Source organism: Lithobates pipiens, unplaced genomic scaffold (genome assembly GCF_037356315.1).
Source record: "Lithobates pipiens isolate NorthernLeopardFrog02 unplaced genomic scaffold, aLitPip1_a1.2 Scaffold_10, whole genome shotgun sequence".
NCBI lineage: Eukaryota > Metazoa > Chordata > Amphibia > Anura > Ranidae > Lithobates > Lithobates pipiens.
In genome coordinates, this window is record NW_027507686.1 from 205349378 (window position 1) to 205493556 (window position 144179).

At 45.2% G+C, this 144179-nt stretch overlaps 1 protein-coding gene across 1 annotated transcript; it reads right to left on the reverse strand.

Moving 5' to 3' along the window:
* Positions 1 to 45157: 45157 nt before the first annotated feature.
* On the reverse strand, positions 45158 to 85950 carry KCNA4 (potassium voltage-gated channel subfamily A member 4). Its single transcript, XM_077460861.1, has 2 exons — positions 85334 to 85950; positions 45158 to 50267 (listed from the first exon to the last, which is right to left on the reverse strand). Exon 2 carries the CDS (start codon positions 49610 to 49612, stop codon positions 47540 to 47542), a length of 2073 nt encoding a protein of 690 aa, XP_077316987.1. The 5' UTR covers positions 49613 to 50267; positions 85334 to 85950; the 3' UTR covers positions 45158 to 47539.
* Between the last annotated feature and the right edge of the window lie 58229 nt (positions 85951 to 144179).

Genomic DNA, 144179 nt, shown 5'->3' on the forward strand with positions numbered 1-144179 from the left:
TAGAAACTACAGTTCCCATCATGCCTAGTCATGTCTGTGAATGTCAGCGTTTTACAATGTCTCATGGGATGTGTAGTGCTGCAACAGCTGGAGAGCCGTAGTTTGAAGATTCCTGAGCATGTCTTAAAAAAAAGGTGGTTTCTCATGTGCCTTGTATAATGCCCAAGAAATATCGTTTGGAAAATACAAGTGGGTCATGGCACATCTACATTCCAAATATAGCACTTAAGATAGTCATGCACTATGCAATCTGATTGGCCAATCTCTGTACAACTCGAAATTTAGGCAACATAGGTAATAGGAAGACGCACTTAAACAATTAATTCAAATTATAGGAAATCAAACAGGCTCTTGCACTAAATCTAATTTATTTAAGATCTAAATGATTGCAGTGTATGGTCACCTTTAAAGATCAAGATCTGAAAATATTAACTTATTGGGTTTAGAAAAACTTGTCTGTTCTTTGTAATGTATTGAAAGATTTGGGTAAAAAAAAAAAGAAAAAACACATATCAAAGATATATTGGAAGTGATAGGAATGAGATTAGCATTAAAAGGGTTAATTAACTGAGAACACCTACTAATTGCCTAACAAGACACATCCAATGAGATGAAATTAACCAATTGTATTGGGCGTGCGCTATTATCAATGAGAAAACCACAGTTACTCTGGTGACAGTTGCAGTTAACATGTGCGGGTATTTCTTATCGCTTTTTGCGCTTCAGTGTTCGCCAGGTCGCACGTTCAATTAATGACTTTTCCAACGCATCAATTAATGTATGAATTGGTGCAGTGCCTTATTCTTAGTAAATCCCCCCCATTGTCAGCCTAGGACAGGAGGTTATTTGCAGACTCACCAAGTGAAAGGGGATAAAGAAAATGAATGCAGCCACTACATGTACAGATTAAACACATACACAAAAAGTGCCTTGTTTTAAGTGTCTTGTGCGATGCCTTAAGTCAAGGATCTCCAAACTACGGCCCTCCAGCTGTTGCGGAACTACACATCCCATGAGGCTTTGTAAAACTCTGACATTCACAGACATGACTAGGCATGATGGGAATTGTAGTTCCTGAACAACTGGAGAGCCATAGTTTGGAGACCCCTGCAAGTGAATACAGTTTCACAAATTTAAAGGGATATTAATTTTTTTTTTTTTTTAACAAACATGTCATACCTGCTCTGTGCAATGGTTTTGCACAGAGCAGCCACAAACCTCTCAGGTCTCCTGCCAACACCCCTGGCTCCTTCTTCTTGACCAATACCCACAATAGCGAGCCTTTTTCTATGGGAGCACTGGTGCGCGATTGCTCCCGAGCCCTGCTCTATGCATCCATAAGACACACAGAGCTGCGATTCAGCCCTGCACCCCTCGCTTCTCCTCATTGGCTCACTGTCTGTGATTGACAGAAGTGGGAGCCAATGGCTCCCACTGCTGTCTCAGCCAATAAGGAGAGGGAGACCAGGGACAGCAGAGGATCCTGTGCACAACGCTGGATCGAGAGAGGGCTCAGGTAAGTATTAGGGGAGCTGTGGGGGTGCAGCACACAGAAGGTTTTTCTTACATCCATGCATTCTTGCAAAAAGGTAAAATCCCCTCAGCCTTTACAACCACTTTAAAATGTTAAACCCATGAACTATTAAAGCTGAACTCCAGGAAAACTGCAGCTATTTCCAGTACAGTCCCAATGCATTAACAAGGCAAAATGCCTTGTTTTTCTGGTGTGCACTGAGAAGAAGTACTTTAAGTACAGTCTTTTTTCTTTTTCAGTACAGCATGTTGTGACAAGAACCACTGTATCAGAATTTTGCTGTGGTGAACTGGACTGCATTGAAAATATCACTTGTGACATTTCAATAAAGTTGTATAAAAAAAAAGAAAAAAGTTAGGGCATTGGCACTGTGTCTTCCAGTAAACAGTACATCAGTGTCTGTGCATTCAGTGCATCTTGCTGGTATGAATAAACTGAATAATACAATAGTTGAGGACTTGAGGGCAGCATGCTAAATGCATGGCCACTGGTGTGCGCCCAATGCCGATCCTAACATATCATGCTGTTTAATTTGTTTTTTCCCCAGAACTTTATTAAAATGTCAAAGACAAAGTGGCATTTTAATATAAATCTTTTCGCCACAGCACTGTTACACTGAAAAAAGTACAGCAATGCTGTGATGTGAACAACTCCATTTTGCCTTCTCTATGTGTTGGGGCTGCGGTAGAAATAGCCCCAATGCATCTGGTGTGAACGAGACCTAATACTACTTTAAAGGAGAAGTACAGCCAAAGCTCGTTTTGGCTGTACTTCTGTAAATCACAGAAGTGTAGATTCGTTCAGGTTGGGGCAAGATCGTGACAATATGGTCGGGATCTGCCCACATGCCCGGACTGGCTTAGCCTCTCAGCAAGCCACTGAGAGCCTGAACTGGTCTCTCCGACCCTTTCCCAGCCAAAAATGCCAGTAAGCTTAGGGGGGCAAAGCAGAGTCGGTGACTGACAGTCACTAGCTCTCTGCTCAGGGAGCACTGAGAACTGACTGAGCAACTGATGGTGTTTGATTGGTATGATTTTTTTTAAAATGTGAAAAATTACCCCTGCAGCAATCCATTCCTTTAGCCATATATGAATTGTTTTTCCTAAAATTGTAAGCAATTTTGTATGTGCAGCATTGTGTTTAGTAAAGCATTGATACACTACGGAATGCTTTATTGCTTCCTTAGATTTACCGCAAAGAACTTTGAAAGACGCAAAGCAAAGCACACACTAGTGATTCTGTTGGAGACAACAAACTTATCCACTTATCTGCAGGATGTTGCTCCTCTGTTGCTACCTTGGTAGCAATTGGGCTTTTGCCAGCAAGGGAGAGACTTGCTTTAAAGGAGAAGTACAGCTAAAGCTCGTCTGGCTGTACTTATCCTGTGGATCACAGGAGTGCAATTCGTTTGCACTCCTGTGACCTGTTTTCAGCAGAAAGCAGGCTGAAGTCCGCTCTCTGCTGACGTCACAGAGTCGGTCCAGGTTCCAAGTCATCACCACCATGGAGTCAGGATCTACCAGATCCCTGGACAGACACCCGGCACAGCCTCTCAGGGAGCTGCTGAGAGGCTGAGCCAGATACTCCTGCCCCCTCCACCGCCCAGCGCTCCAGTGAACAAAGAGGGGGCAGAGCAGAGAGCTGTGACTGACAATCACCAGCTTTCTGCTCACGGAGATGTGAGAACCGAGCAATTGGCGGTGTTTGATCGCTAGGTTCTGTGTAGAGGCGACGGAGGAGACAGATGCAGCATCAGATCAATGCTGTATCCACCAAGGTAAGTATGAATAAAAAAAAAAAACTAAAAAAAACATACTTCTATTTTACGTAAACTGGCCGCTGCATCTTCGAGATTATGCAGCTAGTGACACCTAAATGGCAAAAACACCAATTTGACACAGGCCCCAGTGATTTCAAGATCTGAATGTAAAGTGTGCTGAAAAATATGTGCTCGACCCTGACAAAATCTGTATTCTGGTAGATGTTTAGGAGACACAAAGGATTTGTAAAGTACATAAGATCATCACCACTCCCAAGTAGACCTCATAGACACATCAGATTTACGGTTCCCAGAGCTGGCTGCAAAGTAAATTGACTATTCAGCTGTATGATGATATTGTTATTTTTTTTAAATTGCCTAGTAGTGTTCTCACAGTGACTTTAGGAGATTTCACTTGGTGATTTTATATATATATATATATATATATATATATATATATATATATATATATAGGTATTCTTAACTTGCTTCCGCTTTCAAAACCTTAGGGCTTCTATGGAATCAGCTGTATTAATGTATACAACCATGGCATCATTTATATTCAGAGCCATGGCCGTGTCACATGAACGTGTCTTTTTATCTCTTCAAACAATCTCAAAGTGCAACTGTAAACTGAGAAATATTCTTGCAAAGCTAACCTTTTCTTTTCATAAATTAATAGATCACAGTCTGCTTTTTACAAGCTTATAAAGCAAAACCGTTTTAAACATTTTTTTTTTTTTTTATGAAGCATGTTTAATCAAAGGAAAGCATCTAATTAAATGCAAAAAGCAATTAATTTAAACAAATACTAATTGACCTGAAAATCTGTTAAACAGGTGAAAAAAGGAAAACAAAATGGTACACCTAAAACAGAAAGCTACCTGCCAACATACATTTAGGAAAGCTGCAATGATTAAAAGATGCAAAATAGATCAAATAATTTTCAACACAATAAAAACCAGAACCAGAATGCAAACTGAGCAATTAAAATCAAATGCAATAAAATGTATCAAAAATGCCATTGAAACATGTTTTGTTGAAGTCCTGACTTTCCCTTTTCTCATAAAAAAAAACCAGTTATAATAAAAAAAGATAACTAAAGGACTCTTGCTTTATTTGTGGAAGCAGTGGTCCCACTGCAGAGATCCAATCCCCCCTTCTGAGTCAGACCTATACAGTAGCTTTTAGGGAATCTGGGGTTTGCTAATTAGAGAGCTCTAGCTTTGACTCAGCAGGAGGCCTGTTGGACCTCCACAAAGTCCACTGCTTTCACACTGAGAGGAAGGGTCCTTCTCTGCAGCATGTTAGCAGGCAGGCTCTTCTTAGGTAGTAGCTGCTTTCTAAGGAAAGCAAACTGTAAGACTTTGAATACCTTTTTTTTTTAAAGCGGAACTTCACACAAAAAGAGAAGTTCCCATTGTTTGCCCCCCCCCCCCCCCACATTCCTTGCTTATTGGGGGGGAAGCAGCTACCTGGTTTTGACAGGTACCAGCTCCCACTTCCGGGTCAGATCATGGCGGCAATCTATGAGGGTGTTCGGCCTCTCCTCCTTCTTCCTGGCAGCTGCGGCATGGCTCACGCATGTGGGGTAGGAAATCGGCTGTTAAGCCGGAATGCTTCACTGCTGGTTTCCCTAACCCAAGATGCCAGTCCCTGCACCTGAAGCTGATTGAAGAATCAGCTCGGGTGCAGACAATGCTGGATCCTTGGATGGGTAAGAGCCGGTTCACACAGGGGCAACTCAGGATCCAACTTCAGGTCGCCCCTAGTCACTCTACATGTAAAAAACAATGTAAGTGAATGAGAGCCATCTTAATGCACACTACTGAAGTCGCTCCGACTTCAGAAAAGGTTCCTGTACTACTTCTATCTGACTTCTAGGCGACTGGTACCCATTGATTTCAATGGAAGTCGCCTCCAAGTCGGATCTCCATCTATATTGAGGCGACAATGTCACCTCTCACAGAATAATCAGCTCTTGAGAGGGAACTCCAAGCCAAATTTTAAATAAATAAACAGCATGGGTTCCCCCTCCAGTAGCATACCAGGCCCTTAGGTCTAGTATGGATTTTAAGGGTCCCCCCAAAATCCATACCAGACCCTTATCCGAGCATGCAGCCTGGCCAGTCAGGAAAGGGGGTGGGGATGAGCGAGCGCCCCCCCTCCTGAACCGTACCAGGCCGCATGCCCTCAACATGGGGGGGTTGGTGCTTTGGGGAAGCCCCCCTCCCACCGAAAAGCACCTTGTCCCCATGTTGATGGGGACAAGGGCCTCTTCCCAACAACCCTGGCCGTTGGTTGTCGGGGTCTGCGGGTGGGGGGCTTATCGGAATCCGGATCCCAGCATGCCCCGGGACTGTGACATCATAAAGGGACGGGGTCACCGGGTGACATCACCCGGTGACCACGCCCCATACCTATATAATTTGCCGCACAAGCCATTACAGAGGAAGAGAGCGGCGTGTCAACATAGGAAGAAGAAAGAAGAGAGAAGAGGGAAGAAGGAAGAACGGAGGAGACCGGGCTCCTCCGCTAGTAAAAGAGCGGCAAGAAGACAGCGGAGGAGTCCGGAGCAGGAGAAGAGGCCAGACACCGGGAGAAGAGGCCGAACAGAGCGGAGAAGTCGGAAGAAGACCCCCGATGTTGGAAGAAGACCCCCGGAGCTGATAATTTAAATTTCCCCACCCCCTTTCCTGACCGGCCAGGCTGCGTGCTCGGATAGGGATCTGATATGGATTTTGGGCGGACCCCCACGCTGTTTTTTCGGCGTAGGGGGGCTTCCCCTTAAAATCCATACCAGACCTAAGGGCCTGGTATGCTTCCGGAGGGGGAACCCATGCCGTTTTTTTATTTAAAATTTGGTGTGGAGTTCCCCCTTGAGAGCTCATTATTCTCTGATTGGTCACGGCCAAAGTCGCCTGGCCTGGGGAGACTTCAAGTCATGTTGTAAGTCGCCCCAAGTCATGTTGAAGTCACTCCAAATCGCGCTGTTATTCATACTCAAGTCTTGTCCAAGTTGCCTCCAAAAGTTGCGCTGGAAGTCGTGTTGCCCCTGTGTGAACCGGCTCTAAGTGCCCTTATATTAGAGGAGCTGTTGACTTCCATTTTTTTGGAATGCATTTATCTGATTTAAACTGAGCTTTAAAAACAAGCAACTTTACCTTTTACTCCAATCATACTGTGCATTGTGAGATCATTTTATGATCCTGGCACACACCCTAAGCCAGGCATGTCCAAATCCCAATCAATTGCGGCCCACGTTCCGGTTTAATACGCCCCCCCCACCCTGGTAATTTGGATATATATGTACACCCTATTCTACTCTATGGGAAGTTGAAGCATGAATTTAGGCAGCCTGGTATTGCATTTTTACCAGCCAGACTGCAGGAAGTGCAGGCCATGGCTGTCAGGTGATATAACTATAGACCTGCAGGAGGGATGGGGGCCACATACCCGTATGTACAGAGGAACCTAGGAATGGTGTCCGGGTGATTTTTTTTTTTTAAAAAGGTAAACATTTACTTTAACCATTTCAATACTGGGCACTTTCACCCCCTTCCTGCCCTGCACAATTTCCAGCTTTCACTGCTGTCGTACTTTGAATGACAATTGCGCGGTCATGCAACACTGTACCCATATACAATTGTTATTTTTTTTTGAGACAGATAGAGCTTTCTTTTAGTAGTACAGTATTTAACCACCACTGGATTTTTTATTTTTTGCTAAACAAACAAAAAAAGTTAATTTTTTTTGTTTCTATTATAAAATTTATCAAATAAGTAATTTCTCTTCTTCACTGATGTGTGCTGATGAGGCGGCGCTGATAAGCTGCACTGATGAGGATGCCCTAATGAGGTAGCACTGATGGGTACTGATAAGCTGCACTGATAATTAATAGTTAAAGCGGTGTTTCATCTGTAAAAAAAAATTTTTTCAAGTCAGCAGCTAAAAAAAAGTAGCTGCTGATTTTTAATAAGGAGACTTACCTCTCCAGGGCGCCCGCGATGTCGGCCGCCGAGGCTGACATGTCCCTCGGCTCCCAGCACCGCCATTCGTACTAAAGAAAACAGGCGGTGGAGCCTTGCGGCTTCACTGCGCGTCTCCTACTGCACATGCGCGAGTAGCGCGGCGCTTTGTGAATGGGATGCGCTATGTTAGGGAACACACAGTTCCCAGAACACAGCGTGCCCCATTACCCAGAAGACCGAAGATCACCGAGGAGCAGGAAGAAGGCAGATTACGAAGACTGCCTAGCAACAGCGATTTGTGACCTGGTAAAAAAAAAAAAATGTTTTAAATGTTATTTTTTACATTTTTTTAATAATATTAATGCTCTTTTTTTCAGGGTGACCCTCCACTTTAAAACAATTTAACTCTTACCAGTTATCAGCTCTCCTTTCCTCACACAGACACAGAGCAAGAGGAAAAGACTGCTGATAACGACAGGTCTGTTTACATGTGATCAGCTGTGACTGGACATGGTAAAGGGCCACTGTGATTGTCCCTTTTCCCTGATCTGTGATAATCTGTGTTCAAAGGACACAGCAGTTAAAAAAGTGTGCCCGATGTGCACCCCCAGGGGAGGGGTTCTTGGAGGACATCCATTGACGTCCTCCCAGAACTTGACGACTTAGCTCTAGCCGTCATTTGGCTACAGCGTGGACGGCAAGTAGTTAATATAATCCCTGGTGACCTTCCCTTGAATGTCCTTGTTCCAATTGCACTCCTGTGCTAACACACTATGGGGTTGTTGATTTACAAAAACTGAATCATGCAAAATCTGGACCAGCTGTGTATGGTAGCCAATCAGCTTCTAACTTCAGCTTGTTCAATTAACCCCTTGCCGACCGGCTCACACCGATATACGTCGGCAGAAGGGCACGTACAGGCATGTTAACGTACCTGTACGTTGCCCTTTATGATGCAGCATTGTGGGCGCGCGCCCCCGCCCCGACCTCCGTGAGTGTGATCGCGGGTCCCACGGACTCAATGTCTATGGGGACACCCGCAATCATGTCACAGAGAGGAAGAACGGGAAAATGCTGATGTAAACAAGCATTTCCCCTTTCTTCCTAGTGACAGGACACTGATCACAGCTCCCTGTGATCAGGAGCGGTGATCAGTGTCTTGTCACACGTAGACCATCCCCCCCACACTCCCTAGGACACACTTAACCCCTGCAGCTGCCCTACTGGTTAACCCCTTCACTGTAAGTCACATTTAGTACATTTTTAATTGCACTGATCGCTGTATAAATGTGAATGGTCCCAAAATAGCGCCAAAAGTGTCCGATCTGTCCGCCATAATGTCACAGTCATGATAAAAATCGCAGATCGCCGCCATTACTAGTAAAAAAATAAAATTATTAATAAAACTGCCATACAACTATCCCCTATTTTGTAGATGCCATACATTTTGGGCAAACCAATCAATAAACGCTTATTTAGATTTTTTTTTTTTTACCAAAAATATGTAGAAGAATACGTATCGGCCTCAACTGAGGAAAAAAATAATTTTTTATATATTTTTTGGGGATATTTATTATAGCAAAAAGTAAAAAATATTGAGTTTTTTTCAAAATTGACGCTTTTTTTGTTTATAGCGTAAAAAATTAAAACCGCAGAGGTGATCAAATACCTCCAAAAGAAAGCTCTATTTGTGGGAAAAAAGGACGTAAATTTTGTTTGGAAGCCACGTTGCAGAACCGCGCAATTGTCAGTTAAAGCGACGCAGTGCCGAATCTCAAAAAGTGCTCTGGTCTGCTCTGGTCTGCACCAGCCAAATGGTTCGGGGCTGAAGTGGTTAAGCTTTGACAAAAAAACAACCTGGAAGCTGACTGGTTGCTATACCATGTCAGGAGTAGGAGAATTTGTTTTGGGTTGTTCTTTGGTGATAGGTTGTGGTAATGAGATATATAAGAAACATAGAGCTACATTTCAAAACATTTATTTTTTACTATTTTGGGACAGTTTTTGATAATAGAAAGATAAAAAGGATTTGTCATAAATTTACCACCAGATGAAAGTCCAATTAACCACTAGGCATCCGCGCTATAGCGGAAAGACGGCTACAGTGCAGCGCCCAAGTGCTGGGAGGGCGCCCTGGACGTCCTCCTGTTTATTTCCACTCTGCGCGCCACCGCGGGTGCGCATCAGGGAAATTCTGTGTTGGCTGTGTTCCTTGGACACAGCCAATCACAGATAGTGCTAAATGGCCAATCACAGCGGCCATTTAGCACTCGATTGGAGTGTCCAATGAAAGATGGTCTCAAATGTAAACATATAAGAAGATCATCTCTCATTAGCGGCTCTCCCTCTTCACACAGAGACCGTGTGTGAGGAGGGAGAGCTTCCGTGCTGCAGATCTGTGAGTGCCAGCCCTTTTGTGAACATCAATTACAGTGAAAACACACAAATCAGCCCAAATAGTGCCCATACAGTGCTCATCACTGTTAGTGTCACAGTGCCATCTGTCATCAGTGCCATCTCTCAGTGCCATCTGTCGTCAGTGCCATCTGTCATCAGTGCCACCTGTTAGTGTCACTTGCCACATCAGCGCCACCTGTGTAACCTGACACATCAGTGAAATGTGTCCTCAGTGCCACGTATCGGTGCCATCTGCCAGTGTTACGTGTCATCAGTGCCACGTATCAGTGCCATCTGTCAATGTCATGTGTCATCAGTGCCATCTGTCATTGCCGTCTGTCTTCAGTGCCATCTGTCATCAGTGCCACCTGTCAGTGTCACCTGCCACATCAGTGCCATGTTTCATCAGTGCCATCTGCCAGTGTCACATGTCATCAGTGACATGTATCAGTGCCATCTGTCACAAGTGCCATCTGCCAGTGTCACGTGAAATCAGTGCCACCTGTCGTCAGTGCCCTCTGTCATCGGTGCCACATCAGTGCTACCTGTCAGTGTCACCTGCCACATCAGTGCCACGTTTCATCAGTGCCACATCAGTGCCATCTGTCACCAGTGCCACATCAATCATTCCTACACTACAATGATAATACCCAGTGCCCTCCCCTAAATTACCCAAATTTTGACAAGCAGTGGCGGAATTATCAGGGTCGCAACAGTGCTCGGTTGGCTCCGCCCCCGCCTCCCTTACAGTCGCTCTGGATAGGCGGGGGCGGAGCCAACCGAGCACTTCTCTCACGCTGGTGAAGGACGGCATGAACCTGACATTAATAACACCGCACACGCACACCCCCGGCCGGACAGTCAGGTGGGCCCCTCGGGCGGCGGGCGGGCTGCCGGTGGGCCCCCTGAAGTGGCCGAGAATTACAGGGCCCAGTCGCACTTGCGACTCTGCGACACAAAAAAACCTTCAGCCAATGCAGTGAAGGCACTCTCTGAAGCAAGGAGCAGCGGAGGCACGCTTCGTGGAGGAACTTTACGTCACTCTGCAGGATTCTGAGGAGGGGGAATCGAGGGGGAATCGATCATCATCATCGACTGATTGGCGGTAAGTCACCACCCCCCCTCCAGATTGTGCCAGCCTGCCACCCCCCTCCATTGCCACCAGCCCACCATCGCCCCTCCAGTACCACCCCTCCAGACTGTGCCACCCCCTGCCCTCCAGTGCCACCAGCCCACTACCCCCCCCTCCAGTGTCACCAGCCCCCCCCTCCAGACTGTTCTACCACACCCCCCAGACTGTTCCACCCCACCCCCCCCCAGACTGTTCCACCCCATCCCCCCCTCCAGACTGTTCCACCCCATCCCCTCCTCCAGACTGTTCCACCCCCCCCCCCCCCGACTGTCCCACCCCATCCCCCCCTCCAGACTGTTCCACCCCATCCCCCCCCTCCAGACTGTTCCACCCCATCCCCTCCTCCAGACTGTTCCACCCCATCCCCCTCCAGACTGTTCGCCACCACCGCCCCTCCAGACTGTGCCACCCCCTCCCTCCAGTGCCACCACCCCCCCTCCAGTGCCACCAGCCCACCACCCCCTCTCCAGTGCCACCACCCCCTCCAGTGCCACCAGCCCACAACCCCCTCCAGTGCCACCACCACCCCTCCAGACTGTGCCACCCGCCCTCCAGTGCCATCACCACCCCCCTCCAGACTGTTTCACCACCCCCCTCCAGACTGTGCCACCACCTCCCTGCAGTGCCACCCCTCCCTCCAATGCCACCACCACCCCTCCAGTGCCACCATAGTGCCACCAGCCCACCACCCCCCCTCCTCTGCCACCACCCCCCTCCAGTGCCACCACCACCCCCCTCCAGTGCCGCTACCCCCACCTCCCTCCAGTGCCACCACCCCCCCTCCAGACTGTGCCACCACCACCCCTCGAGTGCCACTAGCCCACCACCCCCTTCCAATGCCACCACCACCCCCTTCCAGTGCCACCACCCCTCCAGACTGTGCCACCACCCCTCCAGTGCCACCACCCGCCCTCCAGTGCCACCAGCCCTCCACCCCCCCCCTCCAGACTGTGCCACTACCACCCCCCCTCCAGACTGTGCCACCACCACCCCCCTCCAGACTGTTCCACCACCACCCCCACTCCAGACTGTTCCACCACCCCCCCTCCAGACTGTGCCACCACCTCCCTGCAGTGCCACCCCTCCCTCCAATGCCACCACCACCCCTCCAGTGCCACCATAGTGCCACCAGCCCACCACCCCCCCTCCTGTGCCACCACCACCCCTCCAGACTGTGCCACCCCCCTCCTGTGCCACCACCACTCCCCTCCAGTGCCGCTACCCCCACCTCCCTCCAGTGCCACCACCCCCCCTCCAGACTGTGCCACCACCACCCCTCGAGTGCCACTAGCCCACCACCCCCTTCCAGTGCCACCACCCCTCCAGACTGTGCCACCACCCCTCCAGTGCCACCACCCGCCCTCCAGTGCCACCAGCCCTCCACCCCCCCTCCAGACTGTGCCACCACCACCCCCCCCTCCAGACTGTGACACCACCACCCCCCCTCCAGACTGTGACACCACCACCACCCCTCCAGACTGTTCCACCACCCCCCCTCCAGACTGCCACCACCGCCCTCCAGTGCCACCCCTCCCTCCAATGCCACCATCCCCCCTCCAGTGCCACCACCCCCCCTCCAGTACCACCAGCCCACCACCCCCCCTCCAGACTGCCAACACCACCCCTCCAGACTGTGCCACCACCACCCCCCCTCTAGTGCCTCCACCACCCCTCCAGACTGCCACTAGCCCCCTCTAGTGCCACCACCACCCCTCTAGTGCCACCACCACCCCTCCAGACCCCTCCAGACTGTGCCACCACCCTTCCAGACTGTGCCACCACCACCACCCTTCCAGACTGTGCCACCACCACCATCCCTCCAGACTGTGCCACCACCACCACCCCTCCAGACTGCCGCCACCCCTCCCTCCAATGCCACCATCCCCCCCTCCAGACTGTGCCACCACCACCACTCCTCCAGACTGTGCCACCACCACCACTCCTCCAGACTGTGCCACCACTCCTCCAGACTGTGCCACCACCACCACCCCCCCAGACTGTTCCACCACCCCCCTCCAGACTGTTCCACCACCGCCCTCCAGTGCCACCCCTCCCTCCAATGCAACCATCCCCTCTCCAGTGCCACCAGCCCACCACCCTCCCTCCAGACTGCCACCACCCCTCCAGACTGTGCCACCACCACCCACTCCAGTACCACCGCCACCCCCTCTCCAGTACCACCACCATGCCACCCACCTCCAGTACCACCGCCACCCACCTCCAGGACAACCATGCCTCTCCAGTACCATCGCCACCCTCCTCCAGTACCACCACCCACCCTCCGGTACCACCGCCACCCCTCTCCAGGACCGCCACCCCCCTTCAGTACCACCACCGCCACCCACCTCCAGTACCACCGCCACCCCCTCTCCAGTACCACCACCATGCCACCCACCTCCAGTACCACCGCCACCCCTCTCCAGGACCATCATGCCTCTCCAGTACCATCACCACCCTCCTCCAGTACCACCACCCAGCCTCCAGTACCACCGCCACCCACTTCCGGTACCACCGCCACCCCTCTCCAGGACCGCTACCACCTTCAGTACCACCACCGCCACCCACCTCCAGTACCACCATCAGCCCCCCTCCAGTACCACCACCACCACCCACCTCCAGTACCACTGCCACCACCTCCAGTACCACTGCCACCCCTCTCCAGGACCACCACCGCCACCCACCTCCAGGACCACCATCCCCCTCCAGTACCACTGCCACCCCCCTCCAGTACCACCACTGCACTGGTGACACAGGTTTCACTCCCTTCCTGATTTCTTGCATCGGGGCCCTGAGGTTTCTAGTTACGCCTCTGTTGACAAGCTTTATAAATTCGGCCACTACTAATAATAAATAATAATAATAATAAAATAATCAAATTTTCTAGCAGGCTGGGCATAAAACAATGTATTCTCACCAAAATGGCCAGCTATGGGGTGAAGCTTTATAAATTGTGCGACCGAGCCACAGGGTATACCTAGGCCTTCATGGTATATGAAGGGAAAGACACTCAGCTGCATCCCCCTAATTGACCAGACTACATTGGATCAAGTGGGAAAGTCTTTGGGAGCTCATAAACCCACTGCTGGAGAAAGGCTACCATTTGTATGCGGACAACTTTTATACTAGTTTGCCCCTGTTCAGCAATCTTCACAGAAAGAACACTCCAGCATGTGGCACCGTAAGGATGAACCGGAGGGGCTTTCCTCAAAGCCTCGTCAACAAGAAGCTAAGAAGAGGGGAGGCGGCAAGCTTACGGAATGAGGAAATTCTGGCTGTGAAGTGGAGGGACAGAAGGGATGTCTAAGTGCTTTTGTCGATCCACAACAATACATTCGTTGAGATCACCAGGAGGAATAGCCCAATCCAAAAACCAACATGTATCCACGCATACAATATGTTCATGGGGGGTGTCAACTTCAAGGACCAAATGCTCGAACCCTACCTTGCCACAAGACGAACATACCAGTGGTATAAAAAAGTTTCTTTATTTGTTATTTGTTTAATTTGGCCATATACAACAGCTACGTTATTTATCACAAATCCACTGAAAGCCCCAAATCCTTCCTTGGCAACCAGCAGGAAATCACCACTGCCCTTGTATTCCCGAACGGCCCACCAAAAACCATTCGATCCGATATGATTAGCAGACTCTCCAAATGCCACTTTCCAGAATCCCTCCCAGACCCACACACCAAAAAACGTCAGAAAAAATGCCGGGTGTGCACCAAAGGAGGAGTGAGAAGAGACCACTTTTTACTTTTTATTAAAAACCCTGGGAATCCATCTCTCCTTCACTGAGGAGCTTACATTGGCTAACCGTAAAAAATCGGATCACGTTCAAGACCCTTTGCCTCACCCACAAATGCATGCATAGAGAAGCTCCGCAATACCTAATGGAGAAAATAAATCATTACACACCAAACCGCAGTCTTCGATCAGCCAACAAAAACCTCCTCCTTGTGCCTAAAGCCCGGTATAAATCCAAGGGTGATCGGAGATTCGCTGTCCAAGGGCCTCGGCTATGGAATGCTCTACCAATCAACATCCGCCTGGAAGAAAATCACCTGGCTTTTAGGAAAAAACTCAAGACCTTCCTCTTTTAGCAGACGATCAAAGCTCGCCACAGCGCCTAGAGGCGATTCAGTTTGCATTGTGCGCTATACAAGTAATTCATTCATTCATTCATTATTGTCCCCAATGTCCTTCCCAACCAGGTCTCTGCATAGTTTACTGTTTCCGCCATTACCATACTTCACTAAATTATTAGTGAAGTATGGTAAACATAACCCTCACTTCCTGCCATTTGCCTTCACACCCCTTATGCCTCTACGTGGCTCTGTAACTGACCCTGGCTTGTTATTCTACCACGCTTCTGCCTACCGATTCTGTTCATACCTCTGCTTGATCTGGAACTGACCCTGGCTTGTTATTCAACCATGCTTCTGCCTATCGATTCTGATCATACTTCTGCCGGATCTGGAACTCACCCTGGGTTCTTATTCAACCCCGCTTCTGCCTACTGATTCTGTACATAGCTCTGCCTGATCTGGAACTGACCCTAGACTGTTTGATCATGCTTTTTGCCTGCCTCTTGGACTGATCTTGTAAACTGCCACTGGACTAATGGGATTCACATATGTGAGGGGCTCCAGAATTGTTTTTCTCGATGAAGAAAGCATTTTTTTTCCTCTTTCCAAGATTAGGGTCTGGAGACTCGGAGGATTCAAAGAGATTTGGATGGGAGAAGCCTCTACCCCTGTCCCCATTCTGAACGAGCCCTGCTTTTGCCTGCTGCCTGTAAGACCTATGCCATCATGTCTTTGCCTGTCGCATGAACTGACCACACCACATGGATGGACCATGATCCTGCCTACTACCAGGACCAATATTTTGGCACTGCTGACAATCTCTGCCTGCACTGACCCTGGACTGTATATGGACAGTATCCCTGCCTGCTGCCTGTACTGACTATGGACAGTGTTCCTGCCTGTTGCCTGGACAATTGCGTTCGCTTTTACTGACCAAGTCCCTGCCTGCTGCCTGGACCAGTGATATCCTCCTGTGGACAACTGTGCTACTAAAACCACAGGTAATCTTTTGTTTACCCTTTGCTCAGCAGAATGTATTTTGGGGTGTAATTCTTGTTATGTGATTGCTATGTGTCCCTAGAACACCTGATGGTGTCCCTTGTGAATGGCCAGGCTGTGTAAAAGTCTTACACATGTGGTATCGCCATACTCAGGAGGAGTAGCAGAATGTATTTTGGGGTGCCATTTTTGCTATGTACATGCTATGTGTTGGAAATATCTTATAAATGGACAACTTTGTGTAAAAAAAAATTGTTTTAATTTTTTTTCCCACATTTTCCAAAAACTTCAGGAAAAAAATTAACCATTCAAAAGACTCTTTATGCCTCATAGATTATACGTTGGGGTGTTAGCTTTCCAAAATGGTGTAATTTTGTGGGTGTTTCCATTTTCCTGGTGCTCCAGGGCCTTCAAAAGTGTAATAGGTGGTTGAGAAATGAGATGTGTAATTCATGCTCCTAAAACCCTTGAAGGTGCTATTTCAATGTTGGGCCTCTGTATGTGGCCAGTTTCACACATGTGATATCGCCATACTCAGGAGGAGGAGCAGAATGTATTTTGGGGTTTAATTTTTGCTATGTACATGTTATGTGTTGGAAATATCTTATAAATGCCCAACTTTGTGTAAAAAAAAAAAAAGGGGGGTGTGACCGGAAGTGCTCAGCGGTGGACGCTTTCTGAGGGAGCTCCGTGTAACCCGAGCTCCATCCATCGCCATCCTCCCTTATCCAGCACCGTCTGGTGACTAAATTAACAGCAATCTACTCCCTGGAGTGCCCTGCAGCGACTGGTGGCATTATTTGGTGCACATACCCCTCCACTCGGCCGCGGGATAGCCGACACCGGGAGCTCGCGGCGGCCATCTTGCCGCTCCGGAGGCCTGCCGAATTTTCGGGATTTTAGCTGCATCAAGCGGTAGGGGACGACCATCCACCCTCCAACCCTTCTGATCTTCCCACCCTGAGTGCTCCGGTGGCTCGTTCGGGCCTCGGGGGTGAGCGAGGAGGCCGTGGCTGGGTCCGGCCTAGTGCGGCCTAGTAAAGCCTGTGGATCCCCGGACTTTCCTACGGCGGACGCCCGCGGAAGAGCATCGCACCCGGACCACTACCCAACTACCCGCTACTTTTGACTGCAGGGCCCCCCCCTGGACAGCATATACCTCCCAATCCCCCCCACACTGCATCTTTCGTCAGGCCTGACCCTGGACCAGGACTGTGCTGACTGAGGTCAGCCATCTTGCTACACCCAAAGGCCTAATAGTCCTCTTTCCACACGCTGCTGCTGTGGTGGGGGAGGGGAGTCTCCTGCTTTTTCCTAGCTCTGCCCCCAGAGGGCGCATGCACGGCAGCTCCGAAGATGGCTGCATAGACCTGGAGCCCCGTCCCGCCCTGGCGGATCAGGACTGATGACGGTGCCCAAAGAACCAACGCTCACTCCACAACTTGTCCACTGAGTAGTAAATATATCAGGGATCTCCCCAATGTATTCCGGGGCTGTCAGGAGAAATCTCGAGCCGACTTATGAGACGACCCGTTCTTCCCAGACAGAGGTGAAATTGGCGGCCGGACCTCACCGTTCGGACGCGGCTTACATGACCGAGGCACAGCTGGCGGTTTCTTCCTCATCTGCTCTGCAACGACGGCCAAGCACCGATTGTCCTGAAATGGCTTCCCCAGCCTCCACAGTATCTCTTCTGGAGCAATCATTCCCAGACATGGATTTCCCACCCTTGGGAGCTAACCTCCCTCAACCCCAACTTCTAACACAGCCTGGGGACTTGGGCCTACTGCAGCCGATCAATGTGACTGAACTCTTTGCTAAATTTGCAGAACTCCTGGACAGGGGCCTACAAAACACGGCTACCAAAATCACAAGTGACATCAAAGCAGACCTCCAGAACATCGGATCTCGCATTGAAACTATTGAATCCAACCTGGATGCGACGATTTCCAGAACAAATCAAAACTCTGCTTGCTTACAAGTCTTACAAGAACAACTGGAAATTGCCAACGCCAAAATAGATGACCTTGAAAATAGAAATAGGAGGTGCAACTTTAGGGTCAGGGGACTCCCTGAATCCTACAAGGACATTCCTGCGACAATACAGGCTTTCATTAACCACTTGCTTACTGGGCACTTAAACCCTCCTCAGTCCCAGACCAATTTTCAGCTTTCAGCGCTGATGCACTTTGAATGACAATTGCGCGGGCATACAACACTGTACCCAAATGAAATTTTTATCATTTTTTTCCCACAAATAGAGCTTTCTTTTGGTGGTATTTAGTTACAGCTCGGAGTTTTATTTTTTGCTAAACAAACAAAAAAAGATGCAAAAAAAAAAAAAAAAAAATCATGTTTTAATAGTTTGTTATAAAATTTTGCAAACGGGTCATTTTTCTCCTTCATTGAAGTGCGCTGATAAGGCGGCACTGATAGGCTGCATTGGTGGGCACTGATGGGCTGCATTGGTGGGCACTGATAGGCTGCATTGGTGGGCACTGATAGGCTGCACTGGTGGGCACTGATAGGCATAGTTAAGGCGGCACTAATAGGCACAGATAAGGCGGCACCGATGGGCACAGATAAGGCGGCACTGATGGGCAAAGATGGGCACAGATAAGATGGCACGGATGGGTGGCACGGATAAGTGGCACGGATGGGTGGCACGGATGGGCACTGATAGGTACCACAGATAGATGGGACTGATGGGCACTGATAGGTGGCACTGATAGGTGGCTCTGATAGGTGGCACTGCTGGGCACTGATGGGCGGCACTGCTGGGCACTGATGGGCGGCACTGATGGGCGGCACTGGGGTGCAGCACCTTTGAGGCAGATTGGGTGGCACTGTGGGTGGCACTGTGGGTGGCACTGTGGGGTGGCACTGTGGGTGGCACTGTGGGTGGCACTGTGGGCACTATGGGCACAGACGGGGGGCACTTACTTTTACTTTTAGTTATACTTCAGGATGGCACTGCGGGAGGCAGGTGGGCACTGGCAGGTGGCATGTGGTGCCTTGCATTGCTGGCCGTGATCGGGACTGATGTCCCGATCACGGCCGCCGGTGATCGGCTTTTTTTTTTCTCCTCGCGCTGTCAGCGCGAGGAGGAATAATAGCCGATTACCGCCTCCGTTCTATCACATGATCAGCTGTCATTGGCTGACAGCTGATCACGTGATAAGGGGTCGGGATCGACCCCTTACACGGATCGGTGATCAGGCGAGTCTCACGGACTCGCCGATCACAGAGCGCGCCGCGCGCGCCCCTCAGGGGGCGCGCAGGCCGCTCGTAATCGGGACGACGTCAATAGACGTAGTCCCGGAAATCTAGGTCCGCGCTAATGCCGTCATTCGGCAATAGCGCGGTACCCAAGTGGTTAAAGATCTACTCCCTGACGTCCCACAACACCATCTAGAGCTTGATAGGGCTCACAGGGCCCTCAGGCCCCCCAGGGATGATGGCCTGCCTCAAGATATTGTAGTAAAGCCTCACCACTATACAGTGAAAGAAGCAGTCATGAAGAAATCCAGATCCATGTCCAAAATCGTCTTTCAGGGACACCAAATACAAGTCTTTGCTGATATATCTCCCTCCACCATTCAAAAGAGACGCACCTTGAAACCGCTACTTCAAATCCTTATGAATAAGGACATCAAATATTGGTGGCTCTTTCCATTTCAATTGAAGATGTTATTCAATGGCAAACCCTACACCTTTAGTTCTCTTCCAGAAGGGGAGCAGCTTTTCCTACGACTCGGCCTCATCTCTCACGACCCAATCGCTATGCAACAGGAGCCCTCTCCTCACTCGGCTAAAAGGCAACTTCCCTCCAGTCCATCCAGTCCACTGAACTCGATGTGGAAACCCGCAAGACACAAGAAATCGAAGGACAACGTCCCTCCTTGACTCACTATGATCTACCTACAGTACAAGTTTTGGGACTTTGGGGGGATACTAGTCCCCTCTCGGGGACCTTGAGCAGGGACTTTGCCTAGATTATACCTCACCATGTAGGTGGGAACAACACTCAAGGTCTCCATCTGTGTTGGGGGGAACTAGCTAACCCTTTTTTTTACCAATTTTATGTTGCCACACTCAAATATTTTTCTTCTCCTGATTTGTATTTCTTTATTCTCTCCTGGTCCTTGGGGAGATTTAAACGATTTCTAATGTTAACGTTGGTTCTGGGGCCCTTTTTTTTTGACAGTTATGTATTGTTTAAATGTTTAGATGGTCCTTCTTGCTAGGGCGGTGCTCATGCACCCCTTCCTGCCTAGTGAACTCGGTATTGACCCTTCACTCGTCAGGATTACTCCCTATCTTCATCCCCTTTGGGATTGAGATTGGGGAGGTGTCTGAATTTTTATTTGCAGGTGGTATTTTTTTCCGCCCGCATCGGGGGTCATGTTTGTCCCCCTTCTTACCTTCTCTGCTCCTCTCTATCCCCTTTTCTTGCTCATTCTCTGCTCTTTCTTTCCCCTAGAGGTCATCTGGAGAAGGAGGACACGGTCTTCATCCATGCTAGTTGAATCACTCACCGGTCTGCTTTTATCCTGGTCTATAAATCTTCTACGGGTAAGTGCCTTTGTGTATCGGGGTATTCCCACTCCTCTGCTCGATGGCGGTAACTGATCCAGACAAAATTCCCCTTAAGCTTATTACTCACAATGCCCAAGGCCTAAACTCCCCGGCCAAACGTCGGAAAATGTTTCAACATTTTCACTCCCAAAAAGTTGATGTAGCACTCATACAAGAAACCCATTTCCCTAAACGCTTTCATCCTACTTTTATCCATTCCAAATTCTCAAATTTTTCACTGGCCAATGCAGACGATAAAACAAAGGGGGTGGGTATTTTTATTTCTAACAGATGTACGTTCTCTCTCAAGTCAGAACTTAAAGATCCAGAAGGCAGATTTATCCTAGTGATTGGAGAGCTGGATGGTCATCTCTACTCATTCATCTCATACTACGCCCCCAATAGAGGCCAATATGCCTTCTTTAAGAATCTTCTAGACACCGTGTCACCTTTATTGGAGGGGACTGTAGTTTTTGGGGGTGACTCGAATACGGCCTTTGATGCGGGCATGGACAAGGCACGTCCTCTGGGTAAACGCCTTGTTCGACCCACTAAACAAAGTCTGCGTATAGCCAAACTAATCTCCCAACATGGGCTGATTGATATCTGGAGGGAAATTAATCCATCCCTGAGGGATTTTACCCATTTCTCTAATCCCCACCAATCTTTCTCGAGAATAGATCACATATGGGTTACCTCCCATACCATACCCTTAACAAACAGAGCTTTCATTAAAGACGTAGTCTGGTCGGACCACTCTATGGTGGTGATAGTCTTCCGCCGCCCTGGAGTGGCTCGACCCGGTAGGAGATGGCGCCTCAATGAATCTATTTTGAGAGACCCGGGCAGGAAGGCGGAGATTGAAACCAAAATTAAAGCTTATTTTCAAGTCAACGACACCCCGGAGGTTGGACCCTCGTGCCTTTGGGCTGCTCATAAGGCGGTTCTCAGAGGACACCTTATCCAAATTGCTTCTCAAATTAACAAAGCACAAAAATCTGATATTGTCAGATTGGAGCAGGACTTTGCGGCCCTATCTAAAAGGCACAAGGCTCGCCCCTCCGAGGTTCCCATCTCGGACCTGGATGCAGCTTGTACTTCTTTGAATCTAGCACTCACTACTAGAGCTGAAAAATGGATCCGCTGGAATCAATCCCGTTTTTACTGCCAGGGAGATCGGATAGGCACACTTTTAGCTCGCCGACTTTCTCCAAAATTCAAACACACTGCTCTCCCTAAAATCAAAATAAATGGTAGTACCCTCTCCCAAAATCCGCAACACATAATGGAACAATTCCATTCTTTCTACCAATCCCTCTATAGTAATAAAGACTGCCCAACGCAAGCGCAGGTCGATAGGTTCCTCGATACGGTACAAAACCCAATTTTGAAATCTTCCCATCGCCAAATCTTAGATGCCCCTATCTCACAGGAGGAAGTCTGTGCTGTGATCAAAAAATTAAAACCCCACTCTGCTCCTGGCCCAGATGGTTTCTCTATACCTTACTACAAATCCTTTTCCACCACTCTAGCCCCATACCTTGCTCATTTTTTCAATGAGCTCCGGAGAGGGGGTACCTTAGAAGCTTCTTCTAATATGGCATATGTAACGGTTATTCCTAAACCTGACAAGGACCCTAGTGCTGTCTCCAACTACAGACCAATTTCCCTCATCAACAATGATCTAAAGATTCTGACTAAGATCCTTGCAGACCGCCTGGCCTCTTTCATTAGTCTGTATATCCATAAGGACCAGGTAGGCTTTATCCCAGGCCGAGAGGGCTCTGACCAGACGCGTAGAGCCATTGACCTGATTTCTATCCTAAACTCCAACTGGGATAAAGGAGCTCCTCGACAAGGCTGTTTGCTTTCCTTGGACCTACAAAAAGCATTTGATTCTATTAACTGGTCGTTCATCTTTTCCACTTTACAACGTTGGGGCTTTGGTGAGCATTTTCTCAATGTTCTGAGGGCCCTCTACTCAACCCCTTCGGCCCAGGTACGTCTGCGGGGATTTTACTCTGAGTCTTTCCCTATCTTACGGGGGACGAGACAAGGCTGTCCTCTATCCCCTCTTATCTTCGCTATAGCGATTGAATCCCTGGCGATTTCTATTAGGAGCAACCCCAATATCAAAGGTATATCTTGTGGCTCCCAAACTCACAAATGCGCACTGTTTGCGGATGACATCCTACTTTTTGTATCCTCTCCCCTCACAACGCTCCCTAACTTATGCCGCCTACTAGATGACTTTGGCTTGGTATCTGGCCTCAAGGTTAACTACAGCAAATCTCAAGCACTTAACATTAATCTTGCAGACTCACTCATCTCTAGGCTTCGAGATAGCTTTAAACTCTCATGGACCAACTCATTTATTACATATTTGGGAATAAAACTAACACCAAGGATAGATCTCCTCTACCAAGCTAATTACCCGCCGCTGTACAAAACATTAGAGAAAGATCTCCTAAAGTGGTCGGGTCTTCCCATGACTTGGCTAGGAAGGATCAATGCCATCAAAATGACCTTACTCCCGCGTATCCTTTACTATTTTAGAACCCTTCCGATACCAATAAATAAAAACCACCTTGGGCTCTTCCAAGCCAAAGTCATCAAATTTATTTGGGGGAAGGGTGGACGCAGACTGGCTAAGTCAGTCCTATATCGATCAAGGACAGAGGGGGGACTGGGCCTGCCAAACTTGCTTTGGTATTTCCAAGCAGCTTAACTTTCACAGCTCTCCAGAATCTACTCCCGATGGGAACACCCTGACTGGATACACATTGAGAGATTGGCAGTCCCGCTTCATACCCTCGATTTCCTTCTATGGAGCCCCAAAAAATCTAGACCCCCGATCATGTCGCAGACGCTATCCCATTCATTCACTTTGTGGGACTCCATCAAAGGAAATGCACACCTAATTTCTTCTTTAGAACCCCTGAAACACTTATTTCACAACCCAGACTTCCACCCGGGCCTAGACATCAAAGCGTTCCAGTGGTGGCTAGACAAAGGGCTCTACAGAATAGGTCACTTTCTCAGACCTTTAGGCCCCCTAACGAAGGCCTATTGTGTCAGCAAACTGGACATGCCCAGATCTGAATTCTTCAGATTTACACAGATATCCGCATTTCTTCACAAAAAATATAGATCCCTCCCAGACGGTCCACAAATTACCCCTTATGAACAATGGTGTGGGCAAGGCATCGAGCAGAGGGGTGGGATCTCACTGGTTTACAGGGCACTCTCGGGTAAACAGTCCAAAACCTCTTACATGTTGGCCTGGGAAGATGACTTAGCCCAATCTTGGGACCTGGAGACTTGGCAAAGGAATTTTTCCTACTCATACTAGGGCATCATGAATACCGGTCTCATAGAAGCGAGCATTAAAGTACTTACCAGGTGGTACTTAGTACCCACGAAACTTGCTCACATCTTCCCGTCCACATCCCCTCTATGTTTCAGGGGCTGTAACCTTAAAGGTGATATGCTTCATGTTTGGTGGTCCTGCCCCAGAGTGCGACATTTCTGGCGTAAAAATTTTTCCTGGATAAGCACTATTACCTCACAGACTATCGTACCATCCCCCCTCATTGCACTTCTCAACTTCCCAGTCTCGGGAACGCCCAGGATTACACAACGCCTCATCCACTTTATTTTACTGGGTGCCAAACTCACCCTGGCAAAAGCCTGGAAAACGCCTAATGTTTCACCCAGAGCAGCAAAGAAAAAAATTTGCTGGATCATGAATCAAGAAAAAATGGCCGGTGTAATCCTGGATCGTTCTGAGAAATTCTATCACACTTGGGAACCTTGGGCATCTTTTGTTGGGATCACCCTTCCACATTGAAATAGCTGTACTACTGGCTGTCGCTCACTTCTCCAGATGACCTTCTACACCGCCCTCTACCTCCTTTTATACTCTTCTACGCTACTTGTCCTTTTCCTCTACTTTTCCTCTACCTTTCCTGCTCTTATTTTCTTTGTCTATTCCTTTTTCCTCCTATACTCCCTTTTCCCCTTCCTGTGGGGGATGCTCCCTTTGATTGCAAATATTCTTTGTGATTAGTTAACAATTCACTTATTGGATTTCCTAGTCTATACACTGCAAGGAAATTTTCTTTTGTTCTACTACGTTCTTTTGCTCTCCCTCCCAGAAATTGAGTATATATCGCGTGTGCCTTATTCAGTTGCATAATTCAAAGTTCTCACTTGTGCTATTTCGTTTACAGAACCAATGTAGTTTGTTGGCCAGTCCCTTTTGCTGGGGGGTGGGGGGGGGCCCTGGGGAGGTGCCCGGTCGCAGTGTGATCCCATTTGGGGCGGCAGGGCGATCTTCCCTGGGCCCGCCTCGGCCTCTGGTGGACGGTGCTATGGAGGGATCTCCGGGTCCCCGTGACTTAAGGTGGGGCCTAGTTGACCCTTTGTTCTCGAACGTATCTTTGCTATCTCGCGCTCTCATTCTCGGGCTGGTCAAGGTTTATTCTCTTATCTCCTATATTGCAACCCTGGTCTGGGGGGGATATGTTTTTCTTACTTGTTTTCTCCTTATATGCTTTACCAGTATGATGCATATGTTTTTTAGGGGGCGTCTTGCCCTACTATCACTTATTATTGACATGTTTTGTAAACTGTTACTATACTTAATAACAATAAAAAGCTATTGAAACAAAAAAAAAAAAAAAAAGGTGTTTTTATTTCTTTTGCACATTTTCCCAAAACTTCTGGAAAAAAATGAATCGTTCAAAAGAAGAAATTGGGTAATTTTGTGGGCATTCCCATTGTCTTGGTGCTCCAGGGCCTTCAAAAGTGTAATAGGTAGTCAACAAGTTAGATGTGTCATTTATGCTCCTAGAACACCTGATGGTGCTCCCTGCATGTTGGGCCTCTCTATGTGGCTAGGCTGTGAAAAAGTCCCACACGTGGTATCGTAATACTTAGGAGGAGTAGCAGAATGTATTTTGGGGCATAATTTGTGGTATACACATGCCATGTGACAGAAATAACCTATTACAATGACAATTTTGTGGGGGAAAAAGGAAATCTCATTTTGCAAAGAATTGTGGGAAAAAATGACAACTTCAAAAACCTCACCATGCATCTTACTAAATACCTTGGAATGTCTAATTTAAAAAAAAAGGGTAATTTTGGGGGTATTTGTACTTTCCTGGCTTGTTCGGGTCGCAAGAAATGAGAGGCCACCAGTACATGAGGTGTGATAAATTTTTTATGATTTGCACCACAACTTATAGACTCTATAACTTTCACCAAAGATATGTAGCAGTATAAATTATGGGCAAAATTTATGAAGAAAAATTAATAATTTGCAAAATGTTATCATAGAAACTAAGAAAAATGTGTTGTTTTTTTTCAACATTTTTGGTCTTTTCTCATTTATAGCGCAAAAAATAAAAAACCCAGAGGTGATCAAATACCACAAAAAGAAAGTTCTATTTGTATGAAAAAAAGGACAAAAAAAATCATTTGGGTACAGTATTACATGACTGAGTAATTGTCATTCAAAATGTGAGAGCACTGAAAGCTGAAAATTGGTCTGGTTTAAACGCCCAGTTGTCAAGTGGTTAATCCTGAAAAAAACAAAGTATTCACCTGGATGAAATATGTAGTTGTGGTGATATGTTACTAACACATACCAAAGCGGTAATAGCATTTGCTTTACCTTCCTTATGAAGAGGTAACAAATAGTTTACAGGGAAATACTTATTTTATTGTGCAGAATGTGTTAAGCTAAAAAATGCTGAGAGTTTAATACTACTTTAACCACTTCTTGCCCGGTCTATAGCAGAATGACAGCTGGGCGGTGGGTCAGTTATCCTGAATGGGCGTCATATGATCTCCAGCAGGATAACAGCCGCTGCGTGCCGTGGGGGCACGCATTGCGGCGATCGCTGGTGCGGTGTGTCAGTCTGACACACTGCTACACTGATCTTGGTAAAGAGCCTCTGACGGAGGCTCTTTACCACGTGATCAGCCATGTCCAATCACGGCTGATTACGATGTAAACAGGAAGAGCCAACACGAGTAGAGGGGAGCCGATCAGTGGCTCTCCTGACAGGGAGGTTCTGCACTGATTGTTTATCAGCGCAGCCCCCTGCGGATGCCTACACTGGACCACCAGGTACGCCACAACAGATAGATGTCCAGGGGTGCCACCCTAGACCGCCAGTGATGCCAGTAAGTGCCCAAATAATGGAAATCAGTGCCCACACATCTTGCCAGTCGTCTCATCAGTGATGCCCAGCAGTGCCATCTATCAGTGCTCATCTGCGTCCACCTATCAGTGTCAATCAGTGCCCACCTGTGCCACCTATCAGTGCCACCCATACGTACCCATCAGTGCCACCTATCAGTGCCGCCTAACAATGCCCATCAGTGCTGCATACCAGTGCCCCTCTCAGTGCCCATCAGTGCCAACTCATTGGTGCCACCTCATCAGTGCCCATCAGTGCCACCTTATAAGTGCCCATTAGTGCAGCCTCATCAGTGCCTGTCAGTAAAGGAGAAAACTTATTCACAACATTTTATAATAGAAACAAAGAAAAACTTTTTTTTTTTTTTATTTGTTGCACAAAAAAAAAAATGCCAGCAGTGATCAAATACCACCAAAAGAAAGTACTATTTGTGGAAACAAAATGATAAAAAATGCGTTTATGTACAGTGTAGCATGACCGCACAATTGTCATTTAAAGTGCGACAGCACTGAAAGCTGAAAACTGGCTTGGGCAAGAAGGGAGAAAACAGCCTGGTATTGAAGTGCTCCCGAAAATTTACCCCCCTTTATGGCCAGGCCATTTTTTGCAATACGGCACTGCATTACTTTAACTGACAATTGTATGGTCGTGCGACGCTGTACCCATAAAAAAATTGATGTAAAGGGTTACTCTGGCTATAGTGGGTGAAGTGGCATATATATATATATATATATATATATATATATATATATATATATATATATATATATATATATGACAGGAAAGACGCTCTAAGGGTGGGACTACGTGGGCACTAAGCAGAGGTCAAATTGATAAAAATATAACATTTATTGGTACAAAAGATTAAAATCTTATAGGACATACAGAGCATTATGTAAATGTATATGTAATGGTACAAAATGATCATAAACAAGTTATGACACCTTTCCAAATAAAATGTATGTCCTTTTTTTCCCCCCAGAAATAGAGCTTTCTTTTGGTGGTATTTGATCACCTCTGTGGTTTATATTTGTTGCACTATAAACAAAAAAAGACCGACAATATTGAAAAAAAAAACAATGTTTTTTACTTTCTGCTACAAAACATATCCAATAAAAAAAATAAAAAATATATAATTTCTTCATCAATTTAGGATAATATGTATTCTGTTACATATTTTTGGTTAAAAAAAAATCCAATAAGCATATATTGATTGGTTTGCACAAAAGTTATAGCATCTAGATGAGGCTGTACCATGTCATGAGCTTTAACTTAATTGTGAATTTGTGAGTATAATACTTACCATTGTTAATACTAAAATTGTGGTTTTAGGATAATGCACTAGGTCATGCGCCCTTTCTTTTTCTCGTGGTTCCATAATATCAGACTACCTCAGTCTTTAGAGGGCAGCAAGACTTGGCTTATTCCTATTGAACCAAAATGGAGTTGGTGATATAGGGGGTTATTTACGAAAGGCAAATCTACTTTGCACTACAAGTGCACTTGGAAGTGCAGCTGCTGTAAATCTGAGGGGAAGATCTGAAATGAAGCTCTGCTGATTTTATCATCCAATCATGTGCAAGCTAAAATGCTGTTTATTTTCCTGGCATGCCCCCCCGGATCTACACCGACTGCACTTCCAAGTATACTGCAAGTGCACTTAGAAGTGCACTTGTAGTGCAAAGTGGATTTGCCTTTAGTAAAGGACCCCCATAGTATACTCCTTCTGAGCGTGCTCACTCCCAAGCGCAGGGGAATTTGTGTCAAGCCCCTACATACTACATAATACACAAGATCCTACGTTAAAGTTTTTCATATGCTGTAAACATGTAATTTTTATACTATGATTACATGCATACTGTGCAAATGTGTGCTACTGACTGCCACTGCTGCTTGAGGCTGACTTACCAAAATATATGTAAGCCAATGCCACTGATTACACACTATTGATGTTTATATTTTATCCCTGAATTATTCAGTCATAAAGCACATGCGCAGGATGACCCCAGCAATCATTTATGAATGAGTAAGGGCTGGTCATTCTCCACAGGTACCGCTGGCTATGCATTGTTGGTGCGGGCAATGCAGAGCATTACTCTGCCCATCATAGCTGCCTGAATGGACCCTTAGGCCCCTTTCAGATGGGCCAGATCCATTTTTTCTCAGCAGAGGATTCGTCCGCTGATGCCTTGCTGAGTTGAGCAGAGTGGGTGGATGACAGGTCCGTGCCCACTCCAATCCGTTCCAGCCAGCCGGAGGGCAACGGATCCCATTTCATTTGTGTTTTTTTTTTTTTTTTTTGTCGGACCAGATCGGACCCGGAGGTAGCCAGATGTAAACAGACACAAGTCCATTTACATCCAACTGCTCATAGAGGAGAATGGAGGATCTGATCGGATCTGTCGTGTGAAAGGGGCCTTATATTTGTATACGGCTGCATACAAAATTAGATGCTATATGCATATGCTTGCAGCGTTTATTTGTATCCATGTGAATGAACGCAAATTTCTCTGGATTTACCTATTTTGATTATTTTAACTGATTGCAGCTTGGCTTGTGCTTTTTTTTACATTCAGTCTAATTTATTTACCCACTTGAAGATTTACTCCCCTTCATGACCAGGCCATTGTTTGTGATCCGGCACTGCATTACTTTAACTGACAATTTTCCCACAAATGGAGTTTTCTTTCTGTGGTTTTTGATCACCTCTGTGGTTTTTCATTTTTTGCGTTGTAAACAAAAAAGACCAACAATTTTGCTAAAAAATAAAAAAATAAAAAAAACAATAATTTTTACTTTCTGCTATAAAACATATCCAATAAAAAAATTGAAAGAAACAAATTTCTTCTTAAATTTAGGTCAATATGTATTCTGCTACATATTTTTGTTAAAAAAAAAAAATCCCACCAATCGTATATTGATTGGTTTATGCAAAAGTCATAGCATCTACAAACTATGGGATATTTTTTTTTTTTTTTACTGGTAATGATGGTGATCGGCAACTGATAGCGGAACTAAGATATTGCAACTGACAAATTGGACACTAACTGCCACTTTTTGGGGATCAGTGAAACTAATAGTGATCAGTGCTAAAAAAATATGCACTGTCACTGTGCTAATGATACTGGTGGGGAAGGGGATAACATCAGGGGTAATGAAAGGGTTAAATGTGTGCCTGACTGGTGTTTCTGTGTAGTGGGGGAGGTGCTTTGACTAGTGGAAGGCAGGGATTTGTGTTCCTGTGAAGCAGGAACAAAGGATCCATGCATTCCCTACTGACAGAATGGTGATCTGCTTTGTTTACATACATTCTGCCTGTGTACCAAAGCATCAGCAGGTAGTGGCGGAAATTGAGTCTGCCCTACCCACCGGTCAGCTCCGGCTGTGTATAATTACAGCGGGAGCAGGCTGCTGGCGGGACACGTGCGTGTGTCCCAGACTCAGAAGTGCAGGATCACATACTAGGTAAGTCGCCTTGCCGCCGTATATATAACTTATACAGTTGGCATGTGGTTAAACAAAATATAGTTTTGTTTTTTTCCCCAAATATGTTTAAAATGAAGTGACAAAGGCAGTCTTCTTCTACATACACTAAAAGCGGAAAGGTCACATATAGTGACACAGAGTATAGCAATATGTTACCTTCCATGTAAAGCAGTGGTAAGACGAGTAACATTTTTGTCTTCTCTAAGAAACATACACGGCATTTTTTCAGTGTACAGCAAATGAAAGCATTTTAAGAATAAAGGCATTGGTAACAAACATACTGCAGAATAGATTTACGGCTTTTGTGCCTCAGGCCTCTTTAAAGGCATAGTTCACCTTCTGCAAAAATGTAGTCGATGCACCCGCATTAATAAAAGAAAAAATGTGTATTAACTATATTTTTACATGGAAACCCTCATAGTATTGCAACCACAGTCAGAGCATTATGTGTGCAATGCACAGGCTTCTGCACAGTTTACATCCCAGCCCTGGGCTCTGTATGAACCAAACCTACCATTATGGGGCTGGAGAAACTAATCAATGGATTACAAGTGTGGTGACGTCACCGCGCTTGTGCTCCCTCCATTGAAATTTGTGCATTTGTCTGCCACATTGGAAATAGGACTTGTAGTCATTCTGTTCACATATCCCTCTGAATAGATGACATGGCTGTGGGGGCAAAAATGAAACAGAAGACTGCATGGAGGAGAAGTGAACCCTTCATGTGGGGGGGATTTGGGGGGCAGATGGCTTGGGGAATGTGACCATGTTATAAACTAAATATAGGTGTAACATGGTCGCAAAGGTGGACTATGCCTTTAACGTATTTTTTTAAATTGCATACAAGTCTGAGAATACCAATAGAATAAAATAAAACATACATGAAAAGACTCCAGGAGTTTATCATTACACCACCTTCATAAAACACATAAAAAAAAAAACAGATCATGAAAAGATAGACAAGCAAAACTAATACTTCAGACTCTCAAAGGGCACACAATGTAAAATATTGTACTGTGTAAGATTTAAACATATCTCCAATCTGTGTTTCATTTATTCTTCCCACACTTCATCAAAAACCTGTAAACCTTCCAACTCTTTTCATGGCCAAATTCAACACAGCAAACCCTCGGTGATCATTTCATTCGTTCATGCTGATATACTATATCTGCTAAAACCACAAACATTCTGAGTCAGTCACATCAGTATAAGAAGAGTCATTTTGCTATTTAAGAAGGCCCTGATGGAAACAATCTGCCAGTTCACTTATGACTATGACATGAATGTGTAGGGCAATGCCAGTAGCAGATTGGAACATTTCTAAGACCCTTATAAACAGGCATTTTGTTAGATACATTTGTTTGCTCTCATTTTTCTGAGGTGATAAATGTATAAATGTGTTGAAGTTTAATAGCTCATGTCTCATGTACACGGGTGTCAGATCTAGATGCAAGTCAAATGAAACCACAAAAAAAAAAAAATCAATCCTTTGGGTGATTTTAAAAGAGAAGTATTGTTGTTTTTTCGGGGGGTTTTTTGGTTCATACTTACCTAGGTGGATGCAGCATCGGTGGGATGCTGCATCTGTCCCCCAGCACATCTACCACTGAGAACCGAGCGATCAAACATCTCAGATTGCTCAGTTCTCACAGCTCCTCCATGAGCAGAGAGCTGCAGATTGTCAGTCACAGCTCTCCGCTCTGCCCCTCCTCACTCACTAGAGTGCTGAGCTGTGGAGGGGCGGCCGGATCAGGCTCTCAGCGGCTCGCTGAGAGGCTGAGCTGGGTGCCGGGCCAGGGATCTGGGCGGATCCCGATTCCATGGTCATGATGACGCTCGAGCCTGGACCGACACTGTGACATCAGCAGAGAGCAGACTTCAGCCCGTTCTCTGCTGAAAACGGGTCACAGGAGTGCAGAACTAAATGCACTCCTGTGATCCATAGGAGAAGTACAGCCAGACGAGCTTTGGCTGTACTTCTCCTTTAACTGCTTTCCACCCAGGCTGATTCTGACATTTCTCTCCTACGTACAAAAATCTGTATTTTTTTGTTAGAAAATTACTCAGAACTCCCAAATATTCTATATGTTTTTTTTTAGCAGAGACCCTAGAGAATAAAATGGTGATAGTTGCAATTTGTTAAGTCACACAGTATTTGTGCAGCATTTTTTTGGGAAATAATACACTTTCATGAATTTTAAAGCAGAGTTCCGCCTGGGAAAAAAAATTAAAAGTCAGCAGCTACAAATACTGTAGCTGCTGACTTTTAATATTAGGGCACTTACCTGTACAGGGAGCCCGCAATGTCGGCACCCCAGCCGATTTTCAGATCAGCTCTCGGGTGCTGCCACCGCCAATCGTTGTGAGGGAACCTGCCAGTGAAGCCTTTATGCTTCACAGCCAGTTTCCTACTGCCCATGCGCGATGTGCGCTGTGCTTTCTAATTGGCCGGTGGCAGGGGAAGGAGGAGGCGGGACTTTTAAATTTTTGTTTACAGGGTGAAGATTCTCTTTAGGGAAAAAGGACAAAAAACTGAACAGAATTTCTTTGGTAAACAGCAATAAAACTATTTTTTTTGCAAGGGAGCATCTCTCTTAGGTTTTGTGCTGTGTTCCCTCCCACTGGAGAGATTCCGATAATTTGCCATGTACTTGCCAATTCAGGAATGAGGATGAAGTATAGGGGCACTTACGCCATTTATCCCTTTCCCCCGACTTAAACCATTTCATCACCTACAGATACGTACTTTCCTAGATCTGATGCCCGCAGCCTCTATTTATTGTTTACATTCTGGCCACACCTGCTCATTACAATCTCATCTATAGAACGGCTCTGGCCCGAGGCCATAGGAGTCTATGTGCAGGTGCAGCCAGGACAGCGAGACTTGCATCTCTTAGTAAAACTAATACCAGAGGCTGCGTTCGTCAGGTCCCAGTAAATATACATCTGTGGAGGAAGAGGTGAGTTAATTTAAAGTGATACTAAACACACACTGTTTAATTTACATTGTCCATTCTTTCTCTGTATATGGATGATGGCACTGTAATTATTTTAATAAAAAATAAATAAATTAAAGTACCTTTTATCTAATCGATAAACAGCTGTCACATGGCCCAGCTCTTCCCAGCCTGTCTGCAGGGAAACATAAGCAGAAGGAGCTTCTAGTCCTCTGCTGCTGGTCACATGTTAAAAAAAAAAAAACAGCCTTTGGGATACAGAGTAAGAATAAACAAATAATATAAATAAACTGTATAAATTGACATACAAATATATATTTGAAATCAAATATTTATTATTTTGTGGAAATATTGTGTTGTGGGTGGATTTCTGCCAGTTACAGGCTGTGTCACTCCCTTCCAGCCTGTGTCTTGGGATAAGAGGGAGGGGAAGCCACCGTAAATCTACATAAAACATCCCACCCCCATTGTTCTTAGCGGTGTGGTTAGTGGGCATTGTGGAGGAGGGAAGGAGTGGGCTGTCAGTTACCATTGTGCATACACCCACATGTGTTACTCTATAATCAGATGGGCTGCTCAGATTGTGATAGGGGGGAAAATCTCAGCATACAAACTCACTCAAAACTGAGCATGTGCAGAGCTACCAACACTGCTCTGCAAAACCCCTAGCTAAAGTGGGGACATGGACAGAAGATGGAGAGTAGCAGGATCAACCAAGTTTTTTTGCAGACTACAGAAAACGAATCTCATAGTGACTGAGTGAGTATGAATAGCATGTAATACACCATTTATTGGTAGTTTTTTAAGATGTAAATTTAGTGACACCTTAGGCTTCATTTACACCAGATGCGGTGAAACTGTACTGGGAAAGTTTTTCCAGTGCAGTCCCACAGCATGACAAGGCAAAATGCCTTGTACCCGACTCACCATGTGTTGCAGTGGTGTGCGGGTACTGAATAAGATTAGTGCATGCACTGCTTTTTTATCACACCGCAGCGGCCAACTGAACTTTATGAACCATCTGTGTGACACTTCAATGATGTTTGGGACAGTGTAGTACCCAGTGATTCCCTCCGCACCGCACACCAGTCACTGCATTATAAAGCGCTGGCTTGTGTGAAAAGACCCTAAATCAGAGCACAAAGAATATGTGCACTTTGTTTTAAACTGCACTTATTCTTTAGATGAAGAAAAGAATCACAGAGGCAGCCTTGGCTGACCTAATTCTATAAAATACTAGTTGCCTGGTTGCCTTGCTGACTATCTTGCCTCAATACAGAATAATTAACTTGAATCAAAAATGCATTTAAGGACATTTGACTTTCTTGACATGCATACTGGTTTCTTGTCAGTGACTCAAGATAGTAAAGATATAGGGGTTGAGTTACTAAAACAAGTGCAAAATTTGGTGCAGCTGTCCATAGTAGCCAATCAGCATCCAGGGCTTTTTGTCCAAGCTTAATTGAACAAGCTGACATTAGAAGATGACTGGCTACCATGCATCATATTTTTAACTTTCTAGTTTTAGTAAATCAACTCGATGGTGTCAGCATAACAGCCAGTTAACTAGCAGTGTAACCAATTCAGATCTTTGGATGCACTACATTCATCCAAAGATTGAACCTTTAGGCTGGGTTCACACTAGGGAACGCAGCGGATCACAGCAGGGGGCCGGTGCGTCTCCATTCACTGTTTCAGGTCTAATTTCAGCCTGAATTTGGACCTAAAATGGACCAAAAGACGCACAGGACACCATAGAGAGCTGGTCACAATCTACTGCTATGCGAATTAGATGCGGTGAAAGCTGCATCCTATTCACAATAGTGTGAACCCAGCCTTAATCACAAGCTGATGGCTGCAGACGTAGCCATGAGCTTGTGTGGGTTTTGTTTAGCTTGCTCCCAGCTTGAAAGTAATACGGCAGCTCCATAGCTGATCACTTTCACAGAGCCGGCAGCATGGTACCTCTCCGTCTCTCCCGCCAGCAGCCCCCTCTTCCCGTGGTTCCCAGGCTCTCCCGCTCTTACTGGCGCCCGTGAACATAACCACCGGCTAAGGAAGAGAGATCGCTGTGAGGCAAATCCATACTTCGATCTCATATGCAAACAATGAAACCAGAAGTGATGTCAAATAGTTTCAGATGCACCCTTTCCTGGCCAGTACAGCCAGGCGACACATCTAACCAAGCTGTCTGTGCTTGGTTAGATGGTGTGAAGGGCAGGGGAGACATTGGGGGTCTATTAGTCCCCTAATGTCTCCAGAAAGAGTACCCGTCACCTGCCCAATGCTACCACATAGGGGTTTATTAACCCATTGTGATATCATTAAAGTAAAAAGAAATGTAAACAGAAAAAAGTTTTAAAAAATACAATTGTTATAAAATATATTAAAGTTAAAAAATGTTTTGCCATAACCCCCGTTTCACCACACACCTGCGCAAATGCAAGCCCAGGGTGCGCACGCACATGCAGTAAACCGCAGTTGCATCACACGTGTGACACATCGCTGCGAACATCAGAGTGAGAAAAATAATAATTGCACAAGAGCTCCTAGTTAACTCTGATGAGCTATAAATGCTTTTAAAGCGTCACCTATGGAGATTTTTGGGCACCATCGTTTTTTTTAGATATTGCAGGCGCACCCAATTTTAAGACACAGAATGTTTGATATCTATTTACTCCAGGCAAGCTCATCTTTTATATTTTACCCAAAAAGAGGTATTATATTGTGTGTTTTTGCACTAAAAATGTATTATATTGTTTCATAAAAATTTGCGTTAAATAAAATTTTGCGCAAATATCACGTGACACAAAAATTTTCAAATATCGCCTTTTTATTCTACAGGGCCTCTGCTTTGAGAAAATATAAAATGTTGTGGGAGATTAAGCAATTTCTTTTTCCAAAAATGAAGATTTTTACATGTGTGCGAAAAAAAAAAAAATACTCTGGCACTGACCTGGATAAGTGCCCCATTTCTCTTAAAGAGGAAGTAAACCCTGATGAGTTTACTTCCTCTTTCATTCCCTGCAAAGGCAAAGCATAATGGACTACTATGCATCGCATAGTAGCCCATTATGTGTCACTTACCTGACACAGGAGCCAGCGAAGTCGCCGCTGTCCCCTGTAGTCCGCCGCATCCATCTTGTTGGTGGGGTCTCGCAGCTCCGCCGCTGTCATTCGGCGAAGCCATGATGACGTCACTCCCGCGCATGCGCACGGGAGTCGACACGCGCGGCAGCTCCATTCTTGGAAATGCCGTGCTCAGTGCGCATGCGCGCCGCTGTCTACGGCGCATGCGCCGTAGACAGCGGTGCCCGTTTTCGGGCAAATATCTCCTAAACCATATAGGTTTAGGAGATATTGCTTGGACCTACAGGTAAGCCTTAACCACTTGAGATCCGCGCTATAGCCAAATGACGGCTACAGCGCGGATCTCCTTTTCTGGGAAGACGTCAATAGACGTAGTCCCGTGTACGAGAGGCCTGCGCGCCCCCTGAGGGGCGCGCGCGGCGCGCTCTGTGATCGGCGAGTCCATGAGACTCGCCTGATCACCAATCCGTGCAAGGGGTCGATCCCGACCCCTTATCACGTGATCAGCTGTCAGCCAATGACAGCTGATCATGTGATATAACGGAGCCGGTAATCGGCTAGTATTCCTCCTCGCGCTGACAGCGCGAGGAGAAAAAAAAAAGGCCGATCACCGGCGGCCGTGATCGGGACATAAGTCCCGATCACGGCCAGCAATGCAAGCGACCACCTGCCCCCTGCCAGTGCCCATCTGCCCCCTGCAGTGCCATCCTGAATAAAAGTAAGTGCCCCCCGTCAGTGCCACGCAGCAGTGCCCATAGTGCCCACAGTGCCACCCACAGTGCCCACAATCTGCCTCAAAGGTGATGCACCCCAGTGCCACCCATCAGTGCCCAGCAGTGCCGCCCATCAGTGCCCAGCAGTGCCGCCCATCAGTGCCCAGCAGTGCCACCTATCAGTGCCACCTATCAGTGCCACCTATCAGTCCCATCTATCAGTGGTACCTATCAGTGCCCACCCGTGCCACCCATCCGTGCCACTTATCCGTGCCACCCATCCGTGCCATCTTATCTGTGCCCATCTTTGCCCATCAGTGCCGCCTTATCTGTGCCCATCGGTGCCGCCTTATCTGTGCCTATTAGTGCCGCCTTAACTATGCCTATCAGTGCCCACCAGTGCAGCCTATCAGTGCCCACCAATGCAGCCCATCAGTGCCCACCAATGCAGCCCATCAGTGCCCACCAATGCAGCCCATCAGTGCCCACCAATGCAGCCTATCAGTGCTGCCTAATCAGCGCACTTCAATGAAGGAGAAAAATGACCCGTTTGCAAAATTTTATAACAAACTATTAAAACATGATTTTTTTTTTTTTTTTGCATCTTTTTTTGTTTGTTTAGCAAAAAATAAAACTCCGAGCTGTAACTAAATACCACCAAAAGAAAGCTCTATTTGTGGGAAAAAAATGATAAAAGTTTAATTTGGGTACAGTGTTGTATGACCGCGCAATTGTCATTCAAAGTGCATCAGCGCTAAAAGCTGAAAATTGGTCTGGGACTGAGGGGGGTTTAAGTGCCCAGTAAGCAAGTGGTTAATCTAGGCTTACCTGTAGGTCAAAGTGGTTTGTAAGGGTTTACAAACACTTTAAGTATAGTTTAGAATTTAAAGTATATGGCTAGTAAAAGGTAAGTTTTTTCGGGTAGGTGGGGGTAGAGTGGGGGAGGATTAGAACCTCTGTCATGTTTATACTGCTATCTAATTGTTATGGGGAAAATGGTTTAAGCAGACAGCAAGTAAGGGAAAATCTCTAACAGCACCACAGATATAAATTAAAATGAGTGGGGGCAGAGGGGAAGCTATCAGGTTTTTATTAGTGTGTGTCCCTGTTGTAAATGTTTCCTCACTTTTTCTCTGGTCAGTATATGAGTCACCATGACAGTAGCTGAGAAAGAATCGCTTAGTCCCAGATACCAATAAAATCATAATCCTTCCCTTGTCTATATAAAATAAAAATAAAAGTTATGGCTAGACTGGCACTTTGAAAAGATGGCTGCTTTAACAATAAACATACATACTTGTTTTGGCAACCAAAGTTGAGAGCAGCTTTCATTACTGGGAAAATGCAGCTGAAAAATTAAAAAGGAAAACCTTTTACTCCGTCTTTCTACCAGATTAACAGAAGCACTAAACGCATCTAACAAAATATGCCTGTGTATGAAGCCTAATTCTGGCCACACACTGCACTTTTTTTTGTTTTTGTTTTGTTTTTTAGGAAATTTTCAACTAACGTTTTAAATACAAAATGACTAAACATATCCCTGGAGCCTGCCTGCAAAACCTTGGTGGTAAGGTTGCCCTGATCCAGTCTAGGGCTGCAACTAATTATTATTTTCATGATCAATTAGTTGGCTGATTTATTGTTTCGATTAATTGGATATCATAAAAAAAAAAAAGAATATGCACATTTTTCATTTATTTCGAATACTAATGAAAAAACGGAGTGTTACACTCAAACCGCATCACAAATGAACTGCTAAAGTAAATTCCTCATTCATTACTGACAAGTGAGGTGCAGTGAGGGGGCTGGCCCTGAATGGGAGAGGGGACCATACTAGAGGGTGGGAGGGAGTTAGCAAGTTTGGAGACCAGGCGTTAGAGGAAGTAGGTTGGGAGGGAGTTTGGAAGAGAGGAATGTGGGAGAGCAACCGGACCAGAGGGGATTGCAATAGAAAGGGAGTTTGGTTGGACAAGGGACCACACCCAAAAGGGGGGGGGGGGGTGGGTTGGGGCAAGGGACCGGACTAAAGTGGGCTGGAGGAACCGGACTGGAGTGTTGGAGGAGAGGTGGCGGCTCCGGACCTGAGTGTGGGTGGGAGAGGTCTGTGTATTCCTCAAACTGACACCAATGATGGAGCACTATTCCTGCCATGATGGGGCACTATTCCCCCCAGGAACACCAAAGATGGGGCAGTACCCCCCCCCAGGAACACCAATGATGGGGCACTACCCCCCGGGAAACACCCATGATGAGGCACTACCCCCCCAGAAACACCAATGATGGGGCACTACCCCCGGGAAACACCAATGATGGGGCGCTATCCCCCCCAGGAACACCAATGATGGGGCACGATCCCCCCCAGGAACACCAAATGTGGGGCACTATTCCCCCTCCCCCCAGGAACACCAAGGATGGGGCACTATTCCCGCCCGGAACACCAATGATGGGAAATTATTCCCCCCCCGGAAACACCAATGATGGGAAACTATTCCCCCCCAGAACACCAATGATGGGGCACTATTCCCCCGGAACACCGATGGGGCAATATTCCCCCCCGGAACACCAATGATGGGGCACTATTCCTCCTCCCCCCAAGAACACCAATGATGGGGCACTATTCTCCCCCCTGGAACACCAATGATGGGGCACTATCCCCCCCGGAATACCAATGATGGGGCACTATACCCCCCAGAAATACTTATGATGGGGCACTTGTCCTCCCAGAAATACCAAAATGAATGCTTTGCCAAGTTCACTCACTATATTTAAATAAGCAAGGCAAGCCGCTACCTTATATCGCAGCTCGACACTCACATGTCCGGCTGCTTCTCTCATCTTTTCTCTTGAGGCAGCAAAGCGGGCAGGGCTGAGAATACTGCGCTGATGTCAGCAGAGAGGAGAGGAGGAGAGAGCCGGACGTGCCCGGTCACATGAGCGCCGCTATGAGAAAGGTATACAGCAGTGCCGGCTTGTACACAGGGAATTGTATTGGGGACTGTAACACTCGGACAGAGGCAGGACTAAAAGGCAAGGAGGAAGGTGCATGCCGTTAGCAGCTCAAAATCAATAATGAAAATCGTTGACAAAAGATTTTTGTTAATGATTATTATCAATTTTATCTATTAATCGTTTCAGCCCTAATCCAGTCAGTTGTTTGCACACTCACAAGTAGACATAAAATGGTTAACACTCCCTGAAAACCACCACGTTTATGGCCGTTATTAGAAATAAACATTGACCCTGATCTGCTAAGATGAGAGCATGTTCACTTATAAAACAAATGTTCACTTAACAAAGCTATTTTTTACTCTAATTAGTGAATGAGGTGAAAATTCACTTTGCAAAGAATACTTAATCATATGTAAGGAAGATGTAAACAAAACGTTTTCATGTAAATGACTGGATGATTGAGGTCAGCATAACTTCACCTAATTCACTAACTAAAACCTGCCATACATACATGGAATTTAGATTCCTGCTGACGTGGCCAAAATTTGAGTCATGGGTGACCCTGTTGGCATAACCCAGCTCCAATGGTGTCAAAGGAACTGGGTGGAAAATTGTCATCTGCACAGTGACTACATACTATCAGATTTGGTGACTGTTCGGGTATTCTGACAGCCGTGGGTGCTGGATGTCAGAATACGATAGCCAGGAGAGGAGATTTTTGTATGTAGTCTGTTTATCATGGATTGAGCCTAGGTTCACACTGGTGCAATGTGGGGAACCGCATGTGATTCGAACAGGAATCACACCGCATTCCTGTTAAAATCACATATGATTTTATGCAGTGCGATTTGATCCCAGACATTTTGTATGGCTCAAATTACACCAAATCCGCACCAAAGCTGTGCAGGACCTTTTTTTTTGCCACACCGAAATCACATCAGATGGGTGTTCACACACATGCAATCCGATTCAAGCAATCACACTGCGTTTTGCAAGCTGTTTCAGGGTATTATTAATTTAACATTGACGCCCGCAGCAGACTGCAATTTCAATGCAGTGTGGAAAACGCACAGGATTACCTGCATTTCTCACATCACATTTATATAAACCAGGGCTGAAGACTCTATTAGATTTCACTTGTTCAGTCCATGGCCAGAATGGGAAAAGTCTGTTGGGTTGATTTACCAAAGGCAAATAGACTGTGCACCTTGCAAGTGCAGTTGTTCTAGACTAGAGCTTAATAAATTAGGTAAAGCTTCACTTTGCAAAGATTACCCAATCAAATGCAAGGGGGAAAAAAACAGCATTTTTGCTTGCACATGATTGAATGTTGGAAGTCAGCAGAGCTTCACCTCATTTAATAAGCTCTGGAACAACTGCGCTTGCAAAAGTGCAGTCTATAGGGCTGATTTACTGAAGGCAAATAGACTGTGCACTCTGCAAGTGCAGTTGCTCCAAAGCTTAGTTAATGAAGTAAGGCTTCACTTTGCAGAGAATACCCAATCACTTGCAAGGAAAATAAAATAAACAGCATTTTTGCTTGCAAATGATTGGATGATAGAAGTCAGCAGAGCTTCTGCTCATTTACTAAGCTCTGGAGTAACTGCACTTTGCAAAGTGCGCCGTCTATTTGCCTTTAGTAAATAAACCCCTGTGTGGCTATAGAGAGCCTAAGTGAAAATTTGCTTTAAAGGCAGCATTTATTTTAAAAGTGAACATGTTTTACTCCATTAGTAAATCAACCCCATTGAGTCACTTTTTTTTTTTTTAAATGATATCTCTACTGTGAAGATTAACAAAACTGCAATAAATATATTTCATTGGAGACATTGCTTTAATTCCATTGTAATCTAGTTTGCCTGCAATGCATGATTGCAACATGACAGTGTACACTTAAAAAAATAAAAAAAGAGAACAATCTCATTCATGATTAATCTCCAGTTCTGTTTCACATACAATTGTATTTTGAGATGAGGCTGAAAAATAAAATGATACATACCAAATTGAAAATCTGCTGTTAAATTAATAAAAAAAAGCTGTACTTACCCAATATCCACCAATTTTAGTTATCAATGGAAATTTATTAAGAATCATTTCACAAAAAAGCATGTTTGCAGAAACTAGCATTCACAAATATGAAAGGTTTCCACACAGTTGTGAAAAAGAGGAGCTTGTTGGATTAAGATGAACATTGAGTACCATTTTCATTACATGCAGATATGTATTTTGCTTGTAAAAACCCATATTGCAGAGATGGCAGCATGAGCTTCTCTTAAAAAAAAATGTCCACAATATTTCTCTGGATCCAAATACCTCATTTTATTTTACCTTTTAACTGCCAGGGAGGGTGGCGATGCAACACATCTGCAAAGTTGCAACAGCCCCACCTAGTAGCAAAACTGGCTCCAGGATAAAGTGGCTCTGATGTAATATAGGACTAATAGTTCTGAAAATATTCCCAAATTGCACTTTGCATATATTTGGAATGCTTCGTTTACTCTAAACAATGAAACTGGATAGAGATTTTTGTTTAAATAATCTGGTGGTTTTCATATAAAACCACCTAATTATGCATAAAAACTCCGCCAACTGTAAACCAGAACTAGACAGAATGGGGGGGGGGGGGGGGGATTTACTAAAACTGGTGCACACAGAATCTGGTGCAGCTGTGCATAGTAACCTATCAGCTTCTAACTTCAGCTTGTTCAGAGAAGCTTTGACAATAAGCCCCTGTTCACATTGGAGCGACTTGTCAGGTCAAATCGCATGACAAGTCGCAACCAATTGCTAGAAAATCGGTGCGCCGCCAACTTTGCGGTGCTGCACCAATTAGAAAAAGTAGTTCCTGCACTACTTTTGGGTGCAACTTTCATAGACATCTGTGCAAGAAATTGCACAGATGTCTTCCAAGTCGCACTGACATGTGGCTTGGAAATCGTGCGATTTCAGATGAAGTCACACGATTTTGAAGCCGCAGTCAATGTGAACAGGGGGCTAAAACCTGGAGGCTGATTGGTTACTCTGCACAGCTGCACCAGATTCTGTGTGCACCAGTTTTAGTAACACCCCCCTCCCCCTAGTGTTAGACACATGCTCACATTTATCCTATACCAAAAATAATATAAAATATACCTAGAAGGGCAGATTAACAGTTACTGATAGAAGAATTTATTTGTGGTCTATGAACAACCGACTACATTACACCAAACTACTTTAAAAAATAAAACCAACTGTTGAGTTGGAGGTAGCAGCTTTCCAGCACATTTTACTTTCTTTGTTTCCTCATAAACTGCAGTAAAACTTGTTTGGGCTTTGGTATGTATCTGTTTGAAATATTAAGGCCTGCCATTCACAATGCAGCAATAATATGGCAGAAAAATAAATATATTTGTAATATATATAGATAATCGATCATTAAGATAGTAGGATTAACTTCACCTTGTATAACTAACTCCTACATGAAGCAATCCTCTGCAGTAAATATATAGCATCCCATGTGTTGCTGCCTGTATAAAAATAATAATAAAGCTGTCTTAAGAATTGCACGTTTCCTTTTTACGATGTGTTAAACACGCTTCTTTAAAAGCAGCATCAATACTTTACAATGCATTGTATCTAAAAGGGTGCTACGGAGATCATATTGTAACGATTGTCCTTAAGGTTTAAAGTTACACAAATGGTTCACAGTACGAAGTCTCTTTAGATATTATGTATCCAGATTAGACTGTAGTGCAAAGAAAGCATTCCCTATCACCGATCAACATGCAGATGTGGAAGTAACTCCTTAGTATCACCCAGTAAATGCTCTGCTAGCTGTAGTTGTAGGTTGGCAGCCCTTACAGATTGCAGGTTTGTAATGAATTATTTGTAGAAGCCATCGTCAAACGAATGAATAGGCAGGAATTTCTAACATCGCGTACTGAATTCGGCTTTGTTAAGACTAGTTTTACTGAACCGGAGAATCAAAATTACTGAGCTTGTCAAAAAGCACGCCAATGTTGTATTTTCGCTGGCTCAGTTAAAACGCGATATTCACTGTAAATGCAGTAATGGCTACTAAAAATATAGAGTACCTTATTTTTATTTTATTTTTTTTAAAGCCTTTGGGGTTGTTTTTATTTTTATTTTTTTTAAAGCAAACAGGCACTTAGCAAGGGAAGTTTCATTTTGCAAGGGAATTCTCCCCAGAGCTTAGTGAATGTGATGATGTTTCACAGGAGCTGATTTACTAAAAACCTGCAGGGTGCAAAATCCGGTGCAGCTGTGCATGGTGGCCAGTCAGCTTCTAACTTCATCTTGATCAATTAGGCTTTGGCTGGCCAAACATTATACCATTTTCTTCATCAATTTTCCAAAACCATATAATATGAGGTCAAACCTAAACACTTTCAATCTGTATGCAATCAAGCAGACCTTTGCAGTACATAGTTGAGGAATAGCCTAAAGGAAATTGATCAAGAAAATTGTATAATGTATGGCTAGAGCGTTTTTTTTTTTGTTTTTTTTTGCATGCTAGTCTCATATCGAAAAATGAACCAATATATTTCTTATGATTTTCTGACTGTGTGTACAGGCCTTAAGACAAAAATATTTGGAAGCTGACTGGTTTAACCAGTTGCCGACCAGCTGCCGTTGTTATACAGCGGCAGGTTGACTGCCCTGCATGAATCATCGTAGCTGTACAGCGGCGCTTCAAGGAGTATAGGCGGCGATGTCCGCCGCGCACCCACGATCGCTTTTGAGAGACACAGAACGGAGGTCTGCCAATGTAAACAGACAGATCTCTGTTCTGTCAGGGGTGAGGAGATAGATCTGCTGTTCATACTAGTTATGAACAGCAATCGGTCTCCTCCTCCAGGCAGTCACATCCACCCCCACAGTTAGAATCACTCCCTAGGACCCACATTTAACCCCTTTATCACCCCCTAGTATTAACCCCTTCCCTGCCAATGACATTTATACAGTAATCAGTGGCTATTTTTAGCTCTGATCGCTGTATAAATGTCAATGGTCACAAAAAAGTGTCAAAAGTGTCCGATCTGTCTGCCGCAATGTTTAAGTCCTGCTAAAAATCGCACATCCCCGCAATTACTAGTAAAAAAAAAAAAAAAAATTTTATAAAAATGCCATAAATCTATTTCCTATTTTGTAGACGCTATAACTTTTGCGCAAACCAATCAATATGCGAATTTTTTTTAACCAAAAATATGTAGAATATATATCGGCCTAAACTGCTGCAGAAATTATTTTTTTTATTATTTCTTTTGGATATTTATTATAGCAGAAGTAAAAAATATTGTTTTTGTCACACTTTGTAGTGCAAAAAATAAAAAAAACACCACCAAAAGAAAGCTCCATTTGTGGGAAAAAAGGACATAAATTTTGCTTGGGTACATCATCGCACGACCGCGCATTGGTCAATTAAAGCAACGCAGTGCCGTATCTCAAAAAAATGGCCTGGTCATTAAGGGGGCAAGTCCTTCCGGTGCTGAAGTGGTTAATGCACAGCTGCACCAGATTTTGCACTCTCTGGTTTCAGGCTGGCCATACATTATACAACTTTCTTGTACAATTTTCTTTTAAATTTACAAAAACCATATAATATGAAGTCAAACCAAAACACTTTTTGTATGCAATCAGCCAGGCCCTTGCGCTACATAGTTGAAGGTAAATCTAAATTAAACTGAACAAGAAAAATGTATAATTTATGGCCAGCATTATGACACCCATACACGGAAAAAAAAAATGTAAAATCTGACATTTGGACAGTTTGTTCGTTTTTCGGCCGCGTAATGGGCAAAAATCGGTTGTGACATTTTTGAGCCCAAAAAAAAAAAAAAATCGAAGGAAAAGTCTGGAAAACTTCTGCTGATAAATTTAAAGGTCATTGGGGGTTATTTACAAAGGGCAATTCCACTTTTCACTACAAGTGCAAAGTGTACTTGAAATTGCACTGAAGGTGCACTTGGAAGTGCAGTTATTGTAGATCTGAAGGGGACATGCAAGGAAAATAAAAAACAGCATTTTAGCTTGCACATGATTGGATGATAAAATCAGCAGAGCTTCCCCTCATTTCAGATCTATCCCTCAGATTAAAAGCGACTGCACTTTCAGTGCAATTTCAAGTGCACTTTGCACTTGTAGTGCAAAGTGGATTTGTTTTTCGTAAATAACCCCCATTGTGTTTCTCACCTGTTAAAAATTGAACTGTTGCTACTGGGCATATGTCACCCAGAAGCAAAAAACGATGGCAATATCGTTTGCTCTCACAACCAAGTGTTAGTTTTTCGGAAACGGGTTTGAACGATTTTTTCGACTAGTGTATGGCTAGCATTAGACAAAAAATAAATAAATAAATAAATCTGGAAGTTGATTGATTTATATGGACAACTGCAGATCTTGCACTCAACTCTACTGTATAAGGCTGGCCATACATTATACATTTTTCTTGTCCTTTAGATTTACCAAAATCATATAATAAGAGGTCAGACCTAAACACTTTCACTGTGTACGCAATCAGGCTGGCTCTTCCACTACACAGTTGAATGTAAATCTACAAGAAATTGAATTAGAAAATTGAACAATATATGGTCAGCCTAAAGAATACTCAACAACAATACAAAAAACAAAAAAAAAAACACAATTTTCTGCTCATGATTGGATGTCAGAAGTCAAAACAACAGCACCTTATTCACTAAGCTCTGGGGCAAATTCCCCTTGCAAAATGCAATTTCCAATGCAAAGCAAATAGACTATTTGCTATTATCAAATCAACTCCTTTTGTGTCACCTTTGAGAGCAAATATCACATCAAGTTAAAAACAGCCCCTTAGTTCTTATCTGTGCAAAACAATTGCATTCTATTAAAAATATATATATATATTTATACTTTAATACCCTTTTTTTTTTTCTTTTTTTTTAGTCTACTGTTTTCCTTTGATATGTTAAGCATGATTGAAAAAAAAAAAAGAACAGTTACAGTGGACTCCACATATAAGAATTTAGTTTACACAGTTGGTAAATTCCTCTTCTAAGAACATTCAGTCAAGTTATGGTATGCCCACCACCAGAGATAGCGTTTATACCACAACTGAAGTTAACGTGATCCACCCTGAAATACACCATAGGCTAAAATCCTTGTCATGTGGAAATTTGAGAGCACAAAAAAATAAAATAAAAACAAAATACACAGTATCTGGACAGACAAAAAAAAAAAGTAAACCTTAAAGTTGACTGGGCACCTGTAATCCACTGCAGTCACACACAAAAATAAACATATTAATAGTTCTCTCTCTCTTTCTCTTAAAAGAATATAAATGCCCCGCAGCTACAAGGCATACAGATTCGCTCTGTATTGTATTTTTTTTTTATACATATATAAAAAGGCTTTACAACGCTGCGTGTACACCTACCGCACGCGTTTTATGTGGGTTGCTTTAAAAAACAAAGCCAAAGCACAGGCACTAGAATTCCTGTATGAGAATAATCATTCCGTTTGCGTCTGGTCCCGAGGTTGGATGTTCTTACAAGAGGAAGCCACTATATTTCATATCTAATCAGAAACCTATTCTTTTGTTTGTTTTTCTGATTAGATTTGCATATTTCGGTTTTAGATCACTGCACTCATCAATGCATAAACTTTTTAAAAGTTCCAGGAAAAAAAAAAATACACATCTCACACATCAGTTTCCAGAGTCTTTAAATTCACACAGTTATACTTAATGGTCTCGTTGCCATTCCCCGTGCTCTGGCTAGACTTGTCTCTGACACATAAAGACTCTTTGAGCCCTTCCTCCATCTCTAGATAATCCGACTTGTCCTGCAGAGAGGAAGAGGTGGAACTCTTTAACTTTTTGAGGAGATTGGTGGGCAAGTAGGGGCAGCTGGAGCCGTTGGAAGTCAGCTGCGTCTGCTCATCGTTCTCCGTTTCCCTGTGGTAGAAATAGTTAAAGTTGGAGACTATCACGGGCACAGGGAGCGCAATCGTCAAAACCCCTGCTATGGCACACAGCGACCCCACAATCTTGCCCCCCACAGTGATGGGCTTCATGTCCCCGTAGCCCACCGTGGTCATGGTCACCACGGCCCACCAGAAGGCGTCGGGGATGCTGTGGAAGTGCGTGGTGGGCTCGTCCGCCTCGGCAAAGTACACGGCACTGGAGAACAGGATGACCCCGATGAAGAGGAAGAAGATCAGGAGCCCCAGTTCCCTCATGCTGGCCCGCAGGGTGTGCCCCAAAATCTGCAAGCCCTTGGAGTGCCTGGAAAGCTTGAAGATGCGGAAGACCCTGACCAGGCGGATGATCCTCAAGATGGCAAAGGACATGGCCTGCTGCTGCTGCCCCGGTTGTGGCTGTGGATAGTTCTGGGCAGGCGGCTGCTGGTTGCCCAGCTCGGTGCCCAGGGTGATGAAGTAAGGCAGGATGGAGACGATGTCAATGATGTTCATGATGTTCCTGAAGAAGCCCGGCTTGCTGGGGCAAGCGAAGAGCCGCACTGCGAACTCAAAAGAGAACCAGACGATGCACACCGTCTCCACAATGAAGAAGGGGTCGTTGAAGGCGGTTTGGCTGCTCTCGGGGGCCCCTAGACTCCTGTTGTGGTAGTGGTGACCGTCCCCCCCATCGAACCCTCCAACCCCATCCTCCTCCGGGGGCAGCAGGTTGTCCTTGTCGTCCCTAAACTCGGGCAGGGTCTCCAGGCAGAAGATGACGATGGAGATGAGGATGACGAGCACGGATACGATGGCGATGCCCCGGGCCGGCCCGGAGCTCTCCGGGTACTCGAAGAGCAGCCACACCTGACGTTTAAACTCGTTGTCCGGCAGCGTCTTCTCCTCCTCCTTGACGAAGCCCTCGTCCTCCCGGTACTTTAGCAGAGCCTCGTCGCCCAACTCGTAGAACTTCACCTCCTCCGAGAAGATGTCGAAGGGCACGTTGACCGGCCGCTTCAGCCTTCCCCCGGACTGGTAGTAGTAGAGGATGGCGTCGAAGCTGGGCCGGTTGCGGTCGAAGAAGTACTCGTTGCGCAGCGGGTCGAAGTACCTCATGCGTTTCTCGGCATCGCCCAGCAGGGTCTCGGGGAACTGGGACAGGGTCTTCAGCTGGGTCTCGAAGCGGAGCCCGGACACGTTGATGACCACCCGCTCGCAGCACTCGAATTCGCTGTACACCGGGTGGTACCCACCGCCTGCCGGGCTCCTCTGCCCGCTCCGCTGCTCCTCATCACACAGGTAGAACTTTTTGCCCCCCACCTCCTCCTCCTCCTCCTCTTCTTCTTCTTCCTCCTCTTCTTCCCTCAGCATCATCTCCTCAGAGCCGCACGGAGCCAGCTCCGAGGGGAACGTGCCTCCGTCTCCTTCTCCGCCTTCGCCGCATTCGTTGCCCGCTGACTGATGCCGGCTCCTCCACCTGCTGCAGCCGCTCAGGGGCCAGTAAGACTTTGCGCGCCGGTGCTGCTGCTGCTGCCCGGCTCCTCCGACTTTCTTCTTCTGAAGCGGCTGCTCCGACTGAGGAGACAGAGGCGCGCGCTTCGAGCTGCCCGCGCCCCCGCCGCTGTTCCCTTGGCCCGAGGAAGCGGACACGCCCCCTGAGTTCCCGCCCTCCTGCTGCTGCTGCTGTTGCTGCTGAACGGCCACCGCGCGCGAGTGGGCCAGTCGCTCCCGCTCGCGGGCGCGAGCCTGCGCGTAGCCGTACGGCAGGTGGCTGCTGCAGCCGGAGCTTTCCGCGCTCACCATGGCAACCTCCATCTCTCCTCAGAGAGAGTGTGCGCGGGAGCGCGCTTGGGATGAGGGTGACGCTATTACTGTTCGTTACTAGTAGCTGAGGTGCCAAGTTATGGGCACTGGAGGCTTCACAGGAGCCATGCCATTCATCCAAAGTTTTTACACAGGGCTTGGGGGGTAAAATATATCCCTAGGTTAGTCAGTGGTGGACTTTTCCCCTCATATTGTATTAACCATCCTGGCTGGTAAGGGTTAATCGAAGAAAACAAACAAAAAAAAAAAGCGGCGGTGGCTGCCGTCCAAAATCCCCTGGGGGTATCGTGTGTCCGAGAAGACGGGAGTGCCCGCCAAACTGCCTTAATCCACGAGGGGGGTCGCCATCCGATATCAACAGGTAAAAACGATTGCCAACGTAAGAAGAAGAAGAATGTCAATGTTTGTGTTTTATTTGTTGTTTCCTCGCAGCGTCACAAGAAGAGCCGCCGCCGCTGCCCGCCCATTCATTTCACCACAGTCAATCTGATCATGGAGGTCGGAGGAGGCGGGTAGGTGGGTGCCATCACTGTGTAGACGGAGGAGAGCTCCTCATGGGCGATCCGGGATCCGGCGTCACTGAGGAGAGCCGGGCGCCGTCATGGGTCTCCATGGACAAGGCAGAAGAATGAAGCCTCCTGTCAGCCTGCAACAAAAAGAGAGAGAAAATATTTTACTATCAATAACATTACAGGTCACCTCACACTATACAGTCTGATTGTACAATCAACCTTATGCCCGCTTCGCACCAGATGCAGTCCAGTGCGTTTTTATTCTGCATCCAAAAACTCACTGGACAGTGTTTAACCACCTCAATACCGGGCACTTTCACCCCCTTCCTGCCCAGGCCATTTTTCAGCTTTCATCGCTGTCGCACTTTGAATGACAATTGCACAGTCATGCTACACAGTACCCAAATTAATTTTTAATCATTTTCTTCACACAAATAGAGCTTTTTTTTAGTGGTATTTAATCACCACTAGGTTTTTTATTGTTTACTAAAAAGAACAAAAAAGGTTCTTAGTTTTTCTTAGTTTCTGTCAGTAAACATTGTAAATATAATTTTTCTCCTTCACTGATGGGCACTGATGAAGGAGGTACTCTTATGTCGCACTGATGTGCACTGATAGGTGTCACTGGTGGGCACTGATAGGCAGCACTGGTGGGCACTAATGGGTGGCACTGATGGGAATTGATGGGCAGCACTAATGGGCAGTAAAAGACAGCACTCACTGGCACCAGTAATGGCCACTGATTTGTGTCACTCATTGGCACTGATTTATGTCACTCATGGGCACTAATGAGCGGCACTGAAGGGCAGTAAAAGACAGCACTTACTGGCACCAGTAATGTGCACTGATTTGTGTCACTCACTGATGGGCACTGAATTGTGTCACTCATGGGCACTAATAAGCGGCACTGATGGGCAGTAAAAGTCAGCACTGACTGGCACCAGTAATGGGCACTGATTGGTGGCACTTCTGGGGCTTTACTGTAATCAATGCCCTGATTACATGCCCTGTTCTCCCCTGCGAGGAGATCGGCTCCCCTCGCGGTACACTCTGTCAGTGTGAGGCGAGGAGAGCCGATTAACAGCACTCCCTGTATTTACATGTGACTGGCTGTGATCGGACACAGTCGATCACATGGTTAAAGAGCCACACCAGAGATCGGGGGTCGCGCCGTGTCCTAGCAGCACAGCACGGGCGTGCGGGAGCGGGCGTTCGGGTGCGCTGTCTTATGATGTCCACCCAGAACGAGAGCCGCACCATCCCTCCGTCATTTGACGGTGGGCAGATGGCAATATAGAGTCCAACGAACCAAGTTTACACCAGTGCAATGTGTACAAGTGCAGTCAACAAAAGTACAACAGGCTGCATTTTTTCTGTATGGACGGCAGCACAACTCATCAAAAACTCAGCGGAAGACACAAGGGATAAATAAGGATGAGCTCAGACATGTTCGCACACTCCACGTGCAGAGCCGCCAGGAAGTCGGCACAGCACTACGCTAATCACAGGCAGTGAGACATTGCCCCGATGCACGGCTGCAGAGATCGTGCAATGTTTCACTGCCTGTGATTAGCGCAGTGGGCTCTGCACGTAGAGTGTGCGAACGCGCCTGAGCTCATCCTTAGTCCTCAACTGATAAGAAGAAAAAGGGAGAAAAAAAACGCACCAGAACACGTTAAAAGTGTGCATGCAGAAACACATCTGGAAGGCAGACATTGTGCTGTGAACCAGCCAATTAAGCAGCCCATAGATGACTCGATTTTCTTTACTTCCATCACAGGTGAAAGGAAATTAAATTGTCTAATTCCCCTAGTTCGCCCTCGTTCACACTGAATGTCGCTTTGAAATCGCGCAACTTCATCTGAAATCTCACGATTTCAAAGCCGCACATCAGTGCAACTTGGAAGACATTTGTGCGGCTTCATGCACAGATGTCAATGCCAGTCGTAGCTGAAATCGGCAGAAGTAGTGCAGAAACGACTTTTTCAATGAATGCGGCACTGCAAAGTTGATGTCACACCGATTTGAGCACTGTCATTTTTTTCGGCAATAGGGTGATACTTGTCATGCGATTTGTCCTGTCAAATCGCATGATAAGTCACTCTGGTGTGAACAGAGGCTTAGCGTTTATGGGAGAGTGCCTCCCGAAGCGCTATTGTGTTCTGCCAGCGGTTGTGGGGGGGGGGGGGGGGGTTGGCAGGGAGCATTTCCATCTGCCAGAAAACAATGATTACTGTTAGCAGCTATAGTCACTGGCAGTAAGTCCAGCAGGCCGGTTGTACCCAAGTCAAACGATGGATCAGCCTATCCATACCTGATTGAAAAAAAAACAACGTTTTTGATTAGTCAAAGGGCTGGAGAAATCTCCCTGGAACCCTCCACCCCCCAGTGTGCCATTGTATTCTGACAGTGGGACCCTCCATTGTCAGAATACTCTGATCAGCAGCTGCAGCCAATCAGCTGCATGCATGATCAAGCAAAGTTTTCTAATGCAGGCCATACATGGTCGAATTTCGAACAAATTTTCCTTTCAAAATCAGAAAATTCGTTTTTTTTTTGTGATCCGATGATGCCACTATTGATTTTCGAAATTCGGCCGACCAAGCCTTCAATTTCACCTCATGTTGTTACAGAAAATAATTTTCTTGGCCGGGAATCTTCTTTTCTCTCCGTAAATTTTCTTTTATCTCCGTAAATTTTCTTTTCTTATTACATTTCTCGCACGATTCTCCAATCATTGATTAGAAAATCGTTTGTTTTTCAAAAAATTTCCAACATGTCCGATTCCTCAAATTTTATTTCCGCATGAAAATCGGCTGTTGCTGCAGCCCACTAATGGTGCGAAATTCATACGAAAATTCTTAGATACGACTTTCAAAAGAAAATTCTTTCGAAATTTGAACCGTGTATGACCGGCATTACAAGCCCGCTCAAGAGAAAGTACTCATTAGATTGACTTATTTTGAGCAGGAACATCCATACATGGATCAAAAGCAAAGTTTCGACCCATGTATGACCAGCTTTGGGGTCACCATGCCCATTACAATCTCTATAAATCAGTTTTAACCACTTGCTTACTGGGCACTTAAACCCCCCTCCTGCCCAGACCAATTTTCAGCTTTCAGCGCTGTCACACTTTGAATAACAATTGCGCGGTAGTACAACACTGTACCCAAATTACATTTTTATAATCTTCTTTTCCCACAAATAGAGCTTTCTTTTGGTGGTATTTGATCACCTCTGGGTTTTTTATTTTTTGATAAAAAAATACCGAAAATTTTGAAAACAAAATACAAAACCATTTTACATTTTGTTATAACATTTTGCAAACAGGTAATTTTTCTCCTTCACTGATGTACACTGATAGGCTGCACTGATGGGCACTGATAGGCTGCACTGATGGGCACTGAGAGGCAACACTGGTGGGCACTGAGAGGAGGCACTGGTGGGCATTGATAGGTGGCACTGATATGCGACACTGATGGGCAGCACTGAAGGGCACTAATAGGTGGCACTGATAGCTAGTACTGATGGGCACTGATAGGTGGCAGTGATTGACACTGATGGGTGGCAGTGATTGGCACTGATGGGTGGCAGTGATGGGCACTGGTAGGTGACACTGATAGGCAGCACTGCTAGGTGACACGGATGAGGGTTTGATTGGCACCACTCGTGGGCATTGATAGGTGACAATCCTGGGCATTGATATTTGGCACTGATTGGTAGCACTGATTTATACTGGTGGGCACTGATATGCACTGTGTGGGCACTGGTTGGCACAGATGAGTCGACTGTGCCTCTTTTTTTTTGGGACCGATGTCCCTTACACAGAAGTCGGTGACCGGCTTTTTTTTCTCCTCACACTGTCAGCATGAGGGAACACAAAAAAGATTACCAATCTTCTGTTTAGATCACGTGATCAGCTGTCATTGGCTGACAGCTGATCACATGGTAAGGGGCCGATCTGTGATCACCCGAGTCTCTTCAACGCGGTGATCACAGCGCACGCCCTGCTGGGGGGCACTTGGGGAGCTTGCAAAGGGCTGGACGTCTATTGACGGCCTCCCGGCAATGTAGATCCATGCTGTAGCTGACATCTGGCTATAGCACGGATGGGAACAGGTTAAAGTGATTGTAAACCCATGGGTGGAAAAAAAAGCAACCTGCAAGGCAAAGGCATAATGAGCTAGTATGCATAGCATACTAGCTCATTATGAATAACTTGCCTCAGAACGAAGCCCCCGAAGCGGTCCTCCGTCTTCATGTCCACCGCTGCCATGGATCCCGGAGTGACTTCCGGGTCTCGCTGCTTCAGCGCTGTGATTCGCCGGAGCAGTGATGACGTCAGTCCCGCTTATGCGCACAGGAGCCGACACTCGCGGCATATCGCCGCGATCTGTGGCCTGCCCAGTGCGCCTGCATGCCGCTGTCTACGGCACATGTGCCGTAGATAGCGGTGGCTTTCTTTTTGTAAATATCTCCTAAACCGTGTAGGTTTAGGAAATATTTCTTGGACCTACAGGTAAGCCTTAATCTAGGTCAAAGTGGTTTGTAAGGGTTTACAACCACTTTAAGCTGGGTACACATTGTTCATTATTTTTCTTCATTCAACCAGCAGGCTGAATGGAAAAAAATGAAGGCTCGGCATAGATGGGTTGTTTTTTTTAATTAGCCAGAAGGCTGAATCAAAAAAAAAAAATGGATTACCCATCCAAACAAGCAATGTGGAAGGAGGCACCTTCCCTGCTGTGCCCATGTATCCTGATAGCAGAAACCCTCCAGTTTCAGAATGCACTTAGCAGCTGCAGCCGGTCAGCTACATGTGAGATCACAGCAAGGTTTTCCAACAAGCCTGTTCAAGATAAATTGATCATTAGACCGAATTCTCTTGAGCAGGAATGGCCATAGATGGATTGCAATTTGGCAAGTCTCTGCTGAACCAGCTGATTTTCAATCCATCTACGGCCAGCTTAACTGATCCCTCTATCCACACAAGCCCCCCACAACCCCTTCAGGGACTCCTCTGCTGTCAGAATATACTGGTCAGGGCTGCAGCCACTGTCTGCAGACTGCTGATCAATAAAGGTTTTCCAGCAGCACTGTTTGACATCAGCCAGTCTAAGGCTGCCTTCACACCTGAGCGTAGCTTTTCAAGCATTTTTTGGGGCGTTTTTTACCACGATTTGCAGCGGTTTTTACCGCGTTTTTACAGCGATTTGCCGCGAATTTGTGCAGGGCAAAAGGTCACCAATGTTAAAAGAAGAAAAACGCCCAAATCAGCCCGATTCGCGCGACAAAAAAGGGTCCGGAACTTGTTTGAGCTTCAGGCGTAGGGCTTCAGGCGACTTGGAGTGGAGATGTGAACCATCTCTATTGAGAATAATGGATTTTTTCCCCTCCAGCGTTTTGTAGCTTCAGGCGTCAAGCTACAAAACGCTCAGGTGTGAATGGGGTCTAACAATCAGCTTCTGTAGAGAGGATCCACTGAACTACCAAATATCTATCACCCAGCCTTAGATGTACTGAAATTATTTCATATGAGGGCCTACCTAATCAATTTGTATGCAGTCAGGCTAGCCCTTGTACCTACATAGTTGTTGGTAGAGCTCATCACACACGTTACAGTCTGATTGTACAATCCTTAAAGTGATTGTAAACTCTTCCATATACAGAAGTGACTGCTCTCAGGTGATACACAGAGATGAAACAAATCCTCCTACATAAGTTGTATCTGTTTATCTGCAGTCTTCTCTTCTCTACAAAAGTCTAGCATTTACAAAGCTTATCTGAATTGTCCTAAAACAGGGGGTGGAGAGCTGAAGTTACACTCTTCAGAGGTCAGTGAGGAGAGCTCTGAGAGCTGATTGGAGGGAAGTGACACACCCCCTTCATACAACACAAAGGAACAGAGATGAGGCTGTCAATCATCTGGAGGTTCCTCCCCTGTCACCATTTATCTCTTGGTGTCAGGAAAACTTGGCAGAAGTGATTCATACTGATAGCAGAGCAACAAAGCAGCAGACAGAAATTGAACTTAGTGCTCAGGTAGAGACAAGTAAACACTATATAGGAATATGCTTTATTCATATTTTATGTCTGAGGATTACAACCACTTTAGATCTTTTCACACTAGGTGCACTGGGCACCGTTACCCAGTAAAGTCCCAAGAAAAGACAAGGCAAAAAGCCTGTTCCCCATGAGGCCGGCTCACAGCACTGTGCTTAAATAAATATAGCATGCAGTACTTTTTTTTTCAGCACACCGTGGTGCAGCACAAACCACCACATGGTACTCAGCTGTGGGCCAATAGAATGTATGAAATGTCATTTGTGAGATGTCAAGTTCTGAGCAAAAGTAGAAAGTGAACAGTGTGATGTGCCTGGATTGGTGCATTAACACTGTATCCTTCCAGTACACACAGCGGCCATGTGTTCAGCGTGGTGTGAGAGAGTCCATGTGGTGGCTGTTAGGTTGCTCGTCTTCTGTAAGTAACCCCTGGTAGCCTAGGCTAGGATGGAAGAGAGGAGGTCCCTTTCACCGGTGGACAAAACATTACACATACACACGATTTGTACGTGAATAATGAATGTGTATATTGAAGCACACACAGCAGTTTTATTTAGTTTGAGCTAAAGGACAGCCCTGTGGTTTAGCCAATCAGGGACTGCCACATAAAATATGCAAGATAGTATATTTTACTACGTCATCTTGGTTTTTTGTACAAGCAATTTCTGCCTAGAAACAAAAAGCTAAATATATACATTTTTATACAGTTTAAAATGTTTCTTAGGTCTGGTGCAAGACAGGCTTGTGGTTTAACGCCATAGAGTTACTTCTGCTCTCAAAAAGGGAAGTAGCTTAACCACTTGCTTACTGGGCACTTAAACCCCCCTCAGTCCCAGACCAATTTTCAGCTTTCAGCGCTGATGCACTTTGAGTGACAATTGCGCGGTCATACAACACTGTACCCAAATGAAATTTTTATCATTTTTTTCCTACAAATAGAGCTTTCTTTTGGTGGTATTTAGTTACAGCTCGGAGTTTTATTTTTTGCTAAACAAACAAAAAAAGATGCAAAAAAAAAAAAAAAAAAAATCATGTTTTAATAGTTTGTTATAAAATTTTGCAAACGGGTCATTTTTCTCCTTCATTGAAGTGCGCTGATTAGGCGGCACTGATAGGCTGCATTGGTGGGCACTGATGGGCTGCATTGGTGGGCACTGATGGGCTGCATTGGTGGGCACTGATAGGCTGCACTGGTGGGCACTGATAGGCATAGTTAAGGCGGCACTAATAGGCACAGATAAGGCGGCACCGATGGGCACAGATAAGGCGGCACTGATGGGCAAAGATGGGCACAGATAAGATGGCACGGATGGGTGGCACGGATAAGTGGCACGGATGGGTGGCACGGATGGGCACTGATAGGTACCACAGATAGATGGGACTGATGGGCACTGATAGGTGGCACTGATAGGTGGCTCTGATAGGTGGCACTGCTGGGCACTGATGGGCGGCACTGCTGGGCACTGATGGGCGGCACTGCTGGGCACTGATGGGCGGCACTGGGGTGCAGCACCTGAGGCAGATTTTGGGTGGCACTGTGGGTGGCACTGCTGGGTGGCACTGTGGGTGGCACTGTGGGCACTGCTGGGTGGCACTGTGGGCACTGCTGGGTGGCACTGTGGGCACTATGGGCACTGCTGGGTGGCACTGACAGGGGGGCACTTACTTTATTCAGGATGGCACTGCGGGTGGCAGGTGGGCACTGGCAGGGGGCAGGTGTCCTTTTAAATTGCTGGCCGTGATCGGGACTGATGTCCCGAACACGGCCGCCGGCGATCGGCTTTTTTTTTTTCTCCTCGCGCTGTCAGCGCGAGGAGGAATACTAGCCGATTACCGGCTCCGTTTTATCACATGATCAGCTGTCATTGGCTGACAGCTGATCACGTGATAAGGGGTCGGGATCGACCCCTTACACGGATCGGTGATCAGGCGAGTCTCACGGACTCGCCGATCACAGAGCGCGCCGCGCGCGCCCCTCAGGGGGCGCGCAGGCCGCTCGTAACCGGGACTACGTCAATAGACGTAGTCCCGAAAATGTGGGTCCGCGCTATTGCCGTCATTTTGCAATAGCGCGGGTCCCAAGTGGTTAACCACATCCAACTGTTCTGAACAGATAACTAACCTTGTGATAAAATACCTTGTACAAGCAAAAAACACATATGACCTTAAGCAATAGGTTTCTATGTCATGCTAACAGTAATTTTCCAATACCCAAAATGGATGTCTCTTAACAAGATGGTTCCCTCATTTACCTTATAGTGGCCACACACATTTTGATTTTTATGAACCAATAAATGTCGGATTCAATCAAATCTGTGAATAATCAAATACCCATAAATGCCCTTTGGATCAATTTAGATTGTATCCATCTAAGTCGATTGGCCAGGGTGGAATATCATCGTATGTGCTGCATTGATTGGAGTGCTGAGATTATAGAGGAACCAGACATGTAATAAATAATTTGCGATTGTAAATTACAGTCATGGCTTACCAATCAATCAAAATCCACTTCACCTTGTGTGTGGCATATCGATTGAATGGGTTGTTGACTTTAGTTTGATTATTCCAATCAGGAGCAATCAATCTGAAAAGAAATCCATAATTTATTGAAATGTGTATGGACACTATTATGCCCTGTACACACAGTCTGACTTTCTGACGGAAAATGTGCAATCAAATCCGATTGTGTGTGGGCTCCATTGGACTTTTTCCATCGGAATTTCCGACACACAAAGTTTGAGAGCTGGATCTAAAATTTTCTGACCACAAAATCCGATCGTTTAAATTCCGATCGTGTGTAGACAATTTCCGACGGACAAAGTGCCACACATGCTCAGAATAAATTATGAGACGAAAGCTATTGGACACTTGCCCGTTTATAGCCCGGTCGTATGTGTTTTACGTCCCCGCGTTCAGAACGATCGGATTTTCTGACAACTTTGTGCGACCGTGTGTATGCAAGACAAGTTTGGGCCAAAATCCGTCGGAAAAAATCCGACTGATTTTGTCGTCGGAAAGTTTGACTGTGTGTACAGGGCATAAGACCTACCAATGTAGTAGGAGGACCAGCTTGCTTGGATACAGAATGATTGGATAGATTGGGTTGGTCCTCATATTCCATTATTTTGGTAACTCTAATGCCCCGTACACACGAGCGGACTTTTCAACATCCAAAGTCCGACGGACTGATTCCGTCAGACTATTCGATCGTGTGTGGGCTGCAACGGACTTTTGATTCACCAAAGTCTGACGGACTTTAGAATATGGAACATGCTTCAAATTTTTCCGCCGGACCCGGTCCCTTCGAAAAATTTGCTCGTGTGTATGTTATTCCTGACGGACTAAAACCGACGCTAGGGCAGCTATTGGCTACTGGCTATGAACTTCCTTATTCGAATCCAGTCGTACGTCATCACGTTCGAATCCGTCGGAGTTTAGTGTGATTGTGTGTGGCCAAGTCCGCTCAGCCGAAAAGTCCGTCAGAACTCTGTCGGAACTCCGGCAGAACTCGGGCAGAACTCCTTCGGAAGTCTGTCGGACATAAGTCCTCTCGTGTGTACGGGGCTTTAGGATGTATAGAGATTGTAAATTCAGACTATACTCTGTATGGTTACCCTACGGGAGATTGCACAATCAGGTTGTAAGGTGTGCTCAGCTTTAGCCCTTGTACACACGGTCGGAGAATCCGTCGGAATGCGTCTTATCGGACCGTGTCGTCAGATAATCCGACTGTGTGTGGTATGCATCGGACTGATTCCATCCGAATCTCCGTCGGACCCAATTTTCCAACATGTTGGAAATATTTCCCGACCAACTGGACCGGTTGGACGTAATCCGATCATGTGTAGAGAATTTTGATCGGACCAAGTGCCACGCATGCTCAGATCAAATTCCTACATCAAAGCTATTGGCTACTAGCCTGAATGTAGTCCCATCGTAACAAAATTACGTCATCACGTTCTGAAAGATCGGATTTTTCGACAACTTAGTCCGACCGTGTGTATGCAACAGTTTCGGACACAATCCGTCAGATTAAATCTGGCGGACAAAATCTGACGGATTTGGTTGGCAGAATCTCCGACCGTGTGTACAGGGGCTAAGGCTGACCATACTCTATACAATATGATTGTGCAATCTCTTTAAAGGTGGCCATACATGCTTTAATAAATATGTTTCTCTTTCAATCGACCTTCCCTGATCAAAAAAAATAACAGACAGTAAAGTGGATTTCAATTGATATTTGGAGGATATGATTGTAAGTTATCGTCATCTCTGTTTTCACCGTGTAATCTGAATTTTTTTAATCAAAATACGATTCAATGCATGAATAGAATATCTCAGTGCTGACGATTGATGAAACATAATCAATCATTTTCCACCCATGCCAATCCACTCAGTTTAATCATATCTGATCGAAATCGATTAGAAGGGAAGTTTTGCAGAATTAATTGCTTTTATCGCATCGCATGTCCTCTAGATAAAAACAAACAAACCTGAGGTGTGTATGGACACCACTGGATCTATGTAGTGAATGGGCCAGCTGGATTGGATGCAACTTGATTGATTGGATTAGGTAGGCCCTCCTATTAGACAGGTTTGGTAAATCTAAAGTTTATTGTACAGTCAGATCATCATTATTATACAGGATTTATATAGAACCAATAGCTTGCTTCGCACTTTACAACAGTAGGGCAGACAGTACAATGACAATAAAATTCAATACAGGAGAACTCAGAGGGTCCTGCTCATTAGAGATTACAGTCTAATTGTAACATGTGACCCTAGGGCTGTCCACACACTATACAATCTTATTGTATCTTCTCCTTTATGGTGGCCATATACATAATGATCCACAGAATCGAAAAAACGATTACATTTACAAAGTACTGAAAAAACAACTACTGTGTCATCGATAGATTTTGAGCAAAACCAATCAATTTGATTGGACATATTGTGATCGGTGTAGACAGAAAGTCTGATGGTAGGAAAGTAGTTAGATCCATATGATTGGTAAATGTAATCTTCTGTTTGTAGACAATAAATCATTCAGCAATACAGTCATATAAAATCGTTCTGCGTATGACCACCATTCTGTGTATGACCACCATAAGATCTACCAACAACTATCTAGTATAGGGGTTGTCTGATGTGATAATATTAGTGGATTGGTTAGTTTTGTCCTCATATTACATGGTTTTGATGAATCAAAACGGAAATTGTACTCTCAGATTTTATCGTGTATGGACAGCTCAAGGGTCCATTTACATTTATGCGGTACGATAACGCACATGTATGTGGTCACAGGTTACCATCCATTGCATTAATGGAGACCAATCAGATCAATGGACTTCCAGCGCAGCAAAACATCCCACAAAGTTTTTAGCACATTGTAATGCAATATAATGCTTTGCAGCACATGTGCGTTGTCCTAGTGCACTGGGGTGCTTTCAAAATGAATGTGCCACAATGCAACAACGCACGCAACAACGGAAGTCCACACAGGTCTTGAGACTTCTATTAAGGTCCCCATCACATTGGTGCAGGGCACATTGGTGCAGGGCATCCGCATGGGATATGTCACAGGTTACTGTGCAATCCATTAAGGCAGCTCATTGAAATCAATAAGCTTCCAACGAATGTTCCACAACATTTTTGCAGCAATGCAGTATGATGCGTTGCCATGCGCTGCAGCATCTGTTCATTGCCTAGACAGTACAGTGGCCTCCAAACCTCACCCGCGGGCCAGATGTAGCACTTTTTTTGCATTATCTGGCCTCTGGGGCACCATTCAATCCACTGGCAACAATGATGGAGCACCATTGCTCCTATGGATACCAGAGATGGGGCACCATTCTCCTTACAGACACTAGTGATGGGGTACATTACTCCCATGGATACCAGTGATGGGGTAGCATTGCCCACTTGGATACCAGGTGTGGGGTACATTACTCCCATGGATACCAGTGATGGGGTACCATTATTCCCATGAATACCAGTGATGGGGTACCATTACGCCCATCGATACCAGTGATGGGGTACCATTATTCCCACGAATACCAGTGATGGGGTACCATTACTCCCATCGATACCAGTGATGGGGTACCATTACTTTCATGGATACCAGTGATGGGGTACCATTATTCCCATGGATACCAGTGATGGGGTACCATTATTCCCATGGATACCAGTGATGGGGTACCATTATTCCCATGGATACCAGTGATGGGGTATCATTACTCCCATGTATACCAGTGATGGGGTACTATTACTCCCATGTATACCAGTGATGGGGTACTATTACTCCCATGGATACCAGTGATGGGGTACTATTACTCCCATGGATACCAGTGATGGGGTACTATTACTCCCATGTATACCAGTGATGGGGTACTATTACTCCCATGTATACCAGTGATGGGGTACTATTACTCCCATGGATACCAGTGATGGGGTACTATTACTCCCATGTATACCAGTGATGGGGTACCAATACTCCCATGGATACCAGTGATGGGGTATATTACTCCCATGGATACCAGTGATGGGGTACGATTACTCCCATGGATACCAGTGATGGGGTACTATTACTCCCATGTATACCAGTGATGGGGTACTATTACTCCCATGGATACCAGTGATGGGGTACCAATACTCCCATGGATACCAGTGATGGGGTATATTACTCCCATGGATACCAGTGATGGGGTACGATTCTTCCCACTGGCACCAATGATGGGGCACTAATGCTCCCTTGAATACCAACAATGGGACATTATTCCTCCCAATAGAGCCAAGGACGGGGCACTGTTTACTGCCACGGTCCGGCCCCCCTAAAGCCTGAAGGACAGTGAAATGTGTTTAGAAAGCTTGTAGACCCCTTTCCTTAGTACATTGCTGTGCTACTTTAACAAATGAATGGCAGTGCAATGTGTCCGTACATTACTAGTAATGATGACATACTAATAATGTATTACAAATCAATAGCCATGTCAGCTGCCACGTGTAGCTGCAACAGGCATGGTAACCTGTGCGTCCCTGCAACACATAGATGTAAACGGGCCCGTCTCTTGCTGTCCATGAAGCACATGTGTGGCGGCGGAAAATAGGGTGGACTTTTATGCTCATACACCATACAAATGTGTACATGGACGTCCGAGGTTCTGTGCTGACAGCCTGCTTACTTCAAACTCCCAGCACAGTGACTGAGCTGTCAAAGACACGATCGAGTGCCAGAAGGAGGTGGTCCTGATCATGTGATCACTGTAGCAGCCAATTGCAGTAGTCAGATGATTGTGCAGTCCTTCCTGCCTCCAGGGTGTAAATACCCATTTAAAGGTATAGTAGGGGTTAACCTAAAACACCTTAGGCCCCTTTCACACGGGCGGCTGTTCTGCCGCTGTTAAAAGCATGTTTTGTTATTTTGAAATTCAGAGAATCCTGGCTCAGCGTTCACTTGCAATTGTACATTGCGATTAGCTGCGTTTAGCTGCGTTTACATGCGGCTGCGTTTAGCTGTGTTTGGAAAATTCTTGCAATTTCTGATGTTCTTCCTATTGTTTTTCTTTCCTTGTTGCCGCTGCTATCTGCAGAAGAAATAGTATACTGCGATTACCTGCAGTTATGTGCAGATAGCTGCAGCAAATCGTTCCTGGACGCAGTCAACTTTATTTTTTTCTATCTGCACAAAACCGCATATAACAAAATGGTCACTAAACACAGTGTGTGAATGGGGCCATAGGAAAGCATTGTGTGCATTTAGCTGCGGTAGATAACATCATCTGTCCGCAGCTAAAAGCACGATTCTATCCGCCTGTGTGAAAGGGGTCTAATACCCATTGCAGTGATTGATATGTGTGTGTACAGATTTCTTCCTCTGGGGAAAATAAACTGAACAAAGCCATGTCCTCCTCTACATAGCACTGTCATATTCCGAGCTGTATGTACAGATCTCTGGGGAAAACCAGATAGATAGATGACACTAAAGCTCCATACACACTATCAGATTGTCTGCTGAGTTTTTCCTTCAGATTTACCAAAACCATATAATATGAGGTCAAACCTTAGGAGTTTCAATGTGTATGCAATCAGGCAGGCCCTTCACTACATGGTTTTGGTAAATCTGAAGGAAAAACTCAGCAGACAATCTGATAGTGTGTACGGGGCTTAAGGCCGCTCATACATTGTGCAAGTGTCTTTCCTGCAACCCACTCTCTCACTGTGAAGCCGTGCCCACCAGGAGAACACATTGATTCTTGCTAGCAGCTATACCAGCCACTAGTGATATTCGTATGCAAAATCCAGCAGGCTGGTTGATCAATCAATCAACTTGGGTATATGCAGCTTGCCCATACATGGTTCGAATGCCAGCTGATTCCTGCTAAACCGGCCAAGATTTGGACCATCTATGGCCAATCTAACATCTTTCCCAACCGAATGCTTTGGCTGTCCTTACACTATACAATCTGATTGTACAATCTCCTTTAGGCCGCGTACACACGCGGGGACTGTCTGCCGAAACTAAGTTCGTCAAACAGTCCGCTCAAACTTTTGAATGAACGAACACGCCCACACACGGCACATTTTGAGCGGACAAATACGGCAAACTTTGTTCGTCGTACTAAGTCCGCGCAACTTTTGAAATGAGCGAACTCGCCCACACACGAGGCAACAGTCCGCTCATTTCGAGCGCGTGTGCAGGTAGGCGGGGCCCGCGACGGAGACGTCGCGGGCTCCGCCGCCTGGAATGGACTTAAAGGGGAACCCCAACGCAGAAATAAATCGGCGTGGGGGTCCTCCCAAAGTCCACAACAGACCCTTGTCCGAGCACGCTACCCGGCCGGCAAAGGAAATGGGGGCGAGCGAGCGCGCCCCCCCTCCTGAGCCGTACCAGGCCGCGTGCCCTCAACATAGGGGGTGCCTTGGGGAAGGGGGGGCCGCGCGGCCCCCCCACCCCAAAGCACCTTGTCCCCATGTTGATGAGGACAAGGGCCTCTTCCCGACAACCCTGGCCGTTGGTTGTCGGGGTCTGCGGGCGGGGGGCTTATCGGAATCCGGGAGCCCCCTTTAATAAGGGGGCCCCCGGATACCGGCCCCCCACCCTATGTGAATGAGTATGGGGTACAATGTACCCCTACCCATTCACCTGTAAAATAAAAGTACCCAAAAAAAAACACAACACACGAGATAAAATATTTTATTGCACAGCTCCGGGGGTCTTCCGTCTTCGGGGGTCTTGTCCCCCTCTTCGGTTCTTCTGCCGGGCCACCGCGCCTTCTTATAGCTCTTTTGCAGGCGGTGGCCCGGTCTTCTGTCGCCGCCTTCCGTTCTTCTGTCGCCGCCTTCCGTTCTTCTGCCGGGCCACCGCGCCTTCTTATAGCTCTTTTAGAGGCGGTGGCCCGGTCTTCTGTCGCCGCTGTCGCCGCCGCCTTCCGTTCTTGTTCTTCTTCTTGTTCTTCTTGTTCTTCTCCAGGAGATGTTGACACGTCGCTCTCTCCGGCCGGAATGCCAGAGCCGCGCTGAGCGGCCACTTATATAGTGACAATGGGGCAGTGTCACATGGTATATGTCACATGGGTTGGTCACATGGTGACCCCGCCCCCTTACGATGTCATAGTCCCCATGTGACATCAACCCATGTGACCAACCCATGTGACATATACCATGTGACACCGCCCCATTGTCACTATATAAGTGGCCGCACAGCGCGGCTCTGGCATTCCGGCCGGAGAGAGCGACGTGTCAACATCTCCTGGAGAAGAACAAGAAGAACAAGAAGAAGAACAAGAACGGAAGGCGGCGGCGACAGCGGCGACAGAAGACCGGGCCACCGCCTGCAAAAGAGCTATAAGAAGGCGCGGTGGCCCGGCAGAAGAACCGAAGAGGGGGACAAGACCCCCGAAGTCGGGAGAAGAGGCCGGCGGCGGGGAGGAAGAAAGCCGGACTCCTCCGCTAGCAGAAGAGCTACAAGAAGATAGCGGAGGAGTCCGGCGAGAAGACCCCCGAAGACGGAAGACCCCCGGAGCTGTGCAATAAAATATTTTATCTCGTGTGTTGTGTTTTTTTTTTGGGTACTTTTATTTTACAGGTGAAAGGGTAGGGGTACATTGTACCCCATACTCATTCACATAGGGTGGGGGGCCGGTATCCGGGGGCCCCCTTATTAAAGGGGGCTCCCGGATTCCGATAAGCCCCCCGCCCGCAGACCCCGACAACCAACGGCCAGGGTTGTCGGGAAGAGGCCCTTGTCCTCATCAACATGGGGACAAGGTGCTTTGGGGTGGGGGGGCCGCGCGGCCCCCCCTTCCCCAAGGCACCCCCCATGTTGAGGGCACGCGGCCTGGTACGGCTCAGGAGGGGGGGCGCGCTCGCTCGCCCCCCTTTCCTGGCCGGCCGGGTAGCGTGCTCGGACAAGGGTCTGTTGTGGACTTTGGGGGGACCCCCACGCCGATTTTTTTCGGCGTTGGGGTTCCCCTTTAAGTCCATTCCAGGCGACGGAGCCCGCGACGTCTCCGTCGCGGGCCCCGCCTACCTGCACACACGCTCGAAATGAGCAGACTTCCCTCCGAGCGGGAACAGTTTGCTCATTTCGAAAGTGGCCTACACACGGGCGGACTGTTCGCTCAAACCAAGTTTCAGCGGACAGTTTTTCGGAATTTCCGAAAAACTTTGTTCGTCAAACTGTCCGCTGAAACTGTCCGCTGAAGCCCCACACACGAGCGGACTGTCCGCTGAAACACTGTTCAGCGGACAAAGTTGAGCCAACAGTCCGCCCGTGTGTACGCGGCCTTAGAGTTACCAAAATTATGTAATATGAGGACCTACCTAAATCATCTATTCAATTAGCATCAAAATCAGGAGGGCCCTTGCACTACATACAGTATTACTACTATACTAAGCAAGTGCAAAGTGTAATGATCAGCTGCCAATTAAAAATCACTATTCAGAAGAGAGGATCAAGAAAGATAATTTATTAATTGGTAATCTCAGAATACTACATTTTCCTATTAATTCAATACAAAAAGTGTGGTTTCTACTCAGCAGGCTTCAGCTGGAAAGCTCCATAGATGGATAGAATTTTGAACAAAAAAATCAAATCTGGTAGTGTTTACTATTTTATCCCATTTTCATAAATCAGTCAGAGCCTCTAAAGTTGCCCATACACTATACAATCTGATTGTACAATGTCCTTAGGCTAGGTTCACATCTGAGCGGGAAATTCCTGCATTCATTAACCACTTCAGCCTAAGGACCAGAGGTCTTTTTACAATTTCGCACTGCACTACTTTAACTGGTAATTGCGCGGTCATGCAATGTTGTACCAAAACGAAATCTGCGTTCTTTTCTTCCCACAAATAGAGCTTTCTTTTGATGGTATTTGATTGCCTCTGCGATTTTTATTTTTTGCGATATAAATGGAAAAAGACCGAAAATTTCGAGAAAAAAATATATTTTCTACTTTTTGTTATAAGAAAAATCAAATAAACTCAATTTTAGTCATACATTTAGGGCTAAATTTATTCAGCCACATGTCTTTAGTAAAAAAAAATGTCAATAAGCGTATATTTATTGGTTTGCGCAAAAGTTATAGCGTCTACAAACTAGAGTACATTTTCTGGAATTTACACAGCTTTTAATTTATGACTGCCTATCTCATTTCTTGAGGTGCTAAAATGGCAGGGCAGTACAAACCCCCCCCCCCCCAAAATGACCCCATTTTGGAAAGTAGACACCCCAAAGAAATTGCTGAGGGGCATGTTGAGTCCATTGAATATTTTTTTTTTTGTCCCAAGTGATTGAATAATGACACAAAAAAAAAAAAGTTTACAAAAAGTTGTCACTAAATGATATATTGCTCACACATGCCATAGTTATATGTGGAATTGCACCCCAAAATATATTCTGCTGCTTCTCCTGAGTATGGGGATACCACAATCACTGCCTTCAGGATTTCTAAGGGTGCAAATTTTCCATTTCACTCCTCACTACCGATCACAGTTTCGAAGGCCATAAAATGCCAAAATAACACAAAACCCCCCAAAATGACCCCATTTTGGAAAGTAGACACCCCAAGGAAATTGCTGAGGGGCATGTTGAGCCCATTGAATATTTTTTATTTTTTTTGTCCCAAGTGATTGAATAATGACACAAAAAAAAAAAGTTTACAAAAAGTTGTCACTAAATGATATATTGCTCACACATGCCATAGTTATATGTGGAATTGCACCCCAATATATATTCTGCTGCTTCTCCTGAGTACAGGAATACCACATATGTGGGACTTTTTGGGAGTCTAGCCGCGTACGGGACCCCGAAAACCAATCACTGCCTTCAAGATTTCTAAGGGTGCACATTTTTGATTTCACTCCTCACTACCTATCACAGTTTCGAAGGCCATAAAATGCCAAAATAGCACAAGTAGACACCCCAAGCTATTTACTGAGAGGCATGTTGAGTCCATGAAGTATTTTATATTTTGACACAAGTTGCAGGAATATTACAGTTCTTTTATTTTTTTGCACAAAGTTGTCACTAAATGATATATTGCTCACACATGCTATGGGCATAAGTGAAATTACACCCCAAAATAAATTCTGCTGCTTCTCCTGAGTACAGGGATACCACATGTGGGGGACTTTTTGGGAGCCTAGCCGCGTACGGCACCCCGAAAACCAATCACTGCCTTCAGGATTTAAATATAAAACGCTACCAAAAAAAACTGTTAGCGATCGCAGGGATCAGGCCTGACTCTGCGAACGCTGCAGTTATGTGTTTAGTGTTTTGTAAGTGACAGTGATCGATCGATACTGCACTTGGGTGGGCTGGGCGGAGGAGCAAAACACAGGTGCTAGCAGGTATTTGGGCTGATCCTGCTAACAATGCGTTTTTTTGGAACCCTAAACTGCTGAGGACGCTAGTATAGATCTGATCAGATCAGATATTGATCTGTTCAGATTCTATACCACTACGGGAGGTTTATGCTTTGCACGTGGGTGTTAGCGGTACTGGCACTAACCTAGCGCTGCCTGGGGCGACGCAGACCCTGACCCTAAAACCTAATTGATTTCACCCGCTGGGTGATCAGGGGGTTAAACCTTTATTGGGTAATAAATGGTGGGTGCCCTGATGCTATAAAAAGCAAACTAACTAACCAGAGTCACCCGTAACACTTATATGGTGATCACTGGTGAAAGGGTAGTATATGGGGGTCCCTGGCGCTATATAAAAACCTGACGGGGAACCTAAATAACTAACTGGCTAACCAGCGTCACCAGTGGCACTTATACGGTGATCGCTGGTGAAAGGGTTAACTAGGGGCAATCAGGGGGTTAAAACCATTATTGGGTAGTATATGGGGGTACCTAGCGCTATAAAAACCTGGCGGTGAATCTAAAAAAATAACCAGCTACCTAGCGGCACTAGTGACACTAATGCAGCGATCAGAAAAATGATCGCTTAGTGACACTGGCAAAAGGGGGTGAAAGGGTTAACTAGGGGCAATCAGGGGGTTAAAACCGTTATTGGGTAGTATATCGGGGTACCTAGCGCTATAAAAACCTGGCGGTGAACCTAAAAAAATAACTAGCTACTTAGCGGCATCAGTGACACTAATGCAGCGATCAGAAAAATTATCGCTTAGTGACACTGGCAAAAGGGGGTGAAAGGTTTAACTCTAGGGGCAATCAGGGGGTTAAACCTTTATTGGGGGGGTAGGGGGCTACCCTGGACCTAACACTAACTGCTCTGACAGTTTTTACTGACACTAAATGCAGTGATCAGTAAATAAATGATCACTGCAATCAGTGACACTGTGACTGGGGGGGGGGGGGGGGGGCGATCGGGGGTGATCGGGGGGGGGGGGGGATTTGTGTACATACATGTCAGTGTAGTTTTGGTGCACACTTACTTTCTCTGTTCTCCTCGCAGTCCGGTCAAAAAGACCGCCCCGAGGAGAATGACATCACTTCCTCCCTGCCTGTGTTTACTATACACAGCGGGGGAAGCTTCTCATTCGCCAGGAGCGATCAAGAGGGGATGACCAGAAACCAACGGCCATCCCCTCATCCCGGATCGCTCCTGAAGCGAAATGGACCGCCGCATCCAGCGGGAGGGGGTTCGGTCGGATCCCCCACCCGCTGGAAGGCGAGCACGTACATGTATGTGCTTGTGCCTGTCGGTGTCATTGCACCGACGTACATTGCCATGCGGTGGTCCTTAAGTGGTTAAAGTATAACTATAAGCCAAAAGGCTTTTGGATAGAGTGGAGAGAAATTAGAACCACTGTCAGTTTTTATTGCTGTCTGTGCCCCCGTTAGAAAGATTCACCCTCTCTATTTGTCCTGTTTACCATTATCATTAAAAGTGAAAGTAAAAGAAAATCCAAATTTTGTGTTGTCCCCAGTAAAGTAATAGAGGAAGAATCTTCCAATGGGGACACTAGTTCTGGAGATCTGGGGGTCCCCAGTGTTTTCCCTTTATAGTGATTTCCTCTCACTTTGTGTTTGACTATGGGACAGGAAGTAAAAGGAAATCTTGGCAATGAGACACATATGGCAAAAAAATAAATTGACAGGGGTTATAACCCTCCCTTACTCTGTTCAAAATGAAAAAAAAAGTTTTGCCTACAGTTCTACTTTAATCCTAATGGCACACCCCATGCGCTGGAAATTGCACCCGCACTGCAATTGCAGTTCCCGTGTGGGCTGCGATTTCTGAAAGACTGCAGGGATATTTTTCCTGTGTTTTAGGCTAGGTTCACACCATAGCGATGCGGGAACGCCGCAAATCCGCGGCGTTTTCCCGCATCGCATGCCTCCCGCCAGCAGTTCACACTGCCCTATGCGAACGGCTGGGAGTGTCAATGAAATGTTAATGACACCCCCAGATCCGTCCGCATATCGCAGTGCGATCTGCACACTCACACAGGAATCGGATCGCATGGTGTGAACACCCATGCGATCCGATTCTGCTGCGGACCAAAAAAAGGGTCCCGTGCGAGTTTGCGGCGGGAGCGATGCGAATTCAGCCATACTATCTGTATGGCTGAACTAGCATCGCTATGGAGATCGGATGTGATTTGCACTGCAGTGCGGTGCGAATCACATCCGGATCTCCCACCCGCAGCAGTGTGAACCGGACCTTAAGAGGCACGGCAGTCCATTTAAATAAATGGGCTGCTGTGCCCATGCAAAACGCGGCTTGCAGGGCTGCATAGGTGTGAATCTACGCTTAGAGGTCAATGCTAAACAAACAAAGTTATATCCAGTCAGGCGGATCCTTGCCCTTCATAGCTGATGGTAGGTCTAAATTTCACCAAATGCGTTACAATCTGATTAGACAATCTCCTTTAGATCAACCAACCAGTATGTAGTGCAAGGGCCTGCCTGACTGTGTAGGTAGGTCCTCATATTACATAAATGTGGTCGATCTAAAGTTGATTGTACTGAAATTGGTGGTCAGGTTGTAACATTTATGGTGAGCCTTAAGAAGCTTGTACAGATTGTCTAATATAGTGAACCTTTAAGTGTAAGAAAAGCCTGACTGTAACTATTCTTAAAAATGTTTCCTCCCACCTCCTCTTACCTACCCTGCCTACCCTGTATAAAAAAAAGATCTCTGTAATTACCTATTTTTAATCTGATCTGGTCCAGTCACATGATCCCACAGCTCTGGCTCCCCTGTGTGTGGCTTCCAAAGGGGAGAGGTGGGAACACCGACAACTGCTGGGCCATGGGAGCCTATGAGTGACGTCACAGCCCCAGGAATTCACAGCCGTTGTCAAGCGTTCCCTTACACCAGGGAGCTGGAGCTGCAGGATCACGTGACCAAGCCAGAGAGGATTAAAAATAGGTAAGTACACAGATCCTTTTTTTATACAGGGTATGCAGGATAGGTAGGAGGAGGGGAGAGGGAACATTTTTTAGCAATAGTTAGTGATTCTAAACTGGTTGTAATTAAAAAAATATATAACAAATATGTTATATTTACCTGCTCTGTGTAATGGTTTTACACAGAGCAGCCCTGACCCTTTTTTTTGTGTCCCCCACCAATGGTCCTGCCCCCCCCCGCCAGGTGCCCCCAATACCAAGCCTCTTGCTATGGGGGCACTACAGCAGGCTCACTTCCATGAATTGACACTGTCCATTCACATACAGAGCATTGCTTGGCCCCGCCCCCCCCACTCTCCCCTCAGTGCTTCACTGGCTGTGATTGACAGCAGCAGGAGCCAATGGCTCCCACTGCTAGGTGAGCCAATGAGGAGAGAGAGACCCAGGAGTGGGGCCTGGGGCGGCTTTGCTGCACCCAGAAGTTTTTTTTTACCATAATGCATGGATGCATTCAGGTAAAAAACCTGCTGCCTTTACTACCACTTAAAGCTTACCATACACTATACAATCTGATTGTACATTCTCCATCAACTGGATTTACATTGAATGGATTATTTAGGTAATAAATAGATTTTACAATGAGATTGTATAGTGCATGGCCAGTTTAAAGGTGACCATACACTATACATTCTGATAGTAAAATCTCCTTTTAGATATATCAAAACAATGTAACATGAGGGCAAACCGTAACAATGTATTCATTTTGGACTTCTACTTATAAGTAAGCCTAGAATAAGGCTTACCTATAGGTAGTGGAAATATCTCCTAATTGTGCGCAGTTTAGGAGATATTTCACTTGCAGTCCGCCGAAAATTCCAACGGCGCATGTGCGGGGAAGAAACAAAACTAAGTGGAGTTTCTTTCCTAGCCTGTGCCGTTAATCGCAGCTCCCGTTCGCATGCGCGGGAGTGACGTCTTCTTGTGACAACACATATTAGCCCATTATGCTTTTCATTTGCAACGAGCAAACGAGGAAGTAAAACCCATCAGGGTTTACTTCCTCTTTAATCTATCCAATCAAGTTGTATCCACTCAGGCAGACCCTTGTACAGCATAGCTGAAGGTAGATTGAAAGGAGATTGTACAATCAGAAGGTATAGTTCACCATTAGTTTAAAGTGATTGTAAACCTCAGACATGAAATATGAACAAAGCATCTATAGTGTGTACTTGTCTATCTAGAGCACCATTTCTGTCCACTGCCTTGTTCCTCTGCTATCAGTATGAATCACTTCTGACAAGTTTTCCTAACACCAAGAGAAACACAGTGATAGGAGAAGGATTTCCAGCACACCGCCTGTGATTGAGAGCCTTAGTTTTGTTCCTGTGTGCCGTGTGAAGGAGGGTGTGTCCCTTCCCTCCAATCAGCTCTCCTCACTGCCCCCTTTTTATGACAGCTCAGACAAGCTTTATAAATTCTGCACTTTGAATGGATGTAGCCACTTCAGATCCGGAAGGTTTGCCCCCTTCCTGACCAGAGCACTTTTTGCAATCCGGTACTGCGTCGCTTTAACTGACAATTGTGCGGTCGTACGATGTTACATAGTTACATAGTTAGTCAGGTTAAAAAAAGACACAAGTCCATCCAGTTCAACCATAAAAAAATAAAAATAAATAATAATATCATACAATCCCATATATCCAATTCTATACCCACAGTTGATCCAGAGGAAGGCGGAAAACCCCAGCAGAGCATGATCCAATTTGCTACAGCAGGGGAAAAAATTCCTTTCTGATCCCCCCCGAGAGGCAATTGGATTTTCCCCGGATCAACTTTACCTATAAATGTCAGTACCCATGTTGCACCCAAACAAAATTGATGTCCTTTTTTTCCCACAAATAGAGTTTTCTTTTGGTGGTATTTGACCATCTCTTTTTAGACCCCTTTCACACCACACCGCACCTTGCATTGGCGGTAAAACGCCGCTATTTTTAGCAGCGTTCTACCGCTGGATTTGCGGCGGATTTGCGGCTCATTTTGGCCGCTAGCGGGGTGCTTTTACCCCCCGCTAGCGGCCGCGAAAGGTTTAAAACCGCCGGCAATACGCCGCTATAGCGGCATTCTGCCGGCGGCATTACAGCGCTGCCCCATTGATTTCAATGGGCAGCAGCGGTGGAGGAGCGGTAAACACACCGCTCCTTCACCGCTGCAAAGAAGCTGCTGGCAGGACTTTTTTCTGACGTCCTGCCAGCGCACCGCTGTAGTGTGAAAGCCCTCGGGGCTTTCACACTACACACAATGGTGCAGCTTCTTTAGGGCGTTTTGCAGGCGCTATTTCTAACGCTATAGCGCCTGCAAAACGCCCTGGTGTGAAAGGGGTCTCAATGTTTGCACTATAAACAAAAAAAGAGGGACAATTTTGAAAAAAAAGCAAATATTTTTTACTTTTTGCTATAATAAATATCCCCAAAAAATATATAAAAAAACACATTTCTTTCTCAGTTTAGGCCGATACGTATTCTTCTACATATTTTTGGTAAAAAAAAATTGCAATAAGCGTTTATTGATTGGTTTGCACAAAAGTTATAGCGTCTACAAAATAGGTGATAGATTTATGGCATTTTTATTATACATTTATTTATTTTTTATTAGTAATGGCGGCGATCTGAGATTTTTATCGTGACTGCGACATTATGTTTGACACATCGGACACTTTTGACACTATTTTAGGACCATTGTCATTTATACAATGATCAGTGCTATAAAAATGCACTGATTACTGTGTAAATTACACTGGCAGGGAAGGTGTTAAACACCAGGGGGCGATCAAGGGTTTAAGTGTAGGGAGTGATTCTAACTATGGGGGGGGGGGTTGGGCTACCACTGACATGACAGCGATCACTGCTCCCGATGACAGGGAGCAGTAGATCCCTGTCTTGCTACTAGGTAGAACAGGGAAATGCCTTGTTTACATAGGCATCTCCCCGTTCTGCGGCTCTGGGACACGATCGCAAGTTACCGGCGGACATCGAGTCCATGGGACCCACGGGCATGGCCACGTAGTACGCAGCAGGCGCACGCGTGCCCACAATGCCGCGATTTACAGGGGATGTACCTGTATGCCTATTTGCCCATCCGTGCCATTGTGCCGACGTACATCATCATGCGCTGGTCAGAATGTGGGTACAGAAGACTGCAGATAAACAGGTGCAACTTATGTAGGAGGATTTGTTTCATCCTTGTGTATCACCTGAGCCCAATCACTTCACTGGGTATATGGAAAGGTTTTACAACCACTTTAAGTGCCAGTTCACACTAGTGAGATGCCAGACATCGCATGTAATTCGCAGCACCACTGCTGTTCACATTACATGTGATGTCTGTGCGGTGTGATGTCAGCCATACAGATAGTATGGCTGATATCGCACCGCATTCAGTCCAAACACGCACAGGACCCCCCACACACATTGCAGTCTAATGTACAATCTCTATTAGATCTACTGACAATCCCAAAGGGCCTGTCTGATTGGATCCAGTTTGATCGGATAGATTAGAAAGGTCCTCCTATTACATAGTGTGGGCAGATTAAAAGTTGGTTGTACTGTCAGATTGCACAGTAATCTTTGGAATCTATGGGTCTGTTTATCGATGTTTCCCCCCAAGATTCAGACAATTTACACTGAAGATTCACCTTGAAGCCTGGATTAGAATGGGGTGAACGTTGTGTGACCCCGAAGGTCTCCCCTGTGAGTGATTTGTGGAGGTTCCCTCTATCTGTCCACACATCAGATTTCTCATCTCTGCCGCTTCCTAAATACCAGACAAGGACATGGCGGGGCCGGGCCTGTGCTCAGGGCTCCTCTACACCGCAGTCTCAGTGTGCGCTTCCAAGCGCATTTGTAAAGCGTTTGCGTTGAGTCTTTTTTTTTTTTTTTAAACTGGGATGCATTTGTGCCAATCACATGTATTTCATTGTGTTTAATGACAGCAAAAAAATAATAATAAAATGCAGCATGATGTACTTTTTTTAAAACGCACCAGAAGCATCGCAGTGGTGTAAACTAGGCTCATGGAAACAAATGAATTTATCTTCCACGTGTTTGTAATCCGTTTAAAACGACATCCGACTTCATTTGGCATTATGGAGCCCTTAGGACTCCTTTACACCACAAGTTGACATGCATTTGTCATGTGTTTGTGGTGCGTTTTTGGGAACTTTTCTTTTTTAGCCCCGGTTCACACAGATACGATGCGAGTAACACAGCGATTCCTGTGTGTTTCCCACACCGCATAGCAATGGCACCGTGTTCATGCGATCTGCAGCATCTATCAATTAAACGTTAGCAACACCCCCAAAGAAACTCGCCAAGCGCAGTGTGTTTGCCTGAACCGGATCACATGGGTATGAACACGTATTCACTCCGGTTCCAGTTCATATCGCACCGCATAAAATCATTTGTGATTTGAACAGGAATGCGATGTGACAGTGTGAACCGGGGCTCACAGGGTTCTATTTTCATACATTTGCCATGTGTTGACATGCATTCATATCTGTTGTGTTGCGGTTCCATGCACATAAATTGCAGCATGCTGTACTGTTTACATCACATGAAAGTAGGACAATGACGGAAGTTAGGCTCATTGGAATACATTTGTTCCTTTTTTTTTTTTTGCATGTGCAACCGTACTGCGTTTAAAAAGTGTCTGACTGCATGTGATGTAAGTGCTCACTTACATCACAATCCCTGTGTTAAGTGTGACACTCCGCATGTGCGTTTACAGGTGTTTTTGTATCATTTACATGCGTTTGTGGCAGGTGCGGCGCCAGATGGGTGCTTGTGTGTGCTGAAGCCCACCCCCCCAAAAAAATCTTCAAACACCCTCATAGCACCCCCAAAAATTCCACTGAGGTATTGGCATACAATTCACACTATTTTTTTAAAATAATATAGTAGCTGCTGTGAATCCTGTCTGATACTTGGTTGGGGACTCTTTTATGACGAGGAGGGATACACTCGCATAAGTCGCTGATGCTTAGGCTGAGAGGGGCGGATAGATTCAGAATGCTGTGCAGAGGTGTGACTTTTAAAAGCCCCCTGTGCCTCTGCATCTGGCGTATTAAAGAAAGAGGAAGGAAGAAAGAAGAAGAAGAAAAAAGAAGGAAGAGGAAGAAAGAAGAAGAAAAAAAGGAGAAGGAAGAAGAAAAAAAGAAGGAAGGAGGAGGGTGGAGCACAGAGTGAGATTCCAGAAGCAATGAAGGTATGATGATGACAGTTGAGCTTCTGTTTCCTTGGCAGACCGCGGGGGAGGGAGCAGAGACCACGGGGGAGGGAGCAGAGACCGCTGGGGAGGGAGCAGAGACCGCGGGGGAAGGAGCAAAGACCGCGGGGGAGGGAGCAGAGACCGCGGGGGAGGGAGCAGAGACCGCGGGGGAAGGAGCAAAGACCGCGGGGGAGGGAGCAGAGACCGCGGGGGAAGGAGCAAAGACCGCGGGGGAGGGAGCAGAGCTGCTGTAGGCAGAGAGCTGACTGAGTGTGCAGTGCTCTTCATCTGACAGGAGAAGGAGGGGGAGGGGGGTTTCTGCTGTGCAGGCAGGTTGTGGTTCAGGAGGAATTAGGATGGATGATGGCTGTTATTTTTATAAGGGAGCTGCTGCTGAACTTGGGGAGGTGGACGGTGATTCCACTCTGTAGTCCTGTTATTTGATCTGTAGCAGCAGACAGTCTGATCTGCTGCAAGAGGAATCTTGTCCTGTGATCTTGGCACTCTGATTTGCCTTCATCAGAAATGCCTGATTTACTGTTACACAAACAGAGCCAGTGCTAGACTACACTGTGCCCTAGGCAAGCCAACACCACCTTAACCGCTTCAGCCCCCGGAAGATTTTACCCCCTTCCTCACCAGAGCACTTTTTGCGATTCGGCACTGTGCTGCTTTAACTGACAATTGTGCGGTCGTGTGACGTGGCTCTCAAACAAAATTGACGTCCTTTTTTCCCCCACAAATAGAGCTTTCTTTTGGTGGTATTTGATCACCCCTTCGGTTATTAGTTTTTGCGCTATAAACAAAAAAAAGAGTGACAATTTTGAAAAAAAATCATTATTTTTTACTTTTTGCTATAATAAATATCCCCCAAAAACTTTTTTCCCCCTCAGTTTGGGCGATATGTATTCTTCTACATATTTTTGGTAAAAAAATTGCAATAAGCGTTTATTTGGTTTGTGCAAAAGTTATAGCGTTTACAAAATAGGGGATGGTTTTATGGCATTTTTATTTAAATTTTTTTTTTACTAGTACTGGTGGCGATCAGTGATTTTTATCATGACTGCGACATTATGACGGACACATTGGACATTTTTGACACATTTTTGGGACCATTATCATTTATACAGCAATCAGTGCTATACAAATGCAGTGATTCCTGTGTAAATGACACTGGTAGTGAAGGGGTTAACCACTAGGTGGCAGTGTAGGGGGTTAAGTGTGTCCTGGGGAGTATTTCTTTTTTTGTTTAATAAATGTTTATTAAAGATAAACAACAAACATATACTGTTAAATCCACATACAGCACCCAGTCCCATACACCAGGGGACAGGATTAGTAATTAGCATCAGAGCATCTTAGGGCAAACACAGTAAAGCAATAACGGAAGTGCCAGTGAAGAAAAACAAACAAAAAAAAAAAAAAACGAAAAACATTCAAGAGATAATGAGCAAAGTACACAGCCTTGATTCAAGGACCGGGTATCATGTCGTCTATCACAGAAACTGAGAAATAACAGAAAAAGGCAAGAGAGTGTAAAAAGGGGGGGGGGGAAGAGAAGAAGAGGAGGGTCAAGGAGGGGAGAGAGAGGGTGGGGGTACGGTGGCTCGCGTGGTGGCATGTAGAGGCTTAGTTTGCGCTGCTCAGTGGGGCTGCGCTAAGATATCTGCGTAGAATGTAGTGGAGGTAAATTCTCTCCAACAAGACCAAGTCAAGAGGGTTTTTTGCGAGGAATTCTTATTGGCATGAGTAATGTCCTCCATGAGGTGAACTGCCTCGATTTTACGCATCCAACTTTTCAGTGACGGAATCTTTCTGGGGAGTGTTTCTAACTGTGTGGGGGCGTGGCTACCTGTGGCACGTCACTGATCTCTGCTCCCGATCACAGGAAGCAGAGATCAGTCACAGTGTCACTAGGCAGAATGGGGAGATGCTTGTTTACATTAGCATCTCCCTGTTCTTCCTCTCTGTGACCCGCGACCCGACTCAAGGAGGTCCCGGCCGGCATGCGCCACCTGCAGAGCACACGGGATGGCACAGCGGCAAATTTAAAGGGACGTACAGGTACTCCCATTTCCCCAGCCCTGCCATTCTGCTGACATACATCAGCGTGCCCCTGTCGGGAGACGGTTAAAAAAAATCACAACATTTTTAAAAACAGCAGAAAAATTATCTAAAATAAAGATGCTCCATGCATTCCACACACCTCCTATACTCGCAGCACACTCCATGCATTCCCCACACTCCCTATACTCACAGCACACTCCATGCATTCCCCACACCCCCTATACTCACAGCACACTCCATGCATTCCCCACACCCCCTATACTCACAGCACACTCCATGCATTCCCCACCCCACACTCCCTATACTCACAGCACACTCCATGCATTCCCCACACTCCCTATACTCACAGCACACTCCATGCATTCCCCACACCCCCTATACTCACAGCACACTCCATGCATTCCCCCACACCCCCTATACTCACAGCACACTCCATGCATTCCCCACACCCCCTATACTCACAGCACACTCCATGCATTCCTGATACACCTTCTATACTCACAGCAAAATCAGCCAACTGTCCTCCATCAATTGCAGCCTTTGTACCTGTAATATGCAGCCATTGTGACCGCCTGGCACTTACCCCATTGTGGTGGCGTGTCAGGCAACTGGTCAGGCGACGAGCTGTGGGACAGTAGCACGGTGATGGATGCTGTATTCTCTGGCTCCGTGCGTGTCTTCTTCCTGTATTCCTTGGCGCTAATCGGATTGCCTCTGCCCTCAGCCAATCTATTGAGCCCATATAGATGCACAATACCAGCTATATTGGCACAACATGGCATGTGTACACCTTTGGCTGCTGCCTCTGCAGCTAAAGGGGGTAGGGATTGGGGAAGGTAAAAGTGTGACTCGACCACCGGGTTTTACCAACCCCCAATCTCACGTATAACGAAGCCCTTAGGGTACTACAGCCAAATGCAGCTAAGGCCTGCTTTACAAGTGGAACAGGCACCACTGTTCCACTAAAAAGTGATCTAAGAATGTTTGACAGGTTGTGAAAAGGCTGATTTAGGCTGGGTTCACATTGCAGCGATGGGGGAACGCTGCAAATCTACTGCGGGTTCCCGCATCGCATGCCTCCCGGCGGCAGTTCACACTGCCCTATGCGAACTGCTGGGAGTGTCAGTGAAACGTTAATGGCACCCCCAGATCAGTTTGCTTATCGCAGTGCGATCTGCAAACTCGGACAGGAATCGGATCGCATGGTGTGAACACCCATGCGATCCGATTCTGCTGCGGACCAAAAAAAAAAGGGTCCTGTGCGAGTTTGGGCTGGATGCGATGCGAATTCAGCCATACGATCTGTATGGCTGAACTCGCATCGCACAGAGATCGGATGTGATTTGCAGTGCGGTGCGAATCACATCCGATCTCATCACCGCAGCAGTGTGAACCCAGCCTCAAAGTTATAACTGCCATACAATGCAGGCAATTGCAGTTTGGTAGTACAACCACTGTAGGTTTAAACCAGGCGGTGAAGAAGTAACATATCGCCTCCTCACCACCCGCTATACACCTCTGAAAAGCAAAATGCACGTAAATCAGTTTTCAGAGGAGCTTGCTCCAGGTTTCTGTGCAATTCAGTGTGGTGCGATTCTGCAGCCTATTATTTGAATGGCTGCAAATCGCATATGACTGCGCAAAAAATCGTTTTCAAAAATGCACTGTGCCACATAACATGATACTGCACTACCTTACCTTACCCTCTGGTGAGTTCTCACCCAGTGGGTGATGGTGCACGGAAGTAGCTGCTAATAGCTTGCAGAGGATTCAATCTGCTTGCAGACAGTGCTAATGAACTTTGTTGATGTGAAATTCTTATAGGGGTCACTTGTGTTGTACTTTATATGTATGCAAAGATTACACTTTTATCGTTTTTATCACATGTTTAATTTATATATTTATTGATAGTTTTTATGCTTTTACTGCTTTCTTTGAATTATTATGGTGTACATTGTGGTGATAATTTACCTTTTTACTTTTACCTTTTGTAGTTTTTTGGGGTATGGGACAACGTGCCCAACTGCATGGCATGATATAATTGTGTGACTGAGTCTTTAGATGGCTCTCTGGCTTCTTTGTGGCTGTTGAATTTTAATACTTAACTACTTCCCACTGACTTGAGGTTATTGCTGGCCCTGACATATACTGGGGGCTAGAATTGGCCTCAATTGAGCTTATTTTACTTCACAATCTCTTCAGTGTACCTCCAGGCTCTTTTTAGCTATACAAAGAGGGAAAGGTGGCACACTACAAGCTATACAGTAGATCGGGAAGAATTGCTGACATTTGGCCACACCCATTTAGCCACACCCATATTTTGGCCACGCCCACAAACACACATTTTGCTTCGTGCGCCACATCACCCTCTATTTTTCTTACAGCACTTGCACAGCACACCCAACTTTTTTGGCCTGGAGCCGCCCCTGGTTTGCGGTGCATTCACATTCATTCCCAAAAAATCCAGCATGCTATACTTTTTTAAACACACAGGAAATCACCATAAATTATGAACATTAGGCCCATTGATATGCACTCATTTTTCTTGCACATGAATTCCTACTGTGTTTAAAAATGCATCTGGCGCAAAGCGTTTATCATGGCGTTGCATTTTTGTCGCATTTGCAGTCAATTTGCTTGGATTTACAATTTTTTTTTAAATTCTTACTACGTGCATCTGATGCGTTCACATTCTTTCAGATGCCTTTACATGCAACATGCCGTTCTTTCTTTAAATGCACCGAAAAGTGCCACAAATGACATCAACTAGGCTCATTGACACATACATTTTACTTGCATGTGCATTCCTACTACATTTTAAAATGCATTCGACTGCATTTAGTGTAAGAGCCGGTTTACACCATACGCAGTCTAGTGCGTTTTTTTCCTGCATCAAAAAAGCATGGGCAATAGGTTATATGTATTCCAATGGCATAGTTCACATCAGTTTTATTCTGCACTGAACTGTACTGGAACATGGAAAAATGCATTAAAAACATACTGGAGTGCATCTAAACAAATCAAAAATGCACCGAAACGCATTACAGCAAAAAAACAAAAAAAACAAGAGGTGGAAAAATGCACTGGAATAATGCACTGAAACAGATTGAAAATACATAAAAAATGCACTGGAACGCATCTAAAACCATCAAAAACACACTGGATTGCATTACAGAAGAAAAAACTGAAAATCTTGGAAAAGAAAGAACAAGAGGAGGAAAAACGCACTGGAAAATATTGGAATATACATCAAAAGTGCACCAGAACACTACATGCATCAAAAATGTATGGGAATGCGTTATATTTTGTAAAGCGCTGCGCAAAATGTTGGTGCTATATAAATCCTGTATTATAATAATTACAGCAAAAAAGAAAAACACAGGAAACTTTAAAAAAAAATAAAACAAGACGGGTAAAAATGTGCTGGATTGCATTACAGCAAAAAAAAAAAAGGGAAAAACAATAGGGGGAAAAACATACTGGAGTGCATTGAAAACGCATGAAAAACACGCCTGCAGAAACGCATCCAAAGTGAGTTTTTGTGGCGTGGACAGTAAGTAAAAATGCATCTGGAGTGCATTTTTGTGGCATAAACCAGTCCTAAGAGCTCATTTACAGCGCAGCGTGTGCAATAAAATGCACTTTTACATGCATCCGCGGTGCGTTTTTTAGCCATTTACATTTTTTTTGTTAGTTGCATTCACATGCATTTGCAGTGCATTCACATGCAATCTGTTTATGTATAGAAAAATGCAGACGTCTATACTTATTTTAAATCCACATAAAAGCCCCACAATGGTGTCTCATTGACACACATTCATTTTTCTTGCATGTGCGCCGTATCGCGTTTAAGGTGAAGAAAAAAAGAGGGGGAAATGGCACCGTAACGCATCAAAAACGTGAATGCAGAAACCAATCTGGACTGCGTTCCTATGGTGCGAGCCGGCCCTAAAACCACGCTTGTCTGCGTCTCAGCTGGTTTGCACTACAATCCCAATGTTGTGTGCAATCCAAGGCATGTGTGTTTACATTTATTTGTCTTGCATTTGCATCACATTTTATGGGGGGTTTTTGTTTCGGTAACAATATTTTCATGCCTTCTTGGTGCGTTCAGGTGAGTTCAGATGTGAAATAAATGCAGCATGCTTTACTTTTCATAAACAAACATTAAAGCCCCATAAATGATGTACACTAGGCTCATTGAAATACATCCATCTTTCCTGCTGCTGCGTTTGAAATCCGTGTGCCGCTGCCTGTGCGATCCGGAGGAGGATTGCTTCCTGCAGTATCTACAGGTTTGCCTGGACTAGTGAAAGCAGCATTAGCCCTGGGAGAGAGGGATCTAGGAGAGAGGGATCAGCTCTGGGAGAAAAGGATCTAGGAGAGAGGGATCTAGGAGAGAGGGATCTGGGAGTGGGATCTAGGAGAGAGGGATCTAGGAGAGAGGGGTCTGGGAGTGGGATCTAGGAGAGAGGGATCTAGGAGAGAGGGGTCTGGGAGAGAGGGATCTGGGAGAGAGGAATCAGCTCTGGGAAAGAGGGATATGGGAGAGAGGTATCTGGGAGAAAGGGATCTAGGAGAGAGGGATCAGCTCTGGCAGAGAGGGATCAGCTCTGGGAAAGAGGGATCTGGGAGAGAGGGATCTAGGAGAGAGGGATCAGCTCTGGGAGAGAGGGATCAGCTCTGGGAGAGGGGGATCAGCTTTGGGAGAGAGGGATCTGGGAGAGAGGGATAAGATCTAGGAGAGAGAGTTCTGGGAGAGAGGGATCTAGGAGAGAGAGCTCTGGGAGAGAGGGATCAGCTCTGGGAGAGAGGGATCAGCTTTGGGAGAGAGGGATCTGGGAGAGAGGGATAAGATCTAGGAGAGAGAGTTCTGGGAGAGAGGGATCTAGGAGAGAGAGTTCTGGGAGAGAGGGATCAGCTCTGGGAGAGAGGGATCTAGGGGAGAGGGATCTGGGAGAGAGGGATCAGCTCTGGGAAAGAGGGATCTGGGAGAGAGGGATCTAGGAGAGAGAGTTCTGGGAGAGAGGGATCAGCTCTGGGAGAGAGGGATCTAGGGGAGAGGGATCTGGGAGAGAGGGATCAGCTCTGGGAAAGAGGGATCTGGGAGAGAGGGATCAGCTCTGGGAGAGAGGGATCTAGGGGAGAGGGATCTGGGAGAGAGGGGTCAGCTCTGGGAAAGAGGGATCTGGGAGAGAGCGATCTAGGAGAGAGGGATCAGCTCTGGGAGAGGGATCGAGGAGAGAGGGATCAGCTCTGGGAGAGAGGGATCTAGGAGAGAGGGTTCTGTGAGAGAGGGATCTGCTCTGGGAGAGAGGGATCTAGGAGAGAGGGATCAGCTCTGGGAGAGAGGCATCTGGGAGAGAGGGATCTAGGAGAGAGGGATCAGCTCTGGGAGAGGGATCTAGGAGAGAGGGATCTGGGAGAGAGGGATCAGCTCTGGGAGCGGGATCTAGGAGAGAGGGATCTAGGAGAGAGGGATCTGGGAGAGAGGGATCAGCTCTGGGAGAGGGATCTAAGAGAGAGGGATCAGCTCTGGGAGAGGGATCAGCTCTGGGAGAGAGGGATCAGCTCTGGGAGAGAGGGATCAGCTCTGGGAGAGAGGGATCAGCTTTGGGAGAGAGGGATATATGAGAAAGGGATCAGCTCTGGGAGAGAGGGATCAGCTCTGGGAGAGAGGGATCTATGAGAGAGGGATCAGCTCTGGGAGAGGAATCAGCCCAAGCACTTCAGTGTCACACAGGGCCAAGCAGCAGAATAAATAGAATACATCCAAACCCATCACACCAGCCCCCCACAGATCTGGAGTATTTATTATGTAATAATAGAGCCATGCAAAGGTTAAAAAAAATCACTATCTTCTTCTGATCTGCATCCCCAGACTAATGATATTGTGATGTACCAAGAAAAAAAAGCTTAGATTATTTTCTCCCCTTTTTAATCTGGATTTTCTCCACCTCCCCCCTAAAACATGTACTTACAGCTCCATTCTTGTAGGCATCTGTTGGCTGGGAGGTCACTATGCTGGGTAGTTGGGAGTGATGCTTCCTTATGCATTAGATTGTTTATTTTTATTTGTATTTAATCTCGCACACAGGTCTGATGATGAATAGGAGTTGATGGACACAAGGCAGAGAAGAAGAACTGTAAAGCCCAGGTCTGCTTGCTTGTCTTGCTGCTGCTGCTGCTTTGCTTTTGGTCCACCTGTTCTGTTTGTTTTCCCATGTCCTCAGCTGACTGTCATATTGACAAAAAGGGGATGATGACTGTTTAGAGATTTCTCTCCCTCAACAAGCATTTAATGCCTCTCTGTCTGAACCTCTCTTGTATCAAGCTGGACCAATCTACAGGCTAAGATGATCCTCAGCAGCATCCAGTGGATTTGCAGTGCAATTGCTAGGATCCAAGGCATACAAAAAAATATATTAAAAAATCCAATGATCAGCCCCCAAAAAAATGAAAGAAGCTTCACAGAATTCAGACCGTGCTAGGAGCAAGTGTTGTGTTCTCCCTACGAAGTCTCCAATTCCCAATTGTGTGTTGTGTACCACTGAAGGACAAACGAGTGAGCCCAGCCTGATTTATTCCCAGGGCTCGCAAGCTCCATGTCGGCCTCTAGTGGGCTCAAGTCAGAACTGCGCCTCTGTCTGGAGCTGCCATTGACATTCTCTCTTCCCCCCTTTTTGCTGTAAAAAGAAATATTAATTATTGAAGTAACTATTTCAAATTTAAATTATGCATATCCCTCTAATAAAACATTTTGCAGGAGGGGATGCTGCTGTGAATCAAGAGTCCAAAAGAAGGAAAGGCAGCCTTGTGAGAGGAAAGAAAAAAAAAAAAGAGAATGATGACCTGTTTAATAAAGTGGCCTCTGCTGAAATTTTTAAGCAAGAGTGATTCAGTTTTAAAGGATGTAATATTATCTTACGGCATTCAAATATCTGGTTAAATAAAAATATACCATGCTGCAAGGTAGCCCACTGTCAATAAATTTACAGTTTGTAAAATCTGTCATTTTTGCATCTGTCCATAAATGTCCAATGCTGAAAACGAAAAACAAAAACCGCTAAAGTGGTTGTAAACCCTTACAAACCACTTTGACCTACAGGTAAGCCTATATTAAGGCTTACCTGTAGGTCCAATAAATATCTCCTAAACCTACACGGTTTAGGAGATATTTGCCAAAACACAGGCACCGTAGACAGCGGCGCGCAGGCAATCGATGCCGCAAATGGCGGCTCCCGTGCGCATGCGCGGGAGTGACGTCAGCACGGCTTCGTCGAATGACAGCGGCGGAGCAGCGAGACCCACCGAGAAGATGGATGCTCCAGACTACAGGGGACAGCGGTGACTTCGCTGGCTCCTGTGTCAGGTAAGTGACACATAATGGGATAGTATGCGATGCATAGTAGTCCATTATGCTTTACCTTTGCAGGGAATCAAAGAGGAAGTAAACCCATCAGAGTTTACTTCCTCTTTAAGTGCACAAAAAACTTGTGCACACTAAAAGAAGCGCTTAAGGGTGTGCTTTGTCCACCCCCCCCCCTCCCCCAGGGATGGGCCTCTCGCTGATCCCCTGGGGTGAAAGGCTCCTGACAGGGACATAGGGTACAGCTTGGTCCACCTAGCCTACAAGGCCAGCCGAAGCCGACCACCGAGTACTAGGTCAAGACATTCATGGACTGATGCAAAAATTATGGATTTTATAAACTGTTCATAAATTTATTGACAGTTGGCAACCCTGCCATGCTGGCTCTATGAGGTTGATTTACGAAAAATGGAGAATGCAAAATCTGGTGCAGCTGTGTGTGGTAGCCAATCAGCTTCTAACTTCAGGTTGTTCGATTAAGCTTTGACAATAAAACCTGGAAGCTGATTGGTTTCTATGCAGAGCTTCATCAGATTTTGCACTCTCCAGCTTTAGTAAATCAACCCCAGTGTATTGTACAAACACATTGGTGGAGATTTACTAAAACTGGAGCACTCTGAATCTGGTGCAGCTGTGCATGTTAGCCAATCAGCTTCTAACTTCAGGTTGTTCAATTAAACTTTGACAAAAAAAAAAAACAAACGGGAAGCTGATTGGTTTCTATGTAGAGCTGCACCAAATTTTGCACTCTGCAGTTTTAGTAAATCCAGTGTACATTTCTGAAAATAGATGTAAACCCCTGGGAATAGTTTATAATTGCAGGTGTGGGGTAGTGCAAAATAAGCAGTATAGCCATGTCTTTACTGTTCCCCAACTGCCCTCTCTTAGGGCTGATTCACATCTGTGCAGTCCGCATACTTCACAAATTTTTGAGATAGGAACAAGGGACACCTATTAGCAAAAGTATGTAGGCATAGAACACACACCCTACTATGCTCCCTTAACCACTTCCCTACCAGGCACTTACACCCCCTTCCTGCCCAGGCCATTTTTCAACACTGTCGCACTTTGAATGACAATTGCGTGGTCATGCTACACTGTAACCAAACAAATTTGTTATCTTTTTCTTCACACAAATAGACTTTCTTTTGGTGGTGTTTAATCACTGCTGTTTTTTTTTTAATTTTTTACAAAAAAATACCAAAAATTTTGAAAAATAAATGTTTTTTATTTTTTTTCTGTCAGTAATTTTTTGCCTTCACTGATGTGCGCTGATGAGGCGGCACCGATGGGCACTGATAGGCTGAACTGGTGGGCATTGATGAGGTGGCACTTATGGGCACTGATGAGGTGGCACTGATGAGGAGGCACTAATATGCCACACTTATGGGCACTGATAGGTGGCTCTGATATGTGGTACTGATGGGTACTGTTTGGCGGCACTGATGGGCACTGTTAGGTGGCATTGATGGGCACTAATAGGTGGCACTGGTGGGCACTCATAGGCGGCAGTGGCAGGCACTGATAGGTGGCACTGGTGGGCATGGATGGCGGCACAGATAGGTGGTACATATGGGCACTGATGGACATTGATGGGTGGCACTGATGGGTGATACTGATGGCCATTGATGGATAGCAGTGATGAGCATTGACGGGCGGCACTGATTGCTAGCACTGACTGGCATGGCTAATGGGCACTGATTGGTGGCACTTGTGGCCAGTGGTGGGCACTGATTGTTGCCACTGGTGGGCACTGTATGCTGGCATTGGTGGGCAATGGTGGGCACTGTTTGTGAAACTGTATTTATTTATTGTAATCAGGGCACTGATGATCAGTGCCCTAAATTACATTTCTACATGTCCCCCTGTGAAGAGATGCCGCTGATTGGCTCTCCTCTCCTCACACTCTGACAGTGTGAGGCAAGGAGAGCTGAATACCGGCACTTCCTTGTTTACATGGGACCAGCTGTGATTGGACTTTGAATTAGACAAACTATTAGTTAAACCCACAAGTGCTTTTTTTTTTTTTTACCACTACTATTCCTTTATATTGGCTTCTGAAATTTAAAAATGCAGCAATTTAGAAATTGGATGAAAGGTTTAGCACCAGGAAACACTTTCTGAAAGATAAAAAGTGTATTTTATATACATCTATATAGCTCAGACCAAAATGAGGGACAAATGAGGAGGAAAGAGGAACATTGCTCCAAATCAGGGACCGTCTCTCAAAATCAGGGACAGTTGGAAGCTATGCAGAAAGTGTGCACAGCCTACTGTATTAGGGTGTGCACCCCAAAGCTCAAACACACGTGCATGTGTGTGTGTGTGTATATATATATATATATATATATACACACACACACGTAGACACCCACACTGTTATAAATAAATGTAATAGAACCGTAAACATATGTGATTAATAAATGTTAAATAAAACCAAAATTGGTTTTATTTAACATGTATTAGTCCATTTGTTAACCACTTAAGGACCGCCGTATTGCCATTGTACGTCAGCACAATGGCACAGGCAGGCACAATCACGTACATCTACGTGATTGCCTTCCAGCGGGTGGGGGGTCCGATCGGACCCCCTCCCGCTGTTTACGGCGGTCCGATTCGGTCCAGGAGCGCTCCGTGATTAGGGGATGGCCGTTGGTTTTCGGCCACCCCCTCTGGATCGCTCCTGGCCAATGAGAAGCTTCCTCCCCTGTGTATTGTTTACACAGGAAGGAGGAAGTGATGTCATTCTCCTCGGGGCGGTCTTTTTGACCGGACTACGAGGAGAAGAGTAAAAGTAAGTGTGCACCAACACTACACTGACATGTAGGTACACACAGGCACACAAACCCCCCCCGATCCCCCCCCCGATCGCCCCCCGATCCCCCCCCCCGCCCCCCCTCCCCCCCCAGTCACAGTGTCACTGATTGCATTGATCATTTCTTTACTGATCAATGCATTCAGTGTCAGTTGTGACAGTAAAAACTGTCAGGACAGTTAGTGTTAGGTCCAGGGTAGCCCCCTATCACCCCCCAATAAAGATTTAACCCCCTGATTGCCCCTAGAGTTAACCCTTTCACCCCCTTTTGCCAGTGTCACTAAGCTGCATGTGTCGCTAGGTAGCTAGTTATTTTTTTAGGTTCACCGCCAGGTTTTTATATCGCTAGGTACCCCGATATACTACCCAATAATGGTTTTAACCCCCAGATTGCCGCGAGTTAACCCTTTCACCCCCTTTTCCCAGTGTCACTAAGCGATCGTTTTTCTGATCGCTGCATTAGTGTCGCTACAGTCGCTAGGTAGCTAGTTATTTTTTTAGGTTCACCGCCAGGTTTTTATAGCGCTAGGTACCCCGATATACTACCCAATAATGGTTTTAACCCCCTGATTTCCGCTAGTTAACCCTTTCACCCCCTTTTGCCAGTGTCACTAAGCGATAATTTTTCTGAACGCTGCATCAGTGTCGCTAGTGTCGCTAGGTAGCTAGTTATTTTTTTAGGTTCACCGCCAGGTTTTTATAGCGCTAGGTACCCCGATATACTACCCAATAATGGTTTTAACCCCCTGATTGCTGCTAGTTAACCCTTTCACCCCCTTTCACCAGCGATCACAGTATAAGTGTCACTGGTGACGCTGGTTAGCCAGTTAGTTATTTAGGTTCCCCGTCAGGTTTTTATATAGCGCCAGGGACCCCCATATAATACCTAATAAAAATTTGAACCCCCTGATTGCCCCTAGTTAACCCTTTCACCACTGATCACCGTATACGTGTTACGGGTGACTCTGGTTAGTTTGTTTTTTATAGCATTTTATATTCAAATCCGGAAGGCAGTGTTTGGTTTTCGGGGTCCCGTACGTGGCTAGGCTCCCAAAAAGTCCCCCACATGTGGTATCCCCATACTCGGGAGAAGCAGCAGAATTTATTTAGGGGTGTAATTTGACTTCTGCCCATAGCATGTGTGAGCAATATATCATTTAGTGACAACTTTGTGCAAAAAAAAAAAAAAGTTTGTAATATTCCCGCAACTTTTGGCAAAATATAAAATATTCCATGGACTCAACATGCCTCTCAGTAAATAGCTTGGGGTGTCTACTTTCCAAAATGGGGTCATTTGGGGGGGTTTTGTGCTATTTTGGCATTTTATGGCCTTCGAAACTGTGATAGGTAGTGAGGAGTTAAATCAAAAATTTGCACCCTTAGAAATCCTGAAGGTGGTGATTGGTTTTCGGGGTGCCGTGCGCGACTAGACTCCCAAAAAGTCCCACACATGTGGTATCCCCGTACTCGGGAGAAGCAGCAGAATGTATTTTGGGGTGTCATTTCACATATGCCCATAGCATGTGTGAGCAATATATCATTTAGTGACAACTTGGTGCAAAAAAAAAAAAAGTTTGTAATATTCCCGCAACTTGTGGCAAAATATAAAATATTCCATGGACTCAACATGCCTCTCAGTAAATAGCTTGGGGTGTCTACTTTCCAAAATGGGGTCATTTTGGGGGGTTTTGTGCTATTTTGGCATTTTATGGCCTTCGAAACTGTGATAGGTAGTGAGGAGTTAAATCAAAAATTTGCACCCTTAGAAATCCTGAAGGTGGTGATTGGTTTTCGGGGTGCCGTGCGCGACTAGACTCCCAAAAAGTCCCACACACGTGGTATCCCCATACTCGGGAGAAGTAGCGGAATATATTTTGGGGTGCAATTCCACATATAACCATGGCATGTGTGAGCAATATATCATTTAGTGACAACTTTTTGTAAAAAAATTTTTTTTTTTTTGTCATTATTCAATCCCTTAGGACAAAAAAAATAAATATTCAATGGGCTCAACATACCCATCAGCAATTTCCTTGGGGTGTCTACTTTCCAAAATGGGGTCATTTGGGGGGGATTTGTACTGCCCTGCCATTTTAGCACCTCAAGAAATGAGATCGGCAGTCATAAATTAAAAGCTGTGTAAATTCCAGAAAATGTACTCTAGTTTGTAGACGCTATAACTTTTGCGCAAACCAAAAAATATACGCTTATTGACATTTTTTTTACTAAAGACATGTGGCTGAATAAATTTTGCCCTCAATGTATGACTAAAATTTAGTTTATTCGATTTTTCTTATAACAAAAAGAAGAAAATATCTTTTTTTTTCAAAATTTTCGCTCTTTTTCCATTTATATCGCAAAAAAAAAATCGCAGAGGCAATCAAATACCATCAAAAGAAAGCTCTATTTGTGGGAAGAAAAGGACGCAAATTTCGTTTGGGTGCAATATTGCATGACCACGCAATTACCAGTTAAAGCAGCGCAGTGCGAAATTGCAAAAAGACCTCTGGTCCTTAAGGTGTTTATTGGTCCGGAGCTGAAGTGGTTAATGGTTCTATTACATTAATTTATAAAAGTGTGGGTGCCTATGTGTGTATGTGTATTTCATTAAGGTTTAACAATGCAAAAAAAAAAAGTACATGGTAGCTCAAAACTCAAAAGTGCTACAGGGCATTATCATTGTTAGTGCTCTAAAGTGCCAGTGCAATAACTAACAATCAAAAGAAAATTAAAATTTCATAATAAAACATCCATCAAAAATATCCTCCGTGAGTAGCAGAAAGTGTGTGAATCCACCACTGGCTCTTTTCATTGACTTCAGTGCACCTCCATCAAACAGATAAGCACACCAGCTACTTACTAGAGCCAGAGGCATTACATAGAAAAAAGGCCATACATGCCTATTCACACGGCAACCACCACCTCTGCCAGACTGAACCCTGAGGGTTAATACTCAACGCTTTGGACAAAAAGTGCGGCTGTATAGCAGATGATCACTGCTAGATCAGATGCAACTGCAATGACAAGTATTCCAATATGTAAGAAATGAAGTTTGCTATAGTGCATTACCAGGCATACAAATGATTAGTGATGGACGAACTTCCGACGGGACGTTTCGCGAACGCGAAACGCGAACGGACACAAACGTTCGCGAAAACGACCGTTCGCCGCGGGCTCCATTGACTTCAATGGGAGGCGAATTTCGCAAACCTTTAGGTCGAATTTGCGGCCACGGGGTAATTATTAGGGGGTAGCACGTAGTCCCACCACCTGGACAATAGCATAATACATGTATGAGGTGAATTTGGGATCGATAACTACAAGCATTTTTTTTTTATTTGGGAAATTGTTCTGACAATTCAGGACTATGGAGCTAATGAAGGCAATGGAGGAGAGGGAAGGTCAGGGACCAGGGTAGGCAAACAAGAGGGTGCAGGAGATACAGAGCACTGACAGCAGCACCGTAATACAGAGCACTGACATCAGCACCGTGACATACAGCGCTGACAGCAGCTCCGTGACATACAGCGCTGACAGCAGCTCCGTGACATACAGCGCTGACAGCAGCTCCGTGACATACAGCGCTGACAGCAGCTCCGTGACATACAGCGCTGACAGCAGCTCCGTGACATACAGCGCTGACAGCAGCACCGTGACATACAGCGCTGACAGCAGCTCCGTGACATACAGCGCTGACAGCAGCTCCGTGACATACAGCGCTGACAGCAGCTCCGTGACATACAGCACTGACAGCAGCTCCGTGACATACAGCGCTGACAGCAGCTCCGTGACATACAGCGCTGACAGCAGCACCGTGACATACAGCGCTGACAGCAGCTCCGTGACATACAGCGCTGACAGCAGCTCCGTGACATACAGCGCTGACAGCAGCTCCGTGACATACAGCGCTGACAGCAGCTCCGTGACATACAGCGCTGACAGCAGCTCCGTGACATACAGCGCTGACAGCAGCTCCGTGACATACAGCGCTGACAGCAGCTCCGTGACATACAGCGCTGACAGCAGCTCCGTGACATACAGCGCTGACAGCAGCTCCGTGACATACAGCGCTGACAGCAGCTCCGTGACATACAGCGCTGACAGCAGCTCCGTGACATACAGCGCTGACAGCAGCACCGTAAGCAGCCCCAGGAGGAAGTCAGCACAGCACAGGGATGGTGTGATCCCCTCATAATAAGAACCCCCAGGAGGAAGTCAGCACAGCACAGGGATGGTGGGAGCCCCTCATAATAAGAACACCCAGGAGGAAGTCAGCACAGCACAGGGATGGTGGGAACCCCTCATAATAAGCAGCCCCAGTAGAAATATGACACCGCTCAACCTCTTCAAAGAGGAGGGTAGGGGCATATAGTACGGTGTGCTTTTTTGGGTCAGGGAAGTGAGCCAAATGAATTAAGAAGGTCTGTGTGCTTGATTCCAAAAATTGTTTATAGACATATACATGGTCTACTGATCACATGTGTTGAATTCCTCCGAGATCCATGCCTCATTCATTTTTAGAAATGTGAGGTAGTTAACACTGTGGTGAGCTAGGCGAGTACGCTTATCGGTCACAATCCCCCCTGCTGCGCTGAACGTCCTTTCGGACAGGACACTGGATGAGGGGCAAGCCAACAGTTCGATTGCAAATTGGGCAAGCTCTGGCCAGAGGTCAAGCCTGCCCACCCAGTAGTCTAGGGGTTCATCACTCCTCAGAGCGTCCACATCGGCCGTTAACCCAATGTAGTCGGACACCTGACGGTCTAGGCGTTCCCTGATGCTGGATCCGGATGACACCTGTCGATGGGTCGGCTGAAAGAATGACCTCATATCCGAAGTCACCAACACATCTTCAAACCGGCCTCTTCTTGCAGGCGCTGTTGGATTGGTACCCGCAAATCCTTCTCTGGGAGTGGGAATTGCTCCTCTGCCAGCGCACGCAAAAGCAGAATGCAGCATTTCTCGAAGCAAGGCCTGGAAGTGCTGCATTCTGACAGCCCTCTGCGACGGCGGTAACATTTCCGCCATTTTGTGTTTGTACCGGGGGTCTAAGTACGTTGCCACCCAGTACTGGTCCTTGACCCTCATGCTTTTTATACGGGGGTCCCTATTAAAACACTGGAGCATGAAGGCCCCCATTTGCACTAAAGTGGAAGCGGTGTGGTGGCCTGGCTCCTGCTCATCATCCAGGATAATGTCGTCCTCTTCATTCTCCTCTCCCCATCCTCGCACAACAGGGATCCCAGAAAGGTTTAAAGCATGCTCTTCTTGCTCCTGCTCATCCGCCCCGGCACCATCCTCCTCTGACTCCTCATCAGACTCCTGTTGTTGACTTGTCTCAGATAGAGTAGCCCCCCCTGGGAATTCATCCAGCATTGCGACTTCCTCATCTTCCCGCTCCTGCTCCTCCACAGCCTGATCAATGACACGACGCAATGCACGCTCCAGAAAGAAGGCATAAGGTACCATGTCACTGATGGCGCCATGGCTGCGACTGACCAGTTTGGTGATCTCCTCAAATGGCCGCAGAAGTCTGCATGTGTCGCGCATGAGCAGCCACTGGCGCGGTGAAAAAAAACCCAGCTCCCCAGAACCGTTTCTTTCGCAGAGTTCATACAGGTAGACGTTAACTGCACGTTTCTGCTGGAGCAGCCTATCAAGCATATAGAAGGTTGAGTTCCATCGCGTCGGGCAATCGCAAATAAGACGTCTGACCGGCAGATGGTGTCGCCGCTGAATGTCAGCAAGGCGAGCCATGGCCGTGTAAGATCTTCTGAAATGGGCCGAGATTTTCCTTGCCTGCCGCAAGATGTCCTGGACCCCAGGGTATTTGACAAGGAATCGCTGCACGACCAAGTTTAAGACGTGTGCCATGCACGGCACGTGCGTGATTTTGCCCTGTTTCAATGCGCTAAGCAGATTGGCACCGTTGTCACACACCACTTTACCAACTGTCAAATTGAGCGGTGTTAGCCACTCATCTGCCTGTGAACGCAAAGCTGAAAGGAGTGCCGGGCCAGTGTGGCTCTTTGCTTCCAGGCACAACAGACGCAGCACGGCATGGCAACGTCTCACCTGGCATGTGGAATAGGTTCTGGGGAGCTTGGGCGGTGCAGTGGAAGAGACGCTAGCAGCGGAAAAGGAGGAGGCAGCTGAGGAGGAGAGGGAGGAGGATGGAGTAGGAGGAGGAGAAGAAGAGTCAGGCCTGCATGCAATCCGTGGCGGTAAAACCAAATCTACACGGGTGCCACGGGTTACATGCTTGACGGCCGTCAGAAGGTTCACCCAGTGGGCAGTAAAACTGATATACCTTCCCTGCCCGTGTTTGCTAGACCACGTGTCTGTGGTCAGATGTATCTTGGCACCGACACTGTGTGCCAGAGATACATTCACTTGCCGCTGAACATGGCCATATAGCTCTGGGATGCCCTTCTCTGAGAAATACTTCCTTCCTGGGACCTTCCATTGTGGTGTTCCAATGGCCACAAATTTGCGAAAGGCCTCCGAGTCCACCAGTTTATATGGCAGTAGTTGGCGGGCTATGAGTTCTGACAAGCCAGCCGCCAACCGTTGGGCAAGAGGGTTATCCGGCGTCATCATTTTTTTACGCTCAAACATTAGGCCCACGGAAGCCTGCCTTTTTGCAGAAAAATGTGAGCTTGGCGTGATGGAAGGTGGAGTGGAGGACAATTGTGAGGAGAGAGGAGAAGGAGAAGTAGAAGACGAGGCTGGACGGTGAGAGCCTGCAGTGTGGCTTTGTGTGTTCCGTTGCTCCCACTGGGCTCGGTGATGGCTGCTCATGTGCCTTCTTAAGGCGGTCGTCCCTAGGTGAGTATTGGGCTTACCGCGACTAACGCGTTGACTGCAAAGATTGCAGATGGCAACGCTATTGTCAGCAGCGGACACGTTAAAAAAAGCCCACACTGCGGAGCCATGTGCCGGTGTCCTGGGAGCGCCAGATGTGACCGTACATGGTCGATGACTCGCTCCTGATACATTTGCAGTCTGCTTTGTCCCTGCTGTGCAATGTAAGTCATTGCTGCTTCTCCTCCCTATCTGCTGGTCCATATCTCCCTCTGAACTCCCCTCCTCTTCCTCTCTTGTGGGCACCCACGTGACATCACTAGACACGTCATCATCAACGTCACCTTCCCCACCGCTATAAGTAGAGTAGGCAGCAACACCGGGGACCAACCTCCTCCTTGGGCTGATCTGGGTACTGGCGTCAGACTGCTGAGTAGCGCTTGTTGCTACCTCCTCTTCCTGATCCAATACCAAGAGTGGCTGCGCATCAGAAATGTCCTCTTGATATGGATCGGAAAATAATTCCAGTGACTCAAGCGGAAGGTATGTGGTGGTGGTGGTGGTGGTCGTGTTGTTGGTGGTAGTGTCTTTGGGGGTGCACATAGCAGAGAGTGAAGAAGAGGGTGCAGATCGAGAGGATGAGGAGGGTGCAGAAGAGTAAGGCTGAGCGAGCCACTCAACCAAGTCTGGTGCATCCTTTAAAGTAATTGAACGCACCTTCTGCAACTTCCCACTTTGGCTCAAGCCTGTTGCTCCTGCCCTACCCCTACCACCCCTGCGGAAGGGCCTGCCTCTTCCTCTGCATGTCATTTTTTAAATGACCCTGTGACAAAACTCTTAGTCCCTATACCGCTGAAGGACTGCTGCAGTATAGGTGAGCGGTCAGCAGTGGTGCACGTCAACCCTATCTATTGTGGACCTATAGCGGTCCTTACAGAACAGCAGACTGTACCGCACTCAAGCCTATGTACCGTAGCACCCTATACCAAGTTACCAGTCCTTATAAGAACTTTTGTGGACCAAGCAGGTTGTGTATTAGTGTTTAGCAGACTGTACGTCAGTCCCTATACCGCTGAAGGACTGCTGCAGTATAGGGCAGCGGTCAGCAGTGGTGCACGTCAACCCTATCTATTGTGGACCGATAGCGGTCCTTACAGAACAGCAGACTGTACCGCACTCAAGCCTATGTACCGTAGCACCCTATACCAAGTTACCAGTCCTTATAAGAACTTTTGTGGACCAAGCAGGTTGTGTATTAGTGTTTAGCAGACTGTACGTCAGTCCCTATACCGCTGAAGGACTGCTGCAGTATAGGGCAGCGGTCAGCAGTGGTGCACGTCAACCCTATCTATTGTGGACCGATAGCGGTCCTTACAGAACAGCAGACTGTACCGCACTCAAGCCTATGTACCGTAGCACCCTATACCAAGTTACCAGTCCTTATAAGAACTTTTGTGGAACAAGCAGGTTGTGTGTTAGTGATTAGCAGACTGTACGTCAGTCCCTATACCGCTGAAGGACTGCTGCAGTATAGGTGAGCGGTCAGCAGTGGTGCACGTCAACCCTATCTATTGTGGACCGATAGCGGTCCTTACAGAACAGCAGACTGTACCGCACTCAAGCCTATGTACCGTAGCACCCTATACCAAGTTACCAGTCCTTATAAGAACTTTTGTGGAACAAGCAGGTTGTGTGTTAGTGATTAGCAGACTGTACGTCAGTCCCTATACCGCTGAAGGACTGCTGCAGTATAGGTGAGCGGTCAGCAGTGGTGCACGTCAACCCTATCTATTGTGGACCGATAGCGGTCCTTACAGAACAGCAGACTGTACCGCACTCAAGCCTATGTACCGTAGCACCCTATACCAAGTTACCAGTCCTTATAAGAACTTTTGTGGACCAAGCAGGTTGTGTATTAGTGTTTAGCAGACTGTACGTCAGTCCCTATACCGCTGAAGGACTGCTGCAGTATAGGGCAGCGGTCAGCAGTGGTGCACGTCAACCCTATCTATTGTGGACCGATAGCGGTCCTTACAGAACAGCAGACTGTACCGCACTCAAGCCTATGTACCGTAGCACCCTATACCAAGTTACCAGTCCTTATAAGAACTTTTGTGGAACAAGCAGGTTGTGTGTTAGTGATTAGCAGACTGTACGTCAGTCCCTATACCGCTGAAGGACTGCTGCAGTATAGGGCAGCGGTCAGCAGTGGTGCACGTCAACCCTATCTATTGTGGACCGATAGCGGTCCTTACAGAACAGCAGACTGTACCGCACTCAAGCCTATGTACCGTAGCACCCTATACCAAGTTACCAGTCCTTATAAGAACTTTTGTGGAACAAGCAGGTTGTGTGTTAGTGATTAGCAGACTGTACGTCAGTCCCTATACCGCTGAAGGACTGCTGCAGTATAGGTGAGCGGTCAGCAGTGGTGCACGTCAACCCTATCTATTGTGGACCGATAGCGGTCCTTACAGAACAGCAGACTGTACCGCACTCAAGCCTATGTACCGTAGCACCCTATACCAAGTTACCAGTCCTTATAAGAACTTTTGTGGACCAAGCAGGTTGTGTATTAGTGTTTAGCAGACTGTACGTCAGTCCCTATACCGCTGAAGGACTGCTGCAGTATAGGGCAGCGGTCAGCAGTGGTGCACGTCAACCCTATCTATTGTGGACCGATAGCGGTCCTTACAGAACAGCAGACTGTACCGCACTCAAGCCTATGTACCGTAGCACCCTATACCAAGTTACCAGTCCTTATAAGAACTTTTGTGGAACAAGCAGGTTGTGTGTTAGTGATTAGCAGACTGTACGTCAGTCCCTATACCGCTGAAGGACTGCTGCAGTATAGGGCAGCGGTCAGCAGTGGTGCACGTCAACCCTATCTATTGTGGACCGATAGCGGTCCTTACAGAACAGCAGACTGTACCGCACTCAAGCCTATGTACCGTAGCACCCTATACCAAGTTACCAGTCCTTATAAGAACTTTTGTGGACCAAGCAGGTTGTGTATTAGTGTTTAGCAGACTGTACGTCAGTCCCTATACCGCTGAAGGACTGCTGCAGTATAGGGCAGCGGTCAGCAGTGGTGCACGTCAACCCTATCTATTGTGGACCGATAGCGGTCCTTACAGAACAGCAGACTGTACCGCACTCAAGCCTATGTACCGTAGCACCCTATACCAAGTTACCAGTCCTTATAAGAACTTTTGTGGAACAAGCAGGTTGTGTGTTAGTGATTAGCAGACTGTACGTCAGTCCCTATACCGCTGAAGGACTGCTGCAGTATAGGGCAGCGGTCAGCAGTGGTGCACGTCAACCCTATCTATTGTGGACCGATAGCGGTCCTTACAGAACAGCAGACTGTACCGCACTCAAGCCTATGTACCGTAGCACCCTATACCAAGTTACCAGTCCTTATAAGAACTTTTGTGGAACAAGCAGGTTGTGTGTTAGTGATTAGCAGACTGTACGTCAGTCCCTATACCGCTGAAGGACTGCTGCAGTATAGGTGAGCGGTCAGCAGTGGTGCACGTCAACCCTATCTATTGTGGACCGATAGCGGTCCTTACAGAACAGCAGACTGTACCGCACTCAAGCCTATGTACCGTAGCACCCTATACCAAGTTACCAGTCCTTATAAGAACTTTTGTGGACCAAGCAGGTTGTGTATTAGTGTTTAGCAGACTGTACGTCAGTCCCTATACCGCTGAAGGACTGCTGCAGTATAGGGCAGCGGTCAGCAGTGGTGCACGTCAACCCTATCTATTGTGGACCGATAGCGGTCCTTACAGAACAGCAGACTGTACCGCACTCAAGCCTATGTACCGTAGCACCCTATACCAAGTTACCAGTCCTTATAAGAACTTTTGTGGACCAAGCAGGTTGTGTATTAGTGTTTAGCAGACTGTACGTCAGTCCCTATACCGCTGAAGGACTGCTGCAGTATAGGGCAGCGGTCAGCAGTGGTGCACGTCAACCCTATCTATTGTGGACCGATAGCGGTCCTTACAGAACAGCAGACTGTACCGCACTCAAGCCTATGTACCGTAGCACCCTATACCAAGTTACCAGTCCTTATAAGAACTTTTGTGGAACAAGCAGGTTGTGTGTTAGTGATTAGCAGACTGTACGTCAGTCCCTATACCGCTGAAGGACTGCTGCAGTATAGGGCAGCGGTCAGCAGTGGTGCACGTCAACCCTATCTATTGTGGACCGATAGCGGTCCTTACAGAACAGCAGACTGTACCGCACTCAAGCCTATGTACCGTAGCACCCTATACCAAGTTACCAGTCCTTATAAGAACTTTTGTGGAACAAGTGAGTTGTGAATGTTTAGCAGACTGCAGCAGAAGGGCAGCAGTCAAGTATAATATCCTTTCTATATTTGGAAGAAAGAATATTATACATGTACAAGCCTATTACTGTACCACTGATACCAGTCCTGAAAAGAACCTTTGTGGAACTAATAATAACAGCAAGTCTTTAAAATTACCCTCACTGCCTGACAACACTGCTTCCTTCCTGTCCCTATACAAATTGGCAAAAAAAGAGAACGATTAGTGGTTACTGGAACAGCTCTTTTGTGGACCTTGATAGTAACAGCTAATGATGATGATGATGATGATGATGATGAAAGACTAATCTGGCTGTCCCTGTAGCATACACCGTCCTTTCCCTTTCTCTAAACTAACAAAAGACACTCAGGCTGCTGCAAGAATCAGCAGCACAGCAAACCTATCAACACCTAACACCTATACCAGTCCTGAAAAGAACTTTTGTGTACCAAATAGCTAGTGGTTTATCTCTCCCTACTCCACACAGGAACCTGTCCCTATCTTAACAGAAGAAAGAATGTAAAATGGCCACCGGATCGGGTGTATTTATAGGTTAGGGGGAATGTACAAGTGTCCATGTGCTGTCATGTCTCAATTGGCTGTCCTGTATCACATGATAAACGTGTCACCAAAGGTTAAAGTTCTTGTATACATTAAACACGTAAGTCCGCCGCGGCGAACGACGGAAAAAGGCGTTCGAACGTGCGGACCGCGAATGTCGGAAATTCGCCGCGAAACGACCGCCGGGCGAACCGTTCGGCCATCACTACAAATGATTTATTAAAAGGTTATACACTTATAATAGTGTAGACAAGTATAGCGTTAAGGATAAGACATGAGACTCACACACTGCTCGGATCTGTGGCCGTGCGCTGTGACGTTACTGCCAAAGGATCCACTCCCATGTGCTTTGTCCGATTACATCCTCAGGGGACAGTGGTTACTGCTGATATGCAAGGGGTGATTAGGGTGTGCCCAGGCACACCCAGCACACCCCTGCACAGGTCTATGGATGCATTATCATTGAGCTATATATATTGTGCATTTTGATGAAATCGCATCAAAGGCGCAAAAAGCAGGTCTTTTTAATGCACTGCATATAAAGAAAGCACACAGGTTTGAATTGGTTTTAAGCTGCAACTCCAGTGACGGTGTACACATGGTGCAACCTGGATGCTTTGCAGCGCAGCTAAAAAAATATCACCCCTTATGTGTTAAGCGGCGATACTATTCAAGTGAATGAGGAAAGTGTGGCAACCACAAGCCAATTGCTAGGCAAATGGTTGTGGTACAGCATCCCCATTCAAAAAGTTTGAATGTAAAAATACATGGCGGTAGAATCACCTTCTGAATATATGTCATCATTACCTGCACTGCTCAGTAGCGTTCTACTACAGATCACTCTTCACAGAGAGATGCCGATATAAAAGAGCCCACACTGAATGACATTTAGTCTGCTCTGTGCACTGTGGCTACACGCCCAGTAAGCATGGGGGCTAAGGAGCAGTTTTTCAGTGCAGATGTTCTAGTTCCTTAGGCAGTTGGAATACAGGTGATAAATCTCACCCTAATGTGCAATATAAAATATAAGATGCACAACCACATTCATTGCGACAGTGGGGGATATTTATCAAAACTGTTTTATACTACTAGAGTGGATGCGTTATATTGGTAATTTTATTGTTTGCAATTTCTACTTTCAGTTTGTGACGCAAGTTAGGGACAGATTTATTTTCTGCACACAAATTGCATAATAAATTAGCCGTTATAAAAAAATTATTATACAGTATCTCACAAAAATGAGTACACCCTCACATTTTTTGTAAATATTTTATTATATCTTTTCATGTGACAACACTGAAGAAATGACACTTTGCTACAATGTAAAGTAGTGAGTGTACAGCTTGTATAACAGTGTAAATTTGCTGTCCCCTTAAAATAACTCAACACAGAGCCAATAATGCCTAACCCGTTGACAACAAAAGTAATTACACCCCTAAGTGAAAATGTCCAAATTGGGCCCAAAGTGTCAATATTTTATGTTGCCACCATTATTTTCCAGCACTACCTTATCCCTCTTGGGCATGGAGTTAACCACTCCTCCATGATGACGTCACGGAGCTGGTGGATGTTATAGACATTGCACTCCTCCACCTTCCATTTGAGGATGCCCCACAGATGCTCAATATGGTTTAGGTCTGGAGACATGCTTGGCCAGTCCATCGCCTTTACCCTCAGCTTCTTTAGCAAGGTGGTGGTTGTCTTGGAGGTGTGCTTGGGGTCGTTATCCTGTTGGAGTACTACCCTGCGGCCCAGTCTCCGAAGGGAAGGGGATCATGCTCTGCTTCAGTATGTCACCGTACATGTTGCCATTCATGGTTCCCTCAATGAACTGTAGTTCCTCAGTGCTGGCAGCACTCATGCAGCCCCAGACCATGACACTCCCACCACCATGCTTGACTGTGGGCAAGACACACTTGTCTTTGTACTCCTCACCTGGTTGCCGCCACACACGCTTGACACCATCTGAACCAAATCAGTTTATCGTGGTCTCATCAGACCACAGAGCATGGTTCCAGTAATCCATGTCCTTAGTCTGCTTGTCTTCAGCAAACTATTTGTGGGCTTTCTTGTGCATCATCTTTAGTAGAGGCTTCCTTCTGCGATGACAACCATGCAGACCAATTTGATGCAGTGTGCGGCATATGGTCTGAACACTGACAGGCTGACCCCCCCCCCCCCCCCCCCACTCCTTCAACCTCTGCAGCAATGCAGGCAGCACTCATATATGTATTTCCCAATGACAGCCTCTGAATATGACGCTGAGCACGTGCACTCAATGTCTTTGGTCGACCATGGCGAGACCTGTTCTTAGTGGAACCTGTCTTGTTAAACTGCTGTATGATCTTGGCCACCGTGCTGCAGCTCAGTTTCAGGGTCTTGGCAATCTTTCTATAGCCTAGGCCACCTTTGTGTAGAGCAACAATTATTTTTTTCAGACCCCCAAACAGTTCTTTGCCTTTAGGTGCAATGTTGAACATCCAGTGACCAGTATGAGAGAGTGAGAGCGATAACACCAAATTTAACACACCTGCTCCCCATTCACACCTAATACCTTGTAACAATAACGAGTCACATTGACACAGGGGAGGGAAAATGGCTAATTGGGCCCAATTTGGACTTTTTCACTTAGGGTGTACTCACTTTTGTTGCCAGTGGTTTAGACATTAATGGCTGTGTGTTGAGTTATTTTGAGAGGACAGCAAATTTACACTGTTATACAAGCTGTACACTCACTACTTTACATTACATTGTAGCAAAGTGTCATTTCTTCAGTGTTGTCACATGAAAAGATACAATAAAATATTTACAAAAATGTGAGGGGTGTACTCACCTTTGTGAGATACTGGGGTTGATTTACTAAAGGCAAATACACTGTGCACTTTGTAAAGTGCAGTTGCATTCTGCAAGAGCAGTTTCTCCAGAGATTAGTAAATGAGCAGAAGCTCTGACTTCCATCATCCAATCATGTGCAAGCAAAAATGCTTGTTTGAAATGTTCTTTGCATGTGATTGGGTGTTCTTTGTAAAGTGAAACTGAACCTCATTTACTAATCTCTGGAGCAACTGCACTTGCAGAATGCAATTGCAATTTTCAAAGTGCACAGTCTATTTGCCTTTAGTAAATCAGCCCCACTGTATCTACGTCTATTGAAATTTAAAAAGATCTTCAACCTAGAGAGAAAAAAAAAATAAAAGTCAGCAGCTACAAATACTATAGTTTCTGACTTTTAATAAAAGGACACTTACCTGTCCAGGGATCCTTCCCTGGGCTAGTTCTTCACCAGTCCCTGGATCCCCGGCACCAGCATGTTTACTGTGGGAGGATGATACACCCGCCTTCATGCTACGCATGTACAAGCCACACTGGGCTTTGCAAATGGTCCTGCAGCCTTCTGAGATCTGTGACGCATCCCAAAAGGCTGCAGGCAAAGAGGGGTTGCCAAACGTACATGGAAGTGGGAGCGGATACCCAGTAAAACTAACATTTTTGAACACAAATTGCACAATAACTAGTTTGCACCTCTGTATTGCGGTAGCACATGCATTATTTCAAAATGCAGTACCACGCATAACATGCGTTGCAGTGCTATTCATTTTGCCGGGGACCCCAACACACTACTTAAGGCATTGTACCTGCATTGTAGTGTCCCATAAGGCATGGCAATACACACAGTGCTTTGTATTAGAAAACCGGGGTCCTGCCTTTTTTGTGTGCATCGGCAGCCTATTCATTTTAAATGCCTTGATGCAACACACATTAATGTACAACATAACACATGTTAGCAAATTAATTGGCCCCCCTAAATCTTTTTGGTTTAAAGAAAACTCTACAGTTTAGTTATAGGGCCAGTCCACACCATAGAAACGCAGTCCGGATGCGCTCCAGATGCTTATTTGCATGTGCGTTTTTGATGCAGTCCAGTGCTTTTTTTCCCTTAACCTTAAGAACATGGGCGTTCCAGTGCATTTTTGGCTCGTTCTGGTGCGTTCTAGTGTGTTTTTGATGCTTTTTACAGCGTTCCAGTCCAGTGCAGGAAAAATTCAGCATGTTCTATATTTCTATCTGGAACTGGAACGCTGGTGTGAACTATGCCATTGAAAACCATATAACGTACTTTATATGCTTTTTTGATGCAGAAAAAAAACGCACTGGACTGCATGTGGTGTGAACTGGCCCCTATTCAAAAACTCACCGGTCATATTAATCATTTCTCATTCTAAGGTTAAATCTTGGTAGTACTTTTCTTTCTATGGAGTTTGTATTACCAGTAAGCCAGGAAAATGCCATTCTTTTCTCCTTTATCAGCACAATTGTGTTCATAGTGATGTAGGGAGGATCCACAAAGTACAGCAGAAGTGTCAGATTCTGTAGAGTCTTCACATGGTGATTTCTATTCATTACAGTAGTGCCTAGGGGCCCAGGAGGTGGGAGAGATTTCCTACTTTCCTTCTTGCTGTGGGCTCATTTCTTGGCAAGGTTATTTTTCAGTGATAGAGCTTTGTTACCCCAACACTTCATATTTCTGATATGTCCCTGCTGTACCATGTACTTGTATGAGAACATCTCCTGTTCTCTTTGTATTGCCTCCTTTGTGTGAGATCTTTGGTGTTCCTGCCAGCCCTTCTGCTTTCCTTTTTAAAACTGACCACACTAGGCAGTAGAACAAACCATAGTCAGTTCTCTAGCTATGCTGGGAACTCGGCCTACTCTCCTCAAATGATCAGACCTGTCCTGAGACACCTCCCCTGTACAGCCTATCACTGACAAGCTCAGTGCACTGCTGCTTCTCCTTCCCCCTAGTTCTTATGCAGCTGAGAACAGAGGGAATATGATAAGGTATTTACAATGTTTTTTATATCTATACACAAATGTTTAACCACTTCAGCCCCGGAAGGTTTTACCCCCTTCCTGACCAGAGCACTTTATGCGATTCGGGACTGCGTCGTTTTAACTGACAATTGTGCGCCCAAACAAAATTGATGTCCCTTTTTCCCACAAATAGAGCTTTCTTTTGGTGGTATTTGATCACCTGTGCGGTTTTTATTTTTTGCGCTATAAACAAAAAAAGAGCGTAAATTTTGAAAAAAAAACACATTATTTTTTACTTTTTGCTATAATAAATATCCCCCAAAAATATATAAAAAAAACAAATTTTTTCCTCAGTTTAGGCCGATACGTATTCTTCTACATAATACGTATATTCATTGGTTTGCACAAAAGTTATAGCGTCTATAAAATAGGGGACAGTTTTATTTAAATTTTTGTAGTAATGGTGGCGATCTGTGATTTTTATTGGGACTGTGACATTATGGCGGACACATCAGACACTTTTGACACTATTTTGGGACCATTGTCATTTATACAGCGATCAGTGCTATAAAAATGCACTGATTACCGTGCAAATGACACTGGCAGGGAAGGGGTTAAACACTAGGGGGTGATGAAGGGGTTAAGTGTGTCCTAGGGAGTGATTCTAACTGTGGGGGGGGGGGGGGATGGGCTACAACTCACATGACAGCAATTACAAGCTAGAACGGGGAAAATACTTTTTTTTCCATAGGCACTTCCCCGTGATGAGGCCCTGTGACACAATCGCCGGGCGATGTCTGCCGGTCCCGCAGGTGTGGTCACACTGCACGCAGCGGGCGCACGCACCTGCTATCCCCGCCTCTTAAAGGGGACGTACTGGTATGCCCATTTGCCCACCGCTGCCATTGTGCTGACATATATCGGCGTGCAGCGGTTGGCAAATGGTTAAACTGAATGGGTTTTATTACAAGGTGATTGTTTACAATTACATTAAAGTGGTTTTATACTCGCACATCTTAAAATAAAAAAAAGGAAAAAAAAACCCTAAAGGCATAATGAGCTAGTATGCACCGCATACTAGCTCATTATAAAATACTTACCTCAGATTGAAGCCTCCGTATTGCAGCTGGTCCACGGCAAGGGAGCTGACATCTTGCCCTCTGCATTTCTTCCGGGTTAGCGGCTCCAGCGCTGTGAGTGGCTAGAACCGCGATAACTTCACTCCCGCATGCGTGCGGGAGTCTTCCACCGGACCTTCAGCCGGGCATTCAGAGTGCATGTGCCGCTGACGTCAGCAGCTGCATGCACAGGGAATATCTCCTAAACCGTACAGGTTTAGGGGATATTCATTTTACCTACAGGTAAGCCTTTTTATAGACTTACCTGTAGGTAAAAATGACATATTAGGGTATACAACCACTTTAACTGTGGGCAAACAGCTAAATACCCAATAGAAATACAGTTATCTATTTCTCCTGTCTTCCTTGCTAAAGGATTTGAGATTCCGTCTAGCCACTGTTGAGATCCAGATATCCCTGCCAGATAGCATGGCCACGTTCTTATTTTGATCAAGAATACACCTCTGATTGGGGAAATGGAAAAGGTGCAGGGAAGGGCAACCAATCTGATAACAGGCATAAATATACAAGTGGTCTATATAGTGAACTTGGTGCAGTTCACATTCAGGTCATTACAAAGGACAAGGGGACACCCTTTATTTCTGGAGGAAAATCATTTTTAACCTCTATATATAGAAAGGCTTCTTCACAGTAAGCCCTTGTACACACGGTCGGACATTCTGCCAACCAAATCCGTTGGATTTTGTCCGACGGTTTTTGTCGGTCGGATCGTGTCCGAAACTGTTGCATACACACGGTTGGACCAAGTTGTCGGAAAATCCGATCGTTCAGAACGTGATGACGTTATTTCGTTACGACAGGACTACGTTCAGGCTAGTAGCCAATAGCTTTGATGTAGGAATTTGATCCTATCGGAATGCTCTACACATGATCGGAGTATGTCCGATCGGACCAGTTTGTCGGAAAATATTTCCAACAAGTTGGAAAATTGGGTCCGACGGATATTCCAATGGAATCAGTCCGATGCATACCACACACAATCGGATTATCCGACAACACGGTCCGATAGGACACATTCCGACGGATTCTCCGACCGTGTGTACAAGGGCTAAGAGATGTGCAATAGAGTCCCTAAGGAACTAGTTCTAGGCCAACTCAGTAGATTTTTAAAGTGCTCGATACATTAATAAATGCACAAAATATAACTGGATACTAACAATTCTAGATAATAACAGCAGGGGTAGTTGATCCAGGGAATATACAATTGTCTTCTGGGGGATCAGGAAGGAATTTTTATTTTCCCTTGCTGGAGAATATTGGACCATGCTACATATAGTTTTTTTGTTGGTTTTTACCTTCACCTGGATAAACTGTGGGTAAATGATTGTGTATATAGAGGTTTTCTATTTATTTATTTTTCTAGTGGTTGAACTAGATGGTCTTTTTTTGACTTGACTAAATAAATATGAAACTGTTGATTGGCCAAGGAAGGAGCAGTGGCACAATGATGAAGTGCTGCACTCTCTTCTGTAAGAGTCCATTCACACCGGGGCAACACGACTTCCAGTGAGACTTTGGGAGGCAACTTGGACACGATTTGAGTATGAATCACAGTGCGACTTGGGGCAACTTACAAGGCAACTTGAAGTTTCCTCCAGGACAAGGGACTTTGGCAGTGGCCAATCACATAATAATCAGCTCTGTGGGAGGGAGGGGTTTGCCTAGAAAACTATTTTTACTTCCTGGAAAGTTGCTTCAGTACAGGGGATCCGACTTGGAGGCAACTTCCATTGAAATCAATGGGTACAAGTTGCCTAGAAGTCAGATGGAAGTAGTACAGGAACCTTTTCTGAAGTCAGAGCGACTCCAGTAGTGTACATTAAGACGGCTCTCATTCACTTACATTGATTTTATCATGTTGTGCGACTTGAGGCAATTTGGGACGACTTCAAGTCGGATGATGTGTGAATGGACTCTAAAGAGGATGACTGAGGGCACGTTGAAGAGGAAGAGAGCCTGGATTAACACAGGGGTCTATTTTAAAACAACAATATGGGCACACCCGCTGTAAAAAAACAAACAAACAAAAAAAAACGTAGGCTACATTCACACCGGTCGATATCTAAGAGGTGTGAATGTAGCTTTATAAAGTATAGTGTGAATGTTTCTTAAAGCATAGTTGAAATGTTTTACTCTTGACCTCTGAACTCTGGTGGCTTCAAGACTCTATAACTGGTGGAGCACATAAAAAATTGTAATTGTTTTAGGCTGGGTTCACTCTACAGTATGGAGCAGCTCACAGCAGGCGTCTGGTGTGCCCCTCTTCACTATTTCAGGTCCAATTTCAGTCAGAATTTTTGGCTGAATTAAGACATGAAACAGACCAGAAGACACACAGGACTCCTGTGCAATTCACCCCGAAGCCACTTCATTGAGAGCCGGTCACAATCTCCTGACATGCGACTTGGACGCAGGAAAACCTGCATTCAATTCGCAATAGTGTGAACCCAGCCTTAAAAGGAGGAGAGCCTGGTCATGTCATTTGTCAAAATCACATGACCATCTCTCCTCCAATCACAGAGCTCTCTCTGATCATGGGCAGGTATCAGTGAGCTCACAGAAAGGCAGTATAATGGAGAGTGGATAGCGATCTACTCTCCATTATACATGACCCCCTCAGAGCGCTGCACGCCACCACCCCCCCCCCCCCCCACTCCATGCCACACTGATTACAGGAGGCTGACATTAAGATTCTGCCCCAAAAAAATTTTTTATGCTTTTTGGGGATTTACACGATAGGCAACAAGCGACAACACTCTGTGAACGGACTCCTTCAAAAAATAACAGAATTATTTATCAATCTGTTGGAATTGTGAAATAAAACACTCAGGGGTGAATGGGAATTCAATGTTTTTCCTAAAAAAAACAACAACAAAAAACATAACAGGAATAAATGATGTTTTATAACTTGCTGAGTGAAGATTTAACTCTTTGTTACTTTTACCGTGTGCTTGAACTTGTGGGTCTCTGGTCATGCTGAGAACGCTCTGCATTTTTCAGTGCATTACTGTGCTGATTAATGAAAACGGCAGCAAAATAGACATATCTAATTCTGACATCTTTACGTAAGCCATCCTTTTTCTATAGAGCAGGAATACTGACACGCTGCGTTGGAATGACATCCCTAGAATGCAGAGGACATGTGCGGCTTGTCATTGGACGGACACTGCTGTAGCCACAGCTGGCTGGGCAGAAGCTGCCAGGCTTCAAATAACTTGTGTATTCCAGGAATGGTACATCGGTAGTGGAATTGTGCATTACAGAATCTTTTTAATAAATGTACTTAACAAAATTGTATGTTATATGATTGTCCTACAACTAAAGCCCAACTCCAGGCTTGCAGTCTCCTCCCCCCTTCACCCCCCCCCCCCCCCCCCCATATGCAATATACACCCATATTTGCCCCAGCTCCCCTTGGAGTACCCCTGCACCCTTTAATAAAAACATAAACACCACCCCTATTTGCCCCAACTTCTCTTGGAGTATCCCTGTACCATGTAATATAAAAAAAAGCAATATACATCCCCCCATTTGCCCCAACCCCCCTTGGAGTTCTCTCTCTCTCTCTCTCTCTATATATATATATATATATATATATATATATATATATATATATATATATATATATACACACACACATACAAGCCCCTCATTTGCCCCAAGCCCTCTTGGAGTATCCCTGTACCCTTTAATAAAAAAAAAGCAATATACACCCCTCATTTGCCCCCTCTTGAAGTACCCCTGCAACCAACCTCCCTGGCGGTACGATTATTTCAGATTTTAGGTGCTGAAAGTGGTACAATTATTTTGCATGAAAATTTGGCGTTTTATATTGTAGTCCTGTAATTCTTAGGAATAACTCACTTAAATCTGTCCAAACCAGAGTCTAGCAGACATTCCGGGTATGATAAAGTTTGAAAAATTTAATCATAAATTATAATATAATAAATAACTATAAATAATTATACCAAATAATAATATAACAATAATAAAAATTATTCAATAATGTAATCAAATCAAAAACACTGAAATTTGCTCAGTTACAGAATTGTCACTGTCATTTCTTTTCAGTATTTGATGACGGATCTCCCCACAAATCGCTGTCTCTCAATTCTGCGAGTGATTCCAATTTATTATCACTGTTTTCTAGCTGGTCTAAAACCACTTTTGATGTAAAGGGACAGTTTTGGTTGCTATGGACAATCTCCAGTTTCCAGGCAGAAAGAACGGTTTTTATATTATAAAACTGCATGCAGGACACTGGGCAGACCACTAGGGACAAAGGGGATGTGAAATAATTACATACAGTAATGTAATCTGTAAGTGTGTGTTTTACTTTTTGAATTTGGCGGCGTTCTCCGCCCCAGTGCGTCGCAACACCCGCAGGGAACGGAAACCCAGACGATGTGATACATCGAGCGGAGGACGAGCCGCTCGCAGTGCGGGGGGACATCGTTGGATCCAGGGGAGAAGGTAAGTAAACTCATCCTGGATCCAGCAATGCGATCCCGAGTCTGGCCCGGGGTTACCGCTAATGGTACTGAATTTTCACCCCGAGCCAGACTCTGGAATACTGCCAGGGGGGTTAATAAAATAAAAAGAAAAGCAACATAGACCCCCCATTTGTCCCAACACCCTTTGGAGTATCCCTGCACCCTTTAATAAAAAAAGGAATATGCACCCCTCATTTACCCCAACCACTCTTGGAGTACCCCTGCACCCTTTAATAAAAAATTTTTTTTTACACCACTCCTATTTGATTCAACCCCCCTTGGAGTTTCTCTGCACAAAAAACAAACAAAAAAACAACAATATGCACCCCTCATTTGCCCCAACCCTCAATGTGCACCTGTTTTCAGTCCATTGAAGTCACAGGTCTTCCTCACTCTTTTTTTCCCTCCAGTAGTAGGTGGATTCTAACTGCTGCAGAGATTGGTTACACATAATAACATGGTGCCACTCTTTTCAGCATAACCTCTGTGAGCTCAGGGCATGAAATGGAGGGGGGTACAGGGGTTGGGGGGAAAGCCAAAACACTCTGGGCTCATAAGAAGTGGGTTAAATGATGCTGGGCATCCTTAAACCTGAAGCTGGCTCTGGACTGGTGAGCAACAGAGATGTGTATAGCAGCCAGAATGAAATAGGAGTGTTTTGCCCAAGCTGAAGTTGGTCTTTAAAAGGGAAAGATACTTGTACTGGGAGAAAGCTGACATTCCTGATCTTTTGAATATGGTAGTTTCATGGCCATCTGAGGCTTTAATACTTTGAACCACAGTGAGGTCAGACCTCATGATCTGCATAATTGTTCAGGATCAGTGACTGAAGAGTACTGAAGCCATTGAGTCACCATGACAGCCAAGCAACTAGCAATTTTTGAAGGAGTAGTCAGCAATTGCAGCTTTATACAAATATAAGAGGCACAAATGAATGCATATGAAATCTCACCACACATATTTGTTATGTGTCCTGTCCCCTAGGGAACAAAGTGCTTGTATTGTACCTGCTGTGAATCCTGTCTGCTACTTGGCTTGGTGCTTTTTTTTTTTTTTGAAGAGAAGGGATACAGTCACATACGCCGCTGATGCTTAAGCTGAGGGGTGGGGGGCGCGGATTGATTCAGAATGCTGTGAAGAGGTGCTACCTTTTAAAAGCCCCCTGTGTCACATGTGCCCAAGGTGCGATTTTGCAGCCTATTATTTGAATGCCTGCAAATTGCATCACACTGCATAAAAATAATGCATTTACTAATTTTCAAAAATGCACTTACCTTAACCTCTGGTGAGTTCTCACCCAGTGGGTGATCCTGCATGGAAGTAGCTGCTAATAGCTTGCAGAGGATTCAGTCGGCTTGCAGACAATTCTAATTACCTTTGTTGATGTGAATTTCTTATAGGTGTTACTTGTGTTGCACTTTATATGTATGCACAGATTACACTTTTATAGTTTTTATCACATATTTAATTTATATATTTATTGATACTTTTTATGCTTTTACTGCTTTCTTTGAATTATTATGGTGTACATTGTGGTGATAATTACCTTTTTAGCACATTTTGTATTTTTTTGGGGTATGGGACAACGTGCCCAACTGCATGGTCTGTTATTAATGCATGACTGAGTCTTTAGATGGTTCTCTGGCTTCTTTGTGGCTGTTGAATTTTAATACTTAACTACTTCCCACTGACTTGAGGTTATTGCTGGCCCTGACATAGAGGGTATTTACATCCAAATCAGGTGAACAGTGTAGGAATTACAACAGTTTGTATATGTGCCTCCCACTTTTTAAGGGACCAAAAGTAATGGGACAATTGGCTGCTCAGCTGTTCCATGGCCAGGTGTGTGTTATTCGCTCATTATCCCATTTACAAGGAGCAGATAAAAGGTCCAGAGTTCATTTCAAGTGTGCTATTTGCATTTGAAATCTGTTGCTGTCAACTCTCAATATGAGATCCAAAGAGCTGTCACTATCAGTGAAGCAAGTCATCATTAGGCTGAAAAAACAAAACGAACCCATCAGAGAGATAGCAAAAACATTAGGTGTGGCCAAAGCAACTGTTTGAAACATCCTTAACCACTTGCCGCCTGCCCTATAGGCAATTGACGGCTGCAAAGTGGTTGCATAATCCTGACCGGACGTCATATGACGTGATCAGGATTATGAGCCGCTGCGCGCCCCCGGGGGCGCGCATCGCGGCGATCGTTGTTGCAGGGTGTCAGTCTGACACCCGGCAACTACGATCTCGGTAAAGAGTCTCCAACGGAGACTCTTTACCACGTGATCAGCCGTGTCCAATCACGGCTGATCACAGTGTAAATGGGAAGAGCCGGTGATCGGCTTTCCCTCACTCGCGTCTGTCAGACGCGAGTAGAGGAGAGACGATCGGCTGCTCCTCTGACAGGGGGGGTCTGTGCTGATCGATTATCAGCACAGCCCCCCCGAGGATGCCCACACTGGACCACCAGGGATGCCACCAGACCCCCAGGGAAAAGGTAATCCTCCCTAGACCACCAGGGATGCCAGTCAGCACAATGGATGCCAATCAGTGCCCATAATGGATGCCAATCAGTGCCCACAATGGGCATCACTGATTGGCATGCATTATTGTTTGGCACTGATTGGCATCCATTACTATAGTATAACACCAATGCCGCCTATGAGTGCCCACCTGTGCCGCCTATGAGTGCCCACCTGTGCCGCCTATGAGTGCCCACCTGTGCCGCCTATCAGTGCCCACCCATGCCCATCTGTGCCGCCTATCCATGCCCATCTGTGCCGCCTATCCATGCCCATCTGTGCCGCCTATCCATGCCCATCTGTGCCGCCCATCCATGCCCATCTGTGCCGCCCATCCATGCCAATCCGTGCCAGCTATCAGTGCCAATTTGTGCCACCTATCAGTGCCAATTTGTGCCACCTATCAGTGTCCGTCCGTGTCGCCCATCCGTGTCGCCCATCCGTGTCGCCCATCCGTGCCGCCCATCAGTGCCACCTATCAGTGCTACATATCAGTGTCCATCAATGCCACCTCATCAGTGCCACTTCATTGGTGCCACATTGGTGCCCATCAGTGCCGCCTTATCAGTGCCCATCAGTGTAGCCCCATCAGTGCCCATCAGTGAAGGAGAAAACGTACTTATTTACAAAGTTTTGAAACTGAAACAAAAAAAAACATTTTTTTTTCCAAAATTTTCGGTATTTTTTTATTTGTAGCGCAAAAAATAAAAATCGTAGAGGTGATCAAATACCACCAAAAGAAAGCTCTATTTGTGGAAAAAAAATGATAAAAATTTCATTTGGGTACAGTGTAGCACGACCGCGCAATTGTCATTCAAAGTGCGACAGTGCTGAAAGCTCAAAATTGGTCTGGGCAGGAAGGTGTTTAAGTGCCCGGTATTGAAGTGGTTAAAAAGAGAGAGCGCACCGGGGAGCTCAGCAACACCAAAAGACCCAGAAGACCACGGAAAACAGCTGTGGTGGATGACCAAAGAATTATTTCCCTTGTGAAGAAAACACCCTTCACAACAGTTGGCCAGATCAAGAACACTCTGCGTGTTTAAGTGTTTTGGGCAATATTATCTGTTCATATTCACCAAAACGCTTCAGAACTCATTGGACGGCGCTTCACAGTGCAGAGGGACAATGACACGAAGCATACTGCGAAAGAAACCAAAGGGTTTTTTAAGGGAAGGAAGTGGAATGTTATGTGATGGCCAAGTCAATCACCTGACCTGAATCTGACTGAGCTTTCGTTTCACTTGCTGAAGACAAAACTGAAGGGAAAATGCCCCAAGAACAAGCAGGAACTGAAGACAGTTGCAGTAGAGGTCTGGCAGAGCATCACCAGGAATGAAACCCAGCATCTGGCGATGTCTCTGCGTTCCAGACTTCAGGCTGTAATGGACTTCAAAGGATTTGCAACCAAGTACTAAAAGGTGAAAGTTTGACGGATGATTGTTAATCTGTCCCATTACTTTTGGTCCCTTAAAAAGTGAGAGGCACGTATACAAACTGTTGTAATTCTTACACCGTTCACCTGATTTGGATGTAAATACCCTCAAATTAAAGCTGAACGTTTTTAAGCACATCTTGTTTGTTTCGTTTCAAATCCATTGTGGTGGTGTATAGAGCCATGGGCACCGATGGGTTGCACTGATGGGCACTGATAGGCGGCACTGGTGGGAAGCACTGCTGGGCACTGATGGGTGACACTGAGAGGTGACACTGAATTGCATTGATAGGTGGCATTGGTGGGCACTGAGAAGTGGCACTGATAGGTGGCACTGATGGGCACTGATAGTTGACAGTGATGGGCACTAATGGGTGGCAGTGATGGGCACTGATCGGCACTGGTAGGTTACACTGAAAGGCAGCACTGCTAGGTGGCACTGATGAGGCACTGATGGGCACCACTGGTGGGCATTGATAGGTGGCACTGGTGGACACTGGCAAGTGGCAATGGCAGGTGGCACTGGCAGGGGTTGCTGATTGGCACAGAGGAGGCAGAGGAGGAGGCAGATGTGCCTCCTTCCTCTTTGGGACCAATGTCCCTTGAACATAAGCCGGTGATCAACTTTTGCGTGAGGAGAAAAAAAAACAATTATCGAGCTTTTGTTTATACACGTGATCAGCTGTCATTAGCTGATAGCTGATCACGTGATAAGGGGCAGGGATCGGCCCCTTACTCAGATCGGTGATCACCCGAGTCTTGGTGCCTTGGTGATCACAGCGCTCGCCGCGTGCCCTGCAGGGGGTGCGCGGGGAGCACGCAAAGGGGAGGATGTCCTATGACGACCTCCCAGATATTCAGATCCACACTGTAGCCATCATTCAACTATAGTGCGGATGTCAAGTGGTTAAAAACCAACAGATTTGCATGAAGCAGGGGAGTAGCTGACAGACAGTAATAGAAGCCAGAAAGATGTAAATTACTGAAGAATAATTTTTCATTTCTTTTTATAAACAAAGACAAGCATTTAATCAATTGGACCCCTTCATAACGAAATTTTGCTATACAGCACTATGCTATTTTAACTGGCAATTGCTCAGTCATGCAGTCCTGTACTCAAATTAAATTGATATAATTTTTTTCACACAAATTTTGGTGGATTTAACCCCTTGCCGCCGAGCGTACGCAGATGTGCTTCCTCGGTTTCCGGGGGTTATACCGGGATGATGCCCGCATCTGCAGGCATCATCCCAGTACAGATTTTTAGAGCAGGCGATTGGCTTTCCAGCCATAACAACCGATGCGGCTAAAAGCCGCTCGGCTGTTATGCCGGAGGAGCGGGAGGGGATGTCCCCCCCTCCCGCCGCTCTTACCGGGACTCCCATTCAATCGGGAGCACGGATGCACGATCCGATGCCTCTGGCGGCTAGGGAGGGAGTGGAATTAAGCCGTAAGCGGCTTCATTCCAGTCTCCTTGACGTAAACACGGAAGCGACATCATGACCTCACTTCCGGTTTACTCGGCTGCCAATGGCGCCGGATTTAAAAATATATACAGTATTCAGAATCGCCGAAAACGGCGATCTGAATACTTTGATATGTAAAGGAGGGATCGGGGGTCTCCATAAAGAGGACCTGTCACCACCTATTACTGTCACAAGGGATGTTTACATTCCTTATGACAGCAATAAAAGTGATCAATTTTTTATTTATTTTTTCAAACAATTTATTAATTTTAAAATAAATAAGAAAATAAATAACAATATAGGAAAAGTGCATTTTGGGACTTTAAATGAGGCCAGCATCAAAGGGACGCCAGCCTCCATCCCTGTCAGTAGTTTATAAGGAGAGGAGAGAGATGGGACTTTGAGTGAAGCACACAGCAGTAAATGGATTGGTCAAGTGACTAAGAAAATTTAATTTATTTATATTTCACAAATTTTGTGAAATATAAATAAATTAAATTTTCTTAGTCACTTGACCAATCCATTTACTGCTGTGTGCTTCACTCAAAGTCCCATCTCTCTCCTCTCCTTATAAAGAAAATAAATACATTTTAAAGCGCCCCCCGTCCCCGCGAGCTCACGCAGCAAAGAAAACGCATACGGAAGGCACGCCCGCATATGTAAATGGTGTTTAAAATCACACATGTGAGGTATCGCCGTGATTGTCAGAGTGAGAGCAATAATTCTAGCACTAGACCTCTGTAACTCTAACCTGGTAACCAGAAAAAATATTTAAAGTGTCGCCTATTGAGATTTTTAGGTACCGTAGTTTGTCGTCATTCCACGAGTGTGTGCAATTATAAACTGTGACATGTTTGGTATCTATTTGCTCGGCGTAACATCATCTTTCACATTATGCAAATAAATTGGGCTAATTTTACTATTTCATTTTTTTTAAATTCATGAAAATGTCCCTTTTCCCAAAAAGTTGCGTTTAAAACACCGCTGCGCAAATACCGTGTGGCATAAAATATTGCAACCATCGCCATTTTATTCTCTAGAGTCTCTGCTAAAAAATATATATATTATGTTTGGGGGTTCCAAGTAATTTTCTAGCAAAAAATATGGATTTTAACTTGTAAACACCAAATGTCAAAAATAGGCTTAGTCATAAAAGTGTTAATCACCACTGTTTTTTTTTTATTTTTTACTATATAAACAAAAAAATACAGACATTTTTCATTTTAAAAAAAAAACAAATTTTTCTTAGTTTCTGCTGTAAAATTTGAAAACAAATAATCTTTTTCCATATATTTATGCCAAAATGTAGTCTGCTAAATTTTTTTCGTAAAAATAACTCAAAATCAATGTATGTTATTTAGTCTGTATAAAAGGTATAAAGTCTATAAACTATGGTATATATATTTAAAAATTGACCAGTTCTAATGTACTGATGGCTTATCGCATTTCTTAAGGCCCTAAAATGCCAGAACAGTACAAATATCCCAAATTGACCCCTTTTTGGAAAGTAGACAGTCCAATGTATTTAGTAAGAGGCATGAAGAGTTTTTTGAAGTTGTAATTTTTTGAAAAATGAAAAAATTAAATAAAATGTGGGTGTTTTTACATATTCTCACCAGGGCAATACAGCTTCATCATATGACTGTTGTGCCGGCGATCAGAGATAATGATTGGTGACAGTATGTAAAAAATTTAAAAAATTATAATTTTTTGTTCACATTTTTATACATTTTTTTTCCCTGAACATTATTTTCTATTTTCTTTAAATTTTTTTATTTTTTTTTACACATTGTCATCAGAGTAGTTCCGTTTTTTTTTTTTTTGTCACACTTTTATTGCTTAGAACAGTGATTATGAAGTATTTAAACTATTGCCATCAACACATTCCACAGAGCTTCAAAGCGTACAAAGAACCATTCACATCAGCCTGTTTCCCAAAAGACACTTTAAAATATCAAATTCAAGTATTATATTTTTGTCCATCTAGTCCTGAGATTTACACTGCTCTGCCACACATGCCAAGCCAAATTCAGGTATTTACACTACTGGCATTAAAATATACATGTAATGATGTATTATAGATTACAGGGCTGCATTCATTTGTGTCTTTTATATCCTGGAGCTAAAAGCAAAAGTGTTGAAGTCCAACTTTCAGGCAAACTAGAAATGATCCCTTGAAGTGGGCCTAGGGGAGAGGAGAACCAGTTTTATTGATTTGATCGCCACTCCCCCAGCTGGTGGCTCTCCCCTACAATCTGGCGCCTCAGCGTTGTCACATCCAGAGCAGGGCTATGAACCCTGCTCTGGATTTCATGGCATAAGCACCCTAGACTGGTGGAGTGCGAGGACGCATACGCTATGTGGACCAGTCTAGCTGCCGGAAGGGATAGTAAATCTTATGTTTTGTTCCCCCTAGACGAAAACGAACACTTACACACAGTCTCACTTCAAGGGAAATTTTTGTTGGCTTTAAGCCATCATTCTACACAGTGTTACGTAGCTATGTATTGTGTAACTAACTTCAGCTTCAAGTGACAAGCAATGTGGTCAGGGAAGCTAAACCTTTTTTTTTCTAATAGTATATGTATAATCAAAACTTTTTAAAAGTTTGGGTAGAACTGAAAAGACAGGTGAAGTATTAATTGCTCTATGCCCCAGCTAGGTAACATTACCCTCTTTATTCATCGTGATGACCAGTATCACAGAGATAGAAAGGGATGGCAAATCCAAAATTTTAAAGGTGTCAAAACTTCATATGGATACCCTCCTGTACAGTGCTTCAGTTTAACAGGGGGGCCCGGGCAGCTGACAAGCAGAAGGAAGAGGATCGTGAACAGGAAGGGTGATCAGCGCAGTGGGATTACTGAAACCAACACCGCCGTAGCTCCTCCTGCAGCAGCTGAATACCAGCTTCTCCTCATCTCCCTCTCCGCTTTCAGCTGCTGCAGGGGAAGCAACAGGGGGATCAGTTCCAGTACTTTTGCTCCCTGCTGTACCGATTACCCTCTCTTTCAATGATCCCCTTCCCCCTACTGCCCGGGCCCCCTTGTGTCCCTTTCTCCTTCAGAGGTACCGATCACTCACTGCGGTCATTTAAAATTGAAACATAGTAACCTATGTTTACTGTGCTTCAGTTTGTGAATGCACAGGAAGCCTTTGTACAGAGCACTTCCTGTTCATTCATCTGCAGTGCGGCTGAGGCTGCAGAGAAAGAATTGGGGATCTATGTGAGTTGCTTTCACTGTCTCAAAAGTGAGACATCAGGGGTCTGTTTGGACCACTGATATTTCACCAAAGCCCCCCACAATAGCGTTGTGACATTTTTTTTTTTTTAAATAACAAAGAATAATTAAAATGAAAAATAAGGGCTCATTCACACAAGTTCTATGGCCCATATATTATGAATGAGCATTTTGTGCAGCTGAGATGCCTGTTACCCTAAGGGGATGCAGCAGCTGTACTAACACAGCTGACAGTTGACAGGTGGGCAGCTGCAGATAAGTTGCCCTGAATGCACACCATCTGTTTTTGGGGCTGGACACCTGCACCCACACGCCTGTAGGTGGACCTGCGGCTATGTTCATACATCAGCTGCTCCCCCATACATGCACACAGCTCGCTGATTTACACTGTACAGGCCACAGTCCTCATGTGAATGAGCTCCAAGGCCTCACTCACACACACAGCTTTGTTTATTAGCTCAATACAGCTTTATGTTTTAGGTTTAGCAGGAATTTTGTAAGTTATGTTATGCATGTGTCCGCTAGTTATGAATTTAGCAGGTTTTTAGCAAAGATATTGTTTTGATATTTTCACAGTCAGCAAAAATATTTAACCATTTCATATCCTTTCCAACAGTGAAAGGAAAAAAAATGGCCACATATATGCTTCATTTTAAAGGAAATCTTATCCATAGGCTGGCAGTCAGGCGTTCCATGGAAGTGAATGGTGACAGCAGCATGTATTTTCCAGTACATTATGAAACATTTCTAAAAAAAAATGAGCCAGAGGTTCCTATAGTTTAGCAATATGTGACATTTAATTGATTTAGCCATGTCAAAGAACAAGAAGTGTATTTTTTTTTTTTTGAGCCTTAGATATAGTCCCCGCCATCCAAGTAAGAGGAATTTTCTGTAGTGTGGCTGTTCCCAGGGGGTTGGAGGGTTCAATAAAACTGCAGCTCAACCACCTGTTTTTACTGCCCCTGCGGCCTGTCTAAAAAGCCCTAGAGAGTTTTTACAGAGACAGCTTTTGGGTTAAAACCTTACAAAAAAACTTAAAAAAATTAACCTATAAGAAATTTACAGACAAAACTAAGCCAGATAATTGGTTAGCTTAGGTTATTGCATATTGCAGCCCAAATAATTTGTGAAATATGGTGCATGAGATACCAAGCATAAGCTGAACTCTGTGCAAAAAAACTGTAATTTTAAATAGTCTCAAAGGATATAACATAAATCCATGTTTGTGTGCTTCCAATGACTTTGCAATTCCTGATATTACATTGGAAAATTAGGATGACATCATCACACATCATAAACCTATATGAATACAGTGGGTGGTATCATGCAGCTCTGCCCCCTACAGGCTGCCTTTAGAAAACTACAGGAGAGATGGATATAAGGCCAGTCACCCTGCAAGAGAACGAGCAGCAGTGGCTGAATTCTGCACAGAGGCAATGTATCGAAGTGTAGAATTCATTGTATTTTGGACAATATTTGTTTAGCCTGGTTTTTAGCTTTAACAGAAAAACTTTCGACTCACAAGTCACTCTTGTGATTAACATCTGAGAATAGTTGTGTGTAAAAATAATTTCACCGTCTATAGTTATGTCTGCTCGTGTCACTTTGTAAAATAGCTTATTGCTGACTTCACGTGAGCTTCAGTAACCAAGATAGATCATCGCGCCGATGTTTGACAGGCAACAATGTCAAGGTGATTTTGGCCTTCAATGCCAAGCGTGAACAATAATCAGTGAGGTCTCCGTGTCCTTTGTCTCCTTCCCTGGTTTGATGTCACCATATACATATAAAAGTTGACATTTTATGCCTGCATTAAGCACAACAAGCCTTTTTTTTTTTAAAAGAAAAAAGATCCAGAATGAAGTGAAGCAGCTCTACAAGGTTAAATGTTCATTGCATTGTAGAAAAATACATTTAAAACAGCAATCTACTTCCCAAAATGTAATTATTACTAATAGATACTGAGCGGTAAGGCCTTAATGTGGACCCTCCATTTGTTGGATCACTGAACCGGGAGTGCGCGAGTTATATTAACATCCCTAACTTACTTTTCCTATTTTATTTTTATTTTATTTATTACAGCTACTTATATAGCACTGTCAATTTAGGGAGCGCTTTACACATATATTGTACTTTGACATCATTATTTTCCTAAGTTCTCTTGTAAAGTGAGTCGGACTGTTTTGAAAGTAGGGTCTATTTACAGTGCCTTGAAATAGTATTCATACCCCTTGAAACTGTTCCACAGTTTGTCATGTTACAACCAAAAATGTAAATGTATTTTATTGGGATTTTATGTGAAAGTGGCACATAATTGTGAAATGGAAGCAAAACGATAAATGGTTTTCAATGTGCATTTGTATTCAGCCCCCTTTACTGTGATACTCTTAACTAAAATCTACTGGAGCCAATTGCCTTCAGAAGTCACCTAATTAGTAAATAGAGTCCACCTGTGTGTAATGTCAGTATAAATACAGCTGTTCTGTGAAGCCCTCAGAGGTTTGTTAGAGAAGCTTAGTGAACAAACAGCATCACGAAGGTGGAAGAACACACCAGACAGGTTAGGGATAAAGTTATGGAGAAGTTTAAAGCAGGGTTAGGTTATAAAAAATATTCCAAGCTTTGAACATCTTACGGAGCACTGTTCAATTCATCATCCGAAAATGGAAAGAGTATGGCACAACTGCAAACCTACCAAGACATGGCCGTCCACCTAAACTGCAGAGATCCACAGCTCAGGTGGGAGAATCTGTCCACATGACAACTATTGGTTGTGCACTCCACAAATCTGGCCTTTATGGAAGAGTGGCAAGAAGAAAGCCATTGTTGAAAGAAAGCCATAAGAAGTCCTATTTGCAGTTTGTGAGAAGCCATGTGCCAAGGTGCTCTGGTCAGATGAGACCAAAATTTAACTTTTTGGCCTTAAAGAAAAAGGCTATGTGTGGCGGAAAACTAACACTGAACATCACCCTGACCACACCACCCCCACCGTGAAACATGGTGGTGGCAGTATAATGTTGTGGGGATACTTATCCTTCTGGAGGGACAGAGTTGGTCAGAGTTGATGGGAAGATGGATGGAGCCAAATACAGGGAAATCTTAGAAGAAAATCTGATAGAGTCTGCTAAAGACTTGAGACTAGGGTGGATGTTCACCTTCCAGCAGGACAACGACCCTAAACATACAGCCAGAGCTACAATGGAATGGTTTAGATCAAAGCATATTCATGTGTAATGCCGTGTACACATGATCTGACTTTACAACAGGAAATGTTCGATGTGAGCTTGTTGTCGGAAAGTCCGACCCAGTGTATGCTCCATCGAACATTTGCTGTTGGAATTTCGGCACACAAGTGTTTGAGAGCAGATTCTCAAATTTTTAGCCAACTTCACTTTGTTGTCGGAAAGTCTGATCATGTGTACACAAGTTTGTCGCACAAAAGTTTGTGCATGCTTGGAATCAAGCAGAAGGAGCCGCACTGGCTATTGAACTTCCTTTTTCTCGGCTCATCGTACGTCTTGTACGTGACCGCGTTCTCACGTTCGGAATTTTGGGCCAACATTTGTGTGACCGTGTGTATGCAAAACAAATTTGAGCCAACATCCTTCGGAAAAAAATCCACGGTTTTGTTGGCGTCCGATCGTGCGTATGTGGCATTAGAATGGCCCAGTCAAAGTCCAGACCTAAATCCAATTGAGAATATGTGGCAAGATTTGAAGATTGCTGTTCACAAATGCTCTCCATCCAATCTGACAGAGCTTGAGCTATTTTGCAAAGAAGAATGGGCAAAAATGTCACTCTCTAGATGTGCGAAGGTGATAGATACATTCCCAAAAAGACTTGCAGCTGTAATTACAGGGAAAGGTGGTTCTACAAAGTATTGTCTCAGGGGGGCTGAATGCAAATGCACGCCACACTTTTCACAGACTTATTTGTAAAAAACTAATTTAACAAATGTATCATTTTCCTTCCACGTCACAATTATTTGCCACGTTGTGTTGGTCTATCACATAAAATCCCAATAAAATACAATGTATGGGTTTACATACGGTTTTGGTTGTAACATGACAAAATGTGGAAAATTACAAGGGGTGTGAATAAGGCACTGTATAAAACATTTGTTGAGCGGATATTTCAAACATTTGCACAATCAGGGAAAAAATTGCCGTACTTTCTCTATTATGTATGATTCCTATATAGTCAGCGACCATCTAGTGGCCTCAATATTTTTTTTGTCCATTTCTAGAAAAAAAACGCATTATGAAATTATGACATTTTTATACATAGACCCCTTGGTTTGCTAAAGCACTGTGCATCATAAACAATTTCCATATATGTTTGTTAGCAAATACTGTGTGCAACAATGGCACTCCCAGCCTCGCCTACACTTAGCATGAGTTTCCAGACAGTTTGTAAATTTTGGTGGATTTTACAAGCTGTCCGTAAATGTCGGTTATGAACAGTAGCTGCCAGTAAAATAAAAATGGCCTTCGGCCGACTCTGGAACTGCATGTGCACTTTTCCCAAGCCGGCTGGGAGCAGGCAAGCTTGACTGAACTCAGGTGCGCAGTGACGTCATTGTGCCTGAAGTAAAAAGTGATCAGTGCAACTTATATAATGACTGTAATAATCACTGTGCAAATAATAATGTGCAAAATTACTGTATAAAAAACCTGTGTACAAAATATGCAATACTGTGCAGAACCAAAGAATGCACCGTGTACAAACATATGCAATACTGTGCACAACCAAAGAATGCACTCCTGTGCAAAAACAAATGGTATAATCCTGTGCAAGATAAATGCTATACAAATGGTATATATCTGTGCAAGATAAACACAAATGCAATATATATTCAGTAATGAACAATGAAGATGAACTTAATAATGGGTTAGTTCAGTCCCACATCACCAAGCTGCAGCCACAACAAAAATTATGTGTTAAGGTAATGTAATGGAATAGTCCATAAAAATCTGTATAATTAAGTCAAGAACGTGAAATAAAGTGCAGGAGTGCTCAGAAAAAAAAGTGTCAGATGTGATTCAAACACGATTCTCAATAGATAATCTTCAATGTGCAATCTTCATGCACACCACTCAGTGCTCTCTAGACTCTTACCTCTATGTAGATAGTATCACGCTATAGAGCTTAATATGGCTGGGAATCTTCCTAAGATCAAATGATGGTGAAGGATGCTTCTCAAAACACTGTGTTGCAAATACCGGCCTCCGATTGGTCCATACGGGCGTTATACACAACGGGTATATGTAGGGGATTAAAAGAGTCTCCCATAGTGCAATATAGTGTAAACTTGCTAATTTATTCAAAAGCCAAATGGTCACTTACAATAAACATTAAAAACGGCAGATCTGTAATCAAAATCGGCGTAACAGACGCCTCTTACATCGGTTATTTCGTAGTCCGGTTACTCTGTATGCATTAGGTCACGACACATGACTTCATCTGGGGATCCCCTGGATTTTGCAAAACCATTTGACACAGTTCACCATAAGCGATTATGGTACAAAGTAAGGTCTGTTGGCATGGACCATAGGGTGAGTACATGGAATGAAAACTGGCTCAGAGGGTGGTGATAAATGGGGAGTACTCAGAATGTCAGGGGTTGGCTAGTGGGGTCCCCCAGGGTTCTGTCATATTTAATTTGTTCATAAACGACCTGGAGGATGAGGTAAACAGTTCAATATCTGTATTTGTGGACGACACTAAGCTAAGCAGAGCAATCTCTCAGCAGGATGTGTAAACATTGCTACAAGATCTGAACAAATTAATGGAGTGGGCAACTGCATGGCAAATGAGGTTTAATGTAGAAAAATGTAAAATAATGCATTTGGGTGGCAAAATTATGAATTCCATCTATACACTGGGGGGAGAACCTCTGGGGGAATCTAGGATGGAAAAGGACCTGGGGGTCCTAGTAGATGATAGGCTGAGCAATGGCATGCAATACCAATCTGCTGCTAACAAAGCAAACAGAAAATTGGCATGCATTAAAAAGGGGAATTCCAGAGATAAAATGATAATTCTCCTGCTCTAAAAGACTCTGCACCTGGAGTATACTGTCCAGTTCTGGGCATCAGTCCTCAGGAAGGATGTACTGGAAATAGAGCAAGTACAAAGATGGGCAACAAAGCTAATAAAGCTCAGTTGCAGAATTGTCGCTGTCATTAGATTTAGTGATGAATTTCCCCAGAAATCGCTATCGCTCAATTCTGCAAGTGATTATAATTTATTATCGCTGTTTTCTAGCTGGTCTATAACCACTTTTGACATAAAAGGACACTTTTTGGTTGCTATGGACAATCTCCAAATTCCAGGCAGAAAAAAAGGGTATTTATAATATAACCTAGTGGTCTGTCCAGTGCCCTGCATGTAGTTTTATATTATAAATAGAGGGGTGTGTAATTTTTATAAAGGGGGTGTGTAATTTTTTTATACAGTACTGTAATCTGTAAAATGACAGTACTACATGTGTATTGTGTGGTTTTACTTTTTTGAATTTGGCGCGGATCTCCGTTCCCGTGCGTCGCAACGTCGCAGGGAACGGAGCTCAGAGGCACTCGGCACTGTGTGACTCGAGCGGAGGACGGCTCGCACACACAGCGGGGAGGACATCGCAGGATCCAGGGGACAAGGTAACTCTCCCTGTATCCTGCAATGCGATCCTAAGTCTGGCTCGGGGTTACCGCTTATGGTACTGAAATTCCACCCCGAGCCAGACTCGGGAATACCGCCAGGGGGGTTAAACTGCGTAGAGGGTTCTTTACTGTAAGAGCAGCAAGAATGTGGAATTCCCTTCCACGGTTGGTGGTGTCAGCGGGGGGCATCGATAGTTTAAAAAAATATATTAGATAAGCACCTGAACGACCACAACATATTGGGATGTAATGCTGACATATAATTGTTTTAGACTGAACACGAACCGTTCGGTACTTTTGTTTCTGTCCCCCTGGCCAAATTAACCTTCAATGTAAAAGTGATAATAAAAATCCCACAGGTCACACAGACTCTAGACCGCGCCACGGAGGCTTAGACAAGACTAAGGCGTAAACCGAAAGGGCACACAAACAGTGTCGCCACCCCTAAAACTCACAATCCCAAAAGGAAATGCAAGCGGTAACAGAAATATATATATTTAGACGGGGACCGGCACCACTGTTAATTGGCTGCAGTGGGGTATGTACAAAAGGTAAGTACACATACACCACTGGCCACCAAGAAGACATGGTGGTTACCAGGGTAGATACCAGACCTATCCAGAGGTAAAATACACGGGAGGAAAAAGAGGAGTAAGCAGAACTAAGACCTTATAATAACCTCTACTGATAAATATTACTACTAAGGTACCAATAATGATGCACGCCAATACCTATAATGTGCTAAGGGGATACCACAGATTATATAAATGACTCACCAAAAAGGTGTGTATATGGACCACTCGTTAACACGTATATACAGCAACACCATATATACATAAAAGTATATATATAAAGGTATATATAAAAACAAGGGATATTAAGGTATATAGCCGTAAACCTAACAGGTTATGAAAAAAATTCATAAAGACCCCAAAAAATAATTCATAAACTTTTTTTAGGGTCTTTATGATTTTTTTTGTCACAAAAAAATTTTTTGTCACATTTTTTAACCACTTCAATACAGGGCACTTAAACACCTTCCTGCCCAGACCAATTTTGAGCTTTCAGCGCTGTCGCACTTTGAATGACAATTGCGCGGTCATGCTACACTGTACCCAAATGAAATTTTTATCATTTTTTTCCCACAAATAGAGCTTTCTTTTGGTGGTATTTGATCACCTCTACGGTTTTTATTTTTTGCGCTACAAATAAAAAAATACCGAAAATTTTGAAAAAAAAATGTTTTTTTTTGTTTCAGTTTCAAAACTTTGTAAATAAGTATGTTTTCTCCTTCACTGATGGGCACTGATGGGGCTACACTGATGGGCACTGATAAGGTGGCACTGATGGGCACCAATGTGGCACCAATGAAGTGGCACTGATAGGCGGCACTGATGAGCGACACGGATGGGTGACACGGATGGGCGACACGGACGGACACTGATAGGTGGCACAAATTGGCACTGATAGCTGGCACGGATGGGCGGCACGGATGGGCATGGATAGGAGGCACAGGTGGGCATGGATAGGCGGCACAGGTGGGCATAGATAGGCGGCACAGGTGGGCATAGATAGGCGGCACAGGTGGGCATGGATAGGCGGCACAGGTGGGCACTCATAGGCGGCACAGGTGGGCACTCAGGCGGCACAGGTGGGCACTCATAGGCGGCACAGGTGGGCACTCATAGGCGGCATCAGTGTTATAGTAATGGATGCCAATCAGTGCCAAACAATAATGCATGCCAATCAGTGATGCCCATTGTGGCCACTGATTGGCATCCATTATGGGCACTGATTGGCACCCATTGTGCTGACTGGCACCCTGGTGGTCTAGGGAGGATTATGGATTTTTATTACCTTTTCCCTGGTGGTCTAGTGGTGTCCCTGGTGGTCCAGTGTGGGCATCCTCGGGGGGGGCTGTGCTGATAATCGATCAGCACAGACCCCCCCTGTCAGAGGAGCAGCCGATCGGCTCTCCTCTACTCGCGTCTGACAGACGCGAGTGAGGGAAAGCCGATCACCGGCTCTTCCCATTTACCCTGTGATCAGCCGTGATTGGACACGGCTGATCACATGGTAAAGAGTCTCCGTCGGAGACTCTTTACCGAGATCGTAGTTGCCGGGTGTCAGACTGACACCCCGCAACAACGATCGCCGCGATGCGCGCCCCCGGGGGCGCGCAGCGGCTCATTATCCTAATCACGTCATATGACGTCCGGTTAGGATAATGAAACCACTTTGCCGCCGTCAATTTGTAATAGGGCGGGCGGCAAGTGGTTAATAATTATTTTTTAATAATTAGTTTATCTTGAGGGCTATATGAATTGTTTTTTTACTGCTATTTGTAGTGTCAATTAATTATACTGTGATCATTCTACATTACACTAATGACCTTAGTATTTAATGATTATATCTGTATATCACATTTGCACTTTGCGTACATTTTTGTATCTTATGCATTTTACTAGCACTTTCTGAGGTTTTTTTTGGGGTAGTGTTTATGTATGTGTACAGACGTATGGACACATAATTTTCATAACCTGTTAGGTTTACGGCTATATACCTTAATATCCCTTGTTTTTATATATACCTTTATATATATACTTTTATGTATATATGGTGTTGCTGTATATAAGTGTTAACGAGTGGTCCATATACACACCTTTTTGGTGAGTTATAAGGTCTTAGTTCTGCTTACTCCTCTTTTTCCTCCCGTGTATTTTACCTCTGGATAGGTCTGGTATCTAACCTGGTAACCACTGTGTCTTCTTGGTGGCCAGTGGTGCATGTGTACTTACCTTTTGTACATACCCCACTGCAGCCAATTAACAGTGGCGCCGGTCCCCGTCTAAATATATATATTCAATGTAAAAGTGTGCACACTCAAAGCAAAATCACTGACACAGACACAGTTCAGTAAATTGGTACTTCTGTATTTTACTTCCTGAACTCCGGCTAATATACCATGAGCCGGATATTTCGTTATCCAATCAAATACCAAATAAAACAGCGTGTAGAGACCACAAATTATACATATTCATTATTGTGACGAAGTATAAACTTCAGCTGGGTTATATCTATATAAGGGAATAGCAGACTATCATAGCTAAATAGGGTGTCTTGTTTTCAGTTCCTTTTTCTCTTAAATGTAGTCTCATAGTTCTGAAAAAAGGTGCAATCCTCTTTTTAACTTTGTTCTTTAACTCTTGCAGTTCTGTTCCACATGAAGGGAGAAGCTGGCAGACATCTAATTGAGTATGGTTAAGGCTGATAGTAAGAGATAAGCACTTATATCTATACGGTTATATAAGAAATAGGCATTTCACCATAACACTCATAATCACAACCATTACATAATCACACACATAGGTGGGATTGACTTGTGTCTTTTTTCAACCTCACCTACTATGTAACAGGGACAATTAGAAAGAATGGGATTCTGCATGTTGAATGTAGCCAGGTGTAGGGAAATGAGCAGATAAAAGCCCTAGTGTGAAAAGGGGCTAAAATAAACAGGATTAAGTACAAAGCAAAGTGTGCCTGGTTTTGGTTCCATGAACAGGGAATCCAATCTTGTATATCAGAGTCCCTAGCTCTCATACCATTCCTTCATAAGAGAGATGCAAATGCACCCATCTTTTAAGGTCCCTGAAGAGGGCATTTATACACATAACACAACCAATCAGGGTGTGAGGGGTGTGTTGATGGGACTGTAGAGTGTTTATGATGAACAATGCTTTCATGACAACTTTTCTAACTATATATCTATTTCCACACAACAGAGTTTCACAATCTGACAACCGACATAATATTGCATAGAATGAAATTACAATTCATTAGAAACCAAACATGATATAAATTGGATGCATGTATCTTTAAAGAGATCTGTTGTGTTCCATTAGTTTACTGGATCTTGTAATATACCAGTGCTTGTTGTCTGATTTTTATTTTCCTTATATATTAGCATAGCCATGTTACTCTGTTACAACCAAAATTAAGGAATATAAACCAGAGTTTAGAGACTGAGATATACTAAAGTTCAGACTTACAAATATGTATTAGCCTTATGCCACGTACACACGACCGGTTTTCCGATCGGAATAAACTCTGAAGGTTTTTCCAACGGAGTTCTGCTGAAACTGTCTTGCGTACACACGATCACACCAAAGTCCAAAGTTCAATAGCCAGTAGCCAATAGCCTCCGTCTCCTACTTGCTTCAGAGCATGTGTTGTTTTTGGTCCGTCGGAACAGCATACAGACGAGTGGTTTTCCCAATAGGAATTGGTTCCGTCAGAAATATTTAAAACATTTTCTATTTCTAGGTCTGTCAGAATAAAAAAAAAGAAATTCAGATGAGGCATACACACTGACTTTTTCTGTCGGACATTTGTGTGTACGGGGCATTAGACTGTTTCACAACTAGTTTACAACAGCCATTTATGAGTTTCTTTTGCTTTACATCTAGCGGAACTATGATTTTAAGATTAGTCTGTTTCCATCTAATTGATCTGCTTTGTGTCTTAGGGCCAAGTCACACTGCAATGGAGAGCGACAAGAGCGATTTACTGCTCTGGCCGCTCTACATTTCCTTCTGCGCTAGGAGGCAGTGTGGTGCACGATGTATCGCATTGTATTGCTCCACACAGTTTGGCATAGTCAGACCTCATTATCATCACACTGTGTGCAATTGTTTTCATCCTTGTTTGCATCTTAATGCTGCTGCCTCTTTACATCTACCTCCTGTCTATGGGAAATAGATGATCTATTGGCAGCTGTATGTCATTGCTTAGGACAGTTTTCCTGATGGTGACAACTCCAAAATATGTCTGTGTTGGCATGGCCTCTCATAATCTTCACTGAAAGCACATTTGTCTGAGTGACTATGCAGAAGAGCAACTGTCAGGCAAGAACAAAGCATTGTTGTCCTAAGAGTGCCTTAAAGTGGTTGTAAAATCCATTCATGAAATCTGACCTAGGCACATGTACCTGTAGTGTTTACTTATCTCTCTCCAAAGCACTGAGTGCTATGTCTTTCTGCTGCTCCATTCTTCTGTTATCAGCAGAGTCACTTCTGACAATCTCTCTGACACAGGAGATAAAAGCAGCGAGATAGATAAACAGAGAGCTATGGTACAGCTCTGCAAGTTTCTTTGTTCCTCTACCTATGTGGGGGGGTTGCCTTTCTTCTAATCAGCTCTCACACAGTGTAAGCTTAAACTCCCCTCCCACTGCTCAAAGAGGAAAAAAAGATTTGTAAAATGATGTGCATTTTCTAGGGATTGTAGAAAGCTGAAGACTTCACTGGGTATGTATGAGGGTTTACATCCACTTTAAGGACCGTCTCTGCAGGATAAAGATTTATTTTAACGAAAGCTGTAGATTGAAAATAACTTTAAAAGACATGAACATCTTAAATCCCATATCTGGGGAAAATAAACACATTTTGATTTTTAGATGGATTATCCAGTGCTCAATTCATCTCAGCAATTTTTACTGCCCCTGGTCCTCCATTTTCATTCATAGGATTTCAGTTCTTTCAGTCATTGAGGTATCACATGTTGGCATACAAATACAGCCTGTCTTGGAATGCCAACTCCTTTAGACTGACATAGACCAATAGGCAGGTGCAGTCTATTTTCTCTACTGTAAAGCCGCGTACACACGGGCGGACTGTCTGTCCAACTTAGTCCGCCGAAACACATTTTAGCAGACAGTCCGCCCGTGTGTGGGCTTCAGCGGACTTTTTAAGCGTACAGTCTGGCGGACTAAGTCTTTCGGAATTTCCGTAATATTGTCGGTCCAACTTTGGTTTCAGCGGACAGTCCGCTCGTGAGTAGGCTAGTTGGACGGACTAAGTATGGCGCATGCTCAGAAAGGATTTACACGGCGAAAGGTTGCATTGCTGTGTATTGGACTTCCGATTTCTAGTCCCATCGTACGTGCTGTACACGTCATCGCGCAAGCTTTCAACGGACTGTTTGTTCATCGTGTGTGGTCAAGTCCGTTCATTCGAAAGTAGGACGGACTGTCTGTCGGATTGTCTGACTGACTTAGTTGGCCAGACAGTCCGTCCGTGTGTACGCGGCTTTTGTGGCGCTTTACTGCAGCGGCATTGCAGTTGGAGGGGAATTAAGAGGGAACATGGTTCCTCTATGACAGGAGTATTTAATTGAAATTCATTGAGGTCAGTAAAAAAACAGAGGTCCGAATCACATTTTTCTGCGATGAGCCTTCACATCATACCCCTCTCTTCCTATATCAAAATCCTGTCCATACATTTATGTCTTCAGCCCCTCGCATAACACAGTCCCCCACTTCATATGACAGTTTCCCTTTCACAGTAGTGTTGTGAACCTCCTTCACATTACACACTCCCTTTATTCACAGCAGTGTCCTCAACCCCCTTCAGTTACTACCCCTACCACAGTAGTGTCCTCTGCCCCCTTCACATCTTGCCTCCACAGTACTCTCCTCTGCTTTCGCTTCACACCCCCCCCCCCCCCCCCCACACACACACTCGCAGTAGTGTCTTCTGCCCCTTCACATCATCTCCCCCGCCACAGTACTGTCCTTTTCTCCTTCACATGACCCCCACAGTAGTGTCCTTGGTCCCCTTCAAGTCACCCCACCCTTTCCCCACACCACTGTCATGCCTTGACATCACCACTCACCCCCCGCCACCTTTCAGATCACCTCCCCCCTCCCTGCCCCACAGCACTGCCCCCCTTTCACATTATCCCCATCCACCCAACAGTAGTCTGCCCTACCCCTTCAGATCATACAACACAGTCCCACTCCACATCAAACCCCCCCCCCCCAAACACAGCACTGCCCTATTCGCATCACATCCACGCCCCCCCCCCCCCGCCCAAATAGCAATGATCTCCTTCACATATGACCCTCCACACACACATCACTGCCCCGTTCACATAACCCCCACCACACACACACACACAGCACTGCCTCCCTTCACATAACCCCCCCACCCCATAGCCCCTTCACATAACCACCACCCATCCATCACAGCCATATCCTCTGCCCCCCTTCACTCTCCTACCTTGCGGAGATTAGGAGGCAGGACAACTAATAACCTGCTGGTTAACTTGAAATATGTACTCCCACTCCCACCCTATGTTCAGTGCTGCTGTGCCTTCCACCTTTAATCCTGAATTGTCCTGCCACCTGCTTTCCACCCTGCGCTCATAATGACCATGGCGGCGCCTGGGGGAAAAAAATGGCTGTTAAATGGCGCAACCACAGGTCCAGATGAGACAGTGGCTCGGTCCAGGTCCAGACCATGGTCCACCATTTAGTGATGCTTGCTCTATGGTTTTCTGGGTCACTGGAAGAGTAATCCATTTGGATGCTGTCACCCCATGTGACTCGGGCTGGACGATGAGTGTTTACTGCTGCCACACTATGCTGTGTCTCACCACACACCCATCAAGTCATTTAAAAATCAAGAACTAGCCCACTGCTTGCATCGGGCTGGGGGGGTCTGAAGAGGAGTACTGAGGCAGCACGCTGTGATGTTTTCAGAAAACTGTGTACAGCATCCTCCCACCAGCCATAATCTTCCTGCATTGCATAGAGAAGCACGGAAACCCAGTGGTGGCATCACTAGTTCTGAAATAAAGTATGAATTGAAAACAGAAAGGTTTTATTTAAAAATGTCATAATCATATTGAAGAGAGGGGAAAGGAAAAATCAGGAAAAGGCGAAATATAAGCAAATTAATCTTTGGTTTTAACAGCTTTCTTGTCCAGCTCTGTTGTGATGGATCTTCTGACAGCCGGTCCCTGACCAGATTTTGCCCTTGGGCCCCTGACTATAAATCTTTCTGCATATAAAAGAGAATTATGAAAAAAAAAAACAAGTACATTGGAAAACACTTTAGAACTTATTGTCGGGCAGATGTTACAGTAAACACTCTAAATGTGTACCAAAAGAAAATACGCCATCGTTCCCTTCACACTCTACTAAGCATTATGTTGTATCTAAATGAGTCACATAGGACCCGATTCACTGATTCACTACTTTGCACATGTTAAATTTACTAGTCTTCTAGTTCACATTTGCTCCTGATTCAGGAAAATTTCCAAGCGCGATTATTTGACGCAGTCATGTGCATTTCTCTAATATATTCTGAGCACACATATTTTCCCACGCAAGCTGGACTGTGTACACACTTTTTCATGCTGAAATATCAGAAAGCACACAAAGTCAGAAGACAGCCGGGGGGAGAGAGTTCCTGGAGGGTGAAGTTGTTAGGAGCCTGTATTACCTACTAAATGAAGCAGAATAATAAACAGATGCATTTAGCACTTAAACGTTCATTCATTCATAAATGAAAGCAGTATTAAATCTCAAAAGAAAATATCTACAACTACAAGCCCCCGTACACACGGTCGGACATTTGGACCACAAAATCCGTCAGATTTTTTCAGACGGATTTTGTCCGAAACTGGTGTTGCATACACACGGTCGGACAAAGTTGTCGGAAAATACGATCGTTTGGAACAAGGTGACGTTCGTTACGACGGGACTACATAGAGGCTAGTAGCCAATAGCGTTGGTCTCGTAATTTGATCTGCGCATGCGTGGCACTTTGTCCGATCGGAATTCTCTACAAACGATCGGAAAAAGTCAGATCGGATTTTGTTGTCGAAAAATTTGAGATCCTGCTCTCAATTTTTTTCTGTTGGAATTTCCGATGGAAAAAGTCAGATAGAGCCCACACACGATAGGATTTTCCGACAACATGATCCGATTGGAACTTTTCTGTTGAAAAATCCGACCGTGTGTACGGGGCATTAGATTGCAGCTTACCAATTCTTAGATGTGATGGCTGCATTTGTTTCCTTTTTTAGGCTTTCTTTCTTCTATTTTTCTCTGCGAACCAGCCAGCAAGTCTGATGTTTTTCACAGCACAAACTCTCCAGCAGAATGTATCAGTTTACATGGATGAGACAAACCACTTGACACTGGCATGGGTGCTTGCAATGATCAGCTTTTATTTATTCATGCAAAACCTTTATCCCAAAAGGAAAAAAAACTGTTTGCTGTAGCTGATTACAAAGTGTGAGCTGGAGTTTGGCTTTGATTTGTTAGTGGTTCTAAATCTGCTAATACATTTAAAGCTGGATACACACAATACAATTTTATTTAGATTTTTTTCTTTCCATTTACCAAATCCATATAATATGAGGTCAAAACTTTAAAAGTTTTAATTTGTATTAGAGCTACACGATTCTGGCTAAAATGAGAATCACGATTTTTTGCTTAGATAGATCACGATTCTCGCGGCGCAACATCATCTTTCACATTAAAACAAAAAAGAATTTTGCTAACTTTACTGTTTCATTTTTTTTTATTTATTAAAGTGGATTTTTTCCCCAAAAATTGCATTTGAAAGATCGCTGGGCAAATACAGTGACATAAAATATTTTTATTATTAATGTTATATTATTCCCTAGGGTCTCTGCTAAATATATATATATATATATATATATATATATATATATATATATATATATATATATATATATATAATCTTTGGGGGTTCCAAATAATTTTCTAGCAAAAAATATTGATTTTAACTTAAAGAGGAGGGCCGGTTTAAAAAAAAAAAAAATTAAAAGTCAGCAGCTGCAAACACTGTAGCTGCTGACTTTTAATAAGCACTTACCTGTCCAGGGCGCCCGCGATGTCGGCCGCCCGAGGCTGACCCGTCCCTCGGCTCTCGGGTCCCGGCGCCACATTCTATCTAAGGGAAACTGGCAGTGGAGCCTTGTGGCTTCACTGCCCGTTTCCTACTGCGCATGCGCGAGTCTCGCAGCGCTTTGTGAATGGGGCGCGCTGTGTTCTGGGACACACAGTTCCCAGAACACAGCGCGACCCATTACCCAGAAGACGCCGCACGGAGGAGAGAAGAAAGAAGATCTCCTCGGAGGAGGAAGAGGCAGATTTGGATGCTGTGCCTAGCAACAGGATTTAGACTTTAAGTGGTTAAACTTTCTGCATTTACACATTGTAGAAAGCTTGGCCAATTGGCCAGATTATTTGTTTACACAGAATTTCTATCCCTTTGATCTAAGAAGTAAGTTAGAAGTAAGTTAGTTACAATGTTTCAAGTTCTAAACTTGGCAGACTGCCCGGGAGGAAATCAGACAGCAAAAGTTGTAAAGTTGTTGTGTGTGTATGGGGTCTAACACTCCCCTGCCCCCAGACTGACTAAGCTACTGTCTGCTGTTCCTCCTGTTCTTATTCCTCCAGATTTGTATCTCATCAATACTGGAGATGTTTTACTGGCCAGATCACCAGGTGAAAACAGGGAAAAAAGCCAAAGAAAGTAAAATTGATGCAGCTGCCACATCTAATGATTAGTAAGCTGCAATATAATACATTTTTGGTTTTAGGTTTAGTACCGCTTTATTATTCTGGCTAATGGAATCCATTAACCACTTGCCTACTGGGCACTTTTACCTCCTTCCCGACCAGGCCAATTTTAAGCTTTCAGTGCTGTCGCATTTTGAATGACAATTGCGCAGTCATGCACCACTGTAGCAATATGACATTTTTATAATTTTTTGAGACAGAGCTTTCTTTTGGTGGTATTTACTTACCACTGTGTTGTTTTTTGTTTTTTTTTTGCCAAACAAAACAAAAAAGACAGACAATGTAGAAAAAAAAAACCTTTTCTTGGTTTCTGTTATAAAATATTGCAAATAATTTTTTCTTCTTCATGTGTGCTGATAAGGCAGCACTGATGGGCACTGGTGAGGCTGCACTGATGGGCACTGAGGCTGCACTGAAAGACACTGGCACTGATGGGGCTGCACTGATAATCAGGGTATTGATGATCTAAGCCCAGATTATCAGTATAAATGTTCGCTGTCACAGGATAGGTGGTTATCGGCTTTCCTTTCCTCACACAGTGACAGCGCAAAGGAAAGGTAATGCCAGCATTTGTTTACATGGGATCAGCAGTAATTGGACATAGCTGATCACATAGTAAAGGTCTGCTGTGATTGGCCCTTTACCTTCATCTGTGATCAGCTGTGTCTGAAGGACACAGCAGTCACAAGACGTGACTGATGCATGCCTGTAGAGTGCACAGGGGGCGGGATTCTGGGACAATATCAATAGACTCCCTCCCAAACTGGACGATCATGCTGTAGCTGTCTTATGGCTATAGCACAGTAGGCAAGTGGTTAATGCTCAAAAGCTTGACACGTGTCTGCAATATGCGGCTTTAGGTGTGTTTTTTTTTTTCTATCAGCTTTTTCCTGCCAAGAGTAAAAGGTGTCCAGAGTAAATCTAAGGCCCTGTATGCATGAGGCAAGAAAAAAATAAACATACATTTAAGTCATCTACACTTATTTTTAGGGAAAACCTCTAGAATCTTGACCACTGAAATGCTTCTTGCTTCTTAAAACCTTGCCACTGGCCTGATAAAGCAGAATCAAACTTCACTGTATATTTTTTTTAATTGGCCCCCAGGAGGTTTATGCCATAATGCACCAATGTGCCCAGCATATTAGAATATTATGGCAGCTTGCCTATCAAACAATGTCCTCCAGCACTGAGCTGTCAGTGCTTCAAGCTTCAACTAGTCCCAGGCACTTCCATCTACCTCTTGGTCTTCCTTCCAGGTTCAGTATGTTGAATGATCAAGCCACCATGACATCACTTCTACACATGTGCACAGGAGTCACTTGATCACGACAGAGAGTGGCGTCGTAAATGTATTCTGAGCTGTTCATGTGTAGCTCAGTGGTACCTTGCCACTGACAGGCAGGGAGAAGCATTTATGACAAAAAATAACTAGGGTCTCTTCTGTGATAAAAAAGAAAACCCTGCCTGTCAGCAGTTTTTCCAGTTTAGACTTTAATTCCGCTATATCTGGTTCAGAATGCCAGAGGACAGGGGTAGGCTTCCCAGCATGAATATTGTACATTTGTAGGGTAACATTTTTCCCTATAACATAGCAAAATTTTTCCTTTTTGAATCCAGTATCACTTTAATGCCATGTACACACAACCGGACTTTCCGGCAGACTAGGTCTGACGGTCTTCCTGATGGACTTTCAGTGGAGTTCCGACGGACTTTCCGAACTAATGGACTTGGACACATACAATCACACCAAATTCCGACAGATTAGACCGTGATGACGTACGACCGGACTAGAATAAGGAAGTTCATAGCCAGTAGCCAATAGCTGCCCTAGGGTCATTGTTGGTCTGTCGGACCTGCATACAGACAAGCAGTTTTTTTGATAGGAACTGAACTGGTTCCGGCGGAAAGATTTGAAACGTTCTATTTCTAAAGTCCATCAAATTTTGACAGAAAAGGTCAGATAAAGCCCACACACGATCAAATTGATTCAGATTCGTTCCGTCTGAACTTTGCTGTCAAAGTCCGGTCGTGTGTACACAGCATAAGGCTGAATTCCAGGTATGTATATTTTTGTATTGTTACATTGGTCCAGCTTGAAGTAGTTAAAGTATATATTCCATACCTGGCTAATGACTGAGGAAGCTGTAAATCTCTGTAGTAGTCATTGCTACTAGGTTCCAGGTCCCATGCCATTCTGTGAATGGCCACTGTGCCACCATGCCAAGTGAGGAATGTCCTGTGTTTACAATGCAGCAGGGCAGCCATTCAGCACTGGACTTGGCAGCTAGCTGCAATCACTGTAGTATCGGTCAGACACAGCAGACCACTGATCATGGTACTGGGCCGCTCTGATTCACTACAGCTATCACATTGTACAGGGCTGCTGTGACTGACCCTGGTACCATGTTATTGCTGTGACCACAGTTACAGTAGTTAGCAAGACTGTAATTTGTGACATCTTGCTTACTACCATGTGATCTCTGTGATTGATCACATGATACCAGTGGCAGTCACAGTAGACCCGTACCATGTGAGAGCTGTGACCAGTCACAGCTTCACGGTAGTAAACAAGGTTTCATGAAGGAAATCTTTGAACAGTGTTATACTGTAGATTGCTTATTTCAGTGATCATCAGTGCTGCAAGACAGCTCTGAAATCTGAAATTGGCCTGGGCAGGAAGGGGGTGAAAGTGTCCAGTATTGAGGTGGTTGAGCTTCAACTTTCTACCCATATTAATTTTTTATGATTTTTTTTTAAGGTGCTTTTTATTGTGAAATGGACATTAATACAGTAACAAAGAACAAACATAAAAGGCAGAGCAAAAAGAGGTCACAGAAGAAAACAGATATTTATTTCTCCATATAAAGGACAGCACTTGCTCAGTGTACAACATATAAAATGAGATAAAAGCATTTAACCACTTTCAGACCGGACCATTTTGCTGGTAAATGACCAGAGGTCTTTTTACAATTTGGCACTGCGCTGCTTTAACTGGTAATTGCGCGGTCATGCAATGTTGTACCCAAACAAAATTTGCGTCCTTTTCTTCCCACAAATAGAGCTTTCTTTTGATGGTATTTGATTTCCTCTGCGATTTTTATTTTTTGCGATATAAACGTAAAAAGACCGAAAATTTTGAAAAAAAATGATATTTTCTACTTTTTGTTATTAGAAAAATCCAATAAACTCAATTTTAGTCATACATTTAGGCCAAAATGTATTCAGCCACATGTCTTTGGTAAAAAAAAAGTCAATAATTGTATATTTATTGGTTTGCGCAAAAGTTGTCACATCTACAAACTAAGGTACGTTTTCTGGAATTTACGTAGCTTTTAGTTTACGACTGCCTATCTCATTTCTTGAGGTGCTAAAATGGCAGGGCAGTACAAAACCCCCCCAAATGACCCCATTTTGGAAAGTAGACACCCTAAGAAAATTGATAAGTGGCATGTTGAGCCCATTGAATATTTTATTTTTTTGCCTCAAGCGATTGAATAATGACAAAAAAAAAATTTTTTTTTTTTTTTTTACACAAAGTTGTCACTAAATGATATATTGCTCACACATGCTATGGGCATATGTGAAATGACACCCCAAAATAAATTCTGCTGCTTCTCCTGAGTACGGGGATACCACATATGTGGGACTTTTTGGGAGCCTAGCCGCGTACGGGGCCCCGAAAACCAAGCACCGCCTTCAGGCTTTCTAAGGGCGTAAATTTTTGATTTCACTTCTCACTACCTATTACAGTTTTGAAGGCCATAAAATGCCAAGATGGCACAAAACCCCCACAAATGACCCCATTTTAGAAAGTAGACACCCCAAGCTATTTGCTGAGAGGCATGTTGAGTCCATGGAATATTTTATATTTTGCCACAAGTTGCGGGAATATTACAAACTTTTTTTTTTTTTTTCACAAAGTTGTCACTAAATGATATATTGCTCACGCATGCCATGGGCATATGTGAAATGACACCCCAAAATAAATTCTGCTGCTTCTCCTGAGTACAGGGATACCACATGTGGGGGACTTTTTGGGAGCCTAGCCGCGTACGGTACCCCGAAAACCAATCACTGCCTTCAGGATTTAAATATAAAACGCTACCAAAAAAAACTGTTAGCGATCGCAGGGATCAGGCCTGCCTCTGCGAACGCTGCAGTTATGTGTTTAGTGTTTTGTAAGTGACAGTGATCGATCGATACTGCACTTGGGTGGGCTGGGCAGAGGAGCAAAACGCAGGTGCTAGCAGGTATCTGGGCTGATCCCACTAACAATGCGTTTTTTTGGAACCCTAAACTGCTGAGGACGCTAGTATAGATCTGATCAGATCAGATATTGATCTGTTCAGATTCTATACCACTACGGGAGGTTTATGCTTTGCACGTGGGTGTTAGCGGTACTGGCACTAACCTAGCGCTGCCTGGGGCGGGAAAATTACAAACTTTTTTTTTTATTTATTTTTTTCACAAAGTTGTCACTAAATGATATATTGCTCACGCATGCCATGGGCATATGTGAAATGACACCCCAAAATAAATTCTGCTGCTTCTCCTGAGTACGGGGATACCACATATGTGGGACTTTTTGGGAGCCTAGCCGCGTACGGGGCCCCGAAAACCAAGCACCGCCTTCAGGCTTTCTAAGGGCGTTACAGTTTTGAAGGCCATAAAATGCCAAGATGGCACAAACCCCCCCCCAAATGACCCCATTTTGGAAAGTAGACACCCCTAAATTTAGGGGTACACTAGTGAGACTAGGTAATAAATGGCGGGTGCCCTGAAACTATAAAAAAAATAACTAACCAACCAGTGTCACCTGTAACAGTTATATGGTGATCACTGGTGAAAGGGTTAACTAGGGGGCAATCAGGGGGCTTTATGCGGTAGTATATGGGGGTCCCTGGCGCTATAAAAAGCTGCGGCGAACCTAAATACCTACCTGCCTAACTAGCGTCACCTGTGACACTAATACAGCGATCAGAAAAACGATCGCTTATTAGGCTGGGTTCACACTGGAGCGATGCGGGAACGCCACAAATCCGCGGCAGGTTTCCGCATTACATGCCTCCCGGCGGCAGTTCACACTGCCCTATGCGAACTGCTGGGAGTGTCAGTGAAATGTTAATGACACCCCCAGATCATTTCGCATATCGCAGTGCGATCTGCAAACTCGGATCGCATGGTGTGAACACCCATGCGATCCGATTCTGCTGCGGACCAAAAAAAGGGTCCCGTGCGAGTTTGCGGCGGGTGCGACACGAATTCAGCCATACTATCTGTATGGCTGAACTCGAATCGCACAGAGATCGGATGTGATTTGCACTGCAGTGCGGTGCGAATCACATCCGTTCTCATAAACCGCTGCAATGTGAACCCAGCCTTAGTGACACTGGCGACGGGGGGTGATCACGGGGTTAAACCTTTATTGGGGGGGTTAGGGGGGTACCTTAGAACTAAAGGGGGCTAACCCTAACTGCCCTAACAGTTATTACAGTCACAAATGACACCCGCCGGGTGATCAGGGGGTTAAACCTTTATTAGGTAATAAATGGCGGGTGCCCTGAAACTATAAAAAAATAACTAACCAACCAGCGTCACCTGTAACAGTTATATGGTGATCACTGGTGAAAGGGTTAACTAGGGGGCAATCAGGGGGCTTTATGCGGTAGTATATGGGGGTCTCTGGCGCTATAAAAAGCTGCGGCGAACCTAAATACCTACCTGCCTAACTAGCGTCACCTGTGACACTAATACAGCGATCAGAAAAACGATCGCTTATTAGGCTGGGTTCACACTGGAGCGATGCGGGAACGCCACGAATCCGCGGCGGGTTCCCGCATCGCATGCCTCCCGGCAGCAGTTCACACTGCCCTATGCGAACTGCTGGGAGTGTCAGTGAAATGTTAGATCAGTCCGCATATCGCAGTGCGATCTGCAAACTCGGATCGCATGGTGTGAACACCCATGCGATCCGATTCTGCTGCGGGCCAAAAAAAGGGTCCCGTGCGAATTTGCGGCGGGTGCGGCGGGTGCGATGCGAATTCAGCCATACTATCTGTATGGCTGAACTCGAATCGCACAGAGATCGGATGTGATTTGCACTGCAGTGCGGTGCGAATCACATTCGTTCTCATAAACCGCTGCAATGTGAACCCAGCCTTAGTGACACTGGCGACGGGGGGTGATCACGGGGTTAAACCTTTATTGGGGGGGTTAGGGGGGTACATTAGAACTAAAGGGGGCTAACCCTAACTGCCCTAACAGTTATTACAGTCACAAATGACACCAATGCAAAAAAAAAAATGACATTGGTGTCACTGTGACTGGGGGGCAGGGGTAATTGGGGGGGTGATCGGGGGGGTGTGAGTGTGCCTGGCATGTTCTACTGTGTAGTGTCGTGTTGGTGCAACTCACCGATCCTCTCTCCTCGGTGTCGGAACGAAAAATACCGACACGGAGGAGAGATTACATCACTTCCTCTCCTGTGTTTACATTACAGGAGAGGAAGTGATGTCACGGAGCATTTTCATTCGTCGGGAGCGATCGCGAGGGGGTGGCCGTGAATGAATGGCCGTCCCCTCGTCCGGGATCGCTCCCGAACGAATACCGGCCGCCGCAGTCACCGGGCGGGGGCCCGATCCGCGGGCAGGCAAGGACGTACATGTAAGCCCTTATGCCTGCCCGTGCCATTCTGTCGACGTACATCGTCGTGCGGCGGTCGGCAAGTGGTTAAAGAAAGCATTTTTTTTTTAAAGAAACAGTCTGGTCCTGAGAATT

Excerpts from the sequence above, each read along its gene's own strand:
- KCNA4 (XM_077460861.1), bottom strand. The coding sequence starts at position 49,612 with ATGGAGGTTGCCATGGTGAGCGCGGAAAGCTCCGGCTGCAGCAGCCAC.